Source organism: Colletotrichum higginsianum, chromosome 8 (assembly GCF_001672515.1).
Source record: "Colletotrichum higginsianum IMI 349063 chromosome 8, whole genome shotgun sequence".
NCBI lineage: Eukaryota > Fungi > Ascomycota > Sordariomycetes > Glomerellales > Glomerellaceae > Colletotrichum > Colletotrichum higginsianum.
In genome coordinates, this window is record NC_030960.1 from 1,458,850 (window position 1) to 1,569,436 (window position 110,587).

Below are 110,587 nucleotides of genomic sequence, written 5' to 3' on the forward strand. Positions count from 1 at the left end.
TTATTATTTATTTACTAATTTAAGTAAAATAAAGTTTCCTTAAGTACTACTATTAATAATTATGTATATCTACTATTCTTAAATTTTAATATTTAAATTTAAATGTACTAACGTAGTTCACAAGTGAATGAATCATACAAGTAAGTGAATCACTTCTTATCGCTAAGTAAACCCTAAGTTCTAACTATTTATTAAAAGCGAATCTTTAACTAAAAAAGGTCTAGTTTTTATTATTGTATAACGATAAGACTTACATTCTAATAAATAATACTTTAATAATAAGTACAGTACTATATCTCTTATAGATATAGATAGACCCTTATCTAGCCTTAAGATAACAGCTTATCTTTATATAAAGAGATTAAAGTAGAATAGGATTTATATACTATTATATTCTAAAATATAACTCTTATCGATATGTAACAATTAAAACTAGGTCTTCTATAGCTTAAGATTCGCTTTTTAATAAATACTTAGAAATTAGGGTTTTCTTAGCGATAAGAAGTGATTCACTCACTTGTATGATTCATTCACTTGTGAACTACGTTATATTATATATTATATAGAGAGTCTTATAAATTATTACTATATATTACTCTTCTACTATAAGTATCTTTAGTCTTTTAATTATTAAGTTTCTTTTATACTTTTTACTAAGCCTTTACCTTAACTTTAGAGTAAATAAAGTATTTATTATATTTGCATTCTTACTATTTCTTATTATTATTATAGTATAATATAGAGTACTTAGAGTCTAAAGTAAAAATTGTAATATTTCCTTCCTTATAGTATTGCATTATTTAGAATAAGAGTTATTTGTATAAGTAGATATTTTAAATAGATTCTTTAGTATATTATTAAGAGTAGAAGTAGAACTTCTTCTTACTCTTCTTATATATCTTATAACGTACATGCATAGTGAGCGGATCAACATAGTGAGCGGATCACCTTTCTCTACCTTCCTACTATTATTGTAAGTTAATTCAGCAGCATCGTACGAAATCAATTAAAACTACTTATCATCCTCTTCTTCAGAGGTCTCCCAAACTACCTGACATGTTCGTACGTTATGTCCAGTCTTTCCGCAATTGCCACATCGCCGACCGCGCAATTCACCCCCCTCTGTACGAGCTCCCTCCTGACGCACATTTTCGCCTCCAGCATCAACAATACCCTTCTCTACCCGGATTGCCTCTGCTTCAGCTGCATTAAGGGACCCTCCAAGACGTAGTTGGGTTTTTTTAGCCCTCCGACGCTTGCTTAGTATCTCATTTGCCGTACGAAGCCCACGGCACTCAGCTTCAACAAGAGCTAGTTTGTGTGCTAACTTGCTAATACCTTTAGCCTGCAAGTCAACTACTTCGTACAAATGGGTTGGTGAGCTATGTTGATGACTAGTAATCCTTTTCTTAAGTGATGCAGAGCTTCGTACGGCGTCATGTGCTGTAGTTGGTGTCTTTGGGTCCCAGGAGCCCTGGCTGCTTGGGCGTGAGTTGGATGGTGTTGGCGTCTTTGGCTTGAAATCCAGCCGGGAAATAACTACTTCTGGGTTAAAAGGGACAAGGCCAGCCTGTCTAAAGCCAGCTCGTACGTTTTCTTCACCCATTGAAGTAAAAAAGGCTGCCTTAAAGGCAGGAAAGAAATCGTCCTTAGTAATGTGCGTAATCTGCATCCGCATCATTTTCTCAATTTCCTTGCCGTACGACGCCTTTAGTGGACTAAAACAGCCAACATCAAGAGGCTGGAGCTCGTGCGATGAATGGGGAGGCATGCAAAGAGCAATAATGCTGTGTTCCTTGCAGTAATCGTCAAACTTGGTGGACTTGTGGCTGTTGTGGCCATCAAGGATTAGGAGCCGGAAAGCACCCTTCGTACGAGACTTTGTGCACTTTTCAAAATGCTGTAGCCAATCTAGGCCAATCTCATTTGTAGTCCATCCATTTTCGCTAGGGTGGACGCGCCATTGGGGTGGGAATTGGCCATTGGTATACCACGAGAGGAGGTGATATTTGCCCTTGACGATGACGTACGGAGGCAGCGCCCAGCCATCTGCACATACGCCCTGAATGACAGAAACCCATTCGCGATTGCCAGGCTGCTTCGTACGAGGCCTTCCCTTACGGTCGGAAGTTGTAACAACCTTTGCGTGCGACAGCATTCCCATCAAGAAGCCTGTCTCATCAAAATTGTAGATATCGTCATCGTGGATTCCGTACTTTGCGATTGTGTTTCGTACGAGGGCAAACCAGGCCTGCACAATTGCAGGATCCTCAGCTAATGCCCTCTGATAGTCGATTCTACGTCGAAAACGCGTCTTTAGTTGTGGTTGACGTCGTACGAAGTTCTCTGCCCATCGGGGTCCAACACGCGTCGCGTCGCGTTCGTCAAGGAGGCAATCAGCCATATCTCGTACGTCGTCAAGTCGCGGTGGAAATCCTCGATCGATTAGGTCAATAACTCGTTCAAGAATCACTGTTTCTTCTAGCTCAGTCATCTTCATTGATTTCGATCGCGTTTCTTGTCGTGGTAGTCGTCCGATGCGTCGGTAGTTAAGGGTTGAGAATGGGATCTTGTAGATAGAGGCTGCTTTTCGTACGGATAGTTTTGGGTCTTTTTGGATAGCTTTAAGTGCAAGAATAATGCGGCTTTCATTTGAGGAGGATTCCATAGTCGTGCGTAGAGGAAAGTTGTTGTAAGGAGGAAAGGTAAGAAAGAAGGGGAAAGTGATCCGCTCACTATGTTGATCCGCTCACTATGCATGTACATTAATTATTATTTAAATACTCTACTTAGAAGAGGTCTATATAGTCCTTATAGTTAGAGTTTAGTAGTAGGTAGTCTCTTAGTATAAGTAGTATAAGTAGATAGTTTTTCTTATATACTATTCTATAGAATTAAACTAACTAGTTATTATTCTTAGAGTAGATAATTTAGTAGTCTAGTTACTTAGGGGTTCTAGGCTCTCTTTTTTAGAGCTAAATGCAATATAGGTTTTATAGTACTAATTAAGTATAATTCTATAGTTAGGTACTTCTTTATAATTTAAGCTATTTAGCCCTTATAAGTAGTTACTTATAGTATATTTATATACTTCTCTTTCTTAAGAATTCTATATTTATAAATTTTTTAAGTTAACTACTACTACTTAATTAAGTGCAGTAATATTAATCTTACTATTTAGTATTACTAGGCCTTAAAGGGCTAGTCTCTTAACTTCTTTAAGCTATTCTATTTAGAGTATTTTATTAAGTTATTTATTAATTTTGTATATAAGTTTCTAGTTAGAGCCCCTTTGCATTATAGTAAGAGTTCTTAGCTATTCTTAGGGGGTTTCCTTTTTCTTAGGGGTATTATTCTTCTTAAGTCCTTTTCTTACATTAGGGATCTTTTAGTAAGTAGTAATCCTATATACTTACTATAGAATATTAATATACTATTACTAGTATTCCTTAGGGGTTTTGTATATTCCTATCTTCTTATAGCTTAATTAGATTATAGTTAGAGTTTAGAGGGTCTTAGAATACTATTCTAATTATTCTTTACTATTTTAGTAATTAAGGTAGTTATTATTATAATAAGTAGTCTATAAGAGTAAAGTATAGGGGATATTCTTACTAGTAATATTAATTTAGTAGCTTTTCTTAAGTACTAATTAGAATTACTACTTCTTAAGTTATTAGTATTCTCTAGCTATATATTCTAGCTTATTGCAATTATAGTATTTAAAGTTTTATACTTTATTATCTTTCTAGACTATACTAAAGTCTATTAGGCTACTATAGTATTTATAAGTAGTACTATTATAATTCTAATTATTTTACTAATAGTTTCCTCTAGGGTACTTAGCTTATTTATTATACTAAGGGTAATTCTACTAGAATTACTATAGGGGTTACTATTAGTACTTCTTTCCTAAATTAGCTAGTACTTATTTCTTACTTTTCTCTTTATATTATTTATAGAGTCTATTATTAATTTTAATAGTAAGTTTAGTATACTATAGGAAATTATCTAGTTAATCTTACTTAGAGAGTTTATTTTTAATATCTTCCTTAAGCCCTTTATAGAATAAGAAGATTTTAGTAGTATTAGTATAATTAAATTTAATATAAATGCATTTAAATTCTAAAGTATAATAAGTAGTTGCACTTTTCTATTTAAAGTTAGTAAAATTGCACTTATATTATTATTATTTATTAAGTTCCTAAAAGAGAAATAGAAGTACTTTTTTAAATTTATAGTAATTTTAGAAAATAAATTAAGTCTTAGTCTTAAGTCTATTCTATTTATTAGTTATAAAGTCTATAAAATAGAGTTTAAATTAAGTAAGAGCTTATTCTTTTAGGAAGGAGACTGTATAAATAACTTTCTTAATTTTATTTATAAAGTTTATTCTATAGAATTATTAATAAGCTTAAACTTAAGTAAGGAATCCCTTAAGTTGTCCTAGAGTTCTATTAAAAGTTTAGAGTAAATTAAGTTAAAGTTTTTCTTTTCTATTATAGTATAGAGTAGTAATAATATTAGCTACTATATAGAGAGTATTAATTTCTTATTAGAGTACTATAAGCTAAGTATACTTAGAATTCTACTAAATAATTTACTAAAGTTAAGTAACTTTAGTAGTATTACTATTAAATATTTCCTATATACAAGCTATATTTTAATAAGTCTTTTTAAGTTTTTTAACTAGCTCTATAGTATTATTTTTACTTTTAGAGAACTTAATATTCTTTATTTCCTTATTTAAAGTCTTAGGGGGTATAGGGGTCTTTCCCTTAGAAGTAGGAGTAGGAGTTATAGGAGTTACTTTAGAAGCTATTATATTATACTATTTATTAGCTTTATAGAGTTAACTTACTAAATAAGAGTAATTAAAGTATTATAATTAGCTTTCTATAGTAGTATTTATTAGTAAAAGCTAAAGTAATAAAGCTAAGAAATAGTACTATAAGTTGTACTAAAAGAATTAGGTCTTTAGAGAATATAGTAATTAGTTGTATACTTAATAAGGGGCTTATAATATATATTACTAGTAAAGAGTACTAAGAGTATCTAAGGGGATAATTATAAAGTTAATTACTAAAGAGCTATAGAAGTCTATTCTTAAGTTTATTTAAGTCTATTCTATATATAAGTCTTATATATTTATTATTAAAGTTTAATTTATACTTAATTACTAGTAATTTAGATATTATATAGAGTAATTACTTAAAGTAGAGTATATAAGTACTTATATTATAATTAATTGTACTTATGTATAATTAATTACTTACTTCCTTATTTCTATATAACTTTATACTATAGTTCTTCTATTCTAGAGGAGTTACTCTTATTTCCTATATTTACTTACTTATAATTTATTTGTAACTACTAGGTGCCTTATAGGGGCGTCCCCTAGTCCTATTATATTTAATAAGTTGTAATATATAGAATACTCTAAGTATTCCCCCTTTAGCTGTATTTATTGCAACTCTTAGCTCCCTATTAATAATTACCTTTAGAATACTACTAACCCCTTTGCAATAGATTCTCTTCTAATATACTTTTTACTCCCTAAAGAAATATAAAATCTCTTTACTTAACTATATAGAGTAGGAAATATAGGACCTCTAATTATACTCTAGTAAAATCTCTATAGTAGTTAAAATTAGCTAAACTCTAATTAAAATTGTAGAATACTACTATATTAGAATTTAGCTTATTAAAATTATTAAGAATACTCTAAAGGAGCTAAGTACTACTCTAGCCCTCCTACTTATAGTATAGTACTATACTATTAAGCTTACTTAGACTCTTAGGGATATTACTATAAGCTAGTATAATAATTAGGGATACTTAATTTATATAAATACTACTACTTAATAGTATTATAAGAGTAGTAGCTCTCTATACTAAATAATAGAAATTAATTAATAGTCTCTAGTAAATTAGAAGGCTCTATAAGAAAGGACTCTCCCTATATATATAATAAATTCTTAAGTCTTTATTAAATTAGTACTAGGAAGTAAGTATTATAATACTTATTCTTTAATTATCTATAATTAGCTTATATAAGTTTATAGCCTTTAGAATATAAATATTAAAAAGGTAATTTAGACTAAGACTAGCTTTATAATTACTACTTTTACTATAGGAGGATAATTAACTCTACTTACTAACTATACTTAGCTATTTTAACTACTTAGTACAATTAGTATTAAGGAATTTAACTCTTAGTATAATTATATTATCTACTAAGTCCCTACTACTATCTTCTCTAAATTTAATAGAGGCTAACTCTATATAGTAGACTTTATTAAATTTAAAATTTAAGTAGCTATAGGCCTAGCCCTAGTTTAATACTAAATTATAGCTACTATAGGAGCTAAAACTAAGTAATTCTAAATTATATTCTTTAATAAGAAAATACTATACCCTTTTTAACTCTTTAATAGTACTCTCTCTATACTTATAAAAATTGCAAGCTAATTTAATACTAGTCCTACTAGGACTAGTATAGAATATACTCTTACTACTACTTATTAACTTACTACTACTATAAATAGAATAACTACTTTAATAATATATCTCCTTATACTTACTTAGTAAAGTACTCTAATTATTAAGGCTTATATAGTAGTAATAATAATAATTACTTAGTTTAGCCTACTATATAGAATAAATACCTTATTTAGCTTACTACTAAAAGAAAGGCTGTAATTTAGTAATAGAGTAAGAGACTCTTCTAATTAGCTTTTACTAATACTACTAAATAGAGTATTCTAGACTATACTACTCTAGTAGAGGCTTTAATATAAGTACCTACTAATACTATAATTACTCTAACTAGGGAAATAAATACTCTTATAGAAATAAACTTAGAAGGGCTTACCTCCCTCCTAAATAATAATAACTTAAGGGATAGGGACTATAATAGCCCCCTATAGTTACTTACTTCTTACTCTAATATAGCCTAATGCACTAAATAATAATAGAGACTATAAAAAATACTATAAAAGTCTTTTAAGTTAATATTTAGAAGAACTTACTAGTATATAATAGTATACTAGTCTTTATATACTATACTAGTACAAATGTAATTCTTATTTAGGAGCCCTAGTACTCCCTCCTATTTAATAAGAGTATTACAAAAATATACTTCTTATACTCTACTTTCTCCCCTATAAGGGACTAGAGTAATAATACTAAATAATACCCCTAAGTTATTACTTATATTTCTAAGGAGATTACTAGAGTTAAGACTTAGAATATAACTCCTTAAGCTCTATAAAATACTATAAGTATAATTATATATAATATATATATTCTTAATATTTATAGGAATATATAACTCTTATTAATATACTTTCTAATATAAATACTCTTACTATATACACTTATAGTAGGGGACCTTAATACTACTTACTAAGTTTAGCAATTTAGTACTACAACCTCCTATAGTACTATAGGAATAGTAGACTAAATAAATAAGTATTTACTTACTATTCTAAATAACTCTAGTATTCCTACTTACTACTTAAGTAATACTATTAATTTTACTCTTATTAATATTCTACTAGCTAGAATAGAGGTCTCTCTATTCTAGTATACTAATTCTAACTACTATACTCTACTAACTACCCTCCTAATTGTAGGGGTTCCTAATTTACCCCCCTTACTCTTATAGCTCTAATTACAATAGGAGAATATACTCTACTTTACTACTACTATATAATTACTACTCTAGCTCCTCCTAAATATAAGTAAAATAACTAAGAATAAAGAAGCTTATCTATAAAAATACTTATATACTTAATTGCATATATCTCTATAACTAAAAGAGATATAAGTAAATAGGTTTTATATTTAGAATCCTTATAATTTTAGCTATAGAATAGTGTATAATTTATCTGCATATCTTGTATATAAGGATTTACAGACATACTAGTCTACATACAGACTAGTAGAAGCATTCCAGGCCAGCCCTTCATACCAAGGACTTCAGCCCTACATACCAAATAAATACACTATACTATAAGCGTATTTTTACATATAATAATATGTATTAATAATCTAGGATTTTATCCCTTAGGCAGAATTATAAATAGAGGGAATTTCCCCCTCTATTTACCTTAGACTTTAGACCTTATGCATGCAAGTAATATACAACCTTTCTGCCTACTTTTTATCTTATCCTTATTTAAGATATTCTATCTTATATTCCTACCCTAATCTTAATAAATAGTACTAATATTTTATAAAACTCTAGACTATATAACTAGTAGCCTTATATTTATACTCTAAGCTGTATACAATACAATTATAGTACTTCTAAGGACTAATAAGTAGTTAGTAAAGTAGTAAATATAGTAGTATTAGTTAGCTAAAAATAACTATTACTAAACTCTCTAATACAACTCTATATTTAAAGAAGCTAAAATACTAAAGAAGGTCTTTTATAAAATAATTACTAAAATAAAGTCTAATATATAGTCTACTTTAGTTAGTAAAATAGACTTAAATAAGGACCTATAGTAAATTATAGAATAGAATAAGCCTAGTATACAATTTAACTCTCCCCCTCTATAGGGTAATAATAGTATTATTACTATACTAACTAAGAAGGCCTAGTACTTATACTGCAAGCTCCTTAAGAGGGGCAATATAATAAATAGTATTAAGTATACTATAAATATAGTCCCCCCTAGAGTAATACTCTAGGAGAATACAATTTATATAAAAGAAGTTAAGTCTACTCTTATAGGAATAGGGAATACTTTACTTAAAGTAAATAGAATTACTATTACTATACTAAAAGTAGCTTAATTATATATTTAGTATTATATTAAAGTACTATATTAATAATACTTTACTATAGAGTATTATTCCCTCTTATTCTAAAATATAGAGGTAGTTATAATTCCTAAGTTAAATTAGAATTCTAGTACTATAAAGAGTTAGAGACTAATCTCTCTACTCTCTATACTTAATAAGGGCCTAAAGTATCTTATTACTTAATATATAGCCTAAGCTTATATACAATATAGGATTCTGCACTTATAAGTAGTAAGTACTCTACTAAGGAGATTATTTAATAATATAGTAGTAGCCCTTATATATAATATAGAAGCTGCACTTATATATAGTAATTCTACTACTCTAATTACTAGTAATATTCTAGTGCCTTTAATTTAATTCTATTAGACCTTCTAAACTTATAGTTTAGAGAATAAGGCTAGCCCTACAATTTAGTCTTATAGGCTATATACTTTACTAATTAATAGTAGGCTTATATTTACTATAAAGGCTATAAAACCCCTATAGCTCCTATTTAGTATAGCCTTCCCTAAGGCTCTCTAGCTTTACTAGTACTATACTTTATATATATAGTACTAGTATACTTTATTAAACTTATGCACTCTAGGTTTAAATATACCAATAATTATACTATTCTCTATATAAGTAGAAAAATTAAGAATACAATTACTATAGTACAATAGATTCTTATAGAATTTATTGTATAGAGTACTAATAATAGAGTTATATTTAATTTAAATAAGACTAAAATTATTTATTTTATAAGAGTATAAATAACCTCCTTACTAATTATTACTTATAGAGAATATATAGTTACTCCTCCTCCCTTTAATAAGTCCCTTAAGTAGCTTAGAATATACTTTAATAAGCAACTTACTTTTTAGTAATATATTAAAATTTAAATAGAAATAGTAAAATCTACAGCTAATTATATTTATAAATTTAACTGCATTTATACTAGTATAATACTCTATACTATAAGATAGATAATTTGTATAATTATACTCCCTAAAGCCCTATTTAACTCTAAAATTTAGTACTCTAGAGTAATTAAACTTAGTACAAAAAAGAGAGTTAGTACTTATACTTACATTTAGTATAGTCTTTCTAAATAACTCTATAAACTTTAACTAGTTATAAATACTACTCTATATAGGTACTTATTAGTATAGAAGATAATACTACTAGTAGCTCTCTATTAAGAGTCTAGTATACTCCTAATATACTTACTTCTCTAGACTACTTAATAATAGTATACTCTATAATTATATAGACTTAATACTACCTACCTACTAATTAGCTAAATACTATACTATTATACTCTTATAAATAGAGGGACTATACTGCACTCTACTATTCTTATAGATACTTATACTTTATTTAAAGACTACCTATAGCCCCTCCTACTCCCTAGGGACTACAGCTAATAGTAAGTACTATATATTTTCCTACTAAAAAATAATATAATAGAGGCCTTTAATATATAGGAGGCCTCCCTACTAAACTTATACTTTAGAGTCTATACTAATAACTCTTAACTTAATTACTACTAAATAGAGTTTAAATATATAATTTTCTCTAATGTACTTGCATAGTAAGTTGCAGATTATAGTGAGTTGCGCACGTCTACTTCCTTTCTACCTCTTTAACCTTTATACATCTTTCCCTCTACATACAAATATGCAATCTACCTTAATTGAAAGTTGCATTATCCTTACTATTTAGGCTCTTAAAAAAGACTTAAAAATGCCTATACAAAGAGCTGCCTCTACCTTTAAGGTCCCTAAATTGACCCTTTACAACTAATGTGCAGAATGCATTGTATAAAGTGAAAGACAACTAAATTTAATAAAGATAACTATAACTAAAGAGGAGGTAATTCTTAAATAAGTTATTAATTTAATTAATTGAGGGTTCCCTCTGTAATAAGAAGATGTACAAGAAATAGCTAATTAACTCCTAAATGTGCGCAATAGGATGCATATAGGACTCTAATAGGTAGAGAACTTTATATAATACATTCTTAAATTAAAAATGCAATTTTAATATTAAATTAACTATTAGAGGGCCTTAGTTAAGAATTCTACAATTATATAAGGCTAATTTGCACTTGTGCGAAATATAATTGCAAAGTATAGAATACTAAATTATAATATTTACAACTTTAATAAGATTAGTTTCCTAATAGGAATACTATTGTACGTAAAAATTATTACAACTTCTAACTGTAAGGGAAGGCCTTATATAAAGTAGCCTAGCAATTATAAATAGGTTTCTATTATTTAGGGTGTATATGCAGATAGCTAGGTAATACCTCTATATATTATTGTAAAGGGCAAATATTACCTCCTCTCCTAGTATACTAATAGCTAATTCCTAGCTATATAGTATATTTATTTAAGTAAAAATAAATAAATAATAAATAATATTAGCTTAAATTAGCTAAAGTACTTTAATTAGTGTACAAAGTCCTATACAAAGGGTTCTTATTGCCTCTTAATCCTTAATAATTACAATAACTATAAATTAACTAACTTTAATAAATACTATAAGGAATAGAATATTATTACTTTATGTATGCCTCCCTATTTATTGTACGAGCTCTAGCCTCTTAATATTAGGTACTTTAGCTTATTAAAGTACTTGTATAGTAAGGAAATTAAGAAGATAATGCAAATGCAGATTTTGTATATTACTAAGGATAACTTCTTTCCTACCTTTAAAGTAGTATTCTTTACTTTAATAGGCGAAAATAACATACAAGCTAGTTTTTAATAAGTAGGCTTTATACTTTTTAACCCTAAAGTAGTTATTTCTTAATTAGATTTTAAGCTAAAGATACTAATACCCTCAACTTTACAACTAAGTAGCTAAGGCTCCTAGAATGCAAAGATACTAACTACAGCAATAGAGAGCATATAAAGTACTACCTCCCTTAAAAAGAAGATTTAAGTACATTAAGGTAGATTACTAATACTAATATACAAAGTAATTAACTTTTAGGCTAAAAGTATTAGTAAATTAGCCTATAAGCTTACTATTATTAAGATTAAGAATTATAAGCTTTATATAGGGATAGAGGTACTAAGTAAGTACTAGAGGGCAAAAAAGACCTAACTACATTTTAGAGGGTCACTTAATACTACTAAAGTAGAGGTACTATAAGTAGAAAAAAGTAGTATTAATACTAGAGGAGAGAATAACCCTCAGAAGGAGAGTTGTACAGAAGGTACTAAACTACGCGCGCAACAATATAGCAATTGCAGAAAGTCTAAATATAATATACGAACCTATAAAGTAGTTTAGAATAGTAATAAGAAAGAGGGTAATAAGTAGTTTTAATTAATTTCATACATTGTAGTTTAATTAACTTATAAAAAGGTTAGAAGAGTAGGAAGAGTGTACAACTCACTATAATCTGCAACTCGCTATGCAAGTACATTAGTACTAAAGTTATTTATACTAAATACTACTATCTACTAAATACTAAAGTATTTAATACTAAAGTAGAGAGTATATATATAGGCCTTAAAGTTGCACTAGCTCTTATAATTTAAATTATAGTAATTACTATTTACTTTAATAATACTATAGTAATATACTACTTTAAAAGAATATTTTTAGTCTCCTCTTAAGTAGCTATTCTTAACTTCTAAGTACTAGCTAATATTGCACTTATATTAGTTATTATTAAATAGTCCCCTAGCTACTTAGGGATTATTAGTAATAAAATAGTAAATATACTAATTAGAAAGAGTACTATACTCCCTACTTTTCTATACTTACTAATATACAATTGTATAAAGTAAATTATCTATTAGGGGTTCTAGAGATTTCTCCTCCTCTAGTAAATATACTTATATTTAATCTATTATAGGCTCTTTAACTTTAACTTTACTCTATACTTAATAGCTAAACTTACTATACTTAACTAATAGGAACTCTATACTCTTCTTACTATAAGATTAGAATATAGAGATTATATAAACTATTATAAATATTTTAACTACTTAAATGTAGAATTAAATTGTATATATAAATACTATAAGAGTCCTAACTACATTTACTATTATAGAAGGGTTAAGTACTTAACCCCCTAGTTAAATTCTAGGAAGTATATTCTCTCCTAGTTAGGGGCCTCTTAAGTTGAATTTATCTAATTGCACTAATAATATAACTATAAACTATACTTAAAGTAATACTAATTATAGAGTATATTACTTAAATAGTACTAATTATAGTATTACTTATACTTATAGTAAATTCACTTCTCTAAGTAGAATAAGTACTCTACTAGATTACTATATAGGTATTTAGAGCTAATTTAATTCCCTACTAAATAGCTAATTTCTTAGTATTCTTATAAGTATAAGGCTCCTTCTTTAATATAGTACTACTATATATTTACCCTACTTATTAGCTAGCTAGAGGTACTTTATATAATAATTTTATATTTTATATATTTTATATATAGAAATATATATATATATAAATAAGAGAGTATTACTCTCCTATACTAATTAACTTATACTAATACTTACTAATTAATAATACTCTTACTTAATATAGACTTATATAGTAAATACAACTAGCTTAGAGCTTACTGCAAATAGAGTTATAGGAAATACTTAAATATAGAGGACAAATACTTTATAATAGGGGGAATTAGGCTTATAAAAGATGTATATTACTATAATTTCGCACTATTCTAGAAGGTACAGTTGAAGACACCTGTAATAGGCGCCCTTTGCCCCCTTAGGGGGATGTACCAGCGTAAAACAATATCATCATCATCATCATCATGCTTCCCAGTCGCATTCTGACATGTCCGAGCAATACAACAACCAAACTGCATTAGGAAACGAGCCGATAACGGATTCGTACTGTAGGGCCCGGGGCAGTGAAATGGCAACCGGAAGGGCTGTAGTGCCCGATGTTCAGAAAAGAATAAATGTAATATTGCAGCGACTTGTGTCAATCTTGATAACAATTTACTTTAACTCTGCTCCTGGGGCAAGTATAATGATTAATTGAGACAAATGCTGAGAGCTTCTGAAAAAGGTAATCAACAGTAACGAAAGACGGCAACATAGGTAGGCAGAAATCACCAACTAAACGCCTCATCAATGAACACGACACCTCTCTTGACTCGGCCCTGAGCGACGAGCTCGCCCAGAGCTTTCCTGACATCATCCGCCATACCAGCTGGCCCGCAGACCACGACGCCGATGTCCCCCTTCTCATCGTTCCTCGTCAGCTCCTGTGCCACAATGTCCGCGATGGGCAGCCTCTCGCCCACCCTCGTCTCGACCTCGACGCGGGACCCGAGCTGCGCAATCTCCCCGTCCACGACGCGGAGGAAGCTCTCGTCACGGACGCCCCAACATAGACGTGTGCGGACGCCGCCAAAGGTCTTGGCGACGGGGACGACGGCCGAGATGCCGACGCCGCCGGCGATGCAGAGCAGCGTCGAGCAGTGGGCAAGCTGGCGGACGGCAGGGTTGGCGTGGTAAGATGACTCAACCAGGACGGGGACGCGGATGGAGGTGCCAGGGGGGACCCTCGAGGCGAGAATACGCGTGACACTCGTCTGCGGACGGACGAGGAATGTCGTGCAGGGTCGGACGGGGCCTGTCGAGGATCGAGAATCGGAGTCCGAGCCGCTGTCTGCCCGGGGGAGAATCTCTCGCGCGCCGACCCCTGTCGACTGGACGGTTTTCTCGGGGTCGCCGGTAAGGCGCGGACTGGAAGAAGCATTGGATGAGCCGAGGAGGGTCGATGAGCCTGAGAAGGAGGACAGGACGGAGAACGGGTGGTTTTCCCAGAAGCGCCATGACAGAGTCGGGAAGTAGAGATAGGCGTGTCCCTCGGCCGCGATGCCCTCGATCTCGACACGCAGATAGTCTCCCTGCGAGTCGGCAACCGAGACCGTGGCCGTACATATCCCGTTGCGGACGACCCGCAAGACTCGGAGTATCCTGTCGAGCCCCCAAAGACCGCCGGCGATGTAGATCCAGATCTCGTATCCCCACTTGTACTCGAACAGGTACCAGATGTGCAGGAAGCAGGCGACGAGGACCAGCACGGCGAGCACCTGGTGGCCCGCCAGGAAGGCCTCGTACACCCGCCGACGGATGGGCAAGACGGAGAGCGGGAGGATGAGGCACAAAGCGAGAGTGCCGATGATGCCCCAGTACCAGTAGGGCAACTTGCTTTCGGCGACCCAGTCGGACCACTCAGCGTAGTAATACCACATCAGGGTCGAGTGCAAGACCGTCTGCCCGATGCAGGCGTAGGCGACCCAGCGGTGCAGCAGGAGGAACGTCGAGTGGCTCCAGTCAGTGAGCCAGAGCAGCACATTGTTGCGCGAGGAAAAGAGGAAGATGGCCACAAAGTCGGCGAAGGCGAGCACGCCCGCCCGGTCGCCGACGATGATGGTCAGCTGGGCGTGGTCCGAGTCGGCGATGTAGTTGGGCTGGAGCAGCGAGTGCGGGAAGACGACGAGGAAGATGTTTGTGAGGAGGATGTATGCGATGAAGAGGGCCTGGCCGCGCGTGGGCATGAGGCCGACGGCGCCGGCGAGGGGGGTCCGGTGGCGGTGGCCGAAAAATGGCTGGTCGAGACGGGTGGTAAGGGGGGTCGTCCAGCGGGCTGGGAGGAAGCGGATAAAGGAGAGGAGGATCGGGATGGTGACGGTCGTGATGGCGATGGCGAGACTGGTATTGGATTAGTATACGGATAACAGCCATGGGTAACAAAAGAGCCACACAGGGGTGACGATGTCGGCCTCACCTGTTGGCGCCGTGGCCGTTCTCGCCGTCCTCAAAGGACTTCTGCCCGTTATAGCTGGGCAGCCAGTCCTCCTCGGCGATGAGGCTCGTCTGGTTCAACGGCTTCTTGGAGACCGCTGTGGGCATGTTGCCCTCGCCGACGGCCTCGACGTCCTCTCTGGCGAACATAAGGGCCTCGGAGTAGGACATGACGGGCTTCAGGGCACCGGACCAGTCGCCGACGCTGCCGGTCGCCAGGTGGCCCTCCCAGTACTCCTCCATGACGGATACGGCGACGTTGTCGCGCGGGCAGTACTGGGACATGCAGAGGGCCTGGGTTCGGAGGAAGGCGCGGTCCTTCAGGAAGCACTCGGGCGGTGTGGCGCCGCCATGATTGTGTCGTTTGTGGTGCGCGGAGGGCATCCCGTCCTCGGAGCAGAGGAGGGGGCAGTTGGCGATGAGGCGGCGGCAGGCGTGCGCGCAGGTCGGCTTGTACATCCATTTCCCGGCGCCGATGATGCCGATTCCGTCGGCGGTGACGACCGGGACGAGGACGAGGAGGAGGTAGGTGAGAAGGGGCAGAACGGAAACTGACCGGGAGGCGGACCCAGCCATCGTGAAGTGAAGTTGGACCTTTGTGCGGTGTGTGGTTCAAGGATAAAGTATTTACTGTGCTATAGGAAGGGGTGAGGAATAGGTCCACCAAACCGTGTAAGTCAAGTCTGAGTAAGAGTTGAAGATCGACAAGTTGAAACCCAGTCCCAAGGTCCCGGTATCTTGGCTGTCATGCAACTGATGCAGACAACATACATCCCTGGGTTGCTGCCGACATGGGAGGTTTAAATAACCTACCCTTCCTGAGCATATTTCTCCGCAACAAAGCACACTAATTCAGCCGCCATGCAGGTTTTGGACTGGGCCAGCTTTCTTCATTCCGCTGATAACAATCATAAGAGCAGCCGCCCCTCCATCTTCACATGGAGACTGAGGGAAGCCTAGGGGTGCTGTCGGCATTGGCGCTCTCGCGCAAACCAAGCCCGCTTATCCCATTAGGAATGCCCTCATATTAGGCTGCGTTGGCGATTCTGGCTTTTGTTCCAGCCACAACGAGCGCAGTCGGATATGGATGTGTTTGTGTAAGAAATGTGTAGACCGCGCGAGGTCGAAACTTGCTCAATCCTTCTCAGGGACTTAGCGCGCTTTCAGCCCAGTAGACCGGTCCAGCGGTAGCGACTCGGATCACGTTCCTCAATTTGAGCGCCGTAGGATGTGGCTCGGAGGTCTCATTGGACGCCACCATTGTGACCTTTAGGCGGGTGTCGTTGTTTTGCGGGATGGACTTGACTCCAACTTCACCGTCTCCGGTCAAGATGTAAGTGAGTTGTGCATACCGGGGCTCTCACACGACTAACCACCTTCCTCTCCTCCCAGCCATCCCACGTGCCGTCGAAAGTCGTCTTCCGGGAGTCGATCTTCGAAAATCTCGGGTGTCGTCGCAGCGCCGTCGAGCCCATCTGCCCGTCCGCGTCGTGGTGGTGCAATACGCCCGTGTCTGCGAGACTTCCCTCTCTGCGTCGCACGCCCGGAGCGTGAGCAGTGGGTGTCGTAGACTTTGCCGGATCAAACTTTTGAAGACCAGCCGTGTTGTTGAATCACGGGGCCCAACTCGACGACGACGTGGCATTCCTACAAGTGTTGCAAGTTATCGAAGAAGGCGGTGCGTCTGTCTGATCACGAGATGTTTTTTATCGATTTGGCCTGTCATGGCCGACTGGGATGCCAGTAAGGATTTCTTGTGATGCCTGGCAACATAGTCAGACAACAAAACACGCGAGAAGTGTCTTGAGGGTTCAAAAATTGCCTAAAGTTATATCCCAAATCATAAGGCTACCGTGAAAGTAAAAGACTGTGATGAGCGTGGCGGAATAGCCTTTTTGGATGTTGATTCAGAAGAGTGGAGATGTATTGGTTCACCGAGCTATGGTCTTTTGGTTTACGGCTGGGTGGTATCGAGGTTAAGTAGATCTTTGCTTCCAACCCCTAAGGCCACGTCCCATATAGCCTGGGGATTCAGCCCAGCCATCGCGTCATGTTTGCTAATTGTTTTCAACTCACTGGAATCAAAGTAGGTAAAAACAGCACAGCGGAGTAAGGTTTCCATTTGCCAATCTGCACAACAGATTTGAGGCAGTTGACACGCAAGCAAGCCATGCATTTGTCCTGAGGACCAATGCAAACACTTGAACTTTTGTCCATCGAATTATACAAGATGGAAATTGAAAAAACTAACATCGTCTCGCAGCAATGTGCAGCATTGTTTGCTCTTGTGTTTGATGAAACCGTTGGCGGCAAAACGGCGATGCTCCGTGCCAGATCCACATGTCCGGTGCTGCGGGGCCGAGATCAACCGGAGCGCCGCTTTGGGAGCAACGGGTGCATGCTCTACAGCGCCCGCCTTTTGTCTTACTTATCGAATGAAAACGTTCGAAGGGCCAAACTGGAATCGGAAACAACAAATCTATTACACATAGGGCCTTGATTGGTTGTAGTGTAGTGACTAAAACTAGTTCATGTATCTTGTGGATTGTACAGACAAGCATCCTCATGCTGTCAGAGCCAAACTGCTATCGATATGTTGTCGCCCGGGAAGCCTATTTGCCAACCACAACCTTTTTCTTGTTCTCGTTGATAACCAGAGTCAATCGTTTTGTGGCTGCTGCTCTATTCTTCTCTTCAGTTCTCCAGCCTAAGAATTCCCTCCTATTTTGGCCGTATCGGTTCTTTGGCACTTTGGCCCCCAAGACCAAAGCGTTTCTTAGCAACCTCTTTTCGATAGCCATCTCCTCGATGTCTATCGGATCTGATTATCTGAAACCTTCGCTCCTGGCCTTCAGCTCCGCAACCTCCTCCTGGAGCCTTTTCAAAACCCTTTCGACTTCGTCTTTCCATTCATCGTACTCCATGTTTTGGCGACACTTCTTGATCTCAAAAGCATGCTCCTCATCCTCGGTTCGTTCCTGCTGCGCCCTTTTCCGGGCGCTCTCTTCTGCCGCCGCTCGAAACTCCTCCTCGGTCGTTTTGAAATGCTCCCTCCACGCCCTGTCCTGCCTGCGAGACTCCTCGGCGGCCCGCCGCCTCTCCTCCGCCCTGACACGCCGCATCTTCTCAAAAGGGTTCTCTCGTTGCTGCCATTCTCGGTACTTTTCCCATTCTTCTCGGACGAGATCGTAGATAGTGTCGTACACTTCTCGACTGGCTTCGTCTCGAAGAGTTTCGTACGCCTCCTGAATCTATGTTCAAACCCCGGTTAACCAATCAGTCAATGTAGAGAATGAGACAAAAAGGGTACAGGGCCCAATCACCCATCAGACTCACCTTCCGGAATTCTTCTGCGTCGACAGTCTGACCCGGAGCCAATTTGTCTGGGTGATGCTTCAGCGCCAATAACCTGTATGCTTGCCGAATCTCCTGCGCTGTCGCGTGTTGGCTAAGATGGAGGTCCGCATAATAGTCGGGTGTCGAAGGCCTTTCCATAGTCATGACTCGGGTTTGATTGAGAAATTGTCCAGTTGGTACTTACCGACACAGGTTCCGGAACGCTATTCGAAAAATGTCTTCTAAATATTGTGATGAAGTTTGTGGCGAGAGAGATACAATAATTGAGTAGTCGTAGGTAGATTGTTGTCAACGAAGTGTGGGATGGAGTGTGAAGTGGGCAAGGGGAGAACTTCTATGGGCAGATCTTGGATCTTTTTAAATCACCCTAGCCACGCGGCTTTGGAATGAAAGAAAGCCCATACATGGTTATCGAGAAGTTGTGTTTTCGATCCTTTACAGTTCACTCTTTGTCTTCAACCAAGCAATTCCAGTCCACGAACAATAGGTTACAATGACATTATAGTACAGTGGCTTTGATCAACTGTGCATAATAAAGGGCGACTGAACTAGGCAACTGTTATTGTTCAAATCCCTCGCTAAGCAGTCTAGTATCTCAGTGTTTTCTGATCAGAAGGCATACTTGTGCTGTTACTCAACTCTAAGCAGACCTGATCTAGCAATTGTCTGTATTGGTTATACCTCTGTGTCAACAGATTGAATTCGGATATTGATTTATGTAATAACGCTCTTGAATTAACACAACTTCCCAGTTGGAAGCCAATTTCCACTCCAATAAACACCGCATTATTTACAAAGTGTACCTGAAGTCAGGGTGTCTGTCGCCCTTCTTTCCCTGGTCGATCGCCCTTGACCTTTCATCGATGCTCATGTTGTCCCTCTTGTTGTTGATTCTGTTCAGCCAGGTCCACATGGCGAAGTACCCGACCGAGGCGATGGTGATGGTGCATATCGAAACTGCGTGGCCGATCGTGTATCGTCCCTCGGACGTGGTGATGCGGTAGATCTGCCCCGCCATGATGCCCGCGCTGTTTCCGATCGTCTGCTGCAGACCGATGGCCGTCGCGCGCTTGAAGTAGCCGGCGTTGGAGTTGCTGACCCACGTCACGTTGAGGCCGACGACGCAGTAGATCCCCGTGGCGGTGACGAAGGTGGCAAAGTAGAGGACGCTCGTCGACTTCATGCTGACCCCCAGCATGAGAGCGTACCCCGTGGCGGTGACGAGGGCCATGGGAACCATGAAGACGGCGCGCTTGTTGAGCTTGTCAGAGCAGTACGCGATGCCGAGATAGACGGCCGAGGCCCAGATGTAGACGGGGACGGTGAGGAGCTGCGTCTTGATGCTGCTGTAGCCGAAACCGCGGATGATGACGGGCAAGAAGGTCCCGAACCCGAAGGAGCACGTGTTGGCGCAGAACTGGCAGCCGGCTGAGAGCCACACTTTGGGGTCCTTGAACGCGAGCTTGACCTCCTGCTTGTCAAAGGTCTCGGACTCGCCCTGGTAGACCCTGGACTGCTCCGCGCGGATGCGCATCAAGGCCTTGTCTTCCTCCGTCAGCCACTTAGCCGATTCGAAGCTGTCGGGGAGCAAGACGATGAAGGCGAAGCCGACGGCCAGGGAGATGACGCCTTCGATCAGGAACAGCCAACGCCAACCGGCCAGGCCGCTGGCGCCGTGGAGGCTAGTGAGACCGTAGGCGAGGAGGCCGCCGAAGGCGCCGGACAGGGCGGAGGCGACGAACAGGTATGAGATCCGTCGCGCCTGTTCCTCGCGTTTGTAGTACGTGCTGAGGTAGAGCGTCAGGCAGGGGAAGAGGCCGCTCTCGAAGACGCCGATGAGGAGACGGGTCGCCAGCAGGCCGGCGTAGTTGGTGACGAAGGCTGAGCCGACGACGGTGGCGCTCCAGGAGAGGATGAAGAAGGGAATGAGGCGGCTCGGTCGGGCTTTCTTGAGGATCAGCGACGCAGGGATCTCGAAGGTGATGTAGGTGACTGGTCTTCTGTGTTAGTCGATGGCTTGGTTGAGCATGCCGCATGGACATGTCGGATGCCTTACCGTAGAAGACAGTGACGGCAACGTTGAGTCTGTTACCGGTCAATTCCAAGTCTTCGGTCATTCCCGCAATGGCTGCGTTGCCTGGTTGCATTGCGCATGTTAGCAATTGGAGGGGAAACACTCTCCAAAGGGGTCATAATTACCGATGTTGCTGCGATCCAGGTAGGCAACCAAGAAGGCGATAATCATCATCGGCGAGAGCCACGCATCCAGCTTCCTCAGCAGTCGCTTCTCCGCCGCCGGGTCGATTGTGAGGTCGGAACTCGCAACCGCCGAGTGGGGAGAGTCGACATCCCCTTCTTTGGCGTCGATGGGCATCTTTTCGACCGTCATAGTTCCAGAGTTGTCTGGTTTGTCGGGCTGTCCTGATGATCGAATATCGGGTTGACGCTGTGGTAATGGTGCAACTCTTTTTAGGTTTGACGACATGTCCCGTCAACTACAACTTCTTACATGGGACATATATCTACGCAAACCAATTGTGTGACACAAAAGGCACGGTGAGGTCACCGGATTCGCCTATCGAGCAAACGGGCACAATTCCCGACACCAAACCCCCTTGGCGTCGGGAAATTGACATGCTTATCGTAGCGTCGGCTGATGATCCTTGTGGCCTAGCGGGGGCAGAAGCCAGGAGGAGGAGCTTATGTCGGATTCTTATCTCCTTGGGCCACCAACGGCTTGTTGCGCCGAGACCTTCCCCTCGGCCAAGTGTGGGGAAAACATGATAACCAAGTCTATCTGTCTGTCTGCCTGTCTGGGGGAGGATATGAATACCCCGACATGACGCCCTCCTCTCCTTGGAAAGCGAGACAATTCCCGATCTCGCAACCCTGAAAGCACGTCGGCCGCCTGTCCGCACGGGAATATCCGTTCTTCGCTCCTGGTTCGGCACTGATAATGGGTTCACCGACGCCCCAGCCCAACGCGGCAAACCCGAAATCTCCGATGCCTCGCAAGAGGAAGCGAGGACGGCACGCCGTTGCGTGCGAGTCGTGTCATCGGCGAAAACAAAGGGTGAGTGTCTTGGCAAATCATGACGGTGTCTTTGCATGGTTGTTGCAATGTCGACAGCAGCTGTAAATCCGACAATGACCGAAGGGTCTCAATGGACTCGGAACATGCCCTCAACGTTTACACATAGGTACTTGTGAAAGTTGCGCTGACTTTGAAACCCCAGTGCAATGGATCACGGCCATGCTTCAACTGCGAACGGCGAGGCGTCGGCTCGTCTTGTTCCTACAGCCACCTTGATGACGGTGACCGGAGAGAAACATCACGTCAACAAGCACCGACCCGAGCTTCGCCGGCTGTCAACTTCGAAACGCCAATATCTCCCCCGTCCACAAGTGCAATCCCTCCTCAAGAACCCGAAAGACCTGATGGATCTTCGGCATCTGGCACGATTCCCTCGAGGTCTTCAAGCAGGGGAGGAAGACGCCAGGGCGACAGTGGCCAGGATCAGCAGTCGGAGTCGCTCGTTGGCAACCTCTTCAAGAGCCGCGATGCGCCATCGTTCTTCGGTTCCTCCTACTTCGGCCCCCAAGCCGCGGCCAAGATCATCCAGGCCCCCGCGCCTGAGCTCTCATCCGGCCTGAGCCAGAAGGGCCAAGCGGGTTCGACGCACTCTTTCCGGGACGAGGACGGGCCATTCTCGCAGATCTGGGAGCTGCTCGGCCTGCTGCCGCGCAAGAAGTCGACCTGCAACCGGCTGACGGACTGCTTCCTCCACGAGCTCAACTGGGCCATTGACGCCGTGCAGCCGAGGTCCTTCAAGGCCAAGTACGAGACCTTCTGGTCCCGCAAGTTCGGTTTCGACGACTTCGCCACCATCGACCTGCGCTGGCTGGCCCTGCTGTTCATCGTCATGGCCTACGGCGTGCTCCTGGACTGCCCGAAGCCGCGGAACAAGGAGGTCCAGCGGGAGGTCTACGACACCTCGCAGCGCTTTTACTGGGCCGCTCGCAGAGCCATCGTCATCGCGCCGACCTTCTATGGCGAGTCCACCGACCTCGTCCGCGCCGGTGTTCTCGTGACCCGCTACCTCATCTACACGCGCCGCGTGCCGGAGTCATGGCTCACGACCAGCTTCGCGATGCGCATGGCCCAGGCCCAGGGCATGCACATCGACGGCGAGAGATGGCGGCTTCCCCGAAAGGAGACCGAGACGAGACGCCGGCTGTGGAGCAACCTTTACATGCTCGACAAGACCATCGCCCTCGCCCTCGGACGCCCCTTTGCCATAGTCGACCAGCAGTGTCTGGTGAAGCAGGCCTCCAACGTGTGGCTTGATGACCTCGACGATGAGGAGGCCGCCGGCGTCCCCGAGGCACCCCTCTCAGAGCCGACTGCGAGCGTCTTCAGCCGGCTTGCCCACGAGCTCGCCGTTGTCGTCGGCAAGATCCAGGAGCGGTGCTTCGGCCTGTTCACCGTATCCTACGAGACAGTCTTGACACTCGATAAAGAGATTGAAGCCTGGAGCGGCAGCTTACCGCCGTACTTCGAGCTGGAGGACCCCGACAGAGGCAAAGACGATCGTCTGCCCTTCTTGCCCTGGCAGAGGCTCCATCTGCACAGCATGTACCACTTCGCCAGGGTCACCCTCCACCGCCCGTTCCTCCTCCGGCAGTCCATCACGAACAGGTACAAGCACAGCCACGACGTGTGCATCGCGTCCGCCTGCGCAGACCTCGAGATGGGCCTCAAGCTCTTCGGCCAGCCCCTCAACGACCGCCTGAAATGGAGCCTTGGCCCGCACAACCTCTTCAACAGCGCCCTGGTCCTCGGCATCATCGCCGTCCGCGACCCGCACTCGCGGCGGTCCCAGGCCATCCTCGAGGACCTGGCGGCGTACTGCGAGATGCAGAGGAACGACGTGTGGCTCAACGAGTTCGCCCTGGCCGAGGTCAAGATCGTCGAGCTGTGCGTGAAGAAGGCCCGGCAGTCGCAGCCGCCGCCGCCGCCCGGCACGTTGGTCCCGCTGGCTCTCGCGTCCGCGTCGCCGAGTAGGAGGTCCTCGCAGCCGGCTGGGCCGACGCCCGTTATGCAAACGCAGCCCCAGCTGCCGGTCGAGAGCCCGGACTTTGACCCTCTGATGGCCGGGCTGGGCCTCCCGTATAGTACGACGAGTGCGCAGATGACTTGGGATGACCCGGGCTTCTTTCTTCCTGAGAGCGGAGACTTGTCGCAATGGGAACATGTTCTCAACACCATCATGCATGATCAGACGAGCGTTTAATTGTAGATGTAGAAGCCAAGCGATTCTTAAAGATGATTTGGTTTGGAAGCGGACATGGACATCGCAGCCAGAAAATGGAAATATGTCAAACAAATCCTTCTGCGTCAACACGTACACCAGGCCTGAATCGGAAGGCTACATATGCATATCAGCCAGGTTTATCACTAATATGTTGTCTCGGATGTAAATAGAGTAGCAAATCAAATTGTGGTATCGTCTCGTGACCTGCACGACCTCGTTTGACGTTCAGCATTATTACTCGACCCTCCTGTTCTATTTATTGCCCTCATAACACATCCAATCCCACTCAGTGTATTTGCTTCGCCTCAGTGAATACCGTTGACCTTGACTTCAGTCACCCCGTTCACACCATTGACCGCCTTGACATGCCCATTCACTCCATTGGTGACCCTTTGCGGCTTCTCCTCGTACTCCACCCTGTTGACCAGACTGCCCAGCCCGTGGCTCATTACGATACGAAGGTCGTCCCCGGGCGCCAGGAAGACCGGCGGGGTCCGGCTCACGCCGATGCCGTGGGGCGTTCCCGTCATGATCACCGTGCCAGCCTCCAGTGTCGTGCCCTGGGACAGGTACGCCACGATCTCGGCGATGGAGAAGATCATGTCGTCCCCGCGGCCCTCCTGCATCACCTCGCCGTTGAGGACGGTCCGCAGCTCGATCACGGACGGGTCCGGCAGGCTGCTCGCGCTGACGATGCAGGGGCCCATGGGCGCGAAGCCGTCGAAGCCCTTGCCGAACCCCCACTGCGCGCCGGCGAACTGGTGCTTCCGCGCCGTCACGTCGTTGGAGCACGTGTACCCCAGGACGTAGTCCATGGCGTCCGGGACGGAGACGTTCCGCGCGTCGCGGCCGATGACGACGGCCAGCTCGGCCTCGTAGTCGGCCTGCAGGTCGGTCGCCTGGTGGGGGATGAGGAGCGGCGCGTTGGACGCGTTCAGGCAGCTCGCCGGCTTGAAGAAGAGGGTCGGGTGCTCCGGGAGCTCGAGGTTCATCTCTTTTGCGTGCTTGCGGTAGTTGAGCCCGATGCACCGGATCGTGCCGATCTCCTTCCGTGTCAGGGGCGGCAGGAGCTTCTGGATGGTGAGGATCCTTGACGTCGGCTCCGCCGAGGCGTCGAGTGCTGATGCTCCGGTGAAGACACGCACCGGGACGGGCGTTGATGCCGCCAGCGCGGCTCCGACTGACATGGTTGTTAGTCACCGGCTTGGCACAATTCGGAGAGGAGACGGGTATCCCTACCATCAACGTTCTCGTCCAACGGCTCGCCAATGTACTCCCTCCAGTCGTCCTCGGCGATGAACCGCACGAGACGTTTCCATTTCTGGAAGACGGGTTAGAGACTGCACCGTGCACGGCGTTTGGTACCATCGGAAAGTTACTTACAGGAGTTATCATCTTGAACTAATAATGTCTACAAGAACTGGGAGTGTGACCGAGTCAGCAGAGTGCGTCTGGAAGAGCAAAGTCCCTGTTGGTTTGTCGATAAGAGCAGGTTGTGGCATACTCTTGAAGCAACGGATATAAAACGCCAGGAAATGTGGCCGTCGCGGCCGTCAACTGCATGTATGCACGACCCCGTTTGGGTGCGTCGGTCATCACGTATCGCGGTGGCGTTTCCCCGAGGCGTCATCGGGAAATTCCATCGGCTTTTTGGTTTTGGCACCAATACGGAGATCTTGGGATCCGCACGAGATAACGACCCCCTTTCGTGTCGAGGCAGCCAACCCCCGCAAACCCACTTGCGTGCAGCTCAACAACGATTCGGTAGATACGCAAGGTCAAGTCAAAGTGAGCAATTAGGTAAAACGCTGCCAGGAATCCGGGGTGGGAACGTGGCTTTTCACATCACACCCGGACCAGATACGGCCGGCCGCTGGTAACTCCCGGTCCGGATCTTGTCACATTTACGGGCCCGGTTGTGGTCCGTGAGCCCCCGGAGACCTGATCGGGGGCCCAGACACCGAAAGCATCATTCCGCCGTTTTGAGGTGTCTTCTCTGTTTCCCCACTTTCCGGATCGAAGTTGTCAGTACGGCACTGCAGCTAGAACATTTCTGCAGCTTCTTCACATCATCGAGACGGGAAACGGCTAGTTCATGCAAATTTTAAGGCCAAGGTTCACCAACCTCGATTGGTTGGTTGGTGGATCCGCACAATTGAAATCTCTGACCCACGAGTGAGTCACACAATCTGCTCCACCACACCATGTATAAGTAAATTACGGGGAACCAACGTCAACAACAAGATCAAGCACAATAGCTCAGGGGTAGAGCGCTGGGCTCATAACCCAGAGGTCCCTGGATCGAAACCAGGTTGTGCTATTAAGAGTTCATCTTTTTACAAATTTTCGTTCCTTTTGCTCACCGTATGGCGCCCAGCAAGGACTTCAGCAGGTGTGTATTCATTGCCTCAAGAATAGCACTGGCTTTTGCTTAATAAGCAGTGCTTGGCGTAGGAATCTGTGGCAGGCGATCTCTTAGTTTGATGATGGCGAACAATGAACAATGCTGTTGTCTAATAATATGGCGGCCGAGATCTCCCAGACATCATTGCTTCTATAGCGCGTCCTGGCCATGAATGGGGATTTCAACCCGAGTCAAAGCGACTGCAAACAAATTCTTTCACAAGTTGCTGAACAATGGGTGAGGTGCCTTTAGAAAAACGCGGCATTTTCTCAACAGACCGTTGGATTCGTCGCGCATTGTTCGATCCTGTCGTGGGTAGCAAGGTCTCGAACAACGCAGACAATATTTGAACAGACCACACGCATCATGAAACTCCTGGTTTAGCGCTTCAATGTAAGAGGTTTGCAATCTTGCACAGACGTATGTTCCAGAATGTGTTTTTGTTTTGCTCCAGGACAATCGTGGTCTTATGAAGGCAAGTAGTCGGATGAAAACCTTGGGGAAAACACCTGATGAACATGTCGTAACTGATACATAAGTGGAAGACAGCCTCATGCATGAAGATTATAACCCAAGTTGCCCCCATAGTTGTTGATAAGCCCAGCTCTGACAACTATCTAGTAAGCCGCCCACCATCATCCTTCACCATGAAAAGCCCTCTGATCATGGACTACTACGGAGATCTAGGTCTCGTGGAAACGGCCACAGGAGATGAAATCGAAAAGGTTTATCGTATTGTAGAGGGCAAGCACCGCGCAGAAGTCGACGAGGAACGACTCCAAAAGGTGTGTCACGACGGCATTTTGACTGGCTTCGTACGACACTACCGACCGCAGGCGAGGGATGCGTATGGCTTGTTGAGCCGGGCACCAGAACGCGCAGATTATGACAAAGATTATGCAAACGCCAGAACAGGCTGGTTCCGGCACCGCAAGTGGACCGATTGGGAGGCGGCGGCGGAGAAAACGGCGGCAAGAGGCGAGGGCGGCTCACCGGAGAACAAGAACTTGTATTATGCGCAGAAGCTGATGGCCAGGATGAGAGACCGCAGGGCGAAACGAGAGACGGTCATTGTGAATGGTACGACCAGCAGTGATTGGCATGAAGAAACTAAAGGGCTCGCAGAGGAGCACCCTCAAGACGATGTCCCAAACAATGCGCCAGAGATGACGTATACCGGACAGACGGAGGACATTGTCAATGGAGAGGCGGATCCGGAGTCTTTCGTAAAGACGACCCGCTGTCCCAGGGAGTATTACGCAGGCTCGCACCCTTTGAAGCATCCTACCTGTGCCAGGGAAGACCATCATTGGCAGGGCTGGTGGCCGACTCTGGGGGCCTTTGTGCCCTCCGCCTGCCACTCCTGCCGGTTGTTTGCGTCCAGCTTCTATTGCTCGAGCTGCAACGACACGGTCTGCTTGACCTGCAGGCTGACGCGGTGATGATGTTGCGATGTAGGTGTAGACTTTTCCCTTCCCAAAACAAACCTATGTCAAATTTCTCTCTTGAGATTTTTCGATCGGGGTGAAAGATCCCGCGATTTCTCAAAAAACTGATTGACAGGAAATTTCGTTGGCACAAGCGGTTCGAAACGGTGTGGCGGGTTGGTCGGGCTTGAACCCCCTCTAGATACCCAACAAATAGATATCCAATTACAGAGGCAAACTCAAGTTAGACAAGTCTTCCTAGTTAGTGTGCCTACCATGGCGCAATGCTTAGAACTTCTCGTTGCATCTTTATGTCTCTCTAACACCTGATATACGAGCGTGAAAAACAATTGAATACTGTTGTTCCGTTCAACGGCATGAAATATCTCTGTAATTCTTGACATCAAGTGGGATATCGCAGTCCGGGAATTGACGGTCAACACCAACTCCACGGCGCCGAGACACAGGACACACTGGCGCTCCACACGTCTTCATCAACACAAATGTCATCGTCAAGACTGTGAACATGCGGCCATATTTTAATACATAATGACCCGAGAGACATTTGTGCAGAAGATTTACAACGGCTGAGACAGAACTAAGCGATTCTCGGGGATCTGACTTACCCAACTTGGGCTGCTTCTGCAGCTCTCCGTCCACCAATCTCACAACCCAGTGAATTGGACTCGGCGTTGTGGCAGAGTGGTCTAATGCGCAAGACTCGAAATCTTGTTCCTTCGGGAGCGTCTGTTCGAATCAGGCCAACGTCGTCTTTTGCCTTATTTTGTCGCTGGGCTCGTTGTTTTGCTGCACAGAGCTTCGCTGTCTCGTCCCGCTGGCTTTTTGTTATCCTTTTTCAGCTTGGAAACATGGTTGGCTGCTGTTGTTTTCCTATGTGATTGATTATGTAATGATTTCCTCGATTGCCTCCGGAGGATTTCTGAACTCTCCTCGATCGAGTCAAGGTGGATACGTGGATTAATAAGCGGGCCAAGCGACTCCTCCAACGACCTCCTGTCAGCTTCGTGACGTGAGCCACTTGCTCCTCACCCGCTTGGTCATCCGAATTGCAACAGTAGTCGGAAGCGATTGCTTCACAAAGTTAAACACCTGCCCTACAGTATCGAGGTCCGCTCTATCGCCCCCAATCCGACCGGACCCCACAACTCACTGCAACTCATGGAGACATCGAGGCCTAAAAGGGTCAGGCAGAGGAAGGTGGGCGACCCCCCGTCCCCTCTCCTTTCGCCTTGCAGCTTGCTGGGGTGTGCGAAGATGACGAATTGCTCACCGTATCTTGCGTAGGCCTGTGATCTATGCTACAACAAAAAGATCAAATGCGATGCAACGCAGCCCCGCTGTTCGGGCTGCAAGCTGTACAACTCGGAATGCACTTACACCGGCCCGAGCAGGGCGACTGCCAGCAACGCGAACCAGTAAGTGGAATTTGATCCTTCGTAAGGAACTTACAGAGTGGTAGTTGACAACACGTACGCGAGCTGCAGTCTCAAGAAGATCGAGATGCTGGAGGCCCGGCTGGCGCAGCTAGAAGGCCAGAACCAGCAGACGCAGACCCTGGCACAGGTTGCTCAAAACCTGGCCGTGAAGCCTGTTGATCTTAGTCTGCAGTCTCAGATCTACGAAGTTGATCAACCATGGGCTCACCATGCCGGACCGTCTTCCAGTAACTCCCCCGCGTCCTCATCAGCAGGCCAAGATTCAAATATCTGCACACAAGAGGTCAACTCAAGAACTCTGCCGCCGCTCCGCCATGTTCTCCCAACAATAGAGGACTATTTCCAGAATTCGAACCAGCTCTTGCCGTTGTTCGAGAAGAAAGCCTTCATGAATATGCTCCGCGGATGGTACGCGTATCCTGCACACCGCAAACCGGACGCGTGGGCAGCCGTCAATATCGTTCTCGCGCTCGCGCGCCGGCATTCGTACGCCTCCAGCTTCGAGGAGACGCAGAACATGCAGCGGTATATCAACAACGTTCAATCGGTCTTAAACAGGTTAGTCATCAACGAGCCAAGTCTGTTGGTCTTGCAGATTATCTTAGGGTTGGTCTTGGTGTTCCACGGCTCTGCCGACCAGGGCCCGGCTTCGATCATGATCGCGACAGCCTTGCGACTGGCCCAGACGCTCAAGCTGCACACCAACGCCCATGATGGGAGCTTTGAACCGGACGAGGTCCTCCAGAGAACCCGGGTGTTTTGGGTCGCCTATATCCTCGACCGCGACCTGGCAATGAGAACGTCGCAGCCGCCGATCCATCAAGACTGCGACATCGACGTGGACCTCCCGAGCGTCAACCCTCCAGACGGATCCGGTCTGATTTTTGGCTTCTCGGGCCAGGTCTTCAACTACTTCCGCAGCCGCATCCAACTGGCCCACATCGAAGGCAAGCTCTACTACATGCTCAGGTCCGTACGCGCGCTCAAGCTGCCGGAGCACGAGCGCCGGCAAAACACGCTCCGGATCCGGGCGATGCTGGACAGCTGGCTGAGCGCCATACCCGCCGACTTCCAGCCGCACCTCGTGGCCGGGACGGTGTCGACCGAGTACCTCCGGTACCTCTCGCTGATGCACTACACCCACCTTCAGCTCGTCGCGACGACGCACCACACGGACTCGCACCACATGGAGTGGATGCAGGAGGTCCTCAACTGTAGCAAGGGGCAGACGCTCGCCGTGCGGTCCGACTTGGCTGCTCGGCTTCCGAGCTGCTGGGACAAACTGGTCGCGCAGGCGCGGACGTGTATGGAGCTCTACGCGGCGACGCCAGAGAACGACTCTGCCCTTACGTGGTACGTCCTCGATCGCTTCCTGCATAATGACGTTGGACAGGGGAGAGGGGCGTGGTTGGCGTCCTAATGCTGACTCGACTCCTTTCTTGCAGGCTAGTGTCGTGTGGGTATCTTACGAGCGTCATGTTCATCACCGTCAACAACCTCGCACGCCCGGACAACCCGTGTCGGCTGACGGACCAGAGCAACGTCGACTCGGCGCTTCTCCTCCTTGAGCGCCTTATCAAGGCCACGGACGATGACAGGTTGAAGCGGATCCATGGCGCCTGTAAGGAGCTGAGCGAGAAGACACGCCTTGCAGTCACTTTGCAATCTACAAACGACTTCTTCAATCCACCGGGGCTGGAGTTCGGTGACGAGGATCCTCTCGATGCCGGCCGTTGGGACCTGATGGACAGCACGTTCTGGGCATCACAAAATTATGGCACAGCAACATGAGGCTGCTGTCCTCTTGAAGTTTGTCTCACCATCTTTCTTGGCTGCACATCCCTCGTTTACTATATCCACCCCAGTTATCTTTAGATGTGTAATAACTGTCGCTTTCTCATTTAGGTATGCTGGGTTCTGTCATGTGTAATACCCGGGGTGATTGCGGTAATGAAGAGAGAGCCTTACAGCCTCTATCCCACAGGTACTTCCGCATCCGGACGTTGCCCTCACCTTCCGTGAAAGGCAGTGGTGGTCCAAAATGTGCCTTCCTTTGGTTGCCTTCAGCTTCCTGCCATGTTCCGTTTGAGTTTGCGTCATGTGATTCTGCCTCCTTCCCGTTTTTTGGGTCAAACAGGCATGGAACAGATTGGCTTGTTTGCCCCCCGCATCACACTCCTCATCTCCTCCACCTCCAACTTCCCCCTCCCGCCTCCTCCCGCCACCATCGCCCACTATCACACAGTCGAGTTCCTCCGCAATGAGAAACATTGAAAGCGGACCTCAAGGCAGCCATGGCACCGCAGCCAGCAAGGATGCTGCGGCCTGGTTCTTCCTGGCACCGTAAGTGTATCGACCCTAAGGTACCTGGTGATACCCATCATGTACCAGCACTGATCACGTATTGAATTCTTTAGGAAACCAAAAGAGTTAGTCAAACTCAAGTGCGGCGATAAGTCATTCTCCTTCCGCAAATCTATCCTCGTCAAAGACTCGGAATACTTCAGGGCCTGTCTCACGAACCCTGCCTTCGTCGAGGCTCGCACCTCGACAATTGTGTTCGACGATATCGAGCCCGAGCTCTTCGGTTTCTACCTGCATATGGTCTACTTGAGGGCGGCTGGCAAGCGAGTCGACACGACACCGATCTTATTCAAAGACGATAGCCTCACCGCGCCCGGAAAAGGTCTTGCAGCAGTGGTCAAGCTGTACCAGATAGCCGACCGTTTCTTGAACACATCTCTTCTTTCCGAGCTAGGAAACGAAATCGTTCATTTCGCCGAGCATGGAAGTTGTTCCGTCGAACTGCCTGGACCCCGGGCACTTCAAAAGCCTTTCGCGAATCCCGACCAGCCCCGAAGAAAAGAGCATCGCACGATGAATCCGGAGACACCGGTCGGAAGGATATGGTGGACGAAGGTCCTCAGGAATGCCTACGACGTTTTGGACAAGGACAGAGCGGACCAGAATTTCATGAAAACCCGACTGGTCGAGATCCTTTGCGACAAAGTACCGACCGAGCATGCCTTCGACATTGTTCCCGTTCTCTCGGAAAGCAAAGAATTCCTAAGCGCCGTCTCATTTTGTCTTGCGAAAAAGGTGTCCAGTCTCAAGGCACAAGTCAAAGTGCAGTCACGCGAGGTGGAGAGGCTCAGATATCAGAACCAGACGAGCGGCAGTCAGTTGGCGACCCTGCGAGCCACCACAAATGCAGAGATCAGCCGTCTTTATAACAAAACGAGCCACATGTCAGTCATGCCCTCGTATTCTTACCCAGACGACAGCAGTGACGACGACGATGACTATGATGGCGGCAACGTGGGACAAGGCGACCCCGATGGCAGCGGACATGACTTTAGTTATGATCATGATGATGACGGGGAACTTAACCATGACGATGTAGGCGGACAGGAAGATGGTGATGGTATTGTGGGAGCTTACGATGAAACCGACGTCGCCAGCGAATATGGCTATGATTGTGACGGCAACGGCCACGACGATGACGGCGGGGGCTACTGCAGCGACGGCGGTTGCAGCGACGGCGATTACAGCGATGATGGCTACAGTGATGGCGGTGACAGCGACTAGTGAGCAATCAACTTCAAAACTCTACTTTTGTTTTTGCAGAAAATAGTCAATTTCATATCAAATTAGTGCACGAACACACTGAAACTGAGGGGTGTGGGAAACAGGAATAGCCATCAATGTCGTGGTTCTGCAGGAAGGTTTCACCAATGATGAACACATGTTGGTCAGAGGAGGGTCTACGAGCTTTTAAAGATCAAATATTCCTATGATCAGGTTCCTTCTTACTGTCCGTAGTGAACAACGCATTTTCGGCAAACCAACTCCTTCATACCAGTCATGCTATACCTACTTTGGCTAAAATGGTCTACAAACTCTGAGCATTAGCAAACCTCAGACCCTTCAACAAGTAACAAACGGACACAGATTGGAAGACTTGCTGGACCCCGGTTCAACCCATCTCCCCATATCATATGTAAGTCCGTTACCGCTTTCTGTTTAATCTCTGAATCGTATCCGCTTGCGCATGGAGCATATCCGCAAACCGCCGACTCAGCTCGAAGCTGAACTGATGATGGTGGGCGACCGCCTCGGAGTGCTCCCGGAACTGGGACAGCGGGAAGTGCTTGCAGAACGAGCCGAGCAGCTTCTCCCGCAAAAACTGCTGCCCGCCGTCCCCGGAGTCAAGCATCTCGTAGCCCTCGGCGTAGTCGGCGATCCACATCCCCAGGTCCGGCGCCTTCTGACCGGGCGGCGGCGGCGGCGGCGTTCTGTGATCGAGGACGAACGCCAGAGTATTCCCCACGTCCCGCTGCAGCGCCGCGTCGAGGAACCTGTCGCACAGCCGGTAGACCCTGGCCAGGTTCGCGACGCATCCGCCGGGCTGGCGGTGCGATTTCGGGATGCCAGGGCCGGAGAAGAAGCTCTGGTGGTACGCAAAGTTGATGTAGTGTCTCAGGGCCACCGGGTCGACGTCGTCGAAGGCGATGATGCCGGTGCGCGCCTCGACGAACTGCGGGCTGTTGAGGAGGCACTTTCGGAAGTAGTGCGAGCTGCGCGTCAGGATGTTCTCGTGGACCAGGAACTCCCGGCCGCCGGTCTTAAGGGTGATGATCCTCTGGGGCTCCCTGCGTCTCTGTCAGTGGTGGTGTGCTGGCGGTCGTGAGCGGAGTAGGATATTACAGGATTTCCAGCCAGCCGAAGGGTTCCTCCACCTTCTGCCCCCCGCTTCCGTTGCTGTTCGTACCCTCCATGGTCTGAGAAAGTGACGAGGCGGTGTTTCTCGATGGGAAGGATTTAATGCAGCAGCGAACCGATCAACTAGAAGATTTGGTTACATCGGTGGTTGCACTGACTGTCCATCTCTAATCCTTTAATCTTTACCTGAGGGCTAGAGATACTTATAAAAAAGGTGCGATCCCACAAGGTCTTTCCGAGCTTAGGATTGATGGCTGTTCCTTGGGACCGTAGAACCTTCAGACACGTGGGGCAGTCGTTGAGGTCGAAACCGCAGCAGTCTGTAGTCTGCATAGCATGCTCGCCTCTAATCCTTCAAATCTGCAAAGAATCTTCAAGACTTGAGGCTTTTTACTTCAAAGACGGCGGTTGTCTGAAGGGGGAGCTGTTTGCCAACATCCAGACTCGGGGCTAGAAAGAGAATGCGACAACCATGTGAGAGGAGAGTGAGAGTGCCTCTTTTCACTTCTGTCTCGCTGCCATCGCCGATGTGCATCATGTTTGCGGACTCGTCAACTTGCAAGCAGCTATGAATGGTAGGATGATAGGGGTTGCCGGGATATACTCGACGGCCTTCTGGCGCCGTTGTACCTTTGCGCGAAACAACCCACAAGAGATCCCGAATCCGATGGTGTCCATTATTGCTGTCTAATCTCCCGTCGTTGATGCGAGAACCAACGCGCACATAGTCGTGACCCATGACCGATAGCTGAGAAATCGGTCTGAGGTGCGGCACAGGGTATGCCTTATCCTACCCTGCCCAGCTTTGCCCAGCACACCACCCCCAACCCAACTCCTCAAGCGAATGGATGAGAACAAAGATACTGGCGACAGGAACACCCGTCATTATTGATGGTGGTTTGCATGCTCGTTGCCGTGGTTCCGACTTTAAGCCCTTACTGGACTTGGTAGGTGGGTGACGCCTGCGAGCAAGAAGTCAGGAAACCGGGTTCCTGAAGAGCGGCATCTTTTTTCACTGTACACGCTAGGGATCCCGGTTCCGGATTATGGGTCGGCGTATGCCTTACAAAGAAACGGATAAGGGTTCCCAGGATACAACTTGCTTTCCCTGCGAATGCTTCTAGCTTCTTGGATGAGCTCCCCGCATTACTATTCGCAGTGGTATCTCTATCGACCTTGGCACACTCATGCGGCGGCTGTCTGAGTAGCCGTGGCAGCGGAAGGTTTTCTTCCATAGATGGACCAGCTATCCTTAGTCAGTATGACGGAGAAGAAGGAGTAGGGTGGATAAGGGGCGTGGGAAAGAGAACACGAAGAGAGAAATTTTGAAAAGAAGAAGAGAACAAAAGGGGGCGTTATTTTCCGATGGGAGTCGGGGGAGCCTCTCACATGTTGTAGTAGGCGTGGATGTTCCTGTTCCCCAGGTCCTTGCGGACCTCCATGGCGAGGATGAGGACCTCCTCCCGCGTCCAGCCCAGGGCCCGCGTCAGGGGCACCATCAGGAACGCCTCGAAGTTGGGCGCGAGGTTTTCGTAGTTCCAGTACCCGAGCTCCTTGTACTTCGGGTCCCGGGGCCAGCCGTTCGTGGGCCACCGGAACCGCTGCAGGCGGACGTCCTCGAAGCCGACCTCCCGCATGACGGCCCCGAGCCGGCCGAACTCCTCGTAGGGGGCCCCGAGGGCGGCCATGGCCTCGAGGCACAGGCGCGCGGCCCTCATGAGGGTCGAGTTCTCGGCCAGCGTGCCGTCGTCGGAGACGGGGCAGGCGTCGACGTCGTTGAGCTCGAGGTAGCCCCCGGGTTTCAGGTTGCTGGGCACATGCCGTCAGATAGGGTGGCTTCGCGATGGGGATTGCGAGAGGGGGGGGGGGGGGGTGGCGCGACTGACTCGTAGCAGCTCTGGATGTACTTCCTCCAGTTCGCGATGCTCCCCGTCATCGCTCGGCTGTGAATGTAGTCAAAGGGCCGCGAAAAGGTCCAGGGCTCCTCGATGTCGTCGATTTCGAACCTCACATTGGGCGGCACCCTGTGAGCAGCACGTCAACCTCACATATTAATAGAACGAATCGGAAAGATGAGTAAATGGCGTTTGTCACAGGATGACGTTTGGAAATGTGGAAAGCGGCATACATTGTGATCTGAACGGCGGACAAATCAACGCCAATGACCTATTGTCGAAAAGTCAGTGCCCAACCTCACCTAGACAAGGGAACATCCCGCCTCGGCGCTCACTTCAGCCTCGGGATGCTCATCGCCGAAATCGATGGCCCAGGAACCCGAGCCCGTTCCGACATCCAGGACCCGTCCGACATTCGCCCCAGGGTCATTGGGCGGCGCCGTCCCGAGCCGGTCATCAAACGTACGGATGAACAGGTTATGTTGCAAGTCTGCGGTAGGTACTCTCAGCCACGGGCACACGAGGGAATCGACGTTCTCGCTAGACGTCTCGGAGATCATACCTAATCGGTCGATTTCCCTATCATCGTTGGGCATCAGGTACTCTGTGCCAAAGGTGAGTAAGGTTTGCACGGTGTGCTGCAAGAGCCCTCCGCTGCTCGTTGACGTTGGCGCACTCACTCCCTTCCTTGTAGGCATGGTACGTCCGTCCGTTCTCCAGTCGATACCCGAGAACCGAGCTGGTCACACTTGTTGTCGAAGAGGCAAGACTCCCCTGGGCGTTTGGTCAGTCCTTTGGTCTCCGTTTCCGTGTCATTGTCCTATTGGTACGAGAAACTGATGGATTCCTGGAACTTACGTAGGTGATTGACGAGGTATCCTCCGTCTCCTGAGTAAGGGGTTCGGGGAGCAATCAGCCAGCGGGTAACATCGTGATGAATTCAGAGAAACCCTTACCGCATCGACCGCGAGAATGTCGTCGTTGTCACCCGCAACGGCGTGAGAGGCTGGGGCGGTCACAGGGGTTACATCGTCTCCCGTCCCGGTGGGTGCCGTAGCGTTGTCATCAGACATCTTGCGTATAACTCAGTGGCGCCTCGGTACCTTGGAGTGTTGACGGGGAGGGAGTTGAAGGTGAGGCCGCTGCGGAGGCCCATCGCCCACGAACGCCTTTGACTATAAACAAGGTGGGAATCGGACCCTGTTCCTATTTCTTCTCCCCCGTTGTCGGCAATATGACCCTCTTTGGTGGCTCGGTCCCCTCTGGTTGGCTTCGTTTACCCCCGCTTCTCCGCTGGAGATACCTTTTGGGGCCTGTTCGCTGCGGTTTGATTGTACGTGACCCCTGCGAAAGCGACAATTTCGCCAAGAAAGTCAACTGAGATGCCGCGCAGGTGACAGGTGAACGGGCGGCTATAGCGGGCCTTCCGGAAGCTGGTCCCTAAAGTGGTGTGATGTGGGCCATCCGAGTTGGTCAACCTATTGTGAGGGAAGTCTGCCTAGTCGACGGGGGTCTATTAGACTTTGACAACCATCCTATACATAGAATATAGATGGCCTGTTGGATGTCATTTGCACAGCCATCACCGGGTACTCCAACTAGTTCGAAGCTCATCAACAATATGTCACTCCTATACTCCCCTCTTTCGAGACTTGAAACTTTCGTGGGGGCGGGGATCTTCAAACGGGGATACTCTCGTACGTCCGTGCCGGAAGAATACCAGCGCAATCTTGATGACTTCGAAGGAGTTACTCATTAAATCTATAATCCATTCCCGCCGGCGTCGTGCCGGGAGGGTTGGTGAAGGGGGCGTTGCAAAGCCCCATGCAATGTTCAGTCTATGTCTCGTCTCTTTGATCATTACCATTTTGATATATGGAGTAAAGAACGTCGAGGGTCCGATGATGCTCTCCAGGGGACGACATCTGCATCCCTTGCGGAACATTTCCATCCCAAATCCAACTCCTTGTCCTCGCAAATCAACGCCGAATGCAATGCAATCACTCACACGGAGACCAGATGCCGAACCGCGCGAATCGACCCTTCGCTCCGTTTTCGCTCACAAAGGAAAAGCCCGTCATCACGTTATTCTGTCATCTCACCACCCGTCGTTGGGGGGGCGTCTCGACCCGCGGAAGTAGTCGTACTGGGTCGGGTCCTGGTCGAACGTGTCTGCGTCGGCCTGCGGGAGTCCACTATACCCCCTCGGTCCGCCGCCCAGCACACCCACGGTAGGGCCCGGCGTCGGCGCGCTTATGGGCATGCCTGCGGCATTGCGAACGAGCGCCGTGTCGCTCCCGTTGCTGTTGATGTTGTACAATGGGCTGCGCGACCGGTCACCCATGGTCGCCTGTTGAGCGAAGCCGGCCTGTGGTGAGCCCAGTCTCGTCGGGGACTGCTGTCCACTGCCGACGGGGGACATGTAGCCGGAAGGCGGGGTAGGACGGTAGGCCGAGAATCCGGACTGGCCAGAGACATCGCGCCGCTGCTGACCGGTCATGCCGCCCTGCAAAGGGGCACCGGTAGGGGTTCCGGGGCGGGAGCCGAAGTCGGACATGGATCCGGGCGTGCCCGGACGCATGATGTCAGGGTCACGGCCGAATAGATCTCCCTGACCATGCTCATCTGCGAACTCTGCTCTGTTCTTGTAAAATTCGAAATCGAGGTTCGACTCCGAGACGAACTCGAAGCCGGGCACATTCGCGGACTTGCCGGGTTTGCCCGAGTTCATGGGATCCATTGCATACGTGTCCGAGTAGCCCGAGACGCTCATCATGTCGCCGGCGTTCACCTCACGTCCGTCCGAGAGACGACCTTTGTAAACGATGTGCAGGTAAGGTTGCGCCTTTTGGTGCACCATGGGCGTGATGAGCGGCTTGTATAACGCAGGGTGGCCGAAACGCGATGCCAAGCGCTCGCTGCGCAGGCGCGCCTCCTTCTGCATGCCAGCCTCGGGGTGTTTGGCAACGTTGGTCGTCGAGACGTAGTGAATTTTATCGTCAAACACTTTGGAGCAGACGACCTTGAAGACGATCAGGAGAACGGGCAGAGGGGCAATGGCCAAGGCCTGGCTATGGTAGGCCCAGTCGGCTCGAGCCCAGGCGCTGAGGAAAAAGACACAGTTCGACAGGAAGACGGCAAACAGCATGCGGTTGAAGAGAACACGCCAGAACATGCCTCCCGACTCCGTCTTGGTGACGAAAATGTAGAGCAGCAAATACTTCTTGAGCCAATAGTCGATTCCGTAGTACAACGTGGCAGCCGGCAGGACTAAAGGCTGGATGCCAGAGAAGCCCAGAGCGACCGTCGCATAAAAGAGGAAATAGTTGTAGTACATGGCGTATTCGAACGAAGGCGGCGCTGTGAGCTCAATCAGCTCTCGGGGCGTCGGGCTCGAGAACTTTCTCACAAAGAAGCTGTAGATGAGGGTCCAGAGCTGGGCGAGATCAATAGCGGCGCCAAGGTTGCGCTGGAGGAGCCAGGTGACCCAGAAAGGGCTGACTTTGCACAAGGCCGTAAAGAGTGTGGTCGCAAGGTTCTGGTCGATGATGGCTTGCCAGGCGTCGGTGCTATTTTCGTTTGTTTCGGACACGACGGCGGACACAAAGGACCATATAGCGCTGAAGAGCGAGAAGACGATGAGATTGTTGAAGACGAAGAAAGCGTAGAGCTTGGCCATGACGTGACGCTCGCGACCCGTCTTGGTCTGGTCACCGGCTTTCATAGACAGGCGACGGAAGATCATGGGAAGGACGAGATAGACAAGCGACATTAGCGCAGGGGACGCGATACCCTGGACGATAGCCCACCAATTCGGGTCCCGTGCAAGCTCGATCCGAAACGCCTTCCACACATTGCCAAGGTTGTTCAAATTGATGAGGAAGATGGCGATCAAGGCGTTGGGCGCAATCCACACGAAAGTGAGCAGCGCGATCCAAAGGTTGTTGACAATACGTCTCCACCGGCGGACCGAGGGGCTGAGGGGCAGGTTGTCCCAGATGATGTCGTTCGGGCGCGGGGCAAGGGTGATGGTTGCGCCATGCGGGTGCTTCTTGCGGCTGGCGTAGGCGATGTTGTGAGCCTCGGCGATGTCGGAATAGCTGGCGAACCCGTAGGGCATGGTGCTCCGCTTGTCGACGCTGAGCCGGACTTCCTTGATTTCGATCTCCAACTCCTTGATCCGCTGCGTCAGGTACTCGATGGCGTCGACCTTTTGACCCTTGGGATACGTGGCGAACGAGGGGTCCTTCTTGGAGGGCTTGCACATTGGACGGGCTGCCGGGAGCTGGTCGGGCTTCTTCATGTACTTGGCCAGCACTTGTTCCAGCTTGCGGACCGTCTGATTGTGCTGCTCGATCAACTTTGGAAGGTCCTTGACGTTTCGGGCAATGGCAGTGCGGGAGAAGGAAGAAGCGGGCACGACTTCATCGATGATTCTCGCAATGCCCTCGTCCGAACATCTGTCCTTGGGAATATCGTACAGCTACTAAGGGTCAGTTCCGACTCAAGAACGGCCATCGATCCAGCGCTACTCACCATCAACGTCCGCGCGTGCAAACTGTTCTGGTACTCTTCGCTCTCAAAGTACTTGCGGCGGAGCAGCAAAACCTTGCGGTAGTTCCACCACAGGAAGCCCATGACAGTGAAGGTGATCATGTAGGCGACGGCAACCTGGGCCCAGTACGCATCGCCCCATACGGCTATGGGTGTGATGGCATCGAGCCAGCTACCGTCAATGTCCTGAGCGCGGTTGGACAGATAGGTGGGGATCAAGATGGCGATGCAGAAGACAGAGATGGTGCTGAACATGTAGACGCACATGCGGACGAAACGCAGGAAGAGGGTAGCGTCCATGCCGACATGATGAACCAGTTCCGTCTCGGTCGTTTTCCACAGCGGCGGGATCCATGACCAGATCTTCTTGCCTATCGGCGGAGGGGCATTTCTCTCATCGGCGTGTTTGAGCTTGGGCGCGTAGACGGACTGGTTGTAGGGTCGAAGAAAGGAGAAGGTCAGGGCAATGGCGACGGTGACGCCGAGAGAAGTGGCCAAGGCGGCCCAGACGGAGTTCTTTTGCAGCTGTTTGGCAGTCAGTATCCGCAGGACATTGCAGAACAACCGGCGGTCGGGGGGAGCTGCTCGTCTACCTGTTCACTGTAGGGATTCTTTATCAAGTCCAACAGCTGTTTGCCGGCATCTTGGCTCATTTTGGCAGTCGGTGCCCCCTTGGGGCGTGGGGGTTGAGATGCGTCTCTATGTGCCTTGGGCGGAGAAGGCGATGACGGAGATCCCCGTTGGCGATGTTATCTTGCAAAAGGGATTTGATCGAGCAGCGGCGGTTTAGAAAGGAGGAATGCAGATCAAAGGATCGCAAGGTTCCTGGAGGGGAAGTGCCACGAAGCTCGCCGAATGTATTTCTGTAAAATTCCCTTGACGTCGCAAGTCAGAGGACGTTTCGTTTTGGCTTTTCGTAGGGGCGATGGCGGGCGCACAAAGACCGGCCGGGGCGTAAAAAGAGTCTGAATGACAATTCAATGGCGCGAGGTGCCGCAACGAGAGTCGGGGGAAGGCCTATGGACCGTCGGGTGTTCGTTCTATAATCTCGAGAGGAGCGTCGATGTTCCCGGAGCGCGCGGTTCGGGTTGGGAGACAGTGGAGCTGCAGATGTCGTCGAGAGGAAAGTAGAGGGGACGAACGAAGAAAACGAACGACTGGCAGAAGGTCGGCGAGATCGCTGGGAGGTGGAGGGGGGAGCAGTTGGGACAAAAGAAGGATGGGAGGGATCTCAAACGAGTGTTGAAAGGTGTGAAGTTCAGGTTGGTCCTCAAGGTGAAGTGAGATGAGGTAAGGTACGGGATAATGTGGCAGAGCGGCGGTAGGGGACGGTAGGGGACGATAGGGTACGGAGAGGGCGAATGAGGAGGAGAGGGATTCAGAGGGAAGCACGAGATAGGACAGGATAGGATACCTGGGAGAGGATTGCGTATGTCACTCCTGGCACATCCCAGTCCTTTGGATGCGCCGATATCCGGGTGTATCGCTGGAGAGGAGGGTGCAGCGTGCTTGACACCGGGCCATTTGCTGTTCTCGGTCCCCGTCGGGCGACTGAGAAAAAACCATAACTCCACTACCTAGAAAGACATAAAAAAATAAAAATGGAATAAAAACAAGTGAACTGAGCACGCGTAAGAGATCCCGGCAGAGGGGATTGGCTCGCCGCAGGGCACTACCAATTCTTGCGCTAATGGGATTCGAGGAAGCGTGATCCACTATATGGGAATCCGACCCACCATTACCAGGATGAGCAGTGCTGTTGATGGATAGGCAGGTACCTTTGTGTACCTGCTGCTCAGGTCATTTACCTTTCTCGCTCAAGCGTGATTGCTCACTCAATCACTGCTCGCCTCTCTCTCCCTCCCTTGGGTAATCTCGATATAGCGTTGCAGAATGGCTGAATGATGAACCGCATGAGTTATGCTGCCAGCATCTTTCGTCGGCGCAGAGAATTTTCTGCTCCTTCATGTTGTCTGTCTGCCTGCATGTCTCAATCCACCAATAGCTGCAGGAACGCCGCAACGCGCGTTGAAAGTGCAAGGCCCGAGAAGAACAACCTGAGCTTTACTTGATATAAGGTAGGGTACGAATGCCTCCCCAAGATTGATTTTGTAGGTAGTCATCGGCCGGTGCGTGTCAGGGTCCTCCAGTCTCGTGGACGGAATCACATACGACGCCGGACATCAGACGGCCTGATTAGGCAGTTTGGCAAAACAAACAACGACTGCCATCCCAAGAGACAACAGTACGGCTCCACCAATCCGACTCTGGCCTCTCTCTTCTTACGATTTCTCTGGCAGACTTTCACTGGCATCCAACCAAGCTCGGGTCAACTTGAGGTGCTGAATGGAGCATGGACCGCCTCCCTTACATACTGCCTATTCCCTCAAGTATGTGTGCCTTTGGTAGATACCTAGTGTGCACCTTCGGCGGGGCCGCCGTTCGCTGTGGCTGTGTCTATTTTTGACTCCCTAAGTGGGCCGGCATTGTGCTGCCGGTACCCTCACCCACTCACCCACATCGTCAGCAGTCTGCACAAAAGGGACGCAACCTGGGGAGCGTCCCTCCCCCTTATTGAAAAAAAAAAAAAAAAAAAGAGTCCTAGACCGCATAAGGTCCTGCGCTCTGCTGAGAATGGCATGGCGTTGGGGTCGATGAATACGAGGCGGGCGGACAACATCGAAGCCCAGTTTGTTCTTCTTCCAGAACAAGACCAGAGATATGCTGCACCTTGGGAGGAAGCGTTCTAGCTGCTCGCGTGCGTGTGCCACCGCAGAGGCGAAAATGCCATCATTCCACATGAGGGAAAAAGTCTGTTGCTGCAGTCTGCCCCCTAGATTTTGGAGATGCCGCCGTCAAGTTCACCTTTTTTTTCTTCCTCTTTGTTGAGCACCACATCACTTCACTACACGGAAGAGCGGCACCTCGGCCAGGGCCCTTCAACTCTCTCATCTCGCCGCATTGTCAAGCGACATCTTGCGCCGGGGTGGTGTCAAGTTAGTTGAGTAAAAAGGGGGTCACTCCTCCCCGCAAGAACCAAATACCGAACGAAAGACCTTACGCTTCCCAGGGCTCGGGGGGGGGGAGGAGGACCCTAGGTACAGAGCCGTAACAGGGCTGTGCATTGAGGGGAAGGAGTCCTTCATAAGGGGAACCTTGGGAATTTGGAGGAAGGGCTTTTGTGGAGAGGGCAAGTTGTACAGGTATGTACTTCGTACAACGGGCACACCAGACAAATAGACAGTCCGGTATCCGAGGATATTCGAGCAGCAGCCGAACGGATCAAACTCAATGCATAGGCCACTGCCACCCACAGCAATCGATCGTGGACGCGAGGGGTCGCCTGCCCGCGTTCATAGAAGGCGAGTATTTTGCTAGCTGGCTGTAAACTGGCCCACAAACACTTAGCCACGCTGGTTGGGACCCCCCTCGAATGCGCTGTACAGGCTCGCGAGGGTTGAAAACAAGCATTTCATTTTCCCGTAGTAACCGCGAACCAGCTCGTCCTCGTCCCAACTCGCCCACGCTGCCGCTCACACCCGGTGATACATCCCACTTGGAAAGAACCCCTCCCACATTCCAGAATACGCAGCCCCGTCCACCCCAAAAGGAACTAACTAACATACCCCTAAGGAAACCCCCAGAACACACGGAAACGGAATGGTGTAGGGGCCACCAGAGAGAACCGGCCCGTTTCGCGCCCTTACGTCACAGTCCAGGCGATGGGCATTTCTCTGTCTTCCCTTTCAAATTCCCCAGCCCTTCCTCGTGGCTTACCACGCCCGTCAAGCCGTCGCCGCCATCCCCGTTTATGGCGTTCACGACTGCTAGCTCTCGATACCGCTTAGCGCCTATGCGTGCTTTTTCCCCCTCCTCTTGCCGTCTTTGGGACTTTCCCATCCGGATGTTGCATTCATCACGACTCGCTCGAGGTGGGGTTCGCTCGGATAAACATCTTGTTTCTCATCGCGCATGGCCCCCCTATTCAGCTAGTGAAGCTCCGACTCTTTCCATCCGCATTCCCGACCCGGCCGACACTCAATTCAGGTACACTGCGCTTCAAGAGGTATCCGACGAGAAAAGCACGCAATGCGTCTTCTGCGCTATCGAGGGCTTCGCTGCTCATGGCGTGGTTCTCGATGATGATCGGCGAACCCTTGGCCCTCGCCCCTCAGTGACGCGGTTGGTGGGACCTCCTCCGCCCCTCAGATTCTGTCACGGTCTGGACCGAACAAGCCCAGCGGCCACTGGGTCCCCGAAAGACGTCATCGCCCACCTCTTTGATCTGTCGATCCCACATCGCCAAACTCTCTCCCTCTCTCTCCTCTTGGGCCTATTGCACATGCTGATGACTCGGATCAACAGACATCGTCTGGCCCGTATTGATGTCAATTTTTGAGTGAGTAAAAAATAACTTTTGACGAACAGGGTTCACAGCTAGCACGTCGTATCGTCCCGATAGTAAGCAGAGCGCATGCGAGGGAACACAGCTGGTGGCCGAGATGACGAACAAAGACACTCGTTTTCTTCCCGCCATCCCCCAATATCCCGCAAGCCAGTAGAATATGTCAGTCGCCGGGGCAGACATGACATCCGTGATCGAATCGTGGTTAACAAGTTGCATATGCAAAGGCACCGTAGTATTTACAGCGTTCCCTCCTCCTTCTCGTTGACTGACAGCTGTACCTAAGAACCAAAAACGAAAGAAGGAAAGAAAAGTTCCAATTGACTTGATCCGCGCCACCTTTTTACCTACCCATCATGAACTTTGCAGGAATAGGAAACACACCCGCGCGGTTGGCTTAGTCCGAGCCCCGACCGGAGGGCATTTTGTTGCTTGACTGCCTTTTTGACTTGGGAAAAGTTGAAACGACGTTAACCAGTTTCCGCACTATCGAAATGTCCATTATTTCAAGCAGGACCCTGGGAGCGAGTCTTGCGCTCAGTCCTGCCAACGGCCGGCATGACCTTCTTCACGTTCCTGGCCACCTTGTGGCCGAATGACTCTTTCTCCTTATTGGGCGAGTCCTTCTTCGGCGACTGCTTCGCAGCCCCGTTCGAAGGACGGCCAGGGCCCCGTTTGGCCTTCTTCTCGGCTGGCTTGTCCTCAGGCGCCTCCTCGACTCCGTTGGTGCCATTGGCCCCGTTGGTCTCGGCGAGGTCATCCGCCTTACGCTTGTCGCCGGCCTTAGCCTCTGACGCGATACTCTGCGGCGCAGCTTCGCGCTCGCCAGCACCAGCAGGCTCGGCATCGTTGAGGGCGCCCGTCATCTCGACATCCTTGGTCGCAGCACCGTTGACAGCTTCGGGCTTCTCGGTAATGGGCTCCTTGACCGGCTCGTCCTCAACTGTAGGCTCTTTGGCGGGCTCCTGAGGAATGGGCTCCTCTACCGACTTCTTCACGGGCTCGGCAGCAGGAGCAGAAGAAGCATCGGTCGTAGATGTCACGGCCGGCTTCTCAGCAGGAATGGGTTTGGGCTCTTCAATCGATTTCTTCTCGGGCTCGGCAGCCGAGGCGGAAGGCACAGATGTCGCGGCCGACTGCTCGGCGAGAATAGACTTGGGTTCCTCGACCCCGGTCGTCGCGACCGGGCCGTCCTTGTCGGGAACTTCTTCAATGGAAGCAGGCTTTGGTGCACCGGCGACACTGTCTGCCGCGGTTGGCGCGTCAGCAGGCGGAGCGGGCGCAGGAGGTCCATTCAACTTGGCGGATTCGGCGGCTGATGTCTCGGGCGCTGGCGCAGTTTCTTCCTTCTTTGCGTCTTTCTCCTCGTCCTTCTTCTCTTCGACGGGCTTTGTCTCGGCGGCTACAGACTCCGTAGGCTTGGCGTCAAGGCTGGTCGTGGTTGCGACAGTCTCCGGGACTGCGGTCGGGAAACGGCGTTAGCGCATGGGGGTCTGAGCATGATGGGTGGGCGCATGGCGACGGGTAGATGCCTCCTCATTCGCACAGCAAGCAGTGTTGATTCGGCATGACATGAAGGCGCAAACATCAACTCTGTCGTGTCGAGTCGAGACGATCAGTAGACCTTCGTCTCTACTTCGCACTCACCTTTGTCGGCGCCAACGGCGACGGGAGCAGTTCCAGCGGGAATGGGGTCCATGGCGATGACGTAAGGTGGTGTATTCGCAGGCGCACAGTGCGCGATCAATCCTATAGCAGTTGGTCGTGGATATGGGGCTCAATGTCTGTACTCGAGTGTCGGTAAACGTATGCGATGATGGGGAAGACTATGGTGATGTCGATTGAAGATGGGTAGCTGGCGAGTAGCGGTCGAGGTTGAGTTAGGAAGAGGAGAAGAAAAGGGACGAGAGAAGAGGGAAGAAGAGGTGAAGCTAGAAGTCGGGAGTCGGAGCAGCAGCGGCGGCGGCCAGCGGGAAGCATGGGAGCTCCTCCTTACCTGCTGGGTCCAGCTGCGACCACACAGCAGGTCATCGCACAGGAACATGGGGTTGGGGACGAATCAGCGGCCCCATCGCCCTCGATTGTGTGAGAGAGAGGCAGTGAGTGTGCGTGCGCTTGCATACATGGGACTGACTTGGATGCGCGGGCCACGCGTGGGGAGAAGCTGGCCAGCTGGCTGGCTGGCATTTTAGCACGTTAGCTAAACAGAACAGGGAGCGGACCTCGAGCGGCGAGAGTGAAGCTATGAGGTTGCAAGGAGATGGCCGGTCAGGGCAAGGTCCCCCTCGCAGCAAAAACGGGTGGAGAGGAACCTCTCGCCTGCCGTCATGTCAATCTGACGTGACGAGGAGCTCCACGACCGCCGGCCAAACCTGGTCCTCGTGGGACCTTGGGATGCTGCAGGGCTGGAGCTTGACCCCGGTTAAGAACCGGTTAATCCGAAAGCGGCCAAGTTGGCTGTCAAGCTGGGAGGAGTTGGTGAGGCGAGAAAGAGAGGCGACTCAGGCAGGAGAGGGAAGGCTTGAGCGAGCTGCTCCGCTGGGCAACGAGTGTACCCCGAGCTGTTGGTTTGTTTCCTCGAGTGTTGCGGAAGCGGGACATAGGCGAAGGTGTAACAGAGGCACAGGGCGTGTTTGGAGGTAGGAACACACAGCCAGGGAGGAGAGGACTGAGGTAGCGAGCGAGTGTTGCAAGTCCGTCTCAACGTTTGTGGCGCCGAGTCTTTGCTAGGCGGTCCAAGGGCCGTGTGTGCCTCGGTGTTGATGACACTGTGAAGCCTGTCGTTCCTGTTTCGATGGAATTCCTGGCGATCTGGCGATGCAGAGTCGCCGTGCGTGCTGCAGCAGGGCGCGATGCGGGGAAGGACGAATGGCTGGCCCCACCCTTGGCCAACTGTTTTTTTTTGTCCAGTCAGCGCTCGTTATTTTCGGTGAACTGTGGTCTGGGCTTTTGAGCTTGCTGCACGCCATCTGGCCGTCAGTCAACACCGGGGAAGTCAGCAGCAGTGAATGCAGTGTTGTTAAATGATGGGGGAGGAGGGTTATGGGCGTTCAACCCTTGAAATGAAATTGCCATTAAAACCCCAGAGTTGAGATGCGTTGACGATCGTTCCAGAGTGTCGCGAGACTCTGGTACTTCTGCATGCTGTGATGGGGACTTCGAGGTTGAACTTGGATACGCGCATGAAGCTGGCTCGGAGCTTTCAGAAACTTGACGAACCTTGATATCGAGTGGTAGTCGGCATGTCACCAACATCGTACTACTACCTGATGTTTTCTTCTTCCCCGCCATTGAACCGGAACTATCCGTATCTGACAGAGTATCGAGATGGAATTGGTTTCGAGTTGTCAATGGTCGAAAAAGCCCAATGCCAGCTGGAAGGGCACACGATGTCCAAGAAATTGTCTCAGGTAAAACCGGAGTAAACTGAGAAATCCATCATAGCCCATGGCACTCCTCGAACCTTTGTCACATCAATTCGTGTCCGGACATGCATCTATCGCCGTTAAAAATTCTGAAGCATGCAGAGTTGGGAGATCCCTCCAGGTGCTCCCGCACTATGGCCAACCCCTGAATCTCAGGGGCTAGTCCATGCTTAGTCATCCGCCACTCAAGATGCCAAAATGGCATTCCACTGCCACCAAAGGACAGCATCGCAGTAAAGCTTCAACCCCAACGTGCAGCCAACTTGACCACGCTCCTTTCCACCACGCCCCCGTCCAGCACTCTCACGATCTCTTCACTTCTCGATTCTCATCTTCCCGATCTTGATTCCGGCCCCAACCAAAAATGGCGGTCAACAAGTACTCCGTCATCCTGCCGACCTACAATGAGCGTCGCAACCTCCCTATCGTCACCTGGCTGCTGAACCGCACGTTCACCGAGAAGTACGTTTGTTCCGGCGTTCCCTTTCATGTTCCTCCTCCTCTTCTTCTTCTTCTATCCCGTACCGCCTCAGCGAACCTGATTTCTGCCGCGACGCATCTGCTAACAACCCCTCCTCTAACAGCAAGCTCGACTGGGAACTCATCATCGTCGACGACGGCTCCCCCGACGGCACCCAAGAGGTCGCCAACCAGCTCGTCAAGGCCTACGCCCCGCACGTCGCCCTCAAGACCCGAACCGGCAAGCTGGGCCTTGGCACGGCCTACGTTCACGGTCTACAGTTCGTCACGGGCAACTTCGTCATCATCATGGACGCCGACTTCTCCCACCACCCCAAGTTCATCCCCCAGATGGTCGCCCGCCAGAAGGAGGCCAACTACGACATCGTCACGGGCACCCGCTACGCCGGCGACGGCGGTGTCTACGGCTGGGACCTCAAGCGCAAGTTCGTCTCCCGCGGCGCCAACCTCTTCGCCGACACTGTCCTGCGCCCTGGCGTCAGCGACTTGACGGGCTCCTTTCGCCTCTACAAGAAGAGCGTCCTCGACAAGGTTATCTCGAGCACCGAGAGCAAGGGCTACACCTTCCAGATGGAGATGATGGTCCGCGCCAAGGCCATGGGCTGTTCCGTAGCCGAGGTGCCCATCACCTTTGTCGACCGCGTCTACGGCGACAGCAAGCTGGGCGGCGACGAGATTGTGGAGTACGCCAAGGGAGTACTGTCGCTGTGGTTGAAGGTCTAAGGAAGGGTGGGAGTGTGAGGGTGTGCGTGTGCAAAAAGGGGGCGATTTGGAGTGATACGATACCGAGGGATCTTTTACTGTTTGTTGCAGGAAACAATTGGCATGGAACGGGCGTTGGGGGGAAAACGGGAATTCAAGTACCGATACCTAATTATTGGCAAGTCGCATGGAAGAAGAAAGAAACACGTTCTGTTCAGTGATGCTGGGCCGCTCGACGCCCCCACCCCCTTCGGCAACCTTGCCTTGCTCGCTCCTTCCTCCCGTACGAGAATACCTTAAATACCCAAACAAGCTCACTGGTTTCCAACAACAGTCCGTGACGCAGCGGGATTACTAGACGCTTCTTTGATTGAACGTCCCGGCGCACGAGTGCGTGGGTTCAAGTCCCACCGCCGTTAGCAAAATCCTAGCATCGTTACACCTGAGGCTGGTAAGAGCTTCCTAGGATTTTCATAAACTCCGCTGTCCGCAAGGATAAGAGTTGAACGTTTTGGGGGCTACGCTTCCCCCTGCTTATATAATCTTTTGTTCTCATTTCTCCTTCTATTACATGTTTCGGCCGCCCGTCACCATGATGGTCTGCCCGCTCACGTAACTGAATAGAGGGCTGACGACAGCTAAAATGGCCGACGCCGCCTCGGTCGGCGTCCCGGGCCTCCGCAAAGGGATGTCCGCGTGCGCCTGCTGTTCTGGCCCCTTTTGCGCCTGCGGAATGCCCAGCGCGATCTTTTCGCCGCCGGGTCCCTCGACGAAGGCGCCCTTCTCCTTGGCATCCGTCAGCCGCGTCTTGATGTGCCCAAAGGCGACGGTGTTCGCCCTGACGCCGAACGCCGGACCCCACTCCTTGGCGATGGTCTTGGTCAGGCCCGTGACGCCGGCCTTGGCCATGGCGTAGTTGGCCTGGCCTGCATTACCGTGGACGCCCGAGGTGGAGCTGATGTTAACGATGCAGCGGTTCTCGCCGTCTTTGACGCGGAAGTACGGGGCCGCGGCGCGCACGAGGCGAAAGGGCGCGGTCGAGTGGAGCGCGATTATGGTGTCCCACTGCTTGTCCGTCATCTTATGGATGACGCCGTCCCAGGTGTAGCCGGCGTTGTTGACTAGGTGATGGATCTTGCCACCGCCGAAGGAGGCGGCCTTGGCGACGAGCTGGGTGATGTAATCCGCCGAGAGCATGTCGCCGGGGACACTGATGGCCTGGCCGCCGGCGGTGTTGATGCCGTCTGCGACCTCTTGGGCTTTTTCTGAGATATGTGTCAGTGACCGGTACTGCGAATGAAAGATGGGCTTGAGGAGGTGGTGTACTGGCGTCAATGTCGGAAACGACCACCTTTGCGCCTTCGTTGGCGAAGAGCCGTGCTGTTTCTGCGCCGATGCCCTGCCCGCTGCCGGTAATGATGGCCACTTGGCCCGCAAGCATGCCCTTAGGGTAGTTGAGGTGAGCGGCGATTTGCGCTACACGTTCTGACATGGCGGCGATGTGCTGGAAGAATTATTATGTTCACTGATTGTCAATTACAAGTTTTGTATCGTTATCAATCGAAAGAGTGGCTCATGCGGTGATGTGAAGCTCGAGAGGAAGCTCGAGAGGAAGCTCAATCATGAATGATATTGTATGCAACTAGACCCCTGACCTGCCGAGGTTCCCCGCGGTATTGATGGTGGGGTAGAGCTGTCGGCATTGTGCAAACGGGCTACCAGATCGCCAGAACCTCAAGGTCTTGCTCTGCCCGGCCCTTTCAAGCGTCATTGATGTGGATATCGGACTACATCTTTGTTGATACATTGAGCTCCAGCTCACAAGAGATGTTCGTTCTTTCGTCCGGCCTTTTGGAAAGACCTGGGATTCGTTCTCCCTAAGCGGAAGTGACAACTGTGGTACTCACCTGACAGGACTTGGCGCCCCCATCGGAGATTAGATAAGATAGAGTAAGGGTGGGATGTCTCCATCTCTGTTTTGACGACATGTCTGTCCCTCTCCTAACCTCCTTCTGTCACCCCGCCGTGCCAAGCTTCGAAGTAACAACCCAATCCACAGCCATGTCAAATCGTGGAGGCCGAGGTGGAGGCAGAGTCTTCCGGGGAGGAGGAAGAGGTGGGGGCGGTAGCGGGAGCGGTAGCGGCGGTAGCGGCGGCGGCGGCGGCAGCGGTGGTGGTGGCCCCGGTCGAGGTGGTCGTTCGCACTCGGGACCGTGGGGGAGACTCAAGCCCGTCGACTTAGACCCCCTCGACAGCTTCGGCCTCCCCTCCAAAGGCGACACAAGGTACGGCTGGCACCCCAATCAACTCTTGCTACAAGCTTCGCTGACCCCCTGCCACTGTGTAGGCTCCTCGATTTCAAGACCCAGGAAAGGTATTACACCAAGATCGTCGAGCGCTACATGACCTTCTGCTCCGACGCCGGCGAGCGCGACGAGCTCCTCCGCCGCTTCGCCTCGCTCGACCTCAAAGAATACCCCTCCGTGTCCGCCGCGTCCTCGCCGCGCCTCGACGACCCCGCTAGCACAAAGGCCCTCTCCGACGTCATGATGGCCCTGCGCAAGCTCCGCGAGGGCATCGTGGCCTCGAAACGCACGGACGAGTTTGCCATCCAGGCCTACCTCTTCAATATCCGCCTATCAGTCCTGATCAAGCACCCTGAGTCGTACCACCCGGCCATCCTGCACGTGCTCCGGACGATACACCCGGCCCGGAACCTGACGAGCGTCGAGCTACAGGAGGTCCTGGGCTACCTCGTCCTCGACGCCGCGTGTCGCAGGGGTGACTTGGCCGAGGCGTACGCGATACGGCACCGGTACACGCTGCAAGACGCAAAAGTGGATGCCGTGCTGGCGGCGTTGGCGCACGACAACTACGTCGCGTTCCGGAGGGTGCAGAGGAGCGTCGACGGGCACCGCGCGAAGCTGTTGGAGTTCGCCGAGGGCGAGATGCGGACGCATGTACTCAAGTGTTTCGGGAGGACGTACCTGGCCGTCGACCAGGACTGGTTGGAGAAGTGTGCCGGCGAGAGCTGGGAGGCGTTGACGAGGGACCGCGGTGTCGGGTGGGAGCTCGACGGGAAGAAGGTTGTTATTCGAAAGGTCAGGGCGAAGTGAAGAGCATGGTGGAGGGAAAGGAGGAGAAGGAAATGTGTGCATTTGATACCCCTGATTAGAAAGCGTTCGAGACCTGAGCTCTGGACGGCACTTTGACCAACATTGAATATCTGTTGTCATGGAGCGTGATGCCGGTTTGTGCAAGGCTGTATCCTAAGGAGCATCAGGTGCAGTTGTCTGATTCTTTCTTGGGGGCTCATGAAGGGACGCTAACATGCGAAGAAGGCTCTTTGGAAGACTACTTGTCCCTTGTTGTATTTGCGTCGCCTACTGAACTGGGACAACCCTACGCTCTGCCAGGTCAAAGAGTCCTTGATGCAACTACATGGTTTGTTTTAGGTCTAAGCGAATACCCAACCATGCTGGGCTTCTTGTCTGCACATGTCTTATCTAGAGCACTGAACCCTCCGGCCCAAGGGCTCAACACCGATGCCAAAGCTTGTTCGGCAACCTCGAACCATCCAAGATCTTTGGCCTCCGAGTCCATCCGCGCTCTCTACTCATTCCAGCCATGCATGATGCGCCCTCTTGTCTTCAAATCTCATCTTGGTTCTGTCCTTCCACTTCCCACTTTCAACCGAACGCACTCCAGACTAGGGTTTGTTGAAAATCCAGTGCAGTGGCCGGGAACACTGAGGCTATCTTTCCAGTCATGTTTTCATACCAACTGGATGGGCGAGAAACCAGATCTTTCCTAGGTGGGTCTGAGACTCTAAGTCGAGTCTTGCTGGGGTTCCTTCAAGTGGTAGGGGACAATGAGGTTGTCTCTCAACTGGTTCCTTAGTCTCAGCTGCCTAGGCGAGAGACCCGATGTTTTCTCGATATTCTCAAGAATCCCGAACAGCTTGGCTCTTTCTTTTGCATAGGGAGAGTCCCAGGCCCCGTGCCTCCCGATATCGTTCGCCACTTCGATCATAGTTTGGAAAGAACGGGTCTCGCAGGCGTGTTCCACGCCAGACAAAACCCAGTCGTGAAGTGCATAGAGGATGTTGCGAAGGGGAGTTTCGGCACGCGCATTGTGCCTCCATTTGTTCGTCGGGTCGGCCCCGTTTTGCAGAAGAAACCTGATCTTGTATGGGCTGTAATTGCGTCCGGTTACTGCCTTCAGCGCTATGAATCCAAGGTTCATTCCACCATCAGCACGCCTAGCTAGTTCGTCCTTGTCAAGCTCGACGCCCATGGCGAGGAAACTTTCCAGAATCTTCGTTCCACACCAATTCTCTTCGATGATCGCCATGAAGGCTACGGCCAGGCAATTGATTTCGGGAAGTTCTGCGGAGGCGCCCAGGTCTTCTGAGGTGTGGTTGATGTCCGCCTCATAACCTGATTTTGTCATCAGCAGGCAATCATCCCTCAAACTATGAGCAAGCCTGGTAATGGCTTTATGTTTTCTGTCCTCTTTCTCATAGCATAGCAAGTTGACACGCTCATCAGGCAAACCAGGCAAAGTTCTGCGGCCGAATGTTGAGTATCTGATGTAATGCACAAGGTCTGTCCATGGCCGTCGCGTATCTGTATCCAACTTGGCTCCCAAGTCTTGAAGTCTTGCAGCCGACTGCCAGAGATTGCAATCGAAAGCAAGCTTGAGCGGGGTGCGCCCGTCGAGTGCCTTCCATCTCAGATCAGCGCCCAGCCATACCAGATTGTCGATCATGCTTGGGTCGGTGGAAAGTAGCGCGTAGAAGAGCGGCGTCATTGACGAGTTGTCCGTTACTTCCACATTCACCTGCATATTCCGTACGAGGTGAGTAACGAGCCACTTCATCCCTTTTTCCGAGGCAGTGTGCAGTGCTGTCACATTTGATGATAGGCTGGTGCACCTGAATCGTAAGACTTCGGGGTCCAGGCCCTGGAGTATCTTGTCAAACCTGTCGTCGATTCCGATTTTGTCCGGATCAACCATCGTCTGAATTGACGCTCCGGCAGACAACAAGAGTCGGATGATTGAATTCTCTTCTCGGCAGATGGAATAGTGCAGTGGAGTCCAGCAGGAACCAATGGTAATGTTGCTACCGTCGCCGAGGTAATCTCTATAGCCTTTGCATTCGCAGAATAGGTGCCCGGGGGCCTCAATGTCGGCGCCATGAGAGACGAGCCATTTCGCGGCGTCGTAGTGGCCGTGATAGACAGCCAGGTGCAAAGGGGCCGCCCAGAAAAGGTAATCTTTCTCCTGCTCCCTTAGGATGGGCACGGGGTAGCATTTCTTGGCCTCTTCTGGTATCGAAACAGGATGGACGACATCGATATCGGCGCCGTAGATGACGGACTTCTTGAGGATGTCCAGGTTTCCGGTCGTGGACGCCTGGACCAGCATCTTCGAAAGATTGTCTTGCACTCCATGCCGCCAGAGAGTCGGGTTAGCGACTTCGCAAAGTCGACGGCTCGCCCGGGCCAAGCCGGCCCGTCCGCACGCGTCGCTGACGAGCTCGGCGATGTCCAGTAAGATCTCGGTAGGGAGTGAGGGCAGCGTCGGCTTTGCGACTGTCGGCTCTTCCGCCATGTCTTTTTTGCTATCGTGTTCTTGTGAATACAGCATTGGGAGGGGCATCGACTCTGGGTTAGTGAATATCGGAGGAATTGGTTTGATGTTCAGGTAGTGTTTGGTCTGAAGGAAAGCATGAGAGACGCCCTTCCAGTCCGCGGGTTGTGTGAGACTATATGCCTGGTCGACGCTACCTCCGGTACGTCGTCGATCTGGAACATCTACGCATGACCTTTATGGACCCCAGCTAACGGCCGGAGTCATTGGCGAAAAAACACCCTTTTATCCACGAACTTAACCAGCATTTACTGTCTGCTGTAACACCCTGATAAATACCATGATGCCTAGCGTTCAAGTGAGTCTGGAACATCTACTCGATCCATGGGAGGTCACATGGTGCTGTTTTTGAGGACAACTGCCCTACTGTGCCATTGACAATATATCCAGGTACTACGTGACGACTTTACTTTATCATCTGGCTGGTAGGCTTCGCCTTTGCCAAGCAACTCAAGATCTTATCCCGCTAAAATTAATGACTCCAAGCTCCAGTCCATCTGGTTATGTAATGCGAATGGGCAACCGAAATATAAACGTATAAAATACTGCACCCTCTTTCGCCTCTGGTCTGCTTGAAAGGCGACTCAATTCCATTGCAGACAACAGGCTATGAGACGAGCAATTCATGTGATGTGCCTGAAGGTTTGGGAGACCCTCTCGAGCACCCTGTTGGTCCCCGCTTGTCTGTCCTGATAAATATTGTGCATGCTGTTTCTCACCAGGAGATCTGAAGAAGGGCTAAGTGTAGGTTCATAAGATTGCATCTATCTGCCTGTTTGGTCTTATGAGTATGTACAGCAACCTTGGGAAAATGGGTGGCTTGCAACCAAATGGACGAAAGAAAAGTTAACATCTGACAAGGCTTTTGTTAAGAAAAGATAATGGTGCACTGATAAACAAAGAGAAGAAGTACAACGGGTCATTTAACTTATAGACATAAAGCCGACCAAAATATCTACATGAGAGAAAACTGTAACACAGTGCTGTAAAGAAATGCTTGGAAGCACAACCCAAAACTGAAAGTGGGTTAAGCATCTACGGCCTCGAGAATCGCTACAAGCTTCGAAGGCATGGTCTCCTCGAGCATACTGTGGATATTCTTGGACAGTTCCTTATCAACCGCCGCTACCCTTCCGCGCATCCCACTGTAGTGCGCCGCCATGGCCAGCAGGCCCTCAGAATTGCCCGTGACGTCTGTGGTAAAGGCGTTCCACCCGCCCGCCGCCGCGAGCACGTCGATCACGACAATAGAGTCAAACAATCTGTTTTCGCTCTCCATGTAGCTTTCAAAATCGTTGTTAGTCTGGTACAGGAGGAGTCTCATAGAGTGCAAGAGATGACGGATGGGGGAGAACATCTCCGTCTCTCGGCCCGGCGGGCAAGGCTTGGCGCCTGCGTTCAGTAGCCACCTGATTCTCTTCACCTGGAGACCCGAGTTAGCCTTGCCGGCAACGACACTGTAGAGAGCTATGGTTCCAATGGAGCAGAAGGTGTCGGTGGTGGGATTGGGTGCGACGTTCCAGGAGAGGGTCCATTGATTTACGAGGTTCTCGTCGTAGCTCTGGACGGAAACCATCTTATTCAGGTCGAAGCGATCGAAGTCGATCCAAGAGAACTCTTCTCTTTCCAGGGAATCGGTCTGGAGAGCCCAGAAGAAGGCCATTTCGAACACGCGATGGAAGGGCAAGTACTTCTTATGTGATTTAACTGTGTCTTGCTTGACGGTTGCCGAAAGAAGCCGAGAGGAGAACATCTCAAAACACTGGGCGCGGTAACGCCATTCGGGAGTCATGTGCCTCGGGAAACTGCCCGTATGCAATGCTCGGAACATGTGCTTGATTCTGGATTCTTTCAACGGCTGAGAGGTGTGTCGGGATTGCGAGGATGCGTCATCCAAGAGGCGGTTTCCGCTTGGTATATGGCACCAAGCGAGGCCACATCCGGGCCATACCAGAAGAGCGTCGACCGCCTGCTCCACCCGGAAATGGACGGCCCAGTCGAGAGCATCGAACGATTGCTGTCCAAACATATCCATGGTACAGGAGAACTCTACGCGTGGATCCGCCCCCAGAGACAAGGCTTTGTTGAGGGCGTTGCTGTGCTGCGGTGCCAAGGCAGCGTAGTAGAGAACGGTCCCTCCGTGGCTATCTTGGGACAGAATGTCCACACAGACATTCTTGACGAGGTATGTCATGATGGCCTTTGCCCCCGAAGAGGCAGCAATGTGAAGAGCGGGAACAGAGTAGGGGTCTATGTACGAGACCATTACGACCAAATCCTCAGTCTCCGCGAGCTCTGGAATGCCATCTATCGTCTGCAATAGCGGGATGCTGGGCGAGATGCTGGCATCGCGATCGCCGTCTTCTTCTTGAGGACTAAAATCGCCTTGGTCTAGAAGTCCGTTGCCTTCATCGAGGCCGAAAATTCTCCTCTTCATCTCATGATAGCTGTTAACAACTCCATCGCTGTTGACGTTGTTCGGGCTCCCCACCATAGAGAACAAGGGGTATTTGTGGAACCGGTTGGGCATACGCACGTTGTGGTACGAGGCACCAGAGGCGAACAGCAGGCGAGCAATCGAGGTTTGCCTGTTGCATATGGCGTAATGGAGCGGTGTCCAAGCCGGGAATCGGCTTAGTTTCAGATGGCTGGGGCGGACTTGCACACCAGGGTGGTCGGGATGACATTCCGAGTTGTCGAAGGGGTGTTGCCACCTAAGTGGCATGCATTACAGAGAAACCGGCCGCCGTCTTCCAAATCCACGTTTTGTTTGAGGAGCCATTCGACTACGTGGTAGTGTCCGTACATGGCGGCCATTGCCAACGGGGTCGCCCAGCAGGCCTCTTGTGGAATGAGACCGGCGTCGTAGTCGTCGGGGACGACCGCGTTAGGCCCCCATCTTATGAGTGTATCACCTTCCATCTGATGAATTCTGTAGTGCTCGAGTCTCCAGTCGTCCGCTACGCAGCCCATTGGCGACAGGGGATATTTTCCTTGGAATTGGGCGCCGTAGGTAGCGGCCACTTTGAGAGTCTCGAGGTTCCCCTCCGCTGCAGCCCCTACAGTGATGTCGGGGAGATCGACGCTGATGGCAGCATGGTACAGCCTGGGTCTGAAGACGTCAAGGAGACGACGGATGACCAGAGTAAGAACCGCATCAAATTCCAGAGTGTCGAAGTACGTGGCGATATGCAGGAGCAATTCTGAAGGGAGTGTGTCGAGCGTCATGTTCTAAGTTAGCTTGTCAGCATATATCTTCTGCATCACGCGGGACTCGGGAGCGTACCAAGGGTTTGGTAAAGGAACTGAAACAACGAAGTAATGCGTATGTATGTTAGTTTCTGGGTTCGCTGCTTGATCTTGATCCAGTTCCTGTGCGGAAAAGAGAGTATGAGATCCGTGATCTGGCTGGGAGAATGTTAAGCGAGGAAGGTTTGGTTACACGGGCTGATAGAAGAAGGCTACGGCAGCCTGGAAACCGCTCCTGTACATTATCTATTGTGCTTGAATAGGTACTTGAGCGCACCTGCTTGCACCTGTTTGCGACTGCCTGCAACTACCGCCCCTGGCTGCCCCTGCCTATCTCCTTTTTCTAGGTACCTACCTACCCTTCTAATACAGCACTTACGTGTACCTACCTAGATAGGTGTAGATAACTAGGTGCAGCTAGCGGTTGTAGGCGGGTAAACATGTAGGCAGGCGTTTAGGCCTGCTGATACGAGGGATAGAAATCGGAAGCGGGCATGCATAAGAGTGAAGTAAGGACATCCAATCAATAACGTCATTATAAATATTCGGGCTCTCGTATCGATTAAGAGGGCACCGAGAAGTAGAACCAGAGTAACTCTAAGCTGAGCAACATGAGAGAGTCGACGGAACAAGCAGGGATGGTTGTCAGAAGGGAGCCCCGCCTGCTAGCCGTCGCGTCCACGATTCGAGGTCTGCAGCCAGAGATTCTAGCAGCGCTGTGTCCACGATATCCTCGTTCCAAGTCAATGTAATGGTGACTTCTCCGCCGGCGATGCCCGCGACGTTGACGGCAAACCCGGGTCCCACTGTCATGGCCGACTGCGAGAATACGGCTCGGTTCAGCTTCCACAAGCCACCTTCAGTTGCACCGCCGTTGATGGCCCCCAGGTTGCTGACCTCCCAGCTATTGCCGCGTTCGCCATGATCTTTCTTCGTGAAGAACTCATGGAAGTTGCTGACATACTTCAACATGGCCGTGATGTCGTCGTGGGGCAGAGTCGCCAGCCTGCTTTTAAGGTCATTCTTGACGGAGGCTGCTACGCCCCAGATTGCTTTCTCAAGGTCCTGGCCGGAGGATTCGCGAAGGTTCGCAGTCGACGCCTTGGGTATCGGGTGATCTGTCGATGTGAGGAGAATCGAGAATTCCTTGTCCACGTCGAGCCCTGCGGTCGCCGGAACATACCGTCTCAAGCTAATGGCAGAACACGGCTCAAACGCTTGTGCCTTTGAGGCGGGGAGATGGCGTGAAAGCGAGGCGGCAACGAGTGCGTGCAGCAATGGCGTCAGGGTCAGAGAATGCGCCCGAGCAGCCGCCAACAGTCCAGTCGCGATGGCAGCCGGAAGTCGCAGCAACTGGACATTCGTCTGGTAAGGTGTCGAGAAGTCGATAGCGCGACCTTTCCAGGGAATGGCATCCGGTTTAGACTTCAGCCAGGAAGGGCCGAAGGCACCCCATAGCTCCCAGAGAAAGTATGGCCAGCTGATCCGACCGTTGATGAGTTGCTCATGGGGACCGGGTAATATCGGTGGCTCCGACAGCTCGAGCTGGTCCGCTGCAAGTCCCGAAATGACAGCCGGGTTAAGCAGTGCATTGAGGAGACGGTCGAGAAAGATAGAACCGCTTGTACCATCGCCGATGGCGTGATGGAAGGAGAAGACAACCTCGATCTCTGATGGAGAGCCCTGGGAGGTCTCGATGGGAATGACGGCAATCTTCCAGGGCGGGCGCTGGTCGAGCTGTAACCAGAGCTGATCATGCTGGAAAGAGAGGTGTTTGCATAAGACTGCATCCGCCGCCTCTGGGCGGGACGGGCTGAGCCACTGGATGTGTTCTGCGAAGTTGATGCGTGGAACGTAGACGTAGCAAGCGGCTTGTTTGTCTTCATTGGCGATGCCGACGCGTAGAAAAGGCTGCTCCATGACGACCTGCGCAACAGCTTCACGGAGCTTCGTCTTGAGAATTTCGAGCGCGGTGCCGGGTGGAACGGCATACCGGCCCGTCACTGACACGCATCGATACAAGCCGAGTGAATGACGAGCAGTCGAGAACCTCTCCCTAGAGTTTGTTAGACCTCAACATAACATCAAAGGGATTCCTCGGCAGGATCTGTACATGTTGCCGCATGGCCGTACGACAGCTGCTTGGGGGCCCATGATGAGCGACGAAGGACTTCCAGGCTGAATTGTCACTCGTGATAGCTGTCTCCTGGCGGCGGTGTGGTCTCACGGAGGTCATAACGGAGAACTGTGCGTAAGCAAGTGTACATCCACATACTTTTTAAATGAACGGGCCCCTGCATTTGTCCCTGAATCCAAGGGGAACCTATCCAGGAGAGGAATAGCTCACCGGTCTGGCCGGGCTTAGAGTGGGTAATTGGACAGGGGACAAATAGCTCATTCGGCAATCCTCGCTTGGGGTATTGAAGGTCAATGGGATCTAGAGGCCTTTTTCAATTGAGGCCAGCAGAGCATCTAGACTCTGTGGACCTCCCTGCAGCGAACCCAGCAGATATCTGCGCATACAGGTTGATGAATCAAAAATACCCGGATTTCAATGTTACTTAGGTTCACCAGACTCAAACGGCTTTTACCGTAAAGGTAACCTTACCTGCCGGGGGAAAGGGATCGTCCCGGAGCTTGGGCCACATCAACTGGAAGCTGCCGACCATGCGATTGCGCCGGTGTTTTTCCGCCCCGAGATTAGGAGGGGCCATGTGGGGGGTCGAGTCTAAGAAGGAAGGAAGCCCAGGGTGCTCCCCCGGTCAATTTCCAGTGGGGGACGCGGTTCACCACTTGCTCGTGCTCCGACCAAAATATTGACCCTCACACCTTCTCCTTTGCGCAACACGTTTCCCCCTGACCAAGATGCAAAGTGATGCGGCGATAATGTCTTTTGCAACTTGAAGACTCGCCTCAGCTTCGTTTCCCACCACTTCCGACGCGTCTAGCACTGATATGACGCGGTCTTTCGCCAAATCGCAAACCCGAATAATGCAGCGCCGCGCAGCTTGACCCTGTCACTCTCATCCGTTTACGAACGTGGTCGCAACCCGAGATCGCCATGGACCACAACCGATCCCCTTCCTACGCCTTTGGCGCGCGTGCGAACCGTCGCGCTTCTACTCAATTGACTATCGACGAAGAGGGCCGGAAACCGCTGTTCTCCAAATCGTCGAGAGAGAGCCTCGAACCCCCCAATCCCGCCCAGACGTTGACAGCATCCCACCGTTTTGGGTACTCACCTACGAACAATAACAATCCGACTGGTCGCCCACCTTCACGAGCCGCGATTCCTCGCCCATCGAGCTCTGCTTCGCAGACTCCGTCAATTAACTCCAACCACTCCGTCGAGATCATTTCCCCGGGCTCTCGTATACCACGGCCCAAGTCGGTTGGAATGTTTGCCAAAGGGACAGGTGCTTCTGTTGCCAAAGCCTGGGAGCTGGCCGACGAAAACCGCGTGCACACTCTTGAGCGGGCGCGCAGAGCCTCTCCGGCCATTGATGCGTCCCCCAGTCCGGCCCCGCGGCCATACATAACCCGGCAGACTCATGACGAAGCCAGATCACGACGATCTTTGGGCAAAGATGCGGTTGATTATTCGCGTCCCAGACCTCTCTCAAGATTGTCCAACGATTCTTTGCGCGATAACTACGTGGCGCGGTATGGAGGTAGCCCCGGATCGCAGAACAGCTTCTCTAGCTCTGAAAGCTTCGACCGCCGACTTACTCAATACGAGCGCGAGATGGAACAGACACCACGAGAGCCGGACAACCTCTTTGGCAAAGCTGTAACGGGACCCAGGATTGCCGAGACTGGTCATACTTTGGCAAGGCGAACCAGCAGCAGCAGCCTGAACACGGCACAGAGCCTGGGTCGGAGGGTGAGCAACAGTAGCTTAAACGGCGGCCAGAACTTGGGTAGGAGAACAAGCTACGGCAGCCTGGGCGGCAGTCCTCGCCCACCGGCCTTCGCCAAGAGCCATGTTCCAGAAGGCCGGATCAAGGAACTGTTGCAGCAGGATGAAATGGGTATCAAGCGATCCATCAGCACGACTTCAACTGCAGCCGACACGCCACTCCCCTCTACCGAAGCCGCCGTCCTTCCACAGGAACCTACCCCACCGACATCTCGGCCGCCTTCTGCGAATCACGAACCGTTTTCACCTGAGAAGAGTTACGCCTGGCAGCTGGACGCCGATTTCACGGCGGGAGACTTGCAGATTTCCGACAGCCCGCGCATAACAATGGCCGGCACGGCATTCGGCGAAGTCGCGAACCGTCGAAACATCAGCAGCAGCAGTAGCCCATACGCTGATGACCATAGTAGTCCTGCTGCCCCAAAAACCAATGGGCCTTCCAGCCGGGAGTCGTCAATCGGGGCTGCTACTAGACCTGGGCGGTCAAACAATAGAATTGACTTGATTCGCCAGCGGGAAGAACAGGCCGATGCAGAGCTTGCTGAGCAGCGGAAGCGACAGTCACTCGTTAGAAACACAAGACTGCAGGGAATCAGCGAGAGGGAGGCCGTGGCCGAAGATCAGATGGGCAAGCAATCAAGGGCGCAGCTACATTCATACTACCCAACTCCCGACGACGACCTACCGGTGCACGATGAGACAAAAGAGCAGTCCCAGCCAAAAAACACGAAACTAGACACCATACGAGCACGAGAAGCGGAGTCTCTGTCGAAGAAGGCCATGGCTTCCAGTCGACTGGAGGAGATTCGGGAGCATAACTCCATGTCAAAGTCTTTGTCGCCAGAAAGTCGGCGCAGCAACGAACACGCCAGGAATTCGGCACCTTCTCTTGAGGAAGATCGAGAAGATTCGGAACTAGCGGATGAGGATGGTGAACATATACCCGATACGCCCGTCACTATCTACCGCAACAATCTGGCTTCCAAGGACAGTAAGTCGCACGACACGTCACCCAAGGATACCCGGAAGGACCTGGGAAGCCCAAAATTTACAAGGCCTCAGACGGCACACAGGAGGGAGGACTCGAGGGACTTACTTCAGAAACTTTCGAGAGCTACTAGCAGTAGTCCTGCTCCCGATACTCGAGGTCCGACAACGACCATAGACCAGGCGATGAAGCCTCACGTCGATGATGGTCAGAAACCAAAGGCGTTTGAAGAAGACAAGATCGGCCAACGTGACTACGCAAGTCTTCAAAGCCACCAACGGGGCAAATCCGAAGGTGAGAAACCGAAGGCGATTGGCGAGGATAATATCGGCCAGCGTGACTACGCAAGTCTCCGAAGCCACCAACGGGGCAAATCCGAGGGCGGGATCCAGGGCACGGTGGCTGCGGCGGATACACAAAAAGAAGCTACGGAACAGGTCGCCATGGAACCCGAAATCCGGCGCCGCTGGAGTGAGCGCAGAAGCGAACGTAGGATGGAGCGCCAAACCGACCCCCAACGCGAACGAACGGTGGTCCGAGAGCCCGAGTCGAGGGTTGATCTGCCACAGCCCAGTCACAAAGATAGCGAAGCCCCTGAGCCTGCTCATGCTGGGATCATCAGCGAACCTCAGCTTAGTCCGACGGATGGACCAAAGCCATCGGAAACTGAAGAGAGACCGAAGTTTGCCGCGGGGTTTGGCGGGCGACGTCGAGACCTTGGCCAGCGCTCGACCGACTCTGCTAAGGACAGTCGGAAGAGCATGGCTTCATCGGACGGCGATCCCACCGAGCGGATCGCACAAGAGATGAATCTCTTTGCGGCTGCCGACGCACTATCCGAACGAGGATCGAGAGCACCGTCGGCAGCGCCTTCCACCGAGGATGAGGATAAGGACCTCCTAGCAGGCGAAACTCCCCGACCTACCAAGGTTGACCCGATGTCCCTTCCTACGCCCAAAGTAACGGGCGCTTTCGTTGAGACACCCGCGACGACCCGGACCGAACGGGTCGAAGAAGACATCAAGCCCTTGATGAGGCCGGAACCGACGTCAGATGCAAGCCACGGCAGACCACCAAGTCGCAGAGGCTCACGTCCTTTGTCAGGAGCACCGTCCTTTTCCAACATAAACGAAACAGGTTCCGGATCAAACAGTCGTGAAGTACAGAAGAAAGAGTCCGAAGGAACGACTACGACCTCGGTACTACGACGCCGCAACAGGTCAACCTCTCGGCCTCGGCCCCCCTTGACCAATTCGGTCAAACCGCCAACTGTGAAGGATGACCTCCTTGAGCTTCAGCGCAGACACCAAATTGAGGACTCCACTCTGGACGACTTTGAAGAAATGTTTAACTTGGAGAAACTTCAAAACGCGCCCTCCCCCGCGATCGAGTCTATGCTTGACGAGATATCAATCAAGAGGGAGGAAGTCGCTGCCAAGCCGAACCTGACACAGACCGAACGGGATCGAGAGCTGGAACAGTACGATAGAATGAGGAAGGCACTGACAGACGGACTTCAAAACATACGTACGGCCAAACAAGGCATCGAACGCTTGGAGGGGCAGGTTGCTCACGCTGAGGGCAAACAAGGAGAAGAAAAGACGGCCACGGAGACCTCGAAGAAGCAACATACGGAAGAAGCCTCGCACCACCGTCCCCATCCGGATCACGCCCGTGATTGCCCGGACTGTGTTGACGCGCCTCTGACCAAGGAGGTCTCCTACCTTCACCTTCCCGTGCCGAGCCTCTACCAGCGCAAGCCATTCCGCCTCACTTTCGTCGGGCTAGTCTTCCTCATCGTCTCGTTGTGGTACGCCGCCGAGTCCGCCATGTGCGAAGTTTACTGCCGACCAGCCTCGTGCTCCTCAACACCATGCATCTGGTCGTCAACTGACCCGACTTGGGGTGTTGCAATCCCAGTGAAGTTCGACGAATGGGCTACGAATGGCTGGGGCCGCCAAGTTGCCAACCAGTTCTCCGAGGACGCGTCGGACTTCTTTGCAGACGCCGTGGACTTCGTTACAGGTACCGACATCACCAACGTCGACATGAGCACCCTCGATTTCTACGAAAGGCGGCAACACCGCCGACGCCTCCGGAAGAAGGGACTCGCGAAGAAGTCGCCTGTGGAGTCGCCGGAGGACAAGGCGAAATGGGACGCATGGCACGTCGAGCGTGTGGCCAACGAGAGAGTGGAAAACGCGAGGGAAATGGGCTACGATATCCGTGACTTTGACGAGGTTATTGGGGGTGATGAGGTGGTGTGAGGATGTAATCACTACTAACATTGTTGTACATTACTAGTCCATATGTCGTGCTGTTTCGGGCGATACGTAGCGCGGTGGATATGGTATTTGGGAACGGGAGTGTCCTGGTCAGTAATACACCTTTAGTAAACCATGATGCTCTCCAGTTTCTACCTTTCCACTTGTGTGTAGCTACAGGCTGAGAACGTTGAACCTTGAGGTCGGCTGAGTGAATCAATCATGGTCTCCGACGACAAGCAGGCTCCGCCAGGTCCGCCAGGCTCCGCAACATGAGCAACGCAGCCAAAATGTGACGACTCCGTAGAAAAATGAAGATGTCGCGTTTTTGGTTAGATGAGCTCCTGATAGTCTGTGGAACTGCCTTTGCCGAGTCATCATAGCTCAAAGATGGGGCGACGGACTTGTTGGCGATGCTGAAAGGGAGGGAAAGAAGATTATAGTCATTACGGATAGATCAAAGACCGAGGGGCAGTTTGCGAGCATGCTGAGCGTCTCGGGACCGCGACGTGCTGATGCGGGTGCTCATCCGCAACTCGTGAGCGAGAACGTACCGGACGCCACAGACAATCCATTAAACGCAGCAGTCATTCCGTTCATCAATGACTTACTCCAAGACAATCCCATTCGCTCCGTTGCCGTTGCTCCGTGTAAGACACTCCCACCATGTCACACTATGTGTCAAGTAGGGCTGCGGCACTCGTGTTTCCCCAAAGACTCGACGCCAACTTTCTTAGCGTCTGACAGCGATCCTTTCGACGTCATCGCCAAGCCCTACCACGAATGCCAAATCGTGAAGATCCTTAACCGAAGCATCACAGCCCAGGTCACGATGGCGGCAGCGAGTTACACTCGAAGGGATGCTGCGCCCTGCGACTTGGCATACTGGCAAACTGTTCCTATAGAACCATTTTAGGCAACCATTTAAAGGGGTTTTGTGAACCCCATGCTGCTCATAAAAAGAGACCCGAGACCCTCTCTCGCAGTGTGTAAATAGCACGGGTTGTGCATAAGAATAATGTTTTTTGGGAGGCCCCTTTGAGCTCTTCGTATGCACAGCACCTAACGACACTTTGCCATACACGATCCGCCGAAGCCTCACCATAACGTCGACTGCATCCTGACAACAGACACGATACCCAGCCACCACCACCACCACCGTCAATCTCCATCGATCCAAAAATGGCCTGCGCCGGCAACAGCATCCGCTCGGATCTCCCCATCCCAAAGAACATCAGCTGGGCCGCCATCCCCGGCCGCAACATCTCGGCGGCCCCGATGGTGGCCTGCTGCTCGCCGAACCCCGTCCACCTCATCGACAACTGCTACGAGTGGTGCGAGCTGCCGGAGAAGTACGAGAGGGACGAGGCCAGGGCGCTCGCCGCCTTCAGGAGTTGCCTGTCAGTCAACGACCGGAACCTGTCCATCTCCAACATCCTCGGGTTGAACATCGCCGACAGCCCCGCGGCGAGGCCCGTCGTTACGATGGCGGGGCTCGGGATATGGGGGTTGCTGGCCTCGGCGTTTCTGGTGCTAGCTTGAAGGTGAGAGGAGCAGATGGTGGAAGGTCATGGTGTTTCTATGAGCATGGCTCGGTTCTTTGCTAATAGCTGCCAATAAAACGCAGTATTACCAGTTCAAACAGATCAAACGCTTCCAGCAGTGTAGGAAGTCTAAATAGAAAGGTTTAGGGTAGAACCTGCAGCAGTTTCTTACGCAGTCGCGAAGCTGCGAGCTAAACCGAGCACCTGCTTAATGTATTGTGTATATCTAGCTTTGTATAATCCCCCTCCTGAGAAATGGTTGGTGCATTCCTTCAAATCGATTGGCTTGTTTCTATCACCGTACGTTACGGACGCGAAAAGTGCAGCTAAGAATAGGCAGTGTGCCTCCAAGTATAAACTACCCCGTTATCTTACCAAGTGCACAGAAGGGCGCTTGTACAAACTGTCATCGTAAGAATGAATGGTTCGCCGTACAGCTTTTGTACATCTTGGATGCCTGCAGCTTAGCTTTACCTTCCTCCCTTTCCCACGAAACCGCCATACACAGAACCTGGGCAGAGGTGCGTCGGCTGATCCAAACTCCCAGTAGACGCCTCGCTCACTGCTAGAAGTCAAGATCTGATGGGACCCTACATCCGCTGAGCCAACTGCCAGAAACCCCCTCCGCATTTGCAATGCAAGATCAGCCGCCACGTGTCCTAGAACAAGTACCTCTTTTACGCCGCGTCCGCTGTAGAAGATAGAAGAGCTTGATTTTATAGGGAAGCAGCAACTTAATCCTTGCAGGGTCTGATCTTGAGGGCTTTTGCCAAAGAGTTGATGGATATACGGGTACCAGATATGGGCATCTGACTGCTAGGGCTGGACTTAACCGGTTACTGATCTCTTATACTGTTAAGGAACCACGATCTGGTTAACTGTTGCGAATACTAGGCCTTGCCGCTTCCGAACGATTAAGCCCAGATTAGCAGGGCAGATTGGGTAGCCATCAAATCATACTGGTGACGTTGGCAGCGATTCCACTAACCACCACGCTTTGTTGGCGGGACGGCTGCCGGCCGACGACCAGGCAATGCCGTACATATACCCCTCCATGGCGCAGTTGTTAGCGTAGCGAAAGATTGTTGTGGACAAGATATGTACAACAATGTTTTCTATAGTTTCATGAGTGGTGTATATACAGTTTATGCACCTTAAAGTATGAGGTCTAATATCTCGTAGACGTCCCCTCAAGGATGCTTAGCTTTGACGAGACGTTCATCGATAAGACCTGCCTTCCTCTAAGTTTGTTGTTTACTCTGTGACCTTATTCTAAGAGCCGCCCCATTGTTTAGTACGCGGTCATGGAAAACAATCACATTTTTCTACTAATACAAACTTACCAGACTGCTAACGTGAGTTCTCTGGTAGCTCTTGACAAACACAAAATTCTCCAGAACCAGTTCTTAAAACCATGCTTGTTCGGTCCTCGCGGCACCTTATTGGCTTTCTCCTATACAGCATATGAGTCGCAGGCCTGCCAGCCTATTCTCCTTTCACCATCGTCTCGAGGGTCTCGCTTCATTAAAGATTAAGAATTACTCCCTTGGCGTATGCCTTTCCAGAAAACACTGAGTTTGCAACGAGTTGTAGTTGTGTTATCTTTACGTCGGCGAATCCCTCTTCCGCCATGCCATGTTCGCAGCAGCAGGACACAGTGCAGAGGCTGCCGCGGTTACGCTTCGCCGGGATGAGCTGCTGTTCTTCCCCAGCGAGGCGTCGCCAGGTCGCGTGGCTTTGGCATCGGTGAACAAGATAATCTCAGTGTTCGGAGTATTGGTATGATTCCGCGACAGGCCAGCGCGCACTTTCGATCTGGGTCCAAGAGCATGATACCAGGCGAGAGAAGTAGAAAAACAGATGGTCTTCCGTAGCATATGTAACGGTCTAACACATTCCATTCTATTATAGTATTATGGTACACAAATTCTCGGAGCATTATTAATCTATTTAGCTATCTCAACACCGTTGGTGGCGCCTGGAGATAGAGTTAGCTATGTTCAAACTCGATTAAGAACACAAAAAGAAAACAGAAAATAAGCAGCTTACCAAGAGCCTTCTTGATGTCTCCGTAGATGGCGAATTGGCCAGCGGTCAGACCACCGACCATGAACAGACGGGTGGGGAGACCGGCGAAAGAGCCACGGACACCGAGCTCGCCGGCAATCTTGACGAGGCGCGATACAACGCCTTCGCCCGGCAGACCCTTGGTCTTGTTGATCTTTGACAACATGGTATCGGCGGGCTGAGACACAATGGCGGCAGCAAATCCGGCCATAAGACCAGAACCCAGGTTCACACCCGTCTGGGCGGCACCGGACAGGCTAGACTTGTCGAGCTGGGAGAAGACGGCCTCGGAAACCTTCTCGAAAGCGACAAACTTGGTGACGGTGTAGGGGATCCTGGATACCTCTGTCAGTCGGAGTTTCAATTCCGTGAGACGTGCCACGTGTGGAACGGTCCAACGTACTGCTTGAACAAGATGGGGACGAATCCAGAGTAGAAAGCGCCGATGCCTTCCTGGGTAAGGATCTTGCTGAAGCCACCAATGAGACCGTTGGCGAAGCCTGGAGTCGAAACAAGACGGATGCGGGTAGCCTCGAGAGGGCTGAGGGCGATGGAGGCGAAGAACTCGGCAGAGGCGGCAGAGACGGAGTAGACGGCAGTGCGGTTCTGGCGCGCGGCGTCGAGGCCGATCAAGTCGATGGCCTGCTTCTTGAAGAACTCGTAACCACCAAACTTAAAGGCCCCCTGGATGAAGTATCCGGTGAAGGTCGGGCCGAAGCCGGTCAACAGGGCACCGGCGCCCTCATTCTGGATGACCTGGCGGAAACCGCCAATCATGCCGCGGTTGTAGGTGGCCGGGTCAAGCTGGATTTTGGTCTTGACGCTTGAATAGCGCGTGTCAGTGAGGGAAGCGATTACAAGCAGGCAGGCAAAGCTGGGGCTCAGAGAACAGGGATGGATAAGGCGGGCTGCTCGTCATGCTGGACGAGATGATACGGCGCGAGTAGTAATTAAACGTACACATCGACGGGAGTGAAGGCGCCGTGGGTAAGGGAGCAGCCCAGGGCACCAGCAAGGGCGAAGCGGGAGTAGAGATCAATGCCCTGCGGCCCAGCAGGCGCGTCGTTCAAAGAGACACCCATTGCGACAGTAGCGATAGGAGCTGTAGTAGAAGAGAGGCAAAGTCACAATGGTCTTAGGAGCGCGTGAGTAATATGTTCTCGCAATAGAGAGCGAAGCAAAAAGAAATAGTAAGCAAGACTGTCTCTGCTTTTCCCAAGGCAGTTACTTGTCAGCTTTATCTAGCAACGACTGGGTTTCGAAACCTTGGAAGTGGGTTCGGCACTGCGTGATTTTCCGACTTTCCGACTCAACCCGCCGCCGGATTACATACCGGATCGTTCAGCCAGGATATCACTAACGCTCTCTACAAATACTTTACAAAACAACGACAGCCCATACTCATCAGTGAGATCTCTTTCTACTATAATTGTCAGTTCACCACGTTAGGATCAACCTGTTAAAGTAAGCCATCAGCGGACCGTCGCACAATCCGACGTGTCCGGAAATGGTTGAGACAGTGGAATCCAAGATCATTATAAGGGGCGACGCCCCAGACACAACGGCTTCAAGACGATCTGGGCGCGAAGGCGCGAAAAGCACTTCCGACTCAACGGCACTGGCCTATCACTAAACAGAAGAAAATTCATCACAATATGGGTGCGGCATTCTCCCGCCAGCTTAAAGCAAGCAGGATGGAAGTATAGGGCTCCAAAGCAGAGGAGACAGGCATGTCAAAATTTTGACAATGTCGGAAACCAGGCATAAGAATCGCAAGAATCACCGGCTAACTAGCTAACAGTGAATGAGAGAGCACAGGTTGTTGTACTTGAGCTCCAATAACAGCAAAAAGAACTGAGGAAGCACCCTAACGAATCTTACTAACAGCATAGCAGAATCGAACAGTTACTTGAAAGGGCCTTGTAGTAGTAGTAAAAAAAGACTTAAAATAGACTCTAGAACTGTAAGCAGAAGACAGAGGATGAGACACAGTAAATATAGGAATAACTGGAAGCTGTGTTAACCTTCGAGACGTAGTGGCTGGCTTTGCAACCTGCGCCAAGACCAAAACACTCTATGGCAAAGAGTAGCTTCTGGTTTAGGTAGTTCACTGCCAATATCGATGAGATCATTCCCAGTATGAGTCGCGCACTGTTGCAGTGTAAGTGACATATAGCCTCGAAATTTGATGCCACGGGGAAAGCCTGCTGCAGCTAACGAGCGTAACAAGAGGTGCCATAAATGGCTTCCCACAATGTCCTCGGACCTCCTGGACCTCCACGACGCCATTTGGAGAAATCCCTCTCAGTCCGTGGAAGCTGTCGCGGTCCAGTAACAACTCACTGTGTGCTTCGCATAGCTCGCAGACATCCCCTTGGAATAGGGCGGCCAACAACCACACCTATCCTACCTCAAGGGGGTCTCTGCAGGCTATGCAAGATAAATGTTGGCCATCGGGCTGTGGTAGCTTACAATCGAAGGCTGTTTGAAAGATCAACGAAAGACGTTTCGTTTCTCTGGATCCCCGTGAGACTGAGGTCAACCAGCTTTTACCAAGGTGCACACCATCCCGTGGAGCTTACAAATCCGGCAGTCTTACAAATACAACAATCACATCATCGTCACGCCCTCACATTCACTTATATATCATTCCCTACTGGCTCTTATCTCATCCACAACTCACCAACGACCGATTTTGTTACCCCAAAGACCAGACCACCACTCACAATGGCACCCATCCGCGTCGGCATCATCGGACTCTCGTCCAGCGCGACGACGGCCTGGGCAAGCCGCGCTCACCTCCCCTACCTCCTCTCCGCCCGCGGCCGCTCAAAATACACAATCACGGCCCTCTGTAACTCGAGCGTCGAGGCAGCCCGCCGCGCCGTCGCGGCCTACGAACTCCCCTCCGAGACCAAGGCTTACGGCAGCCCGTCCGACCTCGCCGCAGACCCGGACGTTGACCTCGTCGTCGTCTCGACGCGCGTCGACCAGCACTACGACACGGCGCTGCCCAGCGTGAAAGCCGGGAAGCACGTCTACGTTGAGTGGCCGCTCGCGCAGGATGTCGAACACGCGCAGAAGCTGGCGGACGCGGCGAGGGAGGCCGGCGGCCGGACGGCGGTTGGGGTGCAGGGGCGGTTCGCGCCGGCGTTGCTGAAGGTCCGGGAGCTCTTGGAGGAAGGGCGGATCGGGAAAGTCCTGAGCAGCGAGATCAAGGCGTCCGGTGGCTCGATTGACCGGGAGATTCTGCCGGTCGGGCTGAGGTACTTCGCCCAGCGGGAGATCGGGGGCAACATCGTCACCATCGGGTTCGGACACCGTAAGTCGAGCGTATCCCTTTTCCATCCGTCACGTATGTTGTTTTTGCTGATACAAATCCCGACGCTCTCAGTGTTCGATCAGATCCAGCACGTCCTGGGCGAGGCGGTCATCCGGCACAGCCACGCGCAGATCCAGCGGCCCAACATCCGAATCCGCGACCCTTCGACCAAGCAGATCGTCGAGACGATCCCGAACGACGTCCCGGACCTCATCGTCGCGACGACGACCCTCCCGCCATCGGACCTCATCGCGACGGACGCCACGCTCCTCGCGCGCTTCCGGCGCGGGCAGCCCTTCCCTGGCGACCCGCAGCTCGCGTGGACGGTCCACGGCGAGAGGGGCGAGATCCGCCTCGTGTCCCAGGACAGCGCGGCGCTGCAGGCGTTCGCGGACGGCGACGCGGTCCGGATCGAGGTGCACGACTTCGAGAGCGACGTGGTCGAGAGGGTGGCATGGGCGTGGGCGGACTGGCAGGGCGGGCTGCCCGTGCCGGCGAGGTGTATCGGGGCCGTGTACGAGGCCTTCGCCGAGGGCGAGGGCGCGGCCGGCGTGGCGAGTTTCGAGGATGCCGTGAGGAGGCACGAGCAGATTGCCGGGTTCTTTTCGGGCTCTAGTTGAGTGAGTTGTGTTGGGAGAACGAAGATGCCACTGATGAGAGTATCAGATGCTACTGACGAGAGTATGAGTCAATGGATGACAATGAAGCCATCTGATACCACCCACGAGCAATAACGTTTTGATTTTCCAGTCAGTCTGCAAAAGTCAGGTCTCAATTGTGATTTTGGAATACTTGCCTTGTTTGATCTTCTCTTCTAACCATGTGTGGACTTGGGATCAAAGCCTCAACCCATGTTGACTCATCCGGCGACGGCACTAACACTCGGGCTAGGCAGACAGCCCATCCATAACTGCGTCTCACGCACCTACATATAACCACGCCAAATCCTCGAACCGTCTCTCAAAAAGCGCTTCAGGAATGAACAAACCCGCATCATCCACAATCGTCTCCATCATGGAAACATCGCCAATCTACTTCTGGCGCGAGACCGGTCCAGAGGGCTACCTCTCCCAGTGGTGGACAAGAGACCCTTTCACCATCGCCGCCACTGCCTCCTCCTCCCCGCCCATCACCTTCATGACGGCAGAGCACTACATGATGCACGGCAAAGCCCTCCTCTTCGCCGACGCCTACGCCGCGCTCGCGATCCTCAGGGCGGACCACCCGCGCAAAGTCAGGGCACTCGGGCGCAGGGTCCGCGGCTTCGACGGCGCGCGGTGGGACGCCGAGAGGGAGCGCGTCGTCCGCGAGGGCAACCTCCATAAATTCCGCGGCGCGCCGCACCTCCGGGAGCGGCTGCTGGCGACGGGCTCCCGCGAGCTCGTCGAGGCGAGCCCGACGGACCGCATCTGGGGCATCGGGTTCGCGCCCGACAAGGCGCCGGCGTCCGACCGGGGAGGCTGGGGGTTGAATCTGCTCGGCAAGGTGTTGATGGAGGTACGGGAGGCGTTGAGGGAAGAGGAGCAGCAGCAGCATGTGGGGGAGAAGAAAAAGAAGAAGGGGGGTGAAGAGAAGGGAGAGCAGCTGGAAGTGGAGAAGGAGATTCGGTCCCGGACGAAGAAGAGACGTACCCGGTCGCAGGATGAAGAGGAGCTGGGGGACGAAGACACGACGTCCAAGTCGAGGCGAGTGGAAAAGCGGGAGGACGGAAAGGAGGATGGAGAAGAGGACGGAGAGGAGGACGAACGCGGAGAGTTTCGGGGGTGAGGACACCCTTTTTGAGAGTTCTCGTGGTATTACATCGCAAGTATGGCAAATCATCTCTCTCCTGCGTGAGAGACGGACGACAGTCATCTTCCTTCTACACGTACACATACATATATAGCCTTCAAGAGCGGTGTTTGGTTTGGTTTCCCCCTCCGGCCGGCCACGCTTCGCCTTTCGCAGTAGCTTCGCCCCTAATATTTCGCCCGTTCCCATATGCTTTCTCTCACCCTCTCTTTCCCCATTCTATTTTTTGTACAAGTAATAAAACACTTTTTTGTTGTCGGCTGGAAAAGAAAAAGGGTTGGCGAAGGGGGGGTTATGGTTCATCATCCAACATCCTCGGACCTGCCTGGCAATCCCGGAGAAAAAACAGCAGCATCAAACTCCTTCAAAAATAAGTAGGGGTTGTGTAAGTGGTTGTGGTTGTGGTGTTTAGTAGTAGTCCTTTCCGCTCTTCTGCATCTCAATGAGACGCCATCCTCTTGTCTCCGGGTTGCTGACGTCCTCCGGCACACGCGTGATGCCGATGGCGTACGTCACCAGCTGCACCTTGTCTTCCATGCCAGCCGCCAGCTCGCCGGACTTGGCGTTGCGGTAGACGTGAACCTCCTGCGTCCTGCAGGTGATGACGAAGACGGGGATTTCACCGGGGTCGAGCATGCGAGCGCGCACAATGTCGACGTGGCGAATGTCGAGGATCTTGCCGTCCGACTTGAGGCCCGCCGTGAGGTACTGCTTCGTCAGCGCCTCGTACACAGAGTACTGGGCCTCGGATAGCCAGAGCTTGAGCGTCTCGATGTCGCCCTTGACGTAGGCGTCGAGAACTTCGGGCAGAATGTACTCGCGGAGCTCCTTCAGGAAAGGCTCCGTCTGGAAGTTGGGGTCCATCGTGCGGAACTTCTTGATGACCTGCGCCGTCTCGTTCTCGGCGAACCAGCCCCCGATCTTATCCGTTACCAGTCGTGCGGTCTCGATGAGGGGGTTGTCGGATTCGCGGTACACCTTGCCGGCGCTAAAGAAACCCTGGGCGAACTTGTTTGAGTCCTTGAAGTCCCTCCACGCCTCCTTCCAGGCGGCGTCCTTGTGGAGCGTAACGTTGGTGCCGGCGCTGTGCTAGAGTCAGTCATACGCTCCCACACAGGGGTGTATCAAGCCAAACGTACTTGGGATCCTCTTCAAGAATCTCGGGTTGGCCGGACTTGAGCGCTTCAGCCTCGCGCTTCTTCCTGCGCTCCTCCTTCTCGACCCAGCCGCCATAGCGGGAGCTGCTACCGTCATCGATAACATCCTTGACGTTCTTGTACGCCTCGGTCTCGCGGATGGGCTTCGTTGCCTTGTCGAGGACGTCTCCCGTAACGTTGGCGACCTTACGGACGCCCTTCATCGCGGTGGTATCCCAGGTCCAAGCAGCTCCCTTGCCAATGGCCCCGGCGGTGGTCTTGACGGCGGTGGTCGCAGCGGACGAAATGGCGCCGGAGGACTTCTCGTAGGCTTCGCGGGCCTTGCGAACCCTCTCGCTCTCGGCAAAATCCTGGATTTCGCCAGAGAGGGCCTTTGTCGATTCGTTCCATTCCTTGGACTTGCCAAACTCGGTCTGCAGCGTCTCTCTGAAGACCTCCCAAGGCGTCTTGTCACCGTGGGGCGGCGGCGGCGGCAGGTCATCCTTCTTTTCCTTCTGCTCGCCCTCCTCCTTCCCCTCGGTCTTCTCCTCACCCTCCTTCTTCTCGGAGGACTCCTCTTTGGCCTCCGACTCGGCGTCCTTGGGCTTTGTCTCCTCGGCGGTCTTGGCGGCGTCCTCAGGTGTCTTGGGCTTTTCGGTCTGCTGCTGCTGCTGGAGCTGTCGGGCCGTCAGGTGGAAAGAGCGCGATTGCATCGAGCTCGAGATGGAGCGGACATCTTCAGGGAGAAACTGCGATCGCAACGGGGTGGGTCGGAATGTGGAGGGGTGTCGTGAAAAGGCCAGCGCGGCGTTGCCATTAAGTTCTGTGGAAAGTAACCGGCGGTATGCGGGCGTTCTGCCGTGGGTTTGAACCGCTCGCGCGGAAGCTCTCGCAAGAGCATTCTGAGGATTGCTCCTCGCCGACTGCACCAGAGAGTTCATAATGTGTGGATTTTCCTAGCCGACCGTCCTCCCGACGATAAGCATAGAGGGACTCGGAAGGAAAAAAAGAGAGAAAAGGGGAGAGAGGGGCGAAAGGGAGATGCGGATGACGATTCGGGGGGGGGGCAAGTGAAGGTGCGAGAAATTTTGGCTCGCGCCGGGCCAGACTTGGGAAGCTCGTTCTGCCTGCGATTTCGGTTGGAGGCGGAGGGCGGAAAAATCTGGGCCCCTGTTCAACCGAAGACGAGCCGACAGGTACGTACTTCCTTCGGATCCAATCAGATAGCGCCAGTGTCTCCAGACTTTCAATCAGCGTGCGAGCTTGGCCAAATTTCTGAAAACTTCACGGGGTGCGCCACCGTCACGACTGCAGTAATAGGCTTCCCTAATCGCAACAGGAAGGCCACGAATCTCTCTTCCCCCCGCGATGAGCTCCGCTCCGACGACCCGCCTTCTGGCGAGATCCCTCTTCCAAAATGTCGCTCGCCCATCACCGATAGCCCGATGCTCTCCTGCCCTCCTCCGATCCTTCTCCCAGACGCCGCGCGCCGATGAGGCCAAGAAAGGAGGCCAGGAGCTGCTCGCTGCCATGTATGGTTCGCGCGCGCCGGCGACACTAGGGAGATCTTCGGCCCCGAGCACGACCAGCACGTCCAGCACGCCCAGCACGCCTGACCCGTCCCAGAGTCTGCTGCTCGATACCCTGAACAAGGCCTCTGGCAATGCGTCCAACCCCCTCGGCTCAGGACTCGACGACCTCGTTCCTGATCAGGAGGACCTCTTGGAGCCGTACCACATGCACGTCTACTCCCACAAGCACAACACGCACGTCACTGTGACGAAACCCGACCGCGGCGCCATCATCTCTCTGTCGACCGGCAACATCGGCTTCAAGAAGTCGAGGAGAAAGGGCTATGATGCCGCCTATCAATTGACGGCATACGTCCTCGAGAAGCTGAACTACGCCGGATGGCACAAGAAGGTCAACAAGCTTGAGCTCGTGCTGAGAGGGTTCGGCGTCGGACGCGATGCGGCAGTCAAGGTCCTCATGGCTCCCGAGGGCAAATTCTGGAGAAACAAGATCGTACGGGTGTCCGACTCTACGAGATTGAAGTTTGGTGGAACGAGGAGCAAGAACCCTAGGCGTGTCTAGAAAAAAAATCCCATACAGGCACATGGCGGCGGCAGCGGCAGCGGCAGCGGCAGCGGCTGGGGGGTCGCAGAGGAAGCAAACACGCATGTACAATACGTGTACAACTGTACCATATATCGCAAAGAGCAGCTTTTCTTGCATTCTGATATTTACGTCGATATGCAAATGTCCAACCATCCCCACTGGTATCAAGTGCTGTACGCCGTCCAAACCATAGGAGCCCACCAAAAAGAAAATTACGCCAGACCTGCAACGCCAGGTACCTATGCCTTACCGCTCTGTTCCCGGCTATATAGACATCACTTCCCATCAGGGGCCCTTTCGGCAGCAGGCAGATCGCGCCCTGCAGTGTCCCTCACAGCTTTCTTGCCCTTGCCATTACCTCCACGGCGACGCTCATCTTCGCTGTCCCAGTCGGCGTCCTCGGCCTGATCCTTTGGGTTTTGGGTGAGAAATCTCGGCGGTGACTGCTTCAGCATCCTAGAGCCTTCGTGTGCGTGGTCATCGTCATCTTCCAGGAGCGCGCCGTCGGCAGTCTCGTACTCGGGCGGGTCGATCCAGTCTCGGGGGACGACGCATGGCAACGCGACGCCGATGCTCGCCGCACGGTTGAGCCAGCCAGGACCGGGACGGCCGGTAAGCTTCTTGCACAGGTAGGAGGTGAAGTGGTTGCAGTTCTTGGTCAGGAGGTTGTAGGAGGTACCCAGGAACTCCTTGGACGCCTCCTCGAGTATCGCGTCGATCTCGGCCTGCGTCGCAAAGGTGAAGCCGTGAAGGATCTCCGACTTGAACGTGCCGCCGGGGGGCTCTGTCTTGGGCTTCGTCCAGTAGACCCCGGTCACCCCGCGTCGCTCGTGTCCGCCGTAGGCATACTCTCTGCCGTTAATGACGACGCCTGAATGAAGAAGTGACGCGCCGACCGTCCAGAGGACAGAGGATAACCGCCCTGGCTGTGCAGGCGACTTGTTTTAGCAGACGGCGACGATGGCGATGTGTACCGCGCAACCCGGTGGTGGGTCCAGGAACTTACAGGAAGCAGATCGTAGACATGGATCGAGACTTCGGTCTTTGACAGCGATAATGTCGACCTGTGCGAAGCAACGGATTGTCTGGGGTTGCTCGATCGGGGAGCCATTTTCACAACCGGGTTGCCGGATGAGGTGAGCTCTTTTCCCGAGAGTATTACGTTGTCAAGCAGCGCGGATGGGCTCCGAGGTACCTCAGCGTGAGGGGGGAAAGTTAAGACGAGCTGGATGAGGTAAAAAGGAAGAGAAGAGGGAGAAAAGAGAAGAGTTGACTAGGTGCAGGTACCGCACGCAATAAGGATGCCTAGGGAAACCCTGGGTATCTATCTTCAAGGTATAGAATAGGGACAGCGATAGACGGTATGTTTCAGCAACCAAAGACAAAAAGACAGTTCAGAACAACCAGGAAGCAAACACAATGCGTCCGGCTAAGCAGCCACCACCTGGCTCTCGTCTCGCAGCAGCGAGGTACCTATTACCTGTTACCGACTGGACCTGAGGCCTTGGCTCAGGCGGTGCTCGGTGCAGGATGCGGGCGTCAGCGAAAGGCAGTCTTGCTTGCTGCAAATGGTCGGCATTGGGAAGGATACTTCAAGGAGCCGGCATCAGCCACCAAGATTGGGTGGTGTTCACTGGAACAGCAAAGTACTCACTTCACTGCATGCGGGTTGAGCCCAATGCGATCCAATGAAATGGCGAGGAATGAGGTCAGAGGTGCACGACGTCAAGCGTCCACCCAGCCCCGCGCGCCTTCCGAGAGCTTGCTTCCAGCTTTCCAGCTTTGGGTCATTCCTGCCCCTGCTGTTTCCCAGTTGGGCTGCGAGTCGCATGTCCGGCCTTTCTTTCCGCCGATGCGCCGAAACCCCCTCGAGGTACCCCCGCTCCGTTCCTTTCAGGTGGGGCCCGTTAAATTTCATCTACCAAGGCCGCACAATCGCCCGGCGCAAAAGCTTTTTCTTCTCGATCAACAATCCTCGCGATTTCTTCCTCTTCCTTCCTCTCTTCTCTCTCTCTACCGCTCTACTCTCCCACTCTCGGGCAATCCGCGTGATTGAGGGCTGGTCGCACAGCCAGAGTCGTCAAAACGACGTCCTTCATCCTCCTCCCTCTATTCGCTTCTCCATCCCCCTCTTTGCTCCCCCGCGCAGCTAGCTCTGCCTTTCGCCAAGCTCCAGTGCTCAAGTGCACCGTACTCTACACAACCACCCGTCAGTACGCAAAATCACGACGCACCATGCCTCCCAAGAAGCAGGTCGTCGAAGAGAAGATTCTCCTGGGCAGGCCCGGTAACAACCTGAAGAGTGGAATTGTGGGTGTTACGCCTTAGAACCTGTGCGGGATCAGGCTGACCCCCTCTTCAGGTTGGCCTTGCAAACGTCGGAAAGTCCACCCTCTTCCAGGCCATTACCAAGTGCAACCTGGGAAACCCCGCCAACTTCCCCTACGCCACCATCGACCCCGAGGAGGCGCGTGTTATCGTCCCCGACGATCGCTATGATTGGCTTTGCGAAAAGTACAACCCCAAGTCGCGCGTCCCCGCCAACCTGACGGTCTACGACATCGCTGGCCTGACGCGAGGTGCCTCCACCGGTGCTGGTCTCGGCAACGCTTTCTTGTCGCACATCCGCGCCGTCGATGCCATCTTCCAGGTTGTTCGTTGCTTCGACGATGCCGAGATCATCCACGTCGAGGGTGACGTCAACCCCACCCGTGATCTCGAGATCATCAGCGATGAGCTGCGGTTGAAGGACATTGAGTTCACCGAGAAGGCCCTTGAGAACCAGAAGAAGAAGACTCGCTCTGGCGGCAAGGGTCTGGAGCACAAGAAGGCCATGGAGGAGCAGGCCACCATGGAGAAGATTCTCCAGCATCTGAAGGACGGCAACGAAGTCCGAAAGGGCAACTGGGGTCCCAAGGAGGTAAGGAAGCAGCTTTTTCGTTTCCTTTTTTCCCCAACACTGCCCTCCCCCCGTCAAATGATGACAAAGGACCCAAGGTCCGACAATCTTAACCCAGCTCTTCGAAGGCCAAAGGTCTACTGAGATAAGAAACCCGTTCTGATTCGACACTATTTTACCTACTTTGATTCTGCAACGTTATTTTACAAGATCTTGTTCTGACAATCCCAGGTCGAGGTCATCAACCCCTTGTTCCTCCTGACTGCCAAGCCCGTCGTCTACTTGGTGAACCTCTCGGAGAAGGACTTCATTCGCAAGAAGAACAAGTACCTTCCCAAGGTCGCCGAGTGGGTCAAGGAGCACGCTCAAGGCGACCCCATCATCCCTATCTCGGTGTCTTTCGAGGAGCGCCTGACGCGCTACGAGACCGAGGCTGAGTCCAAGGAGGAGCAGAAGAACGTTGGCGCCGAGTCGGCTCTGCCCAAGATCGTTCTGCAGATGCGCAAGGTTCTCAACCTCGGCAGCTTCTTCACCACGGGCACGGATGAGGTCCGCCAGTGGACCATCCGCAACGGCACCAAAGCACCCCAAGCTGCTGGTGTTATTCACACTGATTTCGAGAAGACCTTCATCCAGGCTCTCGTCTACAACTTCACCACCCTGAAGGAGCTCGGCAGTGAAGCCGAGGTCAAGGCCAAGGGCAAGGTTATGACCAAGGGCAAGGACTACGTTGTGGAAGATGGAGACATCTTGCTCATCAAGGCCGGTGCTGCTAAGGGTTAGAGAACGAATATCGGATGGAAATTCTAGATATTGGGTTGATCAAAAGCTCTGCCTTTTCGGTTTAGATATCACCGCCGGCTAATAGAACCTTTTGCCACGCCGATTCTTCCTGACCTTTGTGTTGTTAGTCGTGTATGTTTTTGTGATGATGCGTAGAATCTGCTGTCTGGTGAAGCTCCATGCCTGTTACCACCGCAGGAGCATGGAGGGAGAGGGATTTCCAGCTACAAAATTGCCGCCGTTTTCCCGATACGCCGCCCTTGCTATCGGCCAGTCGCAGCACGGACCAAGTGACATCGGTACCTCTATTCTGGACCATTTGCACATCACCTTCATCCATCGTCTTATTCCTCCATCAACACATTCGATAATTACCTATCTTTGGGATTTTCCGGGTCAACAATATGAGCCAACAACCGGTGAATCGCGGACATGGGCGGAACATATCAGTAACGAGACGTGGGTTTCCCTTGTTCATCCTTCATGTTCAGCTGCTCGAAGATCCTCATTAGCCGTCTTGTCCCCATGTTCTTTCACCGCAGTGGTCCTCGGCGTTGGTAGAGCTTTCATCTCTCTCATGAAGGAAGCTCGAAACAGAAGACAACTCTGTGTACCAAGAAGAAAACCAAGCTGAATATGACCTGAAATAGCTGTCCGTCCTCGATCTTCAACCAAGGGTCCCCTGGACCTGGACGAGTGAGCCCCTTCTCCCATCTGGGTCCGACTCAATGACTGACACATTCGCACAGCACACCTCTGAATGACCCACTGTCGCCCAAAACCGCTGCAACAGAAGAAAAGACGCAGCAGCGTCCGATATCAGTCCAACGCTCGCCGGCTGCACCACCGTCTCCGGCGCCGCCCGTGAAGACGACCGTCACCAAGGACTTCGGCTTTCTTCTGCGCCCAGAAATCTACCACAGTATCAATCCGGTCAACATCCCCGTTGCCTTTCGAAACTCATCCAAGCAACCACCGGCCGATGCGTCACTGGAAGACCTCCTAGCTAAAGGCCACTTCCGAGCGGCTGCCATCGCTGCTGTCCAGGAACTAACGGCCACTGGGGGCCCGGAGCGACCTCGTGTCGACCCCGCAGACCACCAAAGGATCTTCAGCCTGCTGTACACGCGTCTAGCATGTCTGACGCTCATCGACGCAACGCCGATAGCGGCGCAGGAGGTCGGGGCACTGGAAGACCTCAACGCCGGTGTCTACATTGACGAGACTACCGGCGAGCACCTCGTTCCATGGGAGTTGCGGGTTCTCAATGTGCGGTTGCAGGCTCTCGGTTTCAGCGACCCGCGGAGGTCTGTCATGAGCTATCACGACTTGGCGAGGGAAGCGCGGGAGCAGATCAGCAAGGCGACGATCCGGCATGATAACTCGGCGCGCGAGCTCTGGAAAGCACGGCTGACAGACTTGGGCATCAATGTCACTGGCGCCCTGATTGAGATGGACGACCTCGCAGGTGCTGCACGTCATCTGAGCACATTGAGAGACCGCGGCGATGGCAAGATGGCGCTGTCCCGGGCACTTTTGTGGCTGCACCTAGGTGACACTGAGGCAGCACGTCGCTCTGTTCAGGACTCCGGAGAGGACGGAAAGCATGCCGAGAGGGTCATCACCGCGCTTTGTCAGATGGCCGACGGCGAGTACGATGCCGCACTGCAATCGTGGCAAGACCTAAAGGGAGAGTTTGCCGATGAAATGGTCGGAGTCAATCTTGCCGTCTGCCTCCTCTACACCGGCAAGCTTACAGAGGTAAGACTAGCCCTACTATCCTTCGACACATATGATGGCTCGCTGACCAGACAGGCCCGGTCCGTGTTCGAGGACATGGTCAACACTGGCTACTCGTCGCACACGCTGCTGTTCAACCTCAGCACAACGTACGAGCTCTGCACCGAGCGGAACCGCAATCTTAAGCTGGGCCTGGTCGAGAAAGTCGCTGATCTGGACGAGACGCCGCGGGGCTGGGAAAAGAATAATGCAGACTTCAAGCTGTAGAGGGAATTGGGGCGTCTTTGCGTCTCCTTGGGGTCCCAAGGATGACACGGATTCAAATGATCCAATCGGAGATGACTCGTCGCTTTTTCAGCAAACACCAATAAACCTTAACAGCCAATAAACGGAGTACCTGCACGGCTCTCCATGCACAATCGGACGGTCGCTTGCTTACCAAGATGCTTAGTTACGAGGCATACGCGTTGTGGCAGAATGACAAACCAAACGCGAACAACAGACGACGCTAATCCACACAGGAAGCCAAGAAATCCCAGGCGGGGACGGAAGGCTCCGTATGTCTTTGAATGTTGATTGATGTACAATAGGTTCCCGAGACTCCCCGCTCCGGGGTCGTTTTGGCTCACAATCATGGTCACTGGGTGATCTCAGAAGCCGTGGACCGTTCGGATACTACCGCAGAAAGAGAATCGTGAGAGTCTCAAGAGCAATTCGACCAGAGAAACATGGCGCCAGCGATCGACGCTGCAAACTACAGCATGGCCCCGGTCAACGAAATGACGGCCACTGCGTTGCAGGTGCGGACGATAACTCTCCTGGAGGAGATTGCGCGATCGCAAACAGTCTTGAATAGGAGACTCGACGCGGTAGAGAGACTACTTACTCGAGAGGAGCCGGCGCTCTACTTTCCGCAATTCCGACGGCTACCGCCTGAAATCAGACACCGGATCTGGTCCCTCGCGATCCCCGTCCGGATCTTGAGGCCATGGAAGCGGGATAACAAAAAGAAGCACATCACGCCGCTCATGCGCCCACCCGCCATCGCCGGGGCATGCCGTGAGGCGCGCGCGATAGCGACGATGCACGGGGGGGTTGTTTCTCTCACGTACGACGCCGCCGACGACTCGGAGAATCCGGCGAGGACGTCGCGGTACTGGTTCGACAGCCGGCGCGACGTCCTCGAACTCGACAGACGAGTCGACATCGAGGGCGACGAGCCGCGCGGTATTAGGAACCTCATCCGCCGGGCACGGCACATCCTCGCCTCGCGCGCGGAGGCGGCGTGGTTCACGCGCCTGTTCCGGAACGCGGCCCGCCTAGAAAGGGTGAGCGTCAAGTTGGACGTCGTGTCTGTCGGCCCCTGCACCTGGGACATGGGCGTCGTGAGGCGATTGTTTGGGGACGCAGGCGGCACCGTCGTCACGATGGACGTTGAGGACGCGGACGAGGTCGCGCGCGTCAAGGGGTGCTTAGGGGGATACTGGCGCAGCCCCGTATTCTGCGCGTTCAACCTGGAGGCGTGGGCGAGGGAGAGGGAGACTAATGCCGGTACGGCGACGGGCGTCAGAGACGACGGGTGGATGCGACGGTTGGCTGGGGCGTGGATGAGCGAGGTTGCGAGGGGCTGGGTCATGGCGAAGGCGGCGGAGGCGACATCAGAAGGGCAGCTGGACATGGAGGGGTCTGAGGCGGAAGAAGCGTTGGCTTCGGCGGCGGCGGCGGCTGCGTTGGATATAGAGAATGGCTTTGTACGAGCTGCACTGTTGGTCATGCCCGAAGTGAAGCTTGTGAGGGCGTACTGCCGGGATGAGATGCACGAAGGTTGTCGTCCATGATATGTACCGTCACTTCAAATGAAGACTGCGGCGTTTCTGTCACGTAGAGAACGATATCCAACTGCTGAGATGAATCAATTCAAGGACAATAACTACCACTCGGGAAGCTTGCCAGCACCATCGTCGGCACGCAGCAGCCACGTCTTGGCACCGGGCGTGAGCCATTCCCAAATCTCCTGCAGCCTCCCCTCGTTGTGCCTCGGCTCCTCGCACCGCATCTGCGGGTGCAGGCAGCGCAGGCAGACGCCCCCGCTCAGCTCCTTCTCGCGGAACTCCTCGGCGCGGTGCCACATGAGGCCCTTGTGCCAGGGCCGCCAGACGCCGTTGGCCCGGACGCCGTGCGGGTAAGTCCAGTCGATGTCGGCGGCGGACCGGCCGGTGCGGTTCTTGACGACACCCGCGGGGATCTCTTCGGCGCGCCGGATGGCCTCGTTGATGGACATGTAGCGCATCCCGCGCGACATGACGTCGCGGTCGATGCCGCGGATGACGGCGTTGACGACCTCGGCCGGGGGGACGCGGTAGGAGCTCGGGCGCCACCATCGTCGTTTGGGACGGGAGCACCGGCAGGGCGCCGGGTTGATGATGGGCTGCATCAGCGAGGTGTAGAGGGAGACGCGGAGCTCGTTCCGTCTCTCTTCCAGGGCGACTTGCGTGTGTGTCAGCGGGGGGGTGCGTGTTCAAACGGGCATATGAATATCTGGGAAGTGAAAAGGAAGGGGGAGTAAGAAGACAACTCACGGGCGACTCGCAAGGCGATGTTCTCGTCCAAGCTCTGTCGACCTTCTGCCAACGGCCGGAAGCTTCCGGAGACCTCGGCCAGCAACCTTCTCGACCCGGCCTCGAACCCCTTTTCGTGCTTTAGCCAGTAGGCAGCGACGAGGAGATCCCGCCGCTTGGGGCAGATGTGGCCCCACCGCGCGACGTCCTCCATCGTCTCGGGCCGCAACCAGTGCTCGGCGGCCAGCGCCAGCGCCGGGGCGCAGTCATACTTGTCAGCCAACACTGCGACGGCGAGCACGTGAGCGGGTGATGCGTCGAGAACGCTAGGCGACGACCCGGTGGCGTCGAGGACCCTGCCGTGGACGATGCGGCAGACGGTCTCCATGGCGGCAGGGTCGTCGTCCGGCAAGGGGATGCGGGCCGGGTCCGAGGGCGTGGCGTGCTGGAGGGCGACGCCCTCGCCGTACCGGGCCCGCTCGAGCATGGAGGCGAAGACGGGGGAGGCGTTGGAGAGGATGAGGGCGTGGACGCGGATTTCCACCTGCGAGGGCCCGACGACGAGGATGAGGTTGCCTTGGGGTGCTATCGGCGGGCGTATCTTCTCGGGAGGCGCATCAGGTTCTTGGAGTTTGGCACGTTGGTCTTCCAGAGCACTATTTATGTTGGTTGGGTTGTTGCGAGACGGAAGCGGTTCCTGGGGACGGTGGCTTCGACTTACACTCTATACAACGACGACAGTGACTTGGTAGAACCGCTGCTGATACTGCCAGGCATCTTCTCTTGGATGGGAGTTATGCTCTCTGCCTCCCTCTCGTCACCCAGCGTGCCGTCGGAACTCATCATATACTCCAGCAACACGGACGGCGCTGCAAAACAGGTGAAAGGCTTGGGGGAGGAGAAGAGCAAGCCACTTTCGATAGTTTACAGTGCTTTGCAAAGTTCCGTGCTTTTCGGACGCGGCGAGGCGCGGGTGGCCTAGGACTCTAATAGCGCAACGGCCCGTGGTGGCGGAGTTTGATCGCGGCATGCCTCCTCGCGCGAACCCCCCCCCACCTTGCCTGGAGCGGAGGAGGCAAGACGTAGGACTCCGGCGAAGGATCAGGACTGTGGCATCGCTCGCATGGGTCTGCCTTGTCGCTAATCAAACAAGCAGAGAGCCAAGATGTCTGCCTAACACGGACTCTCTCTCTCTCTCTCGGAAGGATCAGGTTGGTTGATTGTGACATGATTCGGTAATACCTGGATGAACTGTTTGTTCCTCGGAGACTAGTGTAGTCTGTGCGCTGAACTCGGCCCAGGACGATGAGGCTGTACGTGATGCTTTGGGTTGCTGTGACGAAGAATGTCAGGCTGAGGACTTGCTTTCTGCCTTGCCGCCTCCCTGTAACTCCCAAGAGATTCATTCCATCCGTTGTGACTGAGCGAAGATTCTAAAGAAGACTAGCGAGGGCTGTTGTACTGTTGACCATTTCAGAAGAGGCCTTGATTTCGGGAAGAGTTGACACTTGGATGGCGGCTCATCGTTGTCTTTCTGCCCTGACTTGTGATGAGAGGGCCGAGTTTTGTTTCTGTGCAGGTGGAGGGTTGGATTCCGGGAGGATGGACCATGGGATATCGAGGTGTGTGGATTCAGTTCCACACTGTATTCTGGCCCATCGTGTTGCTGTCAGCGAAGCTCCACGGCCTCCACAGGCGCCTTTTCCTCACCTGTGACTCCACACCTATCGCTGTGACCAACAGCCCCGCACCGTGCAAACAGTGTATATGCCAATCGAGAATCCGAGCTTCACCTCCATTTTTCAACTCACTTTCACTCTCACTCACTCTCATCATACCCACTTCCTCACCTCGTCTCGATCGCACACGACCAGGTCACAGTCGTCGCGTCACAATGGTGAGGACACGGCCTCGCAACAAAACAAAACGGATCGCCGTCATCGACTACGGCTCCGATGGTGAGCCGCCCGAGGCCCACGACGACTCGGACGACGAAAATTTCGAGGCGCCGCCGCCGGACCCGGAAGACGATGAAGACGACCCCATGGACGTCGATGGCGGCGACGACGACTTCGAGGCCGAGGACCCTTCCCAGCTCGTCATTGACGTCAACGGCAATAACGATGACGAAGACGAGCGGCCCGCCTACACGAGCTCTGCCGGCCTGAGGAAAAGGCCGACGGATATGGCCGCCCTGGGCACTTATCACGCTGATGGGCGGCCCACGAGGCACTACACCGGTGCTCTGAAGCGGGGCCAGCGCATCCAGGTCCTCGACTTCTTCTACGGGCCCCAGGAGGAGGCTGTCGGCGTTGCGAGCTGGTTGCTGAACCGGTGGGCAGGGTACCCAGTCCTGCCGAGCAAGTTGCCCGACGGGCCCGCGCCTCCGGTGCCAAGCCCGTGGCTGGAACCCGGGTTCGTCGAGGACCAAGACCGCGCCGCGAAATCATGGTTTGCGAGGTTAGGGGACGGCGAGGGAGCGAGCCGTGGGGAGAGGGAGATGAGCACGGAGGAGGCCGCGCAGTACCGGCTGGATCCCGGCGGCCACTTGGTTTCCGTGATCGGGCCGTACCCGGATCAGCAAGAGGTCGACATCGCACCGTACGGCGGTGTTGCGCTCACCATGTCAGGACTACCCTTGACGGGCGAAAAGGCCGAGGAGGAGAAGTCGGCGGGGTGGATGTTTGACGTGGGCGGCATCGTCATCGGCATGGACTGGGCCAGGAGGACGGGGCAGGAGGCGCAGGTTCTCGCGCTCGCTGTCATCCCGCACACGGACCAGCAGCTGGATTTCGAAGATGCGTACGACGAGAAGAAGGGCATCGTTCAGCTATGGGAGCTCTGCGGCCAGAAGGGCGACGACGGCATCACGAGACCCCTCGGTCGGCCGGCACGCCTTGCTAGAACTGTCTGCTTCGACTGGGGTAGAGTCCTAAGGCTCAAGTGGTGTCCGACCCCTTACCGAGAGAACGGCGCCATGGGCCTTCTTGCAGTTCTTTGTGGCGATGGTCAGGTTTACATCGTCGTAGTCAAGGACATTCACAACGATGAGCAGGATGTTTTCAGTAAAGACACTCTTCCCCCCATCCCCCCTCTTGAACACCCCCTGAGCGCTATATACTGATGAGAGTCGCCAGCGAAACTCGAAACCCCCGTTGTATCTCTCGGACTCCCCGCCGAGACCGACGTGACGGCCACGTGCTTCGCCTGGGTCAACACGAACCGCATCGTTCTCGGCCACTCGGACGGCTCCCTTACCCTCTGGTCCGTCTCGCCGCGCATCCTCCTCGCCCGCCACGACGTCCACTCGACGCGCGTCATGCACATTGACACGGCGTACCCCTCCGACCCGTATCTCGTCGCGTCGACGCCTGTCGCCGGCTACACGACGCTGGTCGACCTCTCGGACCCCTCGTGCGAGCGCACCAGCTTCCCCTGCTTCGCCATCACGCCGCAGCCGAACCTGCTGCAGTGGCAGGACCACCTGCGGGGCTTCTTCACCGTCGTGCCGTCGGCGAACCCGCTCAACGCGTCCGTCGGCTTCGTGCACTCGCGGTGGTACGCGGCCCAGGTGCGCAAGGCCATGGACGGCGACCGCCTGCCGACGTGCCTCGCCGCCGGGCTGCACCACCCCTTCGTGCTGGTCGGGTACATGGACGGCACCGTCTGGGCGGCGAACCCGTCCAACCGCATCTTTGCGTCAAAGCACCACTTTGGCCACAAGATGAAGGTCGTCGACCACCAGTACATCCCCCGCGCGCGACTCGCCGGCCCGGTGCTGGAGCGGGTCGGCGACGGAGGCGACGCAGGCGGTCGCTGCCGCGGCGCATCGAGGATCCTACAGGGCTTCCGACCGGTTCCCAACGTCAACCCCAAGGTGGACACGTGGAAGACCAAGGGCGCCATCGGCAAGAAGAAGGAGAACAAGAAGGGGAAGGGAAAGAAGACCAAAACCAAGGCCAAAGGCAAGGCCGGGGCGGAAGACGACGATGACGACGACGCGGACGTGCAAGGCGGCGCGGAGGAGGGGGACGGGCACTTTGCGGACCCCAAGCGGGCGGTGCTCTCGGAGCCGCTGACGCGGATCACGACCATGGCGTGGAACCCGAACGGGGAGTACTCGTGCTGGGCGGCGGTGGCGATGGCGTCGGGATTGGTCAGGGTGATGGATCTCGGGTTGGAATGCTAGGGGATGACGAGCACCAGATCGCCAGGGGTCGTTGGGGCGAGGCATACGCGTGAAAAATGATACCCTTTATTTAAACCACACAAAACACATCTATATGACTTCTCTATTCGTGGACACATTAAACCCTTCTCCTCACCCACGGGACAGTGACAACAGCAACAACAATAAACTGTGCGCCAGGCGCCAGGAAGCAGTCTACAAGCAAAGCGACCCGCGGACGGTGTGGTGGTAGTCAAAGGCCTTGGCCATGCCGTACAGGTGCGTCGCGGCGGCGGCGACGACGAAGAAGTGGAAGATCTGGTGGGAGCTGCCCCAGATGTCAAAGGTCCCCGGGAACGACCGCTCGGGCCAGCGGACGGCGTACAGGAAGGCGCCGAAGATGTACAGGGCGCCGTGCAGGACGACCCAGCTGAGGCTCATGCGGGCCTCCATCTCGGCGCGGCCGTAGAGGGCGGCGCCGTGGAGGACGGGCACAACGCCCGAGGTGCCGAGGGCGACGAACATGCAGGCGCGGAAGGTGCGCCACTCGGGGGAGCGGAAGAACTCGATCCAGGAGACGGCGCCGCAGCCGAGACCGAGAAGGTTGATCTGGTCAGTCGTCAGTGGATTCGTCTCTGGGAAACTGCCGGGATCACACAGGCACGGGCAAGGGGAAGGGGGGGGCACAAGGCAAGGGTAGAGACTCACCGTCCACAGGTAGAAGCGCATCAGCGACGGGTGGCAGTAGAAGCCGTAGTACATGGCCGGCACGTAGCTGCCGACGATGAGGAAGACGATGCCCGAGTAATCGAGCTTGTTGCCCCACTTGGCGACCTCGGGCGAGTGATTGCAGACGGCGTGGTAGGTGGCGCTCATGCCGAGGCAGGAGATAGCGCCGGCGAAGAAGCAGGCGAAGACGAGCACGTCGGCGGGCGCGGCCGAGGCGTAGCGCGGCGCGACGGTGGTGTACAGCACAAGGCCGGCGAGCAGGAAGGCGACGGCGCCGACGAGGTGGGACCAGATGTTGACGGACTCGTTGTGCAGGTAGGCCAGGGACCGGAGGGAGCCGAGGTACGAGCCCGAGGCGCGGCGGTAGCCCGTCAGGATGTAGGCGTTGTCGCGGCGCCAGGAGGGGAGATCGTCCCAGAGGACCAGGAGAGCGTCCTCGACCTTCTTCTCGAGGCGGATGGCCGTCGACTCCACCGACGAGAGGAGGGTTTCCGCGGCGGACGGGCGGCGGGCGCGGTTCCTGACGCCGGATGCGCCCTCGGAGGCAGGGGGCGGAGGGGGTTTGGGCGATGACATTGCTGTGCGTATTCCTGCCGAGAGAGTGAGTGGCGGTTCTTTTGGACTTTATTTATGCAAGGAAGTATGTTGTTTCTTGTAGGTGAGAATGAGTCTATGAACTCAGGCTGTGAGAGGTTGCTTCTATTTAATGGCTCCGTTGAGATATCTTGAACCAGTTGGACCGTTCAACAAGGGCACGCACGGCCAGGTATCTGCAATGACAGCTAGCGCCGGTTCGCGAGTGACAGTAGCAGCGGGTCAGACCATCACTGCAGGGAACAGGTACGTGTGCAAAGCAGGCTTGGTGGGATGGGAATTGTTGGGACTTTTTTTTCTCTCTTTTCCATATTTTCCATCCGCACGCATGCTTGAACAGGCGTAACGCGTGGAGTCGGTCGCCCTTCGTTCGGCGACACGTCCGAGACCCCCCGTTTGGATCGTCGGGGGCGCCCCGTTTCGGAGCTCCCAGCTGGTGCCAAGTGGTCGGGAACGGACCACCGCCGGCGCCACCTTGTCGGGCCGTCGGTCAGATTGTGCCCGCGGTAGGGGGGGGATACACCGCACACCGAACGGTGGACGGGGAACAGATTTCAAGAGGTCAGGCAGGTACAGTCAGACACGAGCCTCTCCGACTGTGAGACGGGCGGACACTGGATGGAGACTTGTTGGTGGGGTTTTCGGGCGGGATTGCAGCGGCATGTCCCTGACCAACATGCAAATCTTTGCTACGAGGAGCAGCCCTTCCACTGTTTAGAGACTCCCCTGTTCCAGTTTTTTTCTTCTTTCTTTCCACTCCCTCTCTCTCTCGTACCTAACCAAAACCCACAGAGAAAGACCCTGGAGAAGCTCGAGTCAAACGGTGTTTGGCATCGCGTGTTTGGGAACGCGAACAGCATGAAAAGCCACATGTCACAACGCCGCCGGCATCACCCATGTGCGCCCGCGCGGCGATTGTTTCCGCATTTGCCCTTGTTCTTCAAGATCGTGCCCAAGAACCCTTAATTTCATTTCATTGCATGCTCGTGTAGGTATGTAAAAAAGAAGGCGCTCTGGCGCCGGTTTCCCTCCCCCCTGGCTTCCGAGAAGACCAGTCAAAATGTCGATGCGCGCAGGCTTGTTCGTGTGACTCCGTATCGCCTCTCCCGCTCTCGCGAGCGTCAGGGTTTCACTCCCAACTCAAGATGTATGGGTTTATTTCTTGCCCGACTTCTTGATGCCCTGGTTGCCCGTGTTGAGAGGTCCCTTGCCGCCGGCCTTGGCAGCGAGCTCCTTGCGGGCCTTCTCCTCTGTTTGCGATCGTCGGGTCAGTGTCGATGCGCGCAAGTCGGGGGAAATGAACATTTGAGATAAAATAAAAAGTGTCTGGAGCAGTCAGTGTGACCTACCGGCGCGCTTCTTCTCGAGGTAGGCGAGGTCGTCCTCGTCGAGGTCCTTTGCCTGCTTCTTCGCGGCCTTGAGGGGCTTGGCCTTGCCACCTGGAGGTGAGAAAGGAGAACCTGTCAGCAGGGCGCCGGGGGGGATTGCAGGAGAGGGAAGGGAAAGGGAGCCCATAAACGAACCTTCGCGGGATGCACCACCCATTGTTGCTGAGTTTGTCGAGGGGTATCTGGGACTTGGAGGTCAACTTGGGCGCGGAGAATGCTTGGGGGGGGATAGCAAGGCTGGAGTCGCAGAGGTTGTCGAGTCGTAAAGGTAGGAAAGGGGAGAGGGAGAGGAGGAAGCGCGGCGCGAAGAGACGGTCGGACGTGGGGTGAAAATTGCCCCTCTTGGAGAAATCGGTCTACGGGAATGAAGGGTCCCCGCTTAGAGTGGAATCTCATAGTTTAGACACATACCCGCCAGACATATGCATTTATGCATGGGCCAGGAAAAAGAGGGATCCACTTAGTGTACTCGGGGTATCTACGGAACATTCCAGCTGCTGTGTGTGGCCTTGACGTCGGCTCGGTTCCGTGTCGCCGTCGCTGTCGCCTTGATTTCTCCGGTTGGCTGCGTCAACACCAAAACTCATCTGTCGCATATCATCATCAGCGCCCGCAAGGCAGGAAACTCTTTCGACCCTTGATCGCTGATACCCACGCACATCCATCCAGTTGTCGACACATAGCAGCAGCACTCTTCCTTGACGTTGCATAAATCATCGCCCTCTTCTTCTCCCCCCCTCTTTGCATTGGTTGCCCTCTGGCTTTCTCGTGTCGCCTTGCTTCCCTCTTCCCCCATGAGCTGAGTCGACACAGTCATCCGGTTCGCAAACAATTCCTGCCGCACATCGCTCGTCTGTTGATCTTTGCTGACACGTCGCTGCTGCTTATCGCGGGCAAAGACCTAGGGGGCTCTTCCTCTGGCGGATACTGCTGCAATCAACATTTAAGACGAGAGAGAGAGACGTTTGGCAGGTCGTGGAACCACGCTTGCCGTGTCGCATCATCGCAACATGACGTCGAGTTCGGACGAAGGCGAGATCATGGAGCATGACGCCGTGGAATTGAAGGCAACTTCACTGCCGAAGAAGTTTGAAGGAAACGGTGTTGACCGTCAAGACAGAACCCGAGATAGATACTCGGCCTCCAAATCCCCCGTACACGACAATGCCGCCAGGCACCACAACCCGCCGAGACGGAGCCGCTCGCCCCCGCCCCGTGGCTTTAAGCGCGCCCGCGACGAGCGCGACTACGCTGCCAGTGGCCGCCAAGATACACGACGCTTCCGCGTGCACTACGAGGATGGCCCGCGGGACGACTACCGCCGCTCGCGCGTCTCGTACGAAGACCTGGACCGCCCGCCCTCGCGCGGCTCGAACCACAGTCAGGATGGCCGTGACAGGAATTGGAGCCGCGACGGAGAAAGAGACACATACCGGGAGCGAGACCGCTACCCAGACAAGCGGCCGCGCAACCGCACCAGATCGCCCTACCGCCCCCCGCGCAACGACCGAGGAGGCCGCGATAATTACTACAGCAGAGACGGCGGCCGCGACAGGCTCGCCGATTCGTTCCGAGACTTGAAGTACGACGAGCAAAGAGACCGAGACTCCCGCAACGGAGGCACGGGGTCGAACGGGGCCGCTGTAGGAAAGGATTCTCGTGCTTCCAGAGACGATGCTAAACCTGTGAAAAACTCTGCAGACGACAGGAACTCTGCTGCGTCTCGCTCTCGGGACCAGACGTCCGTCTCTCCTTACTCCAAGAGGACTCGGTTCCTGCTAACGCCCGAAGGCAGCGCGCCGCAGGTGGTCGAGCCCGAACACGGCTACGACGAGCCGGAAGAGCCAGTCGTCATCGACGAGGAGGCCGAGATTGAACGACGGCGGCGACGTCGTGACGAGCTGCTGGCAAAGTCCAATTCTGCCACTCCGCTGCTCGTTCATGCACTGCACGCCGCTGACAAGTCGGCCGTATCCTCCCCCGCTCAAGAGGGTACACCTGGCACGCCGGTTGCAGGCGACGTTGGTACTCCAGGCACAGGTGAGAACCCCGGGTTCCTTTTGCTCTCATGGCCCCCGCTGACCATTCCAGATTTTGAATCGCCCGCTCGAGATGGGAGCTCTCCTGGGGCTATTGACATCGTGAACGAAAGCGACCTCATGAACACCCACGGGGGCGGCGAGGTCACTGAAGAAGATGGGCCCTCTGCAGCAGACTATGACCCGACCGTCGACATGAAGGAAGACGAGAGACGTGACGAAATGCGCCACGGTAACGTTGGTGTGCACGGCGAAGCCCCCGATGCTCAGACGGAGGCGGAACCTCAGAAACCACCCCAGGAAGCACCGGCGAAGAAGCCCTCGGGCGCTGATGAGGATGACGGCGATTTCGACATGTTTGCCGAAGACTTTGACGATGAGAAGTACGCTGCTCCTAACCCTGCCCAGGTGGCCGTGGTGGACGAAAGCAAAGCTTCGCCAGCTCTCGCCCCGCCAAACGGCGCCATTCTCGAGGGCGACGACAAGGATGGCTACTACAAGATCCGTATTGGTGAGATCATGAACGGTCGGTACCAGGTCCAGTCCACTCTGGGTAAGGGCATGTTCTCCGGCGTCGCGCGGGCCGTAGACGTAACGAACAAGAAGCTGGTGGCCATCAAGATCATGAGAAACAACGACGCGCTGAGGAAGGGAGGCTTCACCGAAATTGCCATTCTGCAAAAGCTCAACGACGCCGACCCGGACAACCGCAAACACATTGTCAAGTTTGAGCGGCACTTTGATCACAAGGGCCACCTGTGTATGGCGTTTGAACACCTCAGCCTGAACCTGCGAGAGGTGTTGAAGAAGTTCGGCAACAATGTCGGAATCAACCTGGGCGCGACGAGGGCGTACGCCCACCAGATCTTCATCGGTCTTGCTCACATGCGGAAATGCAGCATCATCCATGCCGATCTCAAGCCTGACAACATTTTAGTACGTATTTCTAAGTTCCCGAGCCGTTGTGAGAGGATTCCCACTAACCCGGTCCGTCCCTCCTTAGGTCAACGAGAACCGGAGTGTGCTCAAGATTTGCGACCTCGGAACCGGTATCGACAAGTCGGACGCGGCTACGGCACACAACGAGATCACGCCGTACCTGGTCAGTCGCTTTTACAGAGCACCCGAGGTCATACTTGGCATGCCCTATGACTACTCGATCGACATGTGGTCCATCGGCTGCACGCTGTACGAGTTGTACACGGGCAAGATCCTCTTCGCGGGCGACAGCAATAACCAGATGCTCAAGGCCATCATGGAGATCCGAGGCAAGATCACGCCCAAGCTTTACAAGAGAGGGCAGCTGGCGGCGATGCACTTTGATGAACTGGGCAACTTTGTCAGCATGGAGCGGGACAAGGCGCTTGGAAAGGTACGTTAATCGGCTTGTTGTGGTGTTGCTTTCTACTTGTTTTTCTTTTGTTGCCTTTCCTCCTCTCCTCATACTGTCAACACTTCTGCGTTCGGCTCGTTTCATGCCCACAGCCCACGAACCAATCATGCTCCCCGAGGTACTATTATGGCCACCAAGAGGGGATGGAGGTGCGGCAGTAGGCGCTGAGGCGCGGCTGTACATGACTATGCATCATCCTTCACACATTATGCGGGCCGCCGAGTCCGAGCGGACCTGGAGTGCTCGCGACGCGATGCCCCTCGGCCGCCGGGATGGTCATCGACAGACGCCACGACAACCAGCGTGTGGCGAGTGGCTGATTCTTCCGGATTATTCGGACTCGCATGGCTTGCTCGCTCAAGAACCCCTTTTAGGAAGCGCCGGCGAACAGAACGATCCCAACTTCGGGCGGCTGTTTCGGAGGTTGTTGTGTTGGCACGGTCCTGTCACCTCACTTTGCCCACAAGATACCCACCCACACCCCTCCCCCTTGTTTAACCCTCTTTCCTTCTGCACAAAGGGTTCAGCGCGTCAGTTCGATATGTCAAAGTTGACAAGATATGTTTCTGCCGCCATGAGGACCTGCCGCCATGAGGACCCGCCGCCCACACACTTCTTTCTGTCGACTCGACCCCCCCATATTTGACATCCGATGCGTTTGAAAATAGCAGCAACACTTCCCCATGTGTTTGCAGGAGTTAGCTAATCCCCCCGTCTTGCTTTACACAGACAACTGCTAGGGTCCTTCCCGTCGTCAAACCGACGCGTGATCTGCGCACCCGCCTCTTCGCTGCGTCGGCGGGTATGAACGACGCCGAGACTAGAGACCTGAACCACTTTGTCGACCTGCTCGAGCACTGCCTGACGCTCAACCCGGAGAAGAGAATCAAGCCCGCCGACGCGCTGAAGCATCCCTTCTTTACGGCGAGGGTCGTCGCCCCGTCGAAGCGGTAGGGGGTGGTCTGTCGTGGCCACGGGCTAGCGACTTGGAAGACGCCTTTCGGGGTGGTCGTAGCATGAGGTTACGGGTTGGGTTTATTTGACATGGTCTTCGGGGTTTACTCCGTACGCTCGCGCATGACGCACGCCACCGGGTCGAGAGGGGTATTCTCGGAGACAGTTTGTACGACGAAGTTGTATTAGAGCAACAAGAGAAGATGAGCAATGGTAACATTGAACCACCTACAGGGCTTGCCACAACAGACCGCTTCTTCTCAACCCATCGCGCCAGTTGGTCATGATAACATTGCGAAGTGACGAAAAGATCGTTTGGAATACCCATTGACTTCCTCCCATGCGACGACCCTTCAGCTCAGCCATCTCATGCCCACCCCCCCCCAAAGGGAGCATCATCGCCGAACTACCGGCGGGAACCGGGTTGTATCACGGCCTGGAATCTGTACGAAAGGGGCGAGTCGCATTGCGCGCGTGCTACCGTTGCAAAGTCCAAATATGAGGGGTGGGCAAGCACGGGAAGCTGCAGCAGTCTGGGATGTTCTCCAGGTCCGAAATGTTCTTCTCTTGTGCGTGTCCTCTCCATGCAATGTATGTCCCAACTCTGCCCGCCGAGCCCGTCCTCCCCCCCTCCTTACCACTTTACTTGTCCGACGACCCACCCGATCACTTTTGTACGAAGGGCGCACGAAGTCGGCTTGTCTCTCGGCCGTTCTCTCTGGTCACTGTATGCGTGTGTATGTGTATGGGTGTGTATGGGTGTGTCTCTGTGTGTGTGTTTTCAACTGCGTCGTTGTCTTGGACACGCTGAGCTGACGGGGGCCGCCCACATGGCCGGACAGGCTGGTGCGAATACTATCGCATGTGTTCTAGGGGAGAGGAAGGGATGGGATTTAGGAGGGGGGGGCGGGACTGGAGATGTTTCGTCTTTAGATTTTGGTGTTGTGATATTCCTTTGGCTTGTTTTTCGGGGGATGTCCTCTGCGGACGGACTGAAATAGACAGGGCTCTTTGGGGCGACAACGTAAGGGGTCGATAGGGAGGAATCCAAAGCCATGCGTAGGGTCGGGGATCCGAGGGCAGGGACGACGACGACGAAGATGGGGAGGGGGGAAGAGCATTATCGGATTCTCAAGGCGACCCTTTTCCGTGCGAGAGGTGGCCGAGACGACGTCCGTAATGGTAATGGTCACCTTGGATTTGTCAGGACGAGACCAAGAGTCGAAGGACCCTGGAGTTGGGCACACGAGGTCCGCGAGACGCATCTCCAAGGCCTATCGGTGTCGTCAAGAAAGGTCAAGTCCGATGATTTTAATGGTCTGGTGTATTGGGGGGGGGGGGGGGGGGGGGGGGTGCGATGCGGCTTTCGAGAAGCGGCTCGATCTTCGGATGGGCCACGGAGGGATGGGGAAGGGTGGTGGCGGCTTCTTTCCCCACGGGCTGGAAACCCGTAAGAGGACGATTCCTTTTTTCCCTTTCTTGAAAAAAACACCTTTGGATGAAGGTTCACGGGGTGAAAGTCATCCGGCGCGTCACGGACCAAACGAAAGTCCTTGCTGGGAGAAGCTGCGGCAACCTCCCCTCGAGGACGGTCTTTCTAGGCATCACCGATGGATCATCTCTATCTCTACAGACTAGCCCGACGGCATGTTCCCCCAGGACGGGATGTATCCGACCCGGTGGTGTTGTTGATGGAGCATCGCCGACGCCGGAGCTGGTTCCTGTGCCAGCACCTCTTTGGCGGTCTCCGTACCTCACGATCATCTGATCACACTGATACAGGCACACGTCTGTCAAGACTGACCAAAGCGTGTCCCGGGGAGTTTAGAGAAAACATGTTCTTGAACCCTCACGGGCCGATAGACAGCTGAACGAGCTGCGGGCACCTCGGAACGACATTGGGCCTCGTACCTATCTATCTACAGGCCGTGTGTAGAGCGGACTCCGTGTAAGTTGTGCAAAGGACATCGCAAAAGACAAGATGATTCTTCAATTAACAGCACTCTGGACATCACATTCAGGTTTTACAGTAGCACGCGGACTGCTGAGGAACTGCTCTCGAGTTATGTGTGACATGGGGGCAAAAGACTCAGACTATCGTTTCGCCTCGGGGGTTGTTGAGACAGACCAGCAAGGCCACGAGAGTGGAATCTTCATCAAAGAGACCGGGGGGGAGCAAGCGAGTCTCGAAAGCATCTGGTAAAGGAGTCTGCCTATCTACGATCCCGCACGAGGTTATGGTCCCCGGGTTTCAGGTCCTAGACTGGACGAATTGTGTCATGCAGCAGTGCAGAAACCAGCCTCGAGCCATGTTGCCTGGATGAATGAGCTTCACCGGGAAACCCAGCCAGTCCATCACGAGCAGCCCCTATCCACCTTATTTAGGGCACTTTTCACACGCATGCGATATGTGCGACAGGAGCAGGCTGAGTCCGCAACCAGATATACACATCTCAGGCGGCTCAGCCCTGTTGGACGCCCGCCTACCTCCCTCTTTCCCTCCCCCTTGTAAGGCAGACTATTTATTTCGAGACAGCCGCAGCCTGAGATCCGGGCCGAAGGGGGTGCCTTTGCCAGGTCCTGCACTCTTCGGACATTGGACGGGGGGCACGAGGCTGACGATGAACATGGGCGAAACCGGGAGGGAGCCGCAAGAGGCCGAAAGGGCAAGCAAGGCGAATGCGAACGCGAGGCGCGCAATAGAAAAGGCACGGCTGTTTTTTTTGTTTTTTTTTTTGTCTCTGCCCCCTTCCCGCCCCCTGAAGATTGGACGTCAGGTTTGATCGTCTGTTCCGGTGGCCCGGGCCAGCTCGGCCTGCCTGGTCTTCTCACTTCTGCTTGTTTGTCTTTGTGTATCCCGGCGTCGGCCTTCGACGCCACGAAACTGCTGAACGGCGAGGCGAAAAAGGGGAGAAGGGAGGAGGAGGAAGGGAGCAACGACGCCTGTCAGGACAAACAGCTCCGGCGAAGCGGGGGGTCAACAAGTTTGTCACAATACAGCCCGGCCCAAGGAAGAAAAGAAAGACCAGGGAGAGGAAAAAAAAACCCCCGCGGCGGCAGCAAACTGTCTTCTTTCCTAGGTAAACGACGTTCAAGTGAACCTCAGGTGAGCGGCGGCAAGATGCAGAGCTTGAGTTTCGCACTGGACGCTTATCCTCGGTCGTAATTCATGGGTGTTGATGTCCAGAAGAAAAACCCCGAGAAAAACAGAGAAAACCCCCAGAAAAAAAGTTACACAGAGTGCGATGCGACCAAAGGACGAGGCAGTATCCATGGTCGCACAGGACAGCGCCGGTGCCGACATGAATCGCAGGTTTAGATAGAGTAGCATGCAAGCTGCAGGACGGGCGACGGGATCCACGATGGAGGAAGATGCCGACTTGCATGGTGGACTTGGTTGGTTGGGTGAGAGTTTGAGAGAGGGGGGTTGAGGGTGAGGGTGAGGCTGCGGTGGAACAGCCAGGTATCACGATGCCGCCGTGGCACCGCGCCGGACGGGCGACGCGCTGCATGTCACGATGCAGGCGGCCGAGATCTACGGTGGTGTTGAGGGGGAGTAAGATGAGGGGGTTGTGTTACGGCGTCGGCCGTGGCCGGTAGTGCCGAACGGGGACGGCGGGGGGCCTTAATCAACGAGGCGGGGGGAGGGCAGAAGGACGGAGAGGGCGGAGAGGGACCGGGGACGGGGAGGGGGGGGACTTGGATCGGACAGCCCTGCTGATGGTGATTGGTGATGATCTGCATGTTATTATTACCCGCAGTCAGGGAGAGATCGACGGGCAAGACCAAGAGAGTTTGGATCAGGTAAGGCAAGGCATTGGCTGGTTGGTCGGCAGATAGGGCACCAAAGGACGCGCGCATCGCTTCCATGACTTTCATGATCCATATGATCCATATGCTCCATCACCCATCACCCATCATCACTCAAACCCCCCTGAGCCTTGCTTTGGCGGCCGACGACCTCGCAATGCGGCAACGTGACTGGCTGGCTGGCGGGCCGGCTGGCCTCATTCAGGAGAACGTTGGATGCAGCCCTGGAGTTTGGGCGCCGGATCGACGCGAGATGGACCCCGAACTCTCCTTAGGTTCAACTCTACAGACTACGGATACTGCCCGGAAGAAGTCTCGCCCAAGAAAAAGGCCTCAAGACTGGGGGGGGGGGGGGGGCCGTCTTGGCGACATAACCAAGTACGATGGATCTCAACTCGCTCTCAGTCCCGAAAAGGGGAAGAGGAATAAAATAAAATAAAATTTTAGAGTGCGCGCGGATGGTGATCAGCCAGCTACTCTCCCACTGGGCGTTGTATTCATTACGTTGTGCTTGCGCACGCCTGGGAAGACCAGACCTGATAGGCGCCGTAGGGCCGGTTGATCACAAAGGATCCAGGAACATCCCCAGACCAAACGACCAGACAGGGCGAGGGATGGATGACACAGCTGATGACGCCCCGTCGAGGGCCCCCCGTTGAAGGTTGGCGCCCGTTGGAATGCTCGCTTTGGCTGGCGGCTTTTTTAGCTTGGTCCCCTGATTTCCAACTCGCACGCCTCTTGAACCATTGATGGGCATCGACGCCCTCTCCCGTGGTATGCACTTTAGTCTCTCGGTGGACAGGGCAAGATCAGCGACAAGGCAGCTTGCTTGACGGCGCGTTAGAAAGCACCGCCTTGGCGCCAGGGGTGAGGTCATTGAACGGCGGGGGGACCCCCTCCTTGGGCGCGCACGCCGTCTTTCTCGCCGTGATGCTCTCGATGGGTGCTGCCCGTCCTCCACTCCAAGCACTGATGGAACTGTCTGACGGGGGCGGTTTGAGCAATAATAGCTCGAATGCCGGGCCCACGGGAAGAACAAAAAGAAGAAGGAGAAGAAGAAGGACAACAAGGGAAAGGAGCGTGTAACCCCCCTCCCCCCGGTTTTGCATACACGATACGTAACGCGCTTCGAGATTGGCGGCATGGACGGGACATGCAAGTGATCTGCGCGATGGGGAGGAACCAAGATGGATGGGATCGGCGGCGGCCGTCTGAAGGCATCGGCCGACGAGTCGCTGGCGTGGCTAGCCCGTCCCAAATATCCCAAGCAACAATAAAGAAAACCGAAATAAAAAAATAAAAATAAAAATCTGGCAAATCTGGCAAATCGCGGGATCCATCCCTCATCTGTCAAAGGGAGAGAGAGAGATGGGGGGGGGGGGTCCTCACCTTCTCTCTCTCCCTTTGATCTTCCTCGTGGCGATGATGGGTTTCAACGTTCCGACGGGCCGTGTGATGTGCGGTTTGTATGATATCACGGTCAAGATCAAACGACTCATCGAGATACCCCGCGATCTGCACCTTCTCTCCCCCCCATCTCCATCCCCCTTCCTCTTCTTTGTCTCATCGCGGCAGATTGATTTGACGTCGCGAAAATGGAGTGGCGCGAGTCGACCGGCCGTCCATGCTGGGGTTCTTTAGTGAACCGGGTCGGACGGTGTGTGTGTGTGTGTGTGTGTCTCGTCTTTTCGAGACCATCCGAAATCGAATCCTGCCCACTCAGGGGCGCAGGAGGGCCACGCAGGCAATCCGGATCTGCAAAAAACCTGCCAATGTAAAAATGCGCCATTTTTATTTTTATTTTTATTTATTTCTCCCGCATAGTTGTATCTGTATGGTGTGCTCCATGTTAAAGGGTTTGGGCGAGAGGGGGGTCCTCCCATCGTTGACCTTTCCATGCATCGCTGATACCGTCATCGCCAATCCTCTCCCTTGCGTGTGCCTCCACTCAACACGCACCTCATCCCACACGAGTCCCGAGGGAACATTCCATCTTGGCCCTCCCGCGGCACTGCCTCACGTATACGAGCGATGGTGTGGAGTTCATGAGGGCTGTGCTGGTCGCTTGTCGTCTTGTTCGAATGCGACCTACCCGTTTCACCCTTCAAAGAGAGAGAGAGAGAGAGAGAGAGTCATGGATGATGATGGGATGGATTTCCTATGGACAATGGGGGCGCCCCCATTGTAGCACGCAGACGCACACTGCCCAACAAAATCTGGGCGCCGGCGAATTATTTTGAGTTTGCTATTGACAAGTGTTTCGTTTGGAACGCCTCCGTTCCTGTTACCACCCGGCCCCTCGTTCGAGTGAGAGAACCTTCTTCACCGTGATGGGATCTCCCGGCCGGCTCCTCTGCCAAGTGGTCCGGCATCAACCTCGCGAGAGCCGCCTAGGCTGCAGAGCCAGGGCTGCAGAGAAGTCCGGGCGGGCCTCCATGCAAAGCATGCTGTAGTGAATGTATGGATATGGATACAGATACACACACTCACACTCACACTGCTGCTACCGTGTATACGTCCTGTACACCATCCGTACTCGACTGCCTGGTCCCGCGGACGGATGCAAGTGGCAACTTGACTGTTGGCTTGCATCCATCCTTGATCCAGCCCAGTCATGTCCGAGCCAGCCGGTGCGCCGCCATGTTGTAAAATGTGGACGCGTCAGGAAGTAAATGTAGGATCTTGTCTCCAATAGATTGCGCAACCTTCGTTTAACCCACTCACACCCCAACCATGTCGAGTTGCACCGACTGTAAGTGTGTAAACCATGTCTTCTGGTAGTGTGCAATGTAGTCCAGCTTTCTCGGCATCGTGGTCAATGCCAAATTGTCGACTGTGACTCGTTGCCGTCGCTGATCTATCATCCGAGTACCGGGGGGGCCGGCCGTCACTGACCGGGCTCGGTCGATGACGGGAGTTAGAGGGGTCCGTGGCCGGGGGAGCTGAGTCACTCTGCGTCTCGGGCGGTGATTTGCTAAGAACGCTACGACGACCATCTCTCCGTTGGCTTGCCCGTAGTGTCACTGTCCCCCGAGTCTGCCCATGACGGCCGGCTCAATACGCACGCGTATCTGCTCTATCTGATCGTGGCGCCATTTGTCAGGCGCGACAGCCTCGGTTTCGAGAGTTCTAGACCGTCGCTGCGCTCAGTCCCTGGTCCTGTGCTTCCATGGCAGCGCCTCGTCGTCACGGGGGCTCAACTTGGACCCTCGAGACCCCGAATGCCGGGTGTCCTTTCACAACGCGCCTCATGGAACGCGAAGGCCGTGAGCACCGGCATTGGCACCTGACCGCGAGGCCCGACGAGCACGGATCGACCATGGCATGCATGGCCTGCAGGGATAACTGCTCGCTGTCGTGGATGTGTTTTTGGTAAACAAACGTTGTGAAGTCCGTGTGCACCGTGAACTCGAGTGCGGCGGTTGTGACCGAGTATCTGTGTAAGCCGATCGCTAGCGCAGGCAATGCCATGAGACACTATTGGCAGAACCCAAACCGCGCTCACCTGAGCTGGGCAAATTTGACTCCCGGAGACTCAACATCATCAGTGACAAACAGGTTTGAGATGACACCCAAACAGGTCGTCCGACCGAGCCTCGCGAAGACAAGTTGCCGGGATGTTTCGGTGTAGATCTTACCCTCCCTGGTAATCGCGTATGTTCGGTCATTCGAGACCTGATTTTGCTTCTTCCCGTCGGGTTGCAAGGGAGGATCCCCTCCCCGCCACACTGGCGACCCGTGGCGTGCCAGACCGAGAACAGATTGCAATATTCCTAGCAGAGCAAAAGCAAGTACCCCGGGTCACGCGGGATGCCGAATCGTCAGAGGCTCGCTCGATCCTAGGGAGACTAAGGCTTGCAGATGGGGGGAAAGAGGGGGGGTGACTGACTTTGATTCGCCTGGTTATGTGGTTGTCAACCTCTTGGCTCGGTCGAAGGATTGCAAGAAAGGGAAAGAAAAAGAAAAAATTATGGGGGAGCAAAAGAAACGAAAGGTTAATTCGTCACGCAGCCAACAACGGTCTCCCTTCCCCTTGCGTTCGCTCGCCGTGCTTGGCTCCTGGAGAACAAGATTGCCATGTGGTTCAGGACGGGGCTGGCGTCGTTCGAGGGTTGCAATATTGCTTCCAAGAAAGTTCCATCTCACCGGCGGCGGTCCGTCGATTTCGGCCGACCCTTGTCGAGGGTTCGAGTCTATCGCCCTATGGCTGCCGTTAGCGTGCGGCTGGCTTGCCGTCATTCGTCTCTTCCCCGGTGAGGGTGAAGACTCATTTCAGTCGACACGGGGCCATGTGTTACGAGCTGCGTTCAAAACCGCCCGCATCGTTTTACTCCTGTCCGCAACCATGCCCAAGTCGCAGCATGATTTGATGAGCGCTGAGCCCTTCGTTCGGCCAAAGCTCCCTAACCGAAGGGGGGTGTATATGATCGGCTTATTTCGCAGGGGTCGCTAACCTGCAAGTCGCAGCTAGAGCAGAGAACAAAGAGCCGATGACATTGATCAAATGCCCCAGAGACTCTCGTCAAAGACTTGGGCAATCCGGGATGCCGGTTCACACCAAAGGGGGTCATCATCAAACAAGATATGGTACAGGTGGAAAAGCGGGCGTGCTGATTGGAGCCCACGCCGACGGGTTTACTCCCTAGTTGGGGCCAGCTCCCGACATAGCATGAATAGATCGGCCCCAAGAGTGACAGGTTGGCCTGGCCTCGCATGTTTGAGGTACGTTGCGTGCAACATCGGGCCGCGGGGGAGTCCAAGCTCGCGGCAGGACGAGGGCTGGGAATGGCTCGGGTTGTTGAAATGACCTGGGTCTGTGACTTCACGAAGCGTGCCGCGCCCGCGATCCAACGAGTTGGTACTTTGTACGAAAACGCTGGTCCGCCTCTCGAAATCAAGACCGTGGGGGGACTCCCTCGCTCCGGCGTGCCGAGCAGGAAATGACACTCACAATTATAAGTCTGAGATGGATCGAGTCTCGGCATCGTGAGCCGTGGCAGCCTCATCGTGATCCTGCGAGTGTCAAGGCGAAGGAAGAGTGAGACCAGCGTGACCAACGAGCTCTCGTAGTCTGACTGGCTATCGGACAAGAATGTATGGAGCATCTGTTATTCTCCGGGGCAAGAATGTTGCCCATCTGCTGAATAATGTTTCCGTGGAATGTTGGCTCGACCGCACTTGGTCTGGCTGGTGAAATTGCCAGATCGAGGCTACGTATACTCTGGAATGGGAGGCCCAGCTTGCCTGACGCGCCGCCGTAGATGTAGGGCCTTTCTCCCCGGGAGACTTGCATCCCATATGGGCCATCGCCTGGCTTGGACGGTCCAGGTGCCTTGGAAACCCAATCCAATGGCCGATTTCTTTGGACATTAGGCCCTTGACATCCAGTCGCCCTCGCAACCGAAGTGCCTCAACTCAATTCAATTGCCAGACGCATTCCCTGAAAGCATCACGACGACGCGATTCTGGGAGTACGTGTCCGGGCACGATAGAAAGTCGGCGGTGCTTCGTGGTTGGGCATCATCCTTTGAGCGGGATCGAGGACCGAGTGCTACACCATAACAACACCGTGTGCTTCTTGTGAAGTTGCCGTCAGATATCGTGATGTCAACCTTGAACCAGCAATGCCGAACTGAGCCAATCGGCAACGGTTGCGGGCTCTGAAGTCGCCGGGTTGCATAGCGAAAGGCCGGCGTGCAAGAGCCTCCATTTCCCTGGCTCACCTCACCAGCTTGGCGAATCAGATATCGTGAAGCGCAGCATCTCCAACTTCCGAGGGGGGGAAGGCAGCAGATAAGCAGTAGATAGAGCTGGAAGCACGGACGACAGCGTGGCTTCCGCGAGGAGGCTAGACCCGAAGCAGCAGGGGGACGAGAACGCCAATGTGTTGGAAGTCGAACACATGGCTAGATTGACGACCTCGCGGCGGAAGTGATGGGATGGCTTGCCGATTGCCCAAGACACTGGCTGGCGTGCTGCTTTCAACTGACGATTCACCAACCCTCTTTGGCCGGCTCAAGCAAGCCAACCCAAGCGGAGACAATTATGATCCGACATGAGGCCGCAAACCTGTCAGCACTGAGCCCTCTGTTGTGCTGTTGCAGCCGAGGGGACGGGACGCAGGGAGACTTTTTCAACGGGCGTATGCCGTGCGACTGCGCGCTAGACAAGGTCGAGGAAGAAGAAAGACAATGACGAGCTGGATGCAGTTGGCCAGGGACGGGTACTTCGCCAACGATCGTCGTTGTCGGTGAAATCATTTCCGTTCCTTGGCATGGCCGCCCTGAGATGTCGCCCTGCCAGCTCAGGGACCAAAGCGAGCAACTGTAGCCCCGTAGCAAGTGTACGGGCACGGTATCATAGCCTGCTGGGCAGTAAAGTAGCAGGGCAGGCACCGCGGAAGGCGGACGTTTGGTGCAGCCTTGATTTCGAACACGGAGCGGCATCGTGCCTCATCTAGATTGAGGGATCAGCAGACGAAGGAGCAGCCGCCCTTGTTTGGTGAAATGCGTTTCACAATCGAGACTGGTACACTGACTTGGGGGCTCGATGTGGGTTGGATAAATTGCTTGGGCGATTTGCGGGTTGCCCAGCACGGAGGGAGTCACAGACACAGACGGAGCTGAAGTTCGTGTCGCCAACTTGACGGGTTCCACGGCTGCTCCTTGGGCTTCTTGAGGCTGGGGCCGGTCTCGAGCGGCTGGAACACGATTGAGACCGACACATGCGGAACCGTAAGGGCCCTGTTGACTATGGATGGCGATCGAGCAAACGCGCCGGCGTAGTATGCGTATACGTACAGTAACCGTCCCTGGCACGACGGTCAAACATCAGGCAGATGGAAATTTCATTCAAGAAGGATCCTGCGTGGGGTCTTGTACATCGCGTGTCTCTGGCGGCCATAATCGTTTCGCCGTCAGCCAACCGCTCTCTCTCGTGCCGCTGGAGGTCGGTATAGGGGACTCTCGACGCGTATTGGTCTGCGCAAGATCTCATCATCCGATGGCGTGGACCACCTCCTTCATTACAGAGCAGTGGTGTAAGTACGGAGCACTTTGTACGTTATTCGATGGTGTACAAGGTACTTCGTACTTGGGGGACGGACGCAGTGGGTGCCTAGGGGAACGTATGCGTACCTGTGTAATGCAACACTGAGGCAATCGAGCATAGCACTGGGGCAGTGGGCCACCTGGTAGACAGGCAATAGTCTCTGTATTCGTACGTGGAATCTAGAGGACAGAGTGCGTGGAGTACTCTGTATCATGGCAGAAGCATACGTAGCGCGGCAGAGGGACGATTCCAGGGAGATTCGGCAGAGGAGAGAGGAGGTCGGGACCCGTCCGGATGCCGTAACCGTATGGTGTACGGATATGAAGCGAACAGGGGCCGGGACATGGAGCAGAGGACCGAGACTGGGACGGTACTCGGGGCGAGTGGACAGCGCATATTTGCAGGGTGGAAGATGGACGATGAGATCTGACAGATGCGCTAGGCTTAATAAAGCAAGCGTGGCCCGTAGCCATGTAGTTCCTGCAGACCGCTTGTTTCTTTTCTTGGAGCTGTGGCCTGAGGCATACATAGAGTCGAAGGAGGAGGCGCCGATCTTAAGCAGCCACGTAGAGAGAGGTTGGAACTTGGAACTGAACTACAGAGTGGCAGGAGCAGCTGGATGTGCCAGCCACAAGTCGACCGACCCGCCCGCACCTGCTGTCTCGTCTCCTGCTTCCTGCTTCCTGCGCCACTGCCATCTGTTGTGTGCCAGCCGCCACCTGTCTGCTGGCTCCTGCTCCCTTCCACCTGCTTCCTGCTTCTTGATGTGGCGCCCCCTCCCGTGATTGGCTCTTGGGGTTCCTGTTTGCCGTGCTGTGATTAGGCAGGAGAGAGAGAGAGAGGCAATGTTGCAAGGAAGGAAGCACAGACACTGTTCCTGCCTTCCCTCGATCGTCCTCGCCCCTGCGCTGCTTGGTCCGCAGAGACATTAACAATCTTCACATCACAGTCATCGCTTGCATCACGGCGACACTCACTAAGCATTTGTTCTATTCACGCCGTACGGATACTCTGTACGCTATACGGCATGCCGCCTCTTGCTCTGGCAGCTGCAGGACGAATACTTTGCACAAGACTGTTTCTCGCGTTTTGACCCCGCAAGCGCCTGCAGTTGGATTGAAGCTGCGCGGTTGCCCTCAAGATAGGATGTTCTGGTCTAAACGCAGCGCATCATCAAACATGCATGGCAGCAGCAGCTTTGAATCAGATCCCCGACTGGCCACCGTCATTCACGGCTGGGTGAACAGACAGACCCAAACTCGCCGGCAGTACAGACTATCAGACGTGCCATACCCGATGCCAGATGCACCGCGGCACCAAGCCAAAGTAATGATACTCGTTACTACGGACCAAGGACTGGGCCTGGACTAGATTGCCGTGGCTCAGCACCACCATCTCCATCGTACGTCACAGAATCCCGTCGAAGCCCTTCTCATCACCAAACCGAGATGATCACCTCCGTTCGTTGACTCTTGAGCCGCCAATCAACTCGCCTCGTTCAGAACAGTGGTATCATGGCGCGCCGCGCTCATATCACCACCAGATTCGACAAGAGGGCCGCCAATCTGCTGAGCGACAATCCCGCGGCCCATCGGTGGGCACCAAGAACCTGAGAAAACACAGGAGGCAACCCCAGGAGATGATGGGGCCACCGGGGAGGGAGATGCCTACACTACCCAACTACGGAACACCTTTACAAGCCGTCTGTACCACCGGCGACAAAGTTGGGGACATCATGACATGCAACTGGGTGCTGCACTGCATCGTGAACCGCGGGCGCCATGCTACATCAGGACGCCCGAAATTGCCCATTGGGCCGGCGAGACCAGCCTTTGGCATTTGCAGGCCTTTCTATGGGTCCTCCACATCATGATCCATCATAGCTCCATCGTCGACAGCCTCACTCGTCGGGAACTCGCGCCCGGGGTCCCCTGTTCCAGCGGTCCGTCACACGTTAGTCGTTACGAGGTGTGCGAGGCTGCCCTCACTATTCAGTCTCGGTCTCAGGCTCTCTTCGCTCCCTTGCCTGCCTGTAGCCTCCTCCTCAGACCTCAGACCTCACTCAGTCTTTGGCTGGCCCCGCATAAGTGGTACACTACAGACTAGAACGGCACCAGATGCTCGCCGAACACCTCATGCATCATCCAAGTCATCCACTCGCCCAGTCAAGAGTCGAGACCTCTCGCACTCGACATCAACCTGACCTTTAGCCTGCACCGCTACACCGAATCGACACTCTCCTCCGTGGCCTCAGGCGACAGTGCTTCAACATCCCTTGCCCTGACAGCAAATCAGACACCCGATAGACCCTCCCCGTTCCGCCCGTGTGTCGCTCCGAGCCACACAGACGTGCAGTCTCGCTGCAAGACGCATGCACCACGCACATCCAACGCAGCGTTGCGGCGCTCGTGGGCGTCCCCCCTTCTCTTCCAGCCCGGGGGGTTTCTCGCCCTCACTCAGCTGCCCGCATGCTCACAGTGATATCCACTTTTTTCCGGTCAAGGAACGCAATCCTGGCCCAACCTTTCAAACGGTCGTTCCTAATCTCGGGCCCATGTGCGACCCATGACCACGTTGGCCAGCGTCTCTGGGATTCAAAGGGCAAAAAGGCCCTTCCAGAGGCAATCCGAATCTTGTTCCTTTGCCGGCCCCTGCCTTCGACTCCACCCTCGCTGAAT

The 110,587-nt window shown here is 53.0% G+C and overlaps 35 protein-coding genes across 35 annotated transcripts; 17 read left to right on the top strand and 18 right to left on the bottom strand.

The window, feature by feature from the left end:
• Positions 1-13,903: 13,903 nt before the first annotated feature.
• On the bottom strand, positions 13,904-16,184 carry CH63R_11400 (Ferric reductase transmembrane component 4; the record flags this gene model as incomplete). The annotated part of the gene is made up of 2 exons (XM_018306374.1): positions 13,904-15,515; positions 15,592-16,184. 2 exons carry the CDS (start codon positions 16,182-16,184, stop codon positions 13,904-13,906), a joined length of 2,205 nt encoding a protein of 734 aa, XP_018153215.1.
• A 2,249-nt stretch (positions 16,185-18,433) lies between these two features.
• Positions 18,434-19,109, bottom strand: CH63R_11401 (Chaperone protein; the record flags this gene model as incomplete). The annotated part of the gene is made up of 2 exons (XM_018306375.1): positions 18,434-18,859; positions 18,945-19,109. 2 exons carry the CDS (start codon positions 19,107-19,109, stop codon positions 18,434-18,436), a joined length of 591 nt encoding a protein of 196 aa, XP_018153216.1.
• Positions 19,110-19,755: 646 nt separating this feature from the next.
• Positions 19,756-21,354, bottom strand: CH63R_11402 (Major facilitator superfamily transporter; the record flags this gene model as incomplete). Its single annotated transcript, XM_018306376.1, has 3 exons — positions 19,756-20,957; positions 21,022-21,102; positions 21,165-21,354. 3 exons carry the CDS (start codon positions 21,352-21,354, stop codon positions 19,756-19,758), a joined length of 1,473 nt encoding a protein of 490 aa, XP_018153217.1.
• A 567-nt stretch (positions 21,355-21,921) lies between these two features.
• CH63R_11403 (fungal specific transcription factor domain-containing protein) lies at positions 21,922-24,259 on the top strand (the record flags this gene model as incomplete). Its single annotated transcript, XM_018306377.1, has 2 exons — positions 21,922-22,038; positions 22,202-24,259. The coding sequence occupies 2 exons, from the start codon at positions 21,922-21,924 to the stop codon at positions 24,257-24,259; spliced, it is 2,175 nt and encodes a 724-aa protein (XP_018153218.1).
• Positions 24,260-24,585: 326 nt separating this feature from the next.
• CH63R_11404 (Fumarylacetoacetate hydrolase) lies at positions 24,586-25,675 on the bottom strand (the record flags this gene model as incomplete). The annotated part of the gene is made up of 3 exons (XM_018306378.1): positions 24,586-25,460; positions 25,520-25,601; positions 25,664-25,675. 3 exons carry the CDS (start codon positions 25,673-25,675, stop codon positions 24,586-24,588), a joined length of 969 nt encoding a protein of 322 aa, XP_018153219.1.
• A 1,656-nt stretch (positions 25,676-27,331) lies between these two features.
• CH63R_11405 (Chaperone protein) lies at positions 27,332-27,854 on the top strand (the record flags this gene model as incomplete). Its single annotated transcript, XM_018306379.1, is given in 2 exon segments — positions 27,332-27,764; positions 27,778-27,854. 2 exon segments carry the CDS (start codon positions 27,332-27,334, stop codon positions 27,852-27,854), a joined length of 510 nt encoding a protein of 169 aa, XP_018153220.1.
• Positions 27,855-29,290: 1,436 nt separating this feature from the next.
• Positions 29,291-31,359, top strand: CH63R_11406 (Fungal specific transcription factor; the record flags this gene model as incomplete). The annotated part of the gene is made up of 4 exons (XM_018306380.1): positions 29,291-29,329; positions 29,417-29,547; positions 29,617-30,921; positions 31,014-31,359. 4 exons carry the CDS (start codon positions 29,291-29,293, stop codon positions 31,357-31,359), a joined length of 1,821 nt encoding a protein of 606 aa, XP_018153221.1.
• A 469-nt stretch (positions 31,360-31,828) lies between these two features.
• On the top strand, positions 31,829-33,156 carry CH63R_11407 (Kelch-like protein 30; the record flags this gene model as incomplete). Its single annotated transcript, XM_018306381.1, has 2 exons — positions 31,829-31,911; positions 31,986-33,156. The coding sequence occupies 2 exons, from the start codon at positions 31,829-31,831 to the stop codon at positions 33,154-33,156; spliced, it is 1,254 nt and encodes a 417-aa protein (XP_018153222.1).
• A 421-nt stretch (positions 33,157-33,577) lies between these two features.
• On the bottom strand, positions 33,578-34,346 carry CH63R_11408 (Kelch-like protein 30; the record flags this gene model as incomplete). Its single annotated transcript, XM_018306382.1, has 2 exons — positions 33,578-34,220; positions 34,276-34,346. The coding sequence occupies 2 exons, from the start codon at positions 34,344-34,346 to the stop codon at positions 33,578-33,580; spliced, it is 714 nt and encodes a 237-aa protein (XP_018153223.1).
• A 1,129-nt stretch (positions 34,347-35,475) lies between these two features.
• On the bottom strand, positions 35,476-37,258 carry CH63R_11409 (Methyltransferase domain-containing protein; the record flags this gene model as incomplete). Its single annotated transcript, XM_018306383.1, has 8 exons — positions 35,476-35,536; positions 35,680-36,099; positions 36,177-36,314; positions 36,419-36,456; positions 36,521-36,789; positions 36,866-36,959; positions 37,044-37,073; positions 37,142-37,258. The coding sequence occupies 8 exons, from the start codon at positions 37,256-37,258 to the stop codon at positions 35,476-35,478; spliced, it is 1,167 nt and encodes a 388-aa protein (XP_018153224.1).
• Positions 37,259-38,283: 1,025 nt separating this feature from the next.
• On the bottom strand, positions 38,284-41,392 carry CH63R_11410 (Duf221 domain protein; the record flags this gene model as incomplete). Its single annotated transcript, XM_018306384.1, has 3 exons — positions 38,284-40,668; positions 40,722-41,264; positions 41,333-41,392. The coding sequence occupies 3 exons, from the start codon at positions 41,390-41,392 to the stop codon at positions 38,284-38,286; spliced, it is 2,988 nt and encodes a 995-aa protein (XP_018153225.1).
• A 4,258-nt stretch (positions 41,393-45,650) lies between these two features.
• CH63R_11411 (uncharacterized protein) lies at positions 45,651-46,843 on the bottom strand (the record flags this gene model as incomplete). The annotated part of the gene is made up of 2 exons (XM_018306385.1): positions 45,651-46,603; positions 46,792-46,843. 2 exons carry the CDS (start codon positions 46,841-46,843, stop codon positions 45,651-45,653), a joined length of 1,005 nt encoding a protein of 334 aa, XP_018153226.1.
• Positions 46,844-48,933: 2,090 nt separating this feature from the next.
• CH63R_11412 (Dolichol-phosphate mannosyltransferase) lies at positions 48,934-49,772 on the top strand (the record flags this gene model as incomplete). The annotated part of the gene is made up of 2 exons (XM_018306386.1): positions 48,934-49,031; positions 49,154-49,772. 2 exons carry the CDS (start codon positions 48,934-48,936, stop codon positions 49,770-49,772), a joined length of 717 nt encoding a protein of 238 aa, XP_018153227.1.
• Positions 49,773-50,318: 546 nt separating this feature from the next.
• On the bottom strand, positions 50,319-51,243 carry CH63R_11413 (Short-chain dehydrogenase; the record flags this gene model as incomplete). Its single annotated transcript, XM_018306387.1, has 2 exons — positions 50,319-51,016; positions 51,078-51,243. 2 exons carry the CDS (start codon positions 51,241-51,243, stop codon positions 50,319-50,321), a joined length of 864 nt encoding a protein of 287 aa, XP_018153228.1.
• Positions 51,244-51,737: 494 nt separating this feature from the next.
• Positions 51,738-52,867, top strand: CH63R_11414 (uncharacterized protein; the record flags this gene model as incomplete). Its single annotated transcript, XM_018306388.1, has 2 exons — positions 51,738-52,036; positions 52,099-52,867. 2 exons carry the CDS (start codon positions 51,738-51,740, stop codon positions 52,865-52,867), a joined length of 1,068 nt encoding a protein of 355 aa, XP_018153229.1.
• A 712-nt stretch (positions 52,868-53,579) lies between these two features.
• Positions 53,580-55,367, bottom strand: CH63R_11415 (Ankyrin repeat domain protein; the record flags this gene model as incomplete). The annotated part of the gene is made up of 1 exon (XM_018306389.1): positions 53,580-55,367. The coding sequence occupies one exon, from the start codon at positions 55,365-55,367 to the stop codon at positions 53,580-53,582; it is 1,788 nt and encodes a 595-aa protein (XP_018153230.1).
• Positions 55,368-56,433: 1,066 nt separating this feature from the next.
• CH63R_11416 (Ankyrin repeat domain protein) lies at positions 56,434-58,634 on the bottom strand (the record flags this gene model as incomplete). Its single annotated transcript, XM_018306390.1, has 2 exons — positions 56,434-58,120; positions 58,213-58,634. The coding sequence occupies 2 exons, from the start codon at positions 58,632-58,634 to the stop codon at positions 56,434-56,436; spliced, it is 2,109 nt and encodes a 702-aa protein (XP_018153231.1).
• Positions 58,635-59,300: 666 nt separating this feature from the next.
• CH63R_11417 (L-amino acid oxidase) lies at positions 59,301-60,809 on the bottom strand (the record flags this gene model as incomplete). The annotated part of the gene is made up of 2 exons (XM_018306391.1): positions 59,301-60,711; positions 60,769-60,809. 2 exons carry the CDS (start codon positions 60,807-60,809, stop codon positions 59,301-59,303), a joined length of 1,452 nt encoding a protein of 483 aa, XP_018153232.1.
• Positions 60,810-61,716: 907 nt separating this feature from the next.
• Positions 61,717-65,829, top strand: CH63R_11418 (uncharacterized protein; the record flags this gene model as incomplete). Its single annotated transcript, XM_018306392.1, has 1 exon — positions 61,717-65,829. The coding sequence occupies one exon, from the start codon at positions 61,717-61,719 to the stop codon at positions 65,827-65,829; it is 4,113 nt and encodes a 1,370-aa protein (XP_018153233.1).
• A 219-nt stretch (positions 65,830-66,048) lies between these two features.
• On the top strand, positions 66,049-66,742 carry CH63R_11419 (uncharacterized protein; the record flags this gene model as incomplete). Its single annotated transcript, XM_018306393.1, has 3 exons — positions 66,049-66,079; positions 66,210-66,476; positions 66,516-66,742. The coding sequence occupies 3 exons, from the start codon at positions 66,049-66,051 to the stop codon at positions 66,740-66,742; spliced, it is 525 nt and encodes a 174-aa protein (XP_018153234.1).
• Positions 66,743-67,008: 266 nt separating this feature from the next.
• On the top strand, positions 67,009-67,368 carry CH63R_11420 (Oxidoreductase family protein; the record flags this gene model as incomplete). Its single annotated transcript, XM_018306394.1, has 1 exon — positions 67,009-67,368. One exon carries the CDS (start codon positions 67,009-67,011, stop codon positions 67,366-67,368), a length of 360 nt encoding a protein of 119 aa, XP_018153235.1.
• A 1,948-nt stretch (positions 67,369-69,316) lies between these two features.
• Positions 69,317-70,519, bottom strand: CH63R_11421 (Mitochondrial phosphate carrier protein; the record flags this gene model as incomplete). The annotated part of the gene is made up of 4 exons (XM_018306395.1): positions 69,317-69,348; positions 69,420-69,772; positions 69,841-70,311; positions 70,398-70,519. The coding sequence occupies 4 exons, from the start codon at positions 70,517-70,519 to the stop codon at positions 69,317-69,319; spliced, it is 978 nt and encodes a 325-aa protein (XP_018153236.1).
• Positions 70,520-72,164: 1,645 nt separating this feature from the next.
• On the top strand, positions 72,165-73,379 carry CH63R_11422 (oxidoreductase family protein; the record flags this gene model as incomplete). The annotated part of the gene is made up of 2 exons (XM_018306396.1): positions 72,165-72,759; positions 72,832-73,379. 2 exons carry the CDS (start codon positions 72,165-72,167, stop codon positions 73,377-73,379), a joined length of 1,143 nt encoding a protein of 380 aa, XP_018153237.1.
• A 394-nt stretch (positions 73,380-73,773) lies between these two features.
• On the top strand, positions 73,774-74,526 carry CH63R_11423 (uncharacterized protein; the record flags this gene model as incomplete). The annotated part of the gene is made up of 1 exon (XM_018306397.1): positions 73,774-74,526. One exon carries the CDS (start codon positions 73,774-73,776, stop codon positions 74,524-74,526), a length of 753 nt encoding a protein of 250 aa, XP_018153238.1.
• Positions 74,527-74,958: 432 nt separating this feature from the next.
• CH63R_11424 (Tim44-like domain-containing protein) lies at positions 74,959-76,627 on the bottom strand (the record flags this gene model as incomplete). Its single annotated transcript, XM_018306398.1, has 2 exons — positions 74,959-75,634; positions 75,690-76,627. The coding sequence occupies 2 exons, from the start codon at positions 76,625-76,627 to the stop codon at positions 74,959-74,961; spliced, it is 1,614 nt and encodes a 537-aa protein (XP_018153239.1).
• A 427-nt stretch (positions 76,628-77,054) lies between these two features.
• CH63R_11425 (Mitochondrial ribosomal protein subunit protein) lies at positions 77,055-77,780 on the top strand (the record flags this gene model as incomplete). The annotated part of the gene is made up of 1 exon (XM_018306399.1): positions 77,055-77,780. One exon carries the CDS (start codon positions 77,055-77,057, stop codon positions 77,778-77,780), a length of 726 nt encoding a protein of 241 aa, XP_018153240.1.
• A 299-nt stretch (positions 77,781-78,079) lies between these two features.
• CH63R_11426 (Upf0326 protein hag1) lies at positions 78,080-78,915 on the bottom strand (the record flags this gene model as incomplete). The annotated part of the gene is made up of 2 exons (XM_018306400.1): positions 78,080-78,730; positions 78,811-78,915. The coding sequence occupies 2 exons, from the start codon at positions 78,913-78,915 to the stop codon at positions 78,080-78,082; spliced, it is 756 nt and encodes a 251-aa protein (XP_018153241.1).
• Positions 78,916-80,039: 1,124 nt separating this feature from the next.
• CH63R_11427 (Obg-like ATPase 1) lies at positions 80,040-83,493 on the top strand (the record flags this gene model as incomplete). Its single annotated transcript, XM_018306401.1, has 5 exons — positions 80,040-80,114; positions 80,167-80,724; positions 80,935-81,481; positions 82,137-82,182; positions 82,236-83,493. 5 exons carry the CDS (start codon positions 80,040-80,042, stop codon positions 83,491-83,493), a joined length of 2,484 nt encoding a protein of 827 aa, XP_018153242.1.
• Positions 83,494-83,954: 461 nt separating this feature from the next.
• On the top strand, positions 83,955-85,064 carry CH63R_11428 (uncharacterized protein; the record flags this gene model as incomplete). The annotated part of the gene is made up of 1 exon (XM_018306402.1): positions 83,955-85,064. One exon carries the CDS (start codon positions 83,955-83,957, stop codon positions 85,062-85,064), a length of 1,110 nt encoding a protein of 369 aa, XP_018153243.1.
• A 92-nt stretch (positions 85,065-85,156) lies between these two features.
• Positions 85,157-86,630, bottom strand: CH63R_11429 (Btb poz-like protein; the record flags this gene model as incomplete). The annotated part of the gene is made up of 3 exons (XM_018306403.1): positions 85,157-85,713; positions 85,806-86,440; positions 86,506-86,630. 3 exons carry the CDS (start codon positions 86,628-86,630, stop codon positions 85,157-85,159), a joined length of 1,317 nt encoding a protein of 438 aa, XP_018153244.1.
• Positions 86,631-87,678: 1,048 nt separating this feature from the next.
• Positions 87,679-89,973, top strand: CH63R_11430 (Transcription factor tfiiic complex subunit; the record flags this gene model as incomplete). The annotated part of the gene is made up of 2 exons (XM_018306404.1): positions 87,679-88,849; positions 88,922-89,973. 2 exons carry the CDS (start codon positions 87,679-87,681, stop codon positions 89,971-89,973), a joined length of 2,223 nt encoding a protein of 740 aa, XP_018153245.1.
• A 195-nt stretch (positions 89,974-90,168) lies between these two features.
• Positions 90,169-91,257, bottom strand: CH63R_11431 (hemolysin III family channel protein; the record flags this gene model as incomplete). The annotated part of the gene is made up of 2 exons (XM_018306405.1): positions 90,169-90,561; positions 90,661-91,257. The coding sequence occupies 2 exons, from the start codon at positions 91,255-91,257 to the stop codon at positions 90,169-90,171; spliced, it is 990 nt and encodes a 329-aa protein (XP_018153246.1).
• A 1,173-nt stretch (positions 91,258-92,430) lies between these two features.
• Positions 92,431-92,820, bottom strand: CH63R_11432 (Translation machinery associated TMA7; the record flags this gene model as incomplete). Its single annotated transcript, XM_018306406.1, has 3 exons — positions 92,431-92,525; positions 92,625-92,714; positions 92,799-92,820. 3 exons carry the CDS (start codon positions 92,818-92,820, stop codon positions 92,431-92,433), a joined length of 207 nt encoding a protein of 68 aa, XP_018153247.1.
• An 853-nt stretch (positions 92,821-93,673) lies between these two features.
• On the top strand, positions 93,674-96,083 carry CH63R_11433 (Serine threonine-protein kinase prp4; the record flags this gene model as incomplete). Its single annotated transcript, XM_018306407.1, has 3 exons — positions 93,674-94,703; positions 94,755-95,638; positions 95,706-96,083. The coding sequence occupies 3 exons, from the start codon at positions 93,674-93,676 to the stop codon at positions 96,081-96,083; spliced, it is 2,292 nt and encodes a 763-aa protein (XP_018153248.1).
• Positions 96,084-96,778: 695 nt separating this feature from the next.
• On the top strand, positions 96,779-97,049 carry CH63R_11434 (Serine/threonine-protein kinase prp4; the record flags this gene model as incomplete). The annotated part of the gene is made up of 2 exons (XM_018306408.1): positions 96,779-96,792; positions 96,836-97,049. 2 exons carry the CDS (start codon positions 96,779-96,781, stop codon positions 97,047-97,049), a joined length of 228 nt encoding a protein of 75 aa, XP_018153249.1.
• Between the last annotated feature and the right edge of the window lie 13,538 nt (positions 97,050-110,587).